At 36.4% G+C, this 144179-nt stretch overlaps 3 protein-coding genes and 2 long non-coding RNA genes across 16 annotated transcripts in view; 3 read left to right on the top strand and 2 right to left on the bottom strand.

The window, feature by feature from the left end:
* The window catches only part of crtc3 (CREB regulated transcription coactivator 3), an 89888-nt gene extending 74451 nt beyond the window's left edge, over positions 1-15437 (top strand). For 7 of the 10 annotated variants that reach the window (XM_073907311.1, XM_073907317.1, XM_073907314.1 and 4 more), the window contains 3 exons: positions 6554-6637; positions 8352-8559; positions 10166-13363. In XM_073907311.1, coding sequence (XP_073763412.1) covers positions 6554-6637; positions 8352-8559; positions 10166-10371 — 498 coding nt within the window. In that variant the 3' untranslated portion in view covers positions 10372-13363. Of the gene's footprint in view, positions 1-6553; positions 6638-8351; positions 8560-10165 lie in introns of all 10 variants that reach the window. The other 3 variants (XM_073907312.1, XM_021477955.3, XM_005166492.6) reach the window with 1 other exon arrangement.
* Positions 15438-15553: 116 nt separating this feature from the next.
* Positions 15554-30546, top strand: LOC141375129 (uncharacterized). The gene is made up of 4 exons (XR_012382674.1): positions 15554-15666; positions 29106-29154; positions 29365-29495; positions 29925-30546. It is a non-coding gene; the product is annotated as an uncharacterized lncRNA (long non-coding RNA).
* A 10977-nt stretch (positions 30547-41523) lies between these two features.
* adamtsl5 (ADAMTS like 5) lies at positions 41524-82905 on the top strand. The gene is made up of 14 exons (XM_005166491.6): positions 41524-41589; positions 41943-42488; positions 44809-44881; positions 51634-51785; positions 53889-53949; positions 57456-57561; positions 57676-57803; positions 72230-72353; positions 75095-75178; positions 75970-76133; positions 77025-77226; positions 77985-78092; positions 79859-79930; positions 80915-82905. The coding sequence occupies exons 2-14, from the start codon at positions 42469-42471 to the stop codon at positions 81235-81237; spliced, it is 1617 nt and encodes a 538-aa protein (XP_005166548.1). The 5' UTR covers positions 41524-41589; positions 41943-42468; the 3' UTR covers positions 81238-82905.
* Positions 62107-65668, bottom strand: LOC137496214 (uncharacterized). Of its 2 annotated transcripts, XR_012382673.1 has the most exons (8): positions 65624-65668; positions 64990-65062; positions 63970-64027; positions 63787-63880; positions 63506-63663; positions 63315-63410; positions 63023-63140; positions 62107-62252 (listed from the first exon to the last, which is right to left on the bottom strand). It is a non-coding gene; the product is annotated as an uncharacterized lncRNA (long non-coding RNA). The 2 variants fall into 2 exon arrangements; XR_011016391.2 differs by lacking the exon at positions 64990-65062.
* Positions 82906-83146: 241 nt separating the features above from the next.
* On the bottom strand, positions 83147-122328 carry serinc4 (serine incorporator 4). 2 transcript variants are annotated; one of them, XM_005166490.5, is made up of 12 exons: positions 122021-122328; positions 105135-105302; positions 100695-100873; positions 99952-100031; positions 98816-98909; positions 97103-97314; positions 94056-94151; positions 89048-89174; positions 88889-88961; positions 87551-87590; positions 87309-87456; positions 83147-83970 (listed from the first exon to the last, which is right to left on the bottom strand). In XM_005166490.5, exons 1-12 carry the CDS (start codon positions 122045-122047, stop codon positions 83760-83762), a joined length of 1455 nt encoding a protein of 484 aa, XP_005166547.1. In that variant the 5' UTR covers positions 122048-122328; the 3' UTR covers positions 83147-83759. The 2 variants fall into 2 exon arrangements, with proteins under 2 accessions (XP_005166547.1, XP_698642.3); XM_693550.10 differs by lacking the exon at positions 122021-122328 and adding an exon at positions 110161-110549.
* Positions 122329-144179: the final 21851 nt, after the last annotated feature.

The raw sequence follows: 144179 nt of genomic DNA, 5'->3' as shown, positions 1-144179 counted from the left end.
AGGTGTGCAAAAGCAAGAGCCTTTATTCTCTGTGCGTTTACATGGTTTAATGAATGAATGAATACTAGAAACTCATAGACCGCTAAAATATTGGAGGGAATGTGGAGACAACATTAAAATATATTTTTTTTATTACTTTCTTACTTACATTTAAGAACAGAAATGTTTTTTTTTAATATAGACTTTTTATAATTCAAAAAATAACCAAATAAACTCCTATTTCTCATCTCGTGCGCATGGACCTGCTTGTACAACACTAGAATACATTACATCCGGTCGGCCAGTCGCATACGGTCTAGTCGCAGGAGTTCAAATATTTCAACGGATCCGCAGCTCAATTAGGATTCGAATTTTCTGCATACGGAGATGATCGGAACTCCACGCAGCTCCCAGACTGCTCTCCATTGGAAATGAATGACTTCCGGTCTGTCGCTTGTCGTTTGTCGTGTGCAGTGGAAAGGAGGCTTAAAGGATGAGTTAAACTGTGTTCTAAATAAAAGCTATGTCATGCGATAGGATATTTTCCATATTAAAAGGTATTAACCAACACCTCGAATTGATGTATAAGAAATGGCTTCTGCTTGTTGCAGCTGAACAACAGAAACTATAACAATGATCACCTCGGGTAAACCTCATTTGCATTATTCTGTGTTAAATGCTAATAATGTAAGAGTTTGAATGCCATTTTACATGACATTTATTGTCACACTACTGAAAGCAGCAGCAGATAGTTCACCTCAGATCTTGAAAATAATATAAACCACTTGAAATTGAACTTTAGAACTGTGGCTCAAAGCCAACACATATCAGTTATTCAGCATGTACATTTATTAATATTAAAGATAATTAATGTGTATTAATTGCATTATAAACCCTACCATTTTGTGAGTGAGTGCATATTTTGTTCTTCTGAATGACTATATTTAAATTTCTGTCCTGTTTTGTCTGGTGCAAACAGCCAAATTGCTTATCACTGCAAATCTCGTCAAGTAGCATGAAAGACACGGGGTTACAATGTAATCTGCTTACCTAAGGTTACGTTCCTAATATTTATATTATTTGCTAATTAATATTTATATTATTTGCTAATTAATCATTCATTAATTCAATAAGGAATGAATCAAAGCAAAATAACTGACTTTAGCATTGTTTTTTGAGATCAACAAGAGTGTTCACTTAGTGTCTTAAATATCTCATGGTATTTTTATCCTTAAGAAAATTCAAAAATTTCTAGACAGCACCTTTAATTTCCTCGCCAAAGTCTCTGAATTGTCGGGTGACATTTTGTACATTTAAACAAAATCTGAATAATTTACTCCATTTGTTTGAAACATTTAGGTTCAGCTTGCTTTTAACGATAAAACAAAAAAAACAGCAAACAAAAAAAGGGTTGCATTAAATGTCCCCATGGATTAAAATCTCAAAACCATCCCCGTTATTCTCACTCTTTTCTTAGATGGGATGGGAGGCCAAATCAATGGTTTTCAAGGGCCAGCTTTGGCCCCCGGACCCTAGTTTGGGCATCTCTGCAATAGAGTACATGCTTAAAGATAAATATATAAAACCCTATTCCCCCCCAACCTTTTTGTTGCAATGGTCTCTGTAATTTGGTAAACTAACGCAAAGGGCATATATGATGTGACAAAAGCCCCTTTCACACAATGATACCGGTAAAGTAAAAATTTTCGGAACGACTTTACTGGTAAATTAAAAAAAGCACTGTTTACACTGGCAAGGACGTTACGAAATTTTTCCGGAAAAAAACATTCACACATTAATTCCAAAATACTAGTAAATTCTGGCATCATCAACCAAAAATGAGCTGTAAACAACTGGGCTTGTGTTTGTAAACATTTGACTACATTACCAACTCTGTGGATGGATAAGTATTGTGAACAACTTCGATGAAAACATATGGAGGAACACTTTCGCATGTCGAGATGTACATGATATGTGTGTGCGTTGGCGTTCACCGGCTCCTTCATGGGCACACGCGACGCGTCAAGCAACTGAAGGAAGCAGAGCTTGAAGGTGAACAAACAACGGCCTATCATAAACATCTTATCGATAAATATTTACACTATTGGCATTAAGAAAGAACATATAAACATTATCTGACTAACATCCAGCAGCTAAATGTGTCTGGAAAAATATTTAAAGGCTTTTATTTTCATAAACAGCGCGGACGTGAATGTGTTTGACTGTTCTGATTGGCTTAAGTAGGCGTCTCAGATCAGCATGTTCTAGATGTGCACGCGCTCTTTCCGGAAATCTTCCTTCTGCGTTCACTCAGACCAGCATTCCGGCAAATTACGAGTAATGTTACAACTTCTCTTTCTGCAAAATAGCCTTAACAAAATTACCAGTATTTTAAAAAAAGGCCTGTTCACACATACAGACATTTCCGGATAGGTCTGTATGTGTGAAAGGGGCTAAAGATATGTAGTTTACAAACTCCAAAAATATATCTGACATCAGTGCATTAAATGATAAATGTATTCTATAAGTATGTATGTATATATATATACACATACATATACATATATATATATATATATATATATATATATATATATATATATATATATATATATATATATATATATATATATATATATATATATATATATATATATATATATATATATATACATACACATATATACACATACATATATATATATATATATATATATATATATATATATATATATATATATATATATATATATATATATACATACACATATATACATATATATACACATATATATATATATATATATATATATATACATATATATAGATAGATAGATAGATAGATAGATAGATAGATAGATAGATAGATAGATAGATAGATAGATAGATAGATAGATAGATAGATAGATAGATAGATAGATAGATAGATAGATAAGTTCACTGTGTAGTGCAAGCTACTGATAATCCATAGTCTGCACAAAGATGCAATGGTAGTTATTTCCATTCGACACAAAACATCAAAGTTGTTCATGGGAAAATGTGTTTTTTATTGGTTGTGTGGTGATGTCTGTTCTGAAACGGTGCTTCGCTCGACTGCACAAAACACTTCTGTGAGAAAGTGGCAGTCATTGTTTAACCTTTATGCAAGTTACGCATTTCTCTAGCTAGTTAGCAAGATGCTGTTAAGGATACGCTTTAGTCATGAATGTTAAAGGTTCTGCTAAGCTGTTTGTCTGCCGCTGCCAAAGTAAAAGTGCTGGGTGTGTCACTAAAATGGAGAAAATTAATTGCGCAGTTGTGGCTGTAAAACATTAAAGGGTTCTGTGGTTCATAGTACTGTATATATCGCAGTGCGCTTAATCTTACACTCAATTCAAATTGTTGTTTATCTGCAACGATTTTTAACTGGCTTAAAGCGAATCCTGTTATCTGTACAGCAGATAGAGTTATTAAAGGACTGGGTCATGCCAAAATGAAAATTGTGTCAGAGTTTACTCACCCTTGAGAAATGATGATCCGTGATGATCTGCCTTTGTGTAGTTTTGATGCTTCAGAATATCCATAATGAGATCAAAAATGAATCCATATTAATAATGCGGTTCAATCCATGTCTTCTGCATCACTTTAGACCAGAGATGCCCAAAGTAGTGCCCGCGGGCCATAGTTGGCCCCTTGTAACCTTTGATTTGGCCCACCATCTCATCTGAGAATGATAGAGTGGTTTGGGTCAATGCCTTTAACAGATTGTCAGATTCTAATTTGTCATTAGATCGTCATTTCTACCTAACCTGTTTTTGTTTGTTTGTTTTATTTTGCTACAATATAAATTAATTTGAGTTTTTAAAATGTAAATACTGTCACTCTACAGATAGAGGACTATGAAAAAGACATTGACGAGCAAATCGAGGCAAAAACTAGTGTAACTCCGTTCTGTTATAATTTTTTTTTTTTTTACTGGTAATAATTTTAGTATAAAATCTAAAAAATATATATGCTGTATTAGTTGCAATGTGTTTTAGTTATTTTTCAAATATTATTAAATAAATTAGAAAATTACCCATGGCAGCTATATTTACTTTAGGCCCACTAGCCTTAATCAAGTTTGGTTTTTGGCCCTTCATAAGAAAAAGTTTGAGCATCCCTGCTTTAGATGATGAACAAGGGCCGGAGTGGGACTCCTTTTTAGCTCTGGAGTTTCAAGCCTTAGACCGGCCCACCTCAACTAAATTTAAATAACGTTATTTCCAATTCCGTTTCTAATGACACTAACATGTTTTCTTCAAGGACACAGCTGCTTTAGAACTTCAAATGTTTTTCATAAATATGAGAACAATTATTCTTTATAGATATCCTGTCCTTTGTCAGTGTCACACACACACACACACACACACACACACACACACAAAAATGTACCCCTACATAAGCAACCCAAACAGTATTATTTGTCTTAACAAATTATTATTATTTGTCTTAAAAATGAAAAAAAAAAAATTATCCTGCTGAGTATCGAACTCGGGTCGGCGGCGTGACAACGCAGCGTGCTAACCACTAGACCAGGGGTCACCAATCTCGGTCCTGGAGGGCCGGTGTCCCTGCAGGGTTTAGCTCCAACTTGCCTCAACACACCTGCCTGGATGTTTCAAGTATACCTAGTAAAACCTTGATTAGCTTGTTCAGGTGTGTTTGATTAGGGTTGGAGCTAAAATCTGCAAGACACCGGCCCTCCAGGAACAAGTTTGGTGACCACTGCACTAGACCAAGACGGCGCTGTTAGGGTGATAAGTCCGGGATATAAAATAAGTACTGCACTGTTATCTGCTGCTATTGATGTCTACTCTTTTTCTCCCCTTTTTAGATTTCTGATCAAGTTATGTCAGATTTATTAATGTAGTGAACCATCTGATTTTCATTGAGCAGGTGTAATATTCATTAATATTAATTAATATTCACTAAGTTCCCCCTGTTTGGAATAATACCTTGGTTACATCATCAACCTGCGGGCTGCATTTTGCTCACGGGGCTGCGAGAAAATAAATAAAATGAGCGGGGCTGCGTCAAAATAATGAATAAAAATAGTGTGGCTATGGTCAAATAAATAAATAAATGAAAAAAAGTGCAACTGCTGAGAGTGCAAGCAGCTAGGGACACCGGCCCTCGCGGGCAAAAAACGGACCGGTCCACCGGGATTTCTCCCGGTGCTCCCGATTAGTCAATCTGGGCCTGTGATGAACACATTTAATTTAGGCTTTCAGTCACATTAGCACTTATGATTATTATATCTCTTAGAGCTGACCTGGGCATTTTTTAATGGTAATATAAATGGTGGACTAATTAACTCATAACTAATTAAGCTACACATCCTCTCTCAGTGATGATCACTTGTGTGCGATGCTACTTTGCTAATCCACCACAGATATTAAACCTGACTTAAGTGCACTTGTGCACCTCTAATAGGATCTAGTTGACGAACGAATTACGCTATTTTTCTGTTCTCTCAATAAAATCCATGTTAGGCATTTAGCAACTAAGCTAGCTTTAAATGTTCTCGCGTCTATTTATGCGCGAATAGCACAATTTGTTTGCACTTTCCGTGACTGCTATGGGCACAGCATCTCAGTTCCTTTAAAACATTCCAATAATTGCAACGACCAAAAAGAATTCCATAGACACCAGTGAGATGAAGTGACAAGCATTTTATATGGGGGGAAAGGCAAAGGCAAACTTGTGTCTTTTTGATGTTTGAGAATGTGGGGATAATATATATATATATATATATATATATATATATATATATATATATATATATATATATATATATATATATATATATATATATATATATATATAAAAGTATAAATCCTGAAACTCCCAATAAGCTGTCAGACACCAATACAAATAGGTTCACCAGAAAAATAGTTAGACATTCAACACATATTAGCATACTATAAAAACACAGTAAATAACCTACTAAAGATAAGTAACCTATGAATAGAGAAAAGAATAAGATGGATGAAAAGGATAAACAACACATTACCTATTATAAGACTGGCTGAAACAAAAGAAAGGATTGACAAATCAGTGATGATTTAAACCTCAGAACAAAGAACAGTAAAACAAAAAACTTAATAACAGAAGTGAATATCTGTAACAAACAATGTTTGCAAAATTTTTATGTAGCCTGATCAGTCTCAAAAATAATACATTTACATGTATCCAACCATTATATTAGGGGGGCGCATTAATAGTGTCTCTTTAGTTGGATATTAATGTGTTTTGTTTGATTAGACTTTCAATAGAGGCAATACAGAAATCGCTCAGATTATATTTAAAAATGTCTTACAGGTTTTGTGACACAAATCTAAAATGTTTCAATCCAAAAATGTGAATTAAATTTATGGGCAAAAACTGAAATATCACAAAAAACGTGCAAATAAAGCCCCTTTTCCTTCCAGTGAGTCAATGAGATCAAAATCGTCAATTCCTGATTAACTGGCACCAAAAAGTCAAAAGTTGCTTACTATACAAATATAGTGTTAAATATTAACACCCTTCTTTTGCTTTTTTTTGCCCACAGCACAACAGCATGGCTGGGTTTTTTAATGATCCTTTTATGGAGCAGCAGTTCTCTGGACGTCAGTCAAAATGTTCAGCCTATCAGGTAAACGTGCCTTTAGGGCACTCCAAAGTTGACCCTCTTTTCCAGACTTGAATATCAGTATTAAATTATTAACAAACATTTTTTTTTTTGTGCAATATATAACATTCTTAATGATTTTCAGTAGTAATTAACATAAATGAAAATATGTATTGCTTACAAATGTTATACAGGCTTTAAAAAAGTACATACTAATAATTCAAAGCTCATTATAACTTTCGTTAATAAATTATTCGCATAATGCATAGTGAATATGTATTTAAATAGCTTGAAGTTAATGTGCTCATAAATGTTTGCTAATAAACACATTAAATGTTACTTAATCACTTTCATTAATTAAAATTTTTGCAAAAGTTATTTAAAAGTTCCAATTTTTGTATGATTATGCACTATATCACATTTTCAGATGGTTATTAACAGATTTAAAATAAAGGAATAACAACTTATTGTACATTACAGTTCTTGGACATGTCATAAAACTGGTCGATTAATTAGAATAAATTGATTTAAGTATCATCAAGTGCATTTTTTTTACATTTGCAAATTATTTTTTAAATATTTTGAAGTAGCTCCCACACTCCCACACACTGTGGATTAAATAACCACAGTCTGACAGTTTATACACTTACATTTATTTTATTTATTTATTTTTACAATTTTCAGGTGCAAGTTTATCTGCACTTACATATTTAAAAGTCATTTATCAGCTAGTTGTTGTTGTTGTTGTTGTGTTGTTTTTTTATTTTTATTTTTTATTTTTTTGCAGTCCTCTGTCTTGTTAAAACTATTAATCATTAAACAATATTTAAAATTGTTTACTAATCATTTATGATTTTTATGGGAACTGCTCTTTTTAGCACTACTGAACTTTTTACTGGCTACAGACTTCTACCGTAGATTTACTAATTATGGATTTATTTGTACTTAAAATTGAAACATTTCATTGCTTGTAAATAATTTTTTTAAATATTTACCATTAATCGTTCAGTAACTTCATGGGAATCGGTTCCAAAAGTCTCAAAGTCACTAACAAAGATTGTTTTTAAATTGTATCTGAAACACAACAGAAAAATGAACAACCAGCCACGCTTAACAGTTAAAAGGTAAAGTAATGTAATGTGTGTATTTATATAGCGCATTTATTGTGTATGGCCATACACCCAAAGCGCTTCACAATCATGAGGGGGGTCTCGCCACACCACCACCAGTGTGCAGCATCCACTTGGATGATGCAAAGACAGCCACAGGACAACGGTGCCAATGTGCTCACAACACACAAGCTATAGATGGAGTGAAGAGACATTGATAGAGCCAGTGGATGGGGAGGATTGGGAGGCTATAATGGTTAAGGGCTAATGGCCAGGACACCAGGGTTACACCCCTACTCTTTACGAGAAGTGCCATGGGGTTTTTAATGACCACAGAGAGTCAGGACCTCGATTTAACGTTTCATCCGAAAGACAATTATGTAATATGGTCACAATGGGTCATAAGCAAATATTTACAAACACATTATGTCAAATGAGTAGACATTTGCTCTCAGTCTGTTAACTAATAACAAATATATGAAAAATATTTAAAATATTAACTATATTACCTAACGACTATTAGGCACTATATAGTGTCTGTTAATAATAAAGTTTTAATAAAAGTTCATTGATAATGTTGGTCTTTTGTGTTCTAGAGTGTAACACGTGTTTTGTTTGTGTTAAAACAGCAAGATCAGTATAATATGTTGGAGAATGTGATGAGCTCTATGGCGGGAGGATTTGACCCGTCCTCCAACCTCTACTGCTCTCAGGCTGCACTCATGGGTTTGGGTGGCAGTCATGGCAACCTGCACGACCACTTTCAGATGAGGCAAAACATGCTCTACTCCAATTGTGGAGGCGGAGGAGGAGGAGTGCCCAACATCATCCTTACAGGTGCATATACTGTATTATATATAGTATATATACAATGCTCAGCATAATTGAGCACAGCCCATTTTGATAATAAATATTTGTATCCATTTGTCAATGAATATATGCAATGTATTTTGGTGCATTTAAACAAAACAGATTTATTAAACAGATACATTTATTAAAATAATATTTTAGTCATATTTAGAAGTTAAAAGATAATACAATTAAATTCAAGCAAAATATTTTGAAAAATATATATAACCTACAAAATTTCAACTAAATTTGTTCTTTTTTTGCTTCTTTTGATTTTTCCTCTTTTTTTTATTTGTTTTTTAATATTTTTCTATAACATAAATTTGGCTGGACTAATTTTTGGACTGTTATCGTAAGTTATTCTGTTAGATAAGCTCCAGATTTGGCTTCCGTTTTGACAAATGTATATGCTCAAATATAATATTGTATAGCTTCTGTAGATATATATGTTTATAATATATATTGGTGCTGGACATTGATTACATTTAAGCATGTGATTTAATTGCATTCTTATTCACAAAATCAACAACAAATAGGTTACATGTATATGCAGAAGTAACCCAGTTCGAGCGCTTCTGGTAAACTGTAAGCCGTTACAAAATCAGCGTATTTAGGGTCAGTTTTCTTAAAAAGTCAATGATCTTCACTGCCTGATTGATATATGATATGAAGTTGGTCTCAGATTGTACAAGAAGCACTGCATTAAATGACATTGCTCCATTCCATGTCTTTAAAATTTGAGCATTTATTTTACCCCGGTATATTCAATAGAGCTTCTGCACTCAGCTGCTGCTCCTGACGGCGCTTGCCTTTTAAAAGGCCTTTCATCTCATTTTTGTTTGAACAACTTGATGAATGCTGTTTAACTGATAATATTTTAATTGCATTACAACATAGATGCTGTAAAAGGAATCGATATGGGAAAAAACACTAGCTGTACATATACCCCATTCAAAGTTACTGTTGCACACTTTTTAGAAATGTTTTCGTATATTAAAAGAGTGCCATAACTCTTGAAACAACTCAGTATTTGCTTGTTTTTATTATAGTATTTAAAGCTCGCTTAACTTATAAACAGTTCAAATTGTAAATATTAACTCAAACATTAATGTTATGAATTCCCCCACAGTCTAAAGACATGCACTATAGGTGAATTGAATAAGCTAAATTGTCAGTAGTGTACTGAATGTGTGTAAATGCAAGAGTGTATGGCTGTTTCCCAGTGTTGGGTTGTGGCTTGAGGGGCATTCGCTGTGTAAAACATATGCTGGATGAGTTGGTGGTTCGTTCCGCTGTGGTGACCCCTGATTAATAAAGGGACTAAGCCGAAAATAAAATAAAATGAATGAATGAATGAATGTAATGAAGTTAAATCTAAAACCAAAGCTATTGGCCACTGCCAGGGCGTTAAGGTGCTAGTTAAGTGATCAAGGCATCAATGGTTCTCAGTTATTGTCCTTGCACCACGCTGCTCTCAAAAATCTAGCTAGGATTAAAATTGCAGGGGGGTCCAACATAGTGTTAACTGCTCCTTGAAATAATCTAAATGTAATTTAAACGTCTTTTTACTGATGTTTTGATTTTTCTTTCTCAGATGACTCCAATCCCAGCCTGTCTAAGGACATCAGCAGTGTGTTGTCTGCAGTGCCGGAGTGTTTGGACTCGGAGGGAGTTTTCCCACTTGAGGATGAGCTGCGCATCGAGCCGCTCAGTTTAGACGGACTAAGCATGCTCAGTGACCCCGACATGGTCCTGCCTGACCCCTCAGTAGAGGACAGCTTTCGCAGTGACAGACTTTAGAAAGCCACATCATTCACATGTACACACAAATACATACAAGTCCATGAACGTGACGACTAAAGCACAGAAACTTTAGCACTCTTGATTTCTACTTTTTTTTCATCCCTTTTTCTTTTTTACATTTGACATTTTCTTCAGCACAAAGCGCATGCATAAACACTACATGGTGTAAGGTGAATCATCCAGGCTTGATTCACCCAGCCGTCGTCTCTCAGTGTCCGCCATTGCTCAGCATTCTCCATCTGCCTCTAGAGACGCCATCATCACTCAGCAGATGTGGGAAACCAATCTCGACGCTTCACGCACGCTTTGACCTGCAAAGACAATGAAACAAACAAACATTCTGCCGTGCATCTACTCATCGTGCCGAGTGACAATCAGAACACCGAAGCCATAGCAATGCCAAACCAACGATGACTGGTTCAGGCTGTTGCATTGCTAACTCAAAGCCATGCGACCCCCAAATCTAAATAAATGAATGAATGTGCTTGTTTTACACCGTACTTTTGGATGCTATCAAAAGGTCACACCAGCTTTCGATGACATTTCGAGAGCTGCAAAAATGATGGGATGCTCCTGGAAATGAAGACGTGTTGAGGAACAGAAGGAGTCGACAGCCGGAGAAATACCAGCCCATATTGATGCACCAAATGCTGTGATACGAGACACCAGCAGGATGGGTTGATCTTTCCTTCCCCCCGCTTCTTGCCACGCCAACCGACCCTTGTTTCAGAAGAACCAGAACGCGCTCAGTCTTCTACTGAACAGACACATCTAAAATAACCAACAGTGTCACTGTCTGAGGTTCAGAGCATGCGCTACCGCTAACCGCATTATAATGCTGTGACCAATCAGAGGTCGCCTTGCTGCCCGCATGTGAAATCTTAGTCCGTCCTTCAGGTGTGGCCAGTCTGCTTCTTCAGACGATAATATTCAGTGAATCGCGCCTCTTCTCCTGCAGTCGAGTACTAGAAAAAAAAATGGAGGGAAGATACTAGATCGTGTGTATAGAGCATTATTTTGCATATTTTTTTTGTTTTGTATAAAAAGAAAAAAAGTTATAAAAGAGAGCTTTGCCACATATATATAAATATATATATAAATATATGCCTCACAATTTTTCTGTCTTGACTAGAATGTATTTTTGACACAGAAAAAAGGGCAAACTGTTTACAAAGATAAAGTTTAAAAACTATGAATTGTGAGTAGGCGCTGAAATTTTTATGATTTTGGTATAAATCGACAAGATTTCAAGAAAGAAAAAAAAACGACAACCTTTGTATCTTGCTGATGCTGATCCAGTCCAGAAGTTAGCGATAAGAAGCTTTGGCTATGCAGAACTTTAGCGCAGGACTGTCTCTGGAACACTCTAGACCATGAAAAGGAACTGTTTTACTTGTATATTTACTATATCTTTGTGCTTATTTCAGATTTTATACAGACTTCTTATGCGGCTTCTAATATGTCAGTTGTATTTGTACTTGTTCATTTTCTCGTTGTTTTTTAACTTTTGTTGTGGATGTCTACTTTCGTGAGCGATTGTTTGTTGTGATGGTATTTTTCATCGTTGTTCAGCATGGGCCCTCTCTTTGCAGCTCTGATCCTTGTGAGGGGTTTTTACAGGGGGGGGGGGGGGGGGGGGGATTTAAAATGTGTGTTTTGTGGACGTGGGACACATGTATCGTTGTTATTGCTCATGTTTGCACTGATCTGAACAAAACGGAAACAAATTCAGGTGTTTTTGTTTTATTATTTGCGATGACGCAGAGATGTTTTGTTAGGTTTCTCCGCATGTCATGCATGTGAGGATTTTGAAATGTATGCAGTCTGTTTTGTGAATGACTAGATTCAAATGACCAAATATTTTGAGATGAAGAAAAGATGTCTAAGTATAGCTCAGGAATGTACTTCATTTTCTTTTTTCACCATATCGTGAGTGGCTCTGTGCTGAAATCCTGCCTCTTGACTGCCAGATCCAAAATTGTTCCCAGAGAAACTGTTGTGATGATCCGAAACACACTCTTCTTTCTGTTGTTCTCTGTGTGGCTTTCTATTGCAGTTGGAAATAGAAAGCAATAGCAACGTTATCTGTGTGCCATGTCCACAATTTCGTTCGTTCTTTTTTATTTTCTCCATTGGTGTATGTTTATGCATTCATCCAGGTCATATTACAGAGTTGTGGTCAAAATGAGTAGTTTTGACTAAAATTCTTGCCCTTTTTTTTAAGAATTGGTCCAAGTAGGCAAGATGAGAGGAGGATTGATACAAGCAGAGATTTAAAGCAACAGTTCACCCAGAAGTGAGTGTTTTGTCATTTACTCAGCCTTTCCTTCATTCTTATGTTTCATTCAAAGACTTGTGTTGCTAATCAGACATTTTCCTACTATAAAAGTCTGGTTGCCAACAAGAATATCATCTTTTGTGTTCAACAAACAAGTCATACATTTTTCGAAACTCTTGAGGGTGAGGAAATGCTGAGCAAATTTTCATGTTTGCCATAACTATCCCTTGAAGGTGCAGTTTTTATTGTAGGCATAAAAAGATCCAGTGTCTATAAGAGTGTAGTGATGCATGAAGCACTGCTCACACAGAAGTCTCTTTCAAACCAAAGTCTCTTTCTATTGGTTCATTAGGCCTGTAAACCAATAGAAGTCTTTCACCATTATGCACGGATTCCTAATAAAATAAATGGATTTTGCCTGCATAAATTTGCCTAACAGCATAGAACCGTATCTTTAAAAACAACTCTATTTATACTGTGGGTGTCCAGCCCTGTTTTTATAGTTGAACAGATTTTATAAGGAGGGTTCATCCAAAAAATGAGAATTCTGTCTGATCATTTACTCGCATTTTACGTGTCACAAACCTGTTTGTTTCTTTAACTTTTTCAAAAACGTTGAAAACCTGTAACCATTGACTACCATGCATTTGTTTTTCCTACTCTGCATGTCAATGGGGGCGACGCAGTAGCACAGTAGTTAGTGCTGTCACCTCACAGCAAGAAGGTCGCTGGCTCGAACCTCTGCTCAGTTGGTGTTTCTGTGTGGAGTTTGCATGTTTGCATGGGTTTCTTCCGGGTGCTCCCATTTCCCCCACAGCCCAAAGACGTGGTACAGGTGAATTGGGTAGGCTAAATTTTCTGTAGTGTATGAGTGTGTGTGTGTGGTTGTTTCCCAGAGATGGGTTGCGGCTGGAACAGCATCCGCTGCGAAAAAATGTGCTGGATAAGTTGGCGGTTCATTTCGCTGTGGCGACCCCGGATTAATAAAGAGACTAAGCCGACAAGACATAGAATGAATGCATGTCAATGGTTACAGGTTTCCAACATTCTTCAAAACATCTTTACTGTTCAACAGAATAAAGAATCTCTTAAAGATTTGGAATCACTTAATGCTAATTAGCGGATGAACTATTACTTCACCTCCTCCACCCATCTAGAGGTTTACAGGATGCTCTAAATAGGAAACAGCACCCCCAATCCCTCCCACCTCCCTCAATTAACCTAACGAAGAGCACTTCTGAGGGAAAACAATCAGGGCCGCCATATTAAAGTGTTGTTCCAAACTGAAGTGCTCAAACTGGCCACTTCATAGGGCCCTTTGGAATTAAGGATTTTGCAGGGTACAGCTGATAATGGACTTTTGGCCCCTATGATGTTTTGCATAGCGAAAGTTGATTGGTGTTTCATTCAGAAGGACTCATCCCTATGCTCTAATCCCTTCAAAGCTACTTTGGGGGGTGAACCCTTTAAAAGGATTAGGGCACAGGGATGAGAGGAATGGAACGTGCTGTTAGTGAATCTGAAGACCTTGATTAGCTGGTTTGGATGTGTTTAATTTGGCTTGTAGATAAACTCTCCGGGAACATGTTTGTACTCTTTAAAGGGGTAGTTCTCCCAGAACTAACGATTCTGTCATCATTTACTCACCCTTCAGTTGTTCCAAACCTGTTTGACTTTCTTCTGTTGAACACTGAAGAAGATATTTTAAAGAAATTTGGAAACCCAATGACTTTCTATAGCATTTGCTTTTTTACTGTAGAAGTCAATGGTTAAAGGCTTTCAGCATTCTTCAAAATATCTTCTTTAGTGTTCAACAGAAGAAAAAAAAACTCATAAAGGTTTAGAACCACTTGAGCATGAGTAAATCTTCATTTCTGAGTGAACTATACCTTTAATCTTGGGTAAATCTGTTCCCCATTACCAGATTTGGCTTTCCCCCTTGCAGCTGCAGATTCATGCTCTTTAATAATGTTGCTCTTTAGTTGTATTTGAAGCATCTATTCTAGATCATGATGTTTAAGGGTAATACAAGGCTGTTAAGCATGTTTTGGCAAAAAAGCAGCTTCTCTTTACATAACATCTTTTTTTTTATCATCTCACTCATCTATTATTTTCTCCATTTAATATTGGAAGTTTTTCATAAATATGGACTGTGACGTAACATTTTAAGAGTTGGAGTGGTCTATTGATTGGTTGTAATCTGTTCCCATCTCTCTCTTTCTCTCTCACCTTATTCTCTTGACCACTTGCTGTCCCTGTGAGTGTACTGTGATACTTTCTTTTTTTTTTTTTTTTCCATTTCCTGGCCCTGTGATCTAATAGCAAAAAAAGGTGTTTATTGGCTTTTTTTAATGTAGTCTTCATACCAACATAGTTTATTTCTTCTGTTTATAGAAGGATTTTGCTTTTCATTTTATGTTTGGTTATTTTTTGACACCTTTAAAAAAATGTACAGTTATATTATTTAAAAATATTTTCTTGTCCACTAGTGTTACTTCCTTTTTTTGTAATATGCCATATATTTTTTCTTATATTACAGTTTTACTATAGCCGTGGTTTTAAATCACTGTCCGTGGATCCACAGCAAGGCACTTTTGTGTGTGTCTTGCTTAGTTAACACAGCAGGTTGAGGTAATGAGAGATTTACAGGAAGTGCAGAGCTGTGAGTCTCCAGGACCAGCATTGAAAACCACTGCTCTACACCGCAAGGCGTTTGGTTTGTGAAGTATGTTATAGTGCTTTCCTTTTGATTTAATATAAACAAATAAAACTCTTTATTGTCAAACATCTGACGTCGGTTTGGCTTTCTTGTGGCATCCAGTTTCTGGTCTCACATTTTCTCTCCGCTTGATGTTTTTATGCTGCCAAACCACTAGATGGAGGCAGCGCGACACTTGTGGCATCTGTAAGTAGGCCCACAGTCTATGCTAGAGCATTACAGGACAAAACTGATGATGCCGAGATAATTTGGAAGGAGGAATTATTGTTCGTCGATATATTCCATCGTGTCTGAGGTAATGGTAGCCTCTTGAAGTAATTTACCGCCTTTTTTTACAATAGTAACTCGTTTGTTGTAGCTCTCCTTATTTTTGGCGTCATGTTTTGAAGTATAATTATATACAGTGGATAGCCTGCGGAAAGTATTCAGACCCCCTTACGTTTTCTATTCTTTTTTATATGGCAGCTATTTGCTAAAATGTTGTGTTTTCCCTCATTGATGTACACACAGTAGCCTATATTGACAAAAAAAAACTGTCAATATACTTGAATACTTGACTTCCCTGCTGAAAAATCCAGCTAAACCAGCCTAGGCTGAGTGGCTGGGTTTAGCTGGTTGACCAGCCTGTTTTTAGAGGGGTTTTGGCCATTTCCAGGCAGGTTTCCAGCCATTCCCAGCCTGCAGGACTTAGCTGATCAGGCTGAAAAAATGATCAGCTAAAACCAGCTTGACCAGCCTGGTTTAAGCTGGACATAGCTGGTTTTGGCTGGGCTCCCAGCCTGGCTAGGCTGGTCAAGCTGGTTTTAGCTAGTCATCTCCCAGCCTGACCAGCTAAGACCAGGCTGGAAATGGCCAAAACCTCTCTAAAACCATCCTGGTCGACTAGCTAAAACCAGCCAACTAGCCTAGGCTGGTTTTAGCTGTTTTTTTTTTTCAGTAGGGTTGTTGATATTTGTTCAGATTTATAAAAAAAAAGAAAAACTGAAATATCACATGACTTTCAGACCAATGACTGTAAAAAATATGGACGACACGACAGCCCCTTTTCCCATTGAACGCCTTGAGGGCAAAACGCCTGCTTGACGGGCACAAACTGTCGCAAAGACTGCTGAAATTGGAGCCTTCACATGTGCAGAAGGACTGTCTGATGGAGCCAAAGGAGGAGCCGCGAAAATGAGCGGAGTCGAACTTCCAACCAAACGCTTTATGTAAAATCAACTACGCCCCCCGAACTTCTCAGCATGCGTTTGCTGTCATATCAACACAAATGGATGTAATAACGTTAACAAATATGATGCTTTTATATATTCAATCGCGCCAGCTCCGGGCCGCAGCGCATAACCTACTCGCGGCGTCACGGGCTGATTTCGGCTCGCATGCGGCAGCGACGGCTCGCTTGGCCGCCGCATCTGGCTCGATTGACTCGGGCTGGAATCGGGCAGTGAGTCCAGGCATCCGGAGTAGGTCCAGCAGAGGTAGTCACTCTGAGGGGTAAGTCTCCGGCAGGCGAAAATCTAGCTGGAACTTGCCCGAGTGTATTTTGCTATCTGGGTGGTTAGGCATGTATCAACAAACTAATAAAGCCCGAAAAAAGCCCTGACCCTAGCAAATAAACAGTGTTCCACCAGATCATGTATGTCAGAAACTGTAGTTTACTGCTGAACTCATTTTGTCATGGTAAAATAACACAGAAATCGAATAATAACACTTCAGTCTCCTGCCGAAGCTCAGACGCGCTGCTTTGAGAAACTGTCAATCACAACTGTCAATCACGATGACACGCCCAGCATTAAATTACTGCTAAAAACAAACTGTTTACAAAAATGAAGATCTGCACCTATTTCAGCACAATAACCAGTGCCTTAATCGACCAGAACCATCTTTAGGGACATTTTATTGCAAGTGTAATAATTTTTTTTATTTGGGCTCAAGTCTCAAATAAAAGCCCCCAGGGGGCGATCTAACGGCCGAGACCTTCACTCAAACGCAGGCTTGCGGCACACTTGTTTCAGACCCTTTGCTGTAAGACTCCTATATTTGACACGTGCTGTCCATTTCTTCTGATCATCTTGAGATGGCTCTATACCTTCATTTGAGCCCAGCTGTGTTTGATTATACTGGTTGGACTTGATAAGAAAAGCCACACTTTAGTTTATATAAGACCTTACAGCTCACTATGCAAATGAGAATCATGAGGTCAAAGGAACTGCCTGGAGAGCGCAGAGACAGAATTGTATAGCAAGGCACAGATCTGGTCAATGTTACAAAAGATCTCTGGTGCACTTAATGTTTCTAAGAGCACAGTGGCCTTCATAATCCTTAAATGGAAGACGTTTGGGATGACCAGAACCCTTCCTGGACTTGGGGGGGGGGGGGGGGGGTGTAGAAAGTAAACCATCAGTTTAGCCCTCCAACAGTCGCGGCTTTATGGCAGTGTGGCACGACACATGAGAGCCCGCATGGAATTTGCTAAAAAACACCTGAAGGACTTCAAGAGGATGAGAAATAAGATTTTCTGGTCTGATGACAACAAGATAGAACTTTATGACTTTAATTTGAAGCAGTATTTGTGGAGAAATCCAGACACTGCTCATCAACTGTCCAAAACAGCAATGAAGCATAGTGGTGAGCATCATGCTTTGGAGGTGATTTCAGGTGCAGGGATTGGATGACTGCTCTTGAGGAATACGGCCAAGCACAGGGATATCCTGGACGAAAACCATCTCCAGAGTGCTCAGGACATCAGACTGGGCCGAAGATTTACCTTCCAACAAGACAATGACCCTAAGCACACAGCTAAAACAACGGAGTGGCTTCACAACAACTCCATGACTGTTCTGGAATGGCCCAGCCAGAGCCCTGACTTAAACCCAATTGAGTATTTCTGGAGAGACCTAAAACACCATCCAACCTGACAGAACTGGAGAGGATCTGCAAGGAGGGATGGCAGAGGATCCCCAAATTCAGGTGTGAAAAGGTGTGTTGCATCTTTCCCAAAAAGACTCATGGCTGTATCCGCTTGTTAAAGTCGTGACGTGTGGAATACTGTTTCTGGGTCCAAGTTGCTGCTCGTTTGAATTGAGAAAATATTTGTTTATGGCCACTTTTGGTCCTATCACACACTATCGTGAATTTTATCTAAAACCATGTTGTACAACAGTCTCTAGACTTTCTGCATCACAAAAATAAAATATATATATTTAGCGATTTATAAAAAAAAAAAATTCTCTTTCTGGATATTAGGTATGGGTATAAATATTGTGATTGTGATTTTCGAAAGTATTACATGGCTTTGTAAACATTTAATATTACCATTTGATGAGTCTCCTCATGCAGTTTGAGACCCAGAAGCCGCTTTGTGTGATGTCACACTTAACAAAAGGATGCTCTGCTAAATACTGAGCAGAGGGTCTGAATACTTAAGACCATGTGACAACAGAAAATATCCATAAGACTTGTCTTCTCATGGGAAATTATTAAGTTTGGCCTAATACTTAAGGATAAAAAGATATCTTATATAATAAATAATTTTGATGTTATTATTAAAATTCTTTATTCATAAATGTAATTTTTTTTAACTCAAGACTAGTGGTGTTTAAAGAAGATTTTTTAGTATATTTGAAGACATTAAGAGAGATGAAAAGACAAAAAGCAAGATATTTAAATTCATCATTAGATGATTTTGGTTTCATATTTTAATTTTTACTTTAACTCCCCTGTTAAGTTTCTTTTGCACTTATTTATTTATTGTTAATTTTTGTTATTTTATTTATTTATGTTGTATTGTTAACAAGCATGGAAAGATTGTGAATGTATGCAGTTTGATTGTTATCTCAGTCTTTTGTGTAATTCTAAGAAGTATTAATGCTTTTCTGTTACTGTTCAAGCTTTGTTAATAAATAAATAAATAAATTTAAAAAACCTGACGACCATGTGATAATTTTGTTTTTCTTTTTTCATAAATCTGCAAAAATGTCAGCAATTCTGTTTTTCTGTCAATATGGAGTGCTGTTGTGTACATTAGGGAGGAAAAAATGAACAAATAATTTTAGCAAATGGCTGCAATATCTAGTATTTAAGGATTTGAATTCTTTCTGTACACACTGTATATATTGTATTCTTGTGCATGCATGCACTGAAAAAACTGATGCAAACAATTTATTTGTGTTGAATTTAAACAAACAAATTACATTTGAAAATGTTAAACTTAATTTGTTTGTTTAAATTCAGCCCAAATAAATTGTTTTCAACCACTTAACGTATACGATTTGAGTAAATCCAAGGAATCATCTTTGGAAAAAAAAAATTCAGCAGTGTGTGTAAATGAGTGTATAACAGTAAATTGTTGTAAAAATTTGTTTGTAAAAGTTTACAAATAAAATTCAGTTGTGAAACTAATTTGTGGTTACCATTATTTAAATACAAAAACATATAAATATTAGTAACAAATTAATGATTTTTATTTTTATTTATTTATTATTTTTGTACTGAAAGCATAGTGCTCAAAAAGAAAAGGAAAAAAACTGAAACATTTCAATATATTTTTATTTTTAAGAAGTCAGTCTTGCTGGAAAAAAACTGCAAAGTAGGTGTGGTGCACTAAAAAATATTCAAAGATGATTTGTTGGATTTACTCAATTTTTTCGTCAAGTGGTTGTAAACAATTTATTTGTGTTGAATTTAAACAAACAAATTAAGTTGAACATTAATGAACTTAATTTGTTTGTTTAAATTCAACACAAATAAATTGTTTGCAACAGTTCTGCATGCAACCCTTTTTTTAAGTGCTTTTGGTGCTGGTTCTTCATGGTCCTTTGCTGGTTGAGACCAGAACGATGACTAGTAAAGAAACAGCCTAAACTAGCATCCAAACATAACATATTATACTGCTTTTTTCTGCGGAAAGAATGAAAGCAAACAATGACAACATTTCGTAGCAAATCGACATTTCGAAGGCCAAATACAAGAGTAAGAAACCCTCTAAAGGTTGAAGTCCTGTGAATGAGAAGAGAAACACCATATCCTTTGATCAGTGATCTACCAGCCTCTGGAATCTGCTAATCCATGGCTGATATTGTACAGTGCTGGTGGTAAACTGATGTGGGGCTGCTCCTCTACGTGTTTTTAAAAGGTGTGAACAATCTGTCTGGTTCAAATGCAGCAAAGCGTGTAACATGCCTCAAACATGCGGAGAGATGCCCTGGCAAGCCTTTCATTACTGTGATACAGCACTCGTGATAATGGATTTTAAAACACAGGTACAGTAGCCTAGTAATAACACGTTGGACAGAAGTGAGAGGAAGAACATGATAAGAGCACGCTAATCTCTTTCACCGCTGGAATTCACATAAACCCTCTTGTATTTACTGAAGATGAGCTGAGCAAACTTTCAGTGTGTGTGTGTGTGTGTTAATTAAAAGGAACATGTTCAAGCTACAGTGTACAGAATACATATCCCGTAGTGTTTTAAAAGCTTGTTTGATGTGTGCCATATCTTCTTTTAGATCTGCTGTTATGACGGTGATTTCATCCCTGATCATGTTGGTTCAGAATTTATGGCAACAGAGCTTTAGGCAACATTTATAGCCTATTATATAAACAACGGGGGTGAAATATTCTCGTCAAGTAACACAATGAATTTTTGTTTGGATTTTTGTATTATTTTATTGACTTTCTTGCAAAACATACAACAAAACTATTTTGTTATTAATCTTTTTGTCTTTTTTTGCTTCTCAATCCGGAGTCTTTAAATTAGCCAATTATTCATTCATTCATTTTTCTTCAGCTTAGTCCCTGTATTTATAAGGGGTTGCCACAGCGGAATGAACCACCAACTATTCCAGCATATTTTTAACTCAGCGGATGCCCTTCCAGCTGCAACCTAGTACTGGGAAACACCCATACATCCTCTCATTCACATACACTACGGACAATTTAGCTTAATTCACCTATAGCGCATGTCTTTGGACTGTGGGGGAAACCAGAGCACCTGGAGGAAACCCATGCCAACACGGGGAGAACATGCAAACTCCAACTGACCCAGCAAGGACTTGAAACAGGGACCTTGTTGCTGTGAGGTGACAGTGCTAAGCACAAATTTGCCTATTTAAATACAAATTTTAAACATTATAATCCTTGATGATTGGAAAAAAAAACACACAAAAGCAAACTAACATTACCTGACCTATACATATATTTTTATGGTTACACTTTACGATAAGGTTCATTAGGTAATGTTACTTAATGCATTTACTAACATGAACAAACAATGAAAAATACATCTACTACTGTATTCATTCATGTTATTTAACATTAGTTAATGAAAATACAGTTGTTCATTGTTAGTTCATGTGAACTCACGGTGCATTAACTAATGGTAACAAGCATGAGTTTGGATGTTAATAATGCATTAGTAAATGTTCAATTATGATTAATAAACGCTGTACAAGTGTTTTTCATAATTAGATCATGTTAGTAAATGCATTAACTAATGAACCTTATTGTAAAGTGTTACCATTTTTATTCTACTTTTGCAGTTACCAGAGGTGCAAGCTTATATTTCATATTCACACTAGTACTCAAAGTTATAGTGTAAAGAAGAAGAACAGTAGCATCTGAGATTCTGTGGTGTGTATATATATTTAGCGCTTCACTTTTTTTACATTTTTTTATGTTACAGCCTTATTCCAAAATGGATTAAATTATTTATTAGCCTCAAATCTTTTTGAATATGATGCCACAAGCTTGGCACACCTGTCATTCCTCTTTGCAGTACCTCTCAAGCTCTATCAGGTTGGATGGGAAGTGACGGTGTACAGCCATTTTCAGATCTCTGAGGTCAAGAGCACTCTGAATCAGGTTTTCGTTCAAGATGTCTCTGTACATTGCTGCATTCATCTTTCCCTCTCTTCTGACTAGTCCTCCAGTTCCTGCTGCTGAAAAACATCCCCACAGCATGATGCTGCCACCACCATGCTTCACTGTAGGGATGGCATTAGCCTGGTGATGAGTGGTGCCTGGTTTTCTCTAAACGTAACGCCTGGCATTCACTCCAAAGAGTTCAGTTTTGTCTCATCAGACCAGATCATTTGGTTTCTTATGATCCAAGAGTCCTTCAGATGCCTTTTGGCAAATTCCAGGCCAGAGTGGCTTCGGTCTGGCCTCTCTACCCTGCAGACCTGATTAGTGTATTGCTGCACAGATGGTTGTCCTTCTGTAAGGTTCTCTCTCCACAGAAGAATGCTGGAGCTCAGACAGAGTGACCAACGGGTTATTGGTCCCTGACTAAGGCCCTTCTCCCCCAATCACTCAGTGTAGATGGCCGGCCAGCTCTAGAAAGAGTCCTGGTGGTTCCAAACATCTTCCACTTACAGATGATGGATGCCACTGTGCTCACTGGAACTTTCAGAACAGCAGAAATTTTTCTGCAACCTTCCCCAGTCTTGTGCCTCAAGACAATCCTACAGACAATTCCTTTGTCTTCATGCTTGGTTTGTGCTTTGACATGCACTGTCAACCCTGGGACCTTATATAGACAGGTGTGTGCCTTTTCAAATCATGTCCAATCAACTGAATTGACCACTGGTGAACTCCAATTAAGCTGTTGAAAGATCTCAAGAATGGTCAGTGGAAACAGATTGTACCTGAGGTCAAATTACACTTACGATTACACTTAGGTCTATTCACAATCCACATCCACACTGGCATTTCATCTATAGCATTTCTTAGCAGCCCTCCTTCCACACAACCGCTGAAAGTGCACATCACGTGACTACACACACACACATTGTCATGCGCTCGAGACAATGGGTCCAGGCAGTCAGCGGGTCAGTAGACTGGTTCAATCTTTTGTTTTCACACTTGTACTTAGTAATTTTATTGAAAAGAAAACCTCTGATATACTGTTGGCTGATGCCCGTTGGTTGTGCACCTTTTTTACTAACCAACTTTGTCGACGCCATTAAAACGACACTGATCACTCTGCTTATTCACGCCTATTCACAAGTGATTGACAGGTGGTAATTATGTGTATACTAATATTTATTCATTTATGATTTGGTTATGGTTAAAACAAAGACAATGTGGGTCAGGTAGTTAAAGCGGTATGCTGCAAACAATTAATTCGTTATGAATTAATTATCCATAATTGATTCACCACCGCCTATGATAAAGATGCCATCGTCCATCGCAATGTTTCATATTAGACATCGTACGATGCCAAATTGGTCAACATCACCCAACGCTACTGTGAATACTGATGTACATGTGATTTTTCAGTTGTTTTTTTTTTTTTTATAAATTTTATTTTATTGATTTATTTTTTTAAAATATTATTAATTAAATCAGGAAATTATCCATGACAACCGTATTTACCTTAGGTCCACTGGCTTCAGTAAAGTTTGGTTTTTGGTCCTTCATAAGAAAAAGATTGGTCATAAAAAAAAGTTCAACTTCAACTCTGAAAACTGGACTAACACAGTTTCAGTTTACTAGAACTTCTGATAAGCTGCTTTGACACAATCTACATTGCAAAAGTGCTGTAGAAATAAAAATGAACTGAATTGAAATACAAGTCCAAGGCAGATATTTAATTTTCTCATATTTATTTTTGTTGAGTACCCTTGCCAAAAGTAGGATAAAGGACTGTCACAATGACATATTAAGAAAAGTAACTGCCAACTGCCCATGATTACTTTTATAAAGCTGCTTTGGAACAGTAATTATTGCTCTTTAAAATGTTATACAGTTTATTAATCTCTTAAAAATTGTTTCAGTGTGACTGATAAATCAGTGTGCCATTAATCGTCATCAAAATGATTTCACTGCATTGTGATCATAGCTAATGATTCAGTTTGGCAAATTTTACTTGTAGCAGGGCCCCTGAAATCAGTGTTTTTCCATATGAATGTCTTTTCCTTAGAAGTCTGGGAGGTAAGTAAGCAAGAGCTGATTTACGTGCACTTCCCGGACACACTACAAGTTTCGTCACTCGTTTGCCACCCAGTATTATAAACAAAGAGGTGAGAGCCTTTCCACAGGTCATTCACTGACTGCTCTTTCTCAGACTTCTGTTTCACTCTAAATGATAGCCAAAACTTTTGCTACTAGCTCAACGTAAACAAACAGTAACAACAGGAAGTCCATCAATAACTTTCTGCAGGGATTAATTTCAAACAGCAGTGCTCGCTGGAATAAATTTAGCCTGGCTGCTTCTGGCTTCTTGGATTACAATGTATTGGCTATTAGTAGTAACAGAAATAGCCACTGATGGAGGATCAGCTAACGACAGAAAAAAGAAGTGCTTGGATTGTGTATGGGATTAGTCTTATGATTCTTTTTTCTTAAAAATTCAATTCCAAAAAAAAGCAAAAATTACTTTTTAATTTTGAACAAAAACTTAGAGATAGTTCACCCAAAACATTAAGATCTCCTCACTATTTGCTCACTGCAAGATGATTCTAAGCCTTTTTACATTACTTTATCCTGTTGCACACTAAACAAAATATTTTAAAGAAAGCTGAAAAAAAATACTGTGGAAGTCAATGGTTACAAAAACCACCTTCTTTCATCTGAGAAATATCGATAAGTTACGAAGTATGCTATCCATCTCAGATGCAGAAAAGCTAGTTCAAGCTTTAATGACTTCTAGGCGGGATTACTGTAATGCTCTGTGTAATGAAGTTCACGGCCCTTTGGCCGCCGGGAAGAAGGAGGCGGAGAACCGAAGCAGTTTTTAACTGATTTATTAATAACAGTGACGGCAGCTCCTCACGGAGACTGCCGTCTAAACCAAAACAAACGGACGGCAGCTCCTCACGGAGACTGCCGTCAAACTAAAAGCAAAAGTCAAAAATGTCCGGGCCCGGTCCTCTCTCGCCTTCCTCTGCCATCATTCCTCCTTTTATTCCAGAGCTCCTTCCGTAGGATCCGAGGCAGGTGCGCACCGCAGGTGTATCCACTTATGCGGTGGCCTCACTCCGTTCCCACGGCTCTCGGCCACGCCCCCTCGCCACACTCTGTTTGCTGGTTGCCCAGCATCCTCTATTAACAAACTTTAGCTAGTACAAAATGCAGATGCCAGAGTTCTCATCAGGTCATGAAAATTTTGTGACATTTTGTTAGAAATCCTCATAAGCTTTACATGTTTGTTTCTATTTATATTTACATAACTGCTATTTTCATTTATAACACTCCATTTTTGCATCTCATGTTTAAATGCATTATGAAAAGCAGCTACGTTAATTATTTTCTTTATTCTCTAGTTACACTTGGGGAGACTCAACCTGAGGCCTCTAGAGATTGTGCAGTGCCCTTGATGTAAAGCAATGATATCCATATCCAAGGTATCCATAATCCTCGATCAGGCTGTATCCTGAGCAGATGCTGTGGTGGTTATGGAGGAGTGGAGAGCATGAGTTTGTTTCCTAAAAGCCCCAGTGACAGACAAGTCTTCGCATTGATCCTTTGGGCCAGCCTGAACACCCGCGGGTGACCTACTCACACCTGCAGCTTCTCCACGATGGACATCCAGCATTCTCCAGCCTCCGGTGCCTAGACTGCAGCTCTGCGCAAAAAGTTTGTCCAGGGGAGAAATGTCTGTGCCCAAATGAGCCTAGTTTCTCTCAAGGTTTTTTTCCTTCACTTTCGTCAATTGGTGAAAATTAGTTCCTTGTCACTGTCGTCACTGCCTTGCTTGGTTTGGAACTTTTGGAGCAGCACATCAATGGATTTGCTCTTCAGTGTTTGGACTTTTAGCAGTGAAAATTAAATCACACTTGACAACTAAATTGGACTTCAACTCTGAAAACTGGACTGAGACACAGATTTAGTTTACTAGAACTTCTATGTTAAGCTGCTTTGACACAATCGACATTGTAAAAGCGATATAGAAATAAACATGATCTGAATTGAATTACAAATTATTAGCATTCTTAAAAAAATATGAAGAACTCAAACAGGTTTGGAACAAGTAAAGGGTGAGTAAATAGTGACTGTATTTTCAGTTTTGGGTGAACATTGCCTTTAAGGTCTTATAATGCATTTAAAATAAATAAATAAATAAATATAATTAGCACTGGTAAATCACATTTAAAGATATCCCTTTCAAAATTATAGATTATACTGCTAACATTATACTATTATTCAAATGTTGGTTCGGTTACCAACATTATTTAAAATGTCTGCGTGTGTGTAAATGTTGACAGATTTCAATTTTTGGTGGATTTTTCCGTTATTTTCTTTTGCTACATTTTTGACTGTTTTCATTAGATTGAGCGGAGGAAGCCCACCTAAGCCCACCTAATTCTAGCTTGCCCACAGAGGTCTTGCATGTTATGATAAAACAGTTAAGATTTAACCCATTAGTGTGATTTAAGAGTCTGCTGACTGAACTGACTGACCTGCTAACGGAGGAAGATCTCGCACAAATGTGTCTGCCGACACAAACATACTGATACAGTGCAACGGTAAACATGAACTCGACCTTGTGTTGAGTCACAGCTGTGTTTAAAAACTGTGTTTCACCAAACCTCTCGGAAGCAATTCATTCACCCCAATCTCCTCAGCTCCACTTCCTTTCCTGTATGTCAATATGCTGCGCTCCTCAAGGACTTCAAATGTGGTGGAAGGAGCTTGTGTTTATTTGTGCTGGAGTGATATCAGTAAATCTTTGCACAAAAAAAAAGCCTGATATGGTGATAGAATCAAGGAGGGAACTCTAGTTTATCGTGACATCTCTGGATAGCTTGCACAGTCATGCATGTATGTCTGCCGCTGCTGCACAAATAGCATACAGGAAATTTTAGGGGTAGTTCACTCCAAAGTGAATATTCTGTCATCATTTACTCACCATTTATACACTGAAAACCCTAATAAGTTGACTGAGCTAAATTAATTGAGTAAACTCGTTGCCTCAATTTAATTGAGTAATGGAGTCTCCCAAAACTTGCATGTATGAGTTTATTTAACTTGCCGGTTTTGTAGATTATACTTAAATTGTTCAGTTTACCAAACTTTGTACTTAGATTATACTTGAATTGTTCAGTTCACCAAACTTTGTTCTTAGGTATGCAGAAGGACTGCTCATGTCTAAGTCTCGGATGACACTAACAAATCAGATTGTACAATGCAAATGCAATGTCACCTGAGTGGGCGGGGCTACATCATGGTTGAGAGTGATGCTGCACGCAAGAGATGCTCTGTGTGATACTTGCTACTGGAAACACCTTGTATTGCATCTAAATGAAGGACATGTCAATAGTGATGAGACATAACCCAAAAGAACTTGTGCCTTATGAATACTACTTGCTAGATGGATCAGTTGGCAGAGTGCTTTTGAAAGTGAGCAAAGTGATCATTGTGTATAGGAATGGATGAGTGGAGACATATGAATGATGGGTCAGAAAGAAATATTCACCTCTATGCTGCAGCTCAGCAGCTGAAACTCATGGACCAGTCAGCAGACCTGAAACTGCACACAGAGTAATAAGGTCAGCAGCTGCTTCATGTGGCAGTGGTCTCCTTCGGAGTCTATAGGCATGCCACCAAAGAGGTCTTACCTGGTGAAATATACCTCAAATGCCACTATTTATGCTGATTATGATGGTCTTGGAAATGAAGTAGCAGGGATGGGCTTAGTGTGGGACCTGATAGGAGGAACTCATTTAGGCAGTTCATGTGGCGTCCTACACCTCCAGTGCAGACTTCAGAGGGCATGTTCACTATCATGTTTACTATCAGACCAGTCAAGTTTAGACTGCTTATGTATAAATTAAGGGCAAGACACGTGCATATATTGTGGCCTGACTTATATAGATTCCTGAGGATGACAATTACAAGTCATGGATCTTTTGTCAGATCAGCAAATGCAGTTTCTGAATTCAGGATGGCTGGCCAAACAAGCTGCTTTTGTCCCGAATGATACTAACAAATTAGAATGTAAAAAAAACACATTGTCATGCGGGTAGGCGGAGCTACTTCGTAGCAAGGGGCATGCTGCACACAAGAGATTATGGCAAATAACTTGGCTGCTATCTAACTCACTCATTTATTAATTCATTTTCTTTTTCGGCTTAGTCCCTTTATTAATCAGGGGTCACCACAGCGGAATGTACCACCAACTTATCCAGCATATGTTTTACCCAGCGGATGGAAAACACTGGAAAACACCCACACACTCTTGCATTCACGCCATACACTACGAACAATTTAGTTTCTTCAATTTACCCATACCACATGTCTTTGGATTGTGAGGGAAACCGGAGCACCCAGAGAAAACTTACGCCAATACAGAGAGAACATGCAAACTCCACACAGAAATGCCAACTGACCCAGCCAGGGCACGAACCAGTGACCTTCCTGCTGTGAAGCGATTGTGCTACCCACTGCGCCACAATGCTACCTTCTAACTCACTTGACAAACATTAAAGACAGTGACTTAGTGAATGTTATACTGGTATACTGTGCTGCATTGTGTGTACATTGAAGGACCACACACATAACCATATGTACACCCATCAAGTCCTTCAGTAAACTATATCGCAATCACCTATCCTGAGTGCTTCTCTTTAATTAAGAAACACTCATTCAGTCTTGACTGACTGTCTATTGTGTTTCACAACATTAATATATCAACCAACCCCTTATTTTCACCTGTTTCATACCATCATCGTCTATGGAAATTAATGGTTGGAAGTTTTCAGATTTCTTCAAAATATCTTCTTTTGTGTTCAACAGAAGAAAGAAACTCCTAAAAGTTTGGAACCACCTGAGTGTACTGTAAATGGTGAGTACATTTTTATTTTTGGGTGCACTATCCCATTAACTATAGATTGCACTATAGGCTCATTCTAAAAAAAACGTAGCCCTTTATACATTTCTGGAGATCATTAATTATGTAGCCAAAAGTATGTATGGTTGCATTTTGTCTTTAAAACAAATGCTACGGGGTGGTATGTTGCCGTTCCTGCACTTACCAGCTGACTGCTTACCACAGTATGGACTGCTTTCCTGCTGTTACCAGTTTGTCCAGAAGCTCGCCATATACGCCTGCAGACTTGAGATGCAGAGAGGAGTTGACCATGACAATGGGGTTCGAGTCTGGTGAAGAATGGTTTCAGAAAACAGGTAAGACAAAAACAAAAGTGAAAAAATAAAATAAACAAGTAAATAACAGGGTGAAAATGTGGTAAAACCTGAAAATATGGTCAAAATTAGGCAAGGACTTTTTTTCTGGATTGCTTTTTAAAACTGTCTGTTGAGTTCAGAGAAGTGGGTGGACGGGTCAGTCAGTGCTTTTGAAAACACTATTTGTTGGGTTTAGGGATTGAGGAGGGTGGGTCAGTCAGTCAGTCATTTGACAGCGGCCTCAGGTGAATTTATGTGAGAACAGCAGGTGCGAATGGCACTCGCAAGATAAATTTAAGATCTAAAAAGTGCACACAGCGACCTCTGGTGGATTCACACACAAAAAAAAAAAACGTAGCTCCAGGGACAAATTAGGAAATGGATATAGCAGTACAATTCCAGAATGAGCATTGTGATTTGTGATTTCAGACAAACCCTGATGCAGGTCCAGCTTTCAGCAATCACTGAATCAGACTCTTTAAATGGATGCGGATGCAGCAAATAACAAAATGCAAATGCAACCAGGAAAATGGTACAGGAAAGTTAGTTCTTGGAGACTCAAATTTCTTTAAGAAATTTCTGTAACTACCTGGGATTCCTCAGATCATTTGGTTTAAGTAGGTTAGAAATTCCATGAGTTCAGTCAAAGCAGGGTGAATCCGCCTTCAGCTACTGCACCCCCCTGCTGCTGGATTCAGCTTCCAGAAATGATCAGATGTGCTCCAACATTAGACATGTTCAAATCCAGACTGAAAACACATCTGTTTAGCTGAATGAGCACTGTGCTACGTCTCACAGATTGCACTATTATGTCTTTCTTTTTTCATTCTTTTAAATTTAAAACCTGTTTTAATCTGTAAAAATAACTCTAAACATTTTCAATAATAATAATTTATTCTTATATAGCGCCCTTAATTTTTTAAAATCTGTTTTTAATCATTTTTATTCTTTGTTTTTATTTTCTTATACATGTTTCTTTTATTCTTGTTTATATAAAGCACTTTTCCATTGTGTATGAAATGTGCTATATAAATAAACTTGCCTTGCCTATAATTTGAGCATGGATCCCCAGCATGGGTGGCACGGTGACTCAATGGTTAGTACTGTCGCCTCACAGCAAGAAGGTTGCTGGTTCAAGTCCCGGCTGTGTGGAGTTTGCATGTTCTCCCCATGTTCACATGGGTTTCCTCTAGGTGCTCCGGTTTCCCCACAGTCCAAACATATGTGCTATAGGTGAATTGAATAGGCTAAACTGGCTGTAGTGTATGAGTGTTTTTCAGTAGTGGGTTGCAGCTAAAAGGCCATCCGCTATGTAAAAAATATGCTGGATAAGTTGGCAGTTCATTCGGCTGTGGTGACCCCTAGTGAATAAAGGGAGTAAGCTGAAGGAAAATAAATGAAAAATAAACCCAACATTGGTCTAAGCAGCAGTAAGAACGTCATTTTGAAAAGAGGAATTAAAGTTTCATGAGCAAAACTGAAAGTTGTTTTGCACATGAAAACTGAATTCCTTTATAACACATTTATAACACATGCCTTGTTTACACTGAACAGGACAGTACAGTTTAATACACTACTGTACAATTTGGTACGAGTCACCAATATCAGTCTTGCATTTTCACCCTTAGTTGGTAGTTGGTAATGAAACAAAATTCATCCACATTTCAATGCAATGTGTGGACTTTTTAGATGTTCTACCAGTCAAGCTACATAAAGTTACGAAGTGTAAATGATTGATTATGTAGATGATTGAGCCCAACACAACACAACAAAAGTCTTGTCGTCGACCCCAGTTGTAAAAGCAACAAATAATAACTTGCGAGAGATCTGGCAACATTGCGAGAGTGGGTGGCAACATCAACAGCCTGAGGTATCAAGACATTTGTGCTGCCCATTACATTACAAACCACAGGAGAGGGCAAATTCCTCAGCAGGATATTGCTCCTTCTCATACTTCAGCCCCCACATTAATGATCTAAAAAGCAAAGAAGGTCAAGGTACTCCAGGATTGGCCAGCCCAGTCACCAGACTTGAACATTATTGAGCATGTCTGGGGTAAGATGAAGGAGGAGGCATTAAAGATGAACCTAAAAACTCTTGATGAACTCTGGGAGTCCTGCAAAAATGCTTTCTTTGCCATTCCAGATGACTTTATTAATAAGTTATTTGAGTCATTGCAGAGATGTATGGATGCAGTCCTCCAAGCTCATGGGAGTCATACACAATATTAATTATTTTCCCACTGCAGCATGACTTTATATTCTATACTGGACATTATTTCTAAGTGACAAGACTTTTGTCCAAGCAGTCAGACCTTACTGTCCTAATTAAATCATTAAAAATCAAGGCATGATCATATTTTATTTTGGTAAAATAAGTATAATCTTGAGGCCTTTACCTTTCATATAAGCCACTTCTGATACCAAATAATCAACTGGATGTCAACTTACTATTTGTTGTTCCAAAAACTTGAATGGGCGACTAAACTTTTGTTAGGTAGTGTATGTTTTACTTGCTGTAGTCATATTTGAGGACAGTGACAAGTTGGAGGATTGGTTATAATGAGTTTATTATTGTGATTCTGCTGTATTTTATTCTTGTCTTCATGGCATGTTTTTTGTTTTGGTGTTTGTGCACATTTCTGTCCAAAATGAGGGGGGAAACACTCTCACACATCTGCTGCCCTCTGGGCTTTCACACTGTGAGATTATTCCAGCTACTAAGCAGCTGTTCTATATTTTAACCTTTAGCTGATGATCCTCAGAGATTTCATTCCAAATCACTCAGCTATTTACAGCTTGACGAGCAGAAGAACCTTGCCTCTCGGGTCAAAATAGTTGACATGCTTGTTAATTTTCTTATTAAACTCAGTTTAAGTCAGAAGATTGTTTGGGGTAGGTGCTCTCCGAGCTAAAAGATGTCATGTAACGATCTGTCAGCACACAATTAGTGGTTTTCCAGTAGGAATTAAGAATGTCCCTCGTTTACTGTTGTATATTTGGGAGGAACGAAAGAGAACACCTGCCTGTTTATAAAATGAATGACTGCTACCAACACATCTGGAATAAACCATTTGGTGCAGACGTCATAAGAGAAGGATACAGGAGGGAGTCATTCCTCCAGAGACCTGTTATCATTTCTGAACGTTCAAACATTGCTGTCCTGTTCACAAGGCCTTTCCCAAAACGGTCCTCACCATGTAGTCATTCCTCTCTCGTGTACCTAGTAACTCCACACAAGGAATGGATTTATTTGCACTGCTGGAAACATCACAACTGCCACTAATAAACAGCATGCGATGTGGTCTAGTCGGGTTGTCGGGGAAACTATGTAAATGCATACGTGCTTAAGGCAGAAGTGTCGTGCACAGATATCTTTATCAGCAAAGAATGTGTAAACTTGCTGCTGTTTGTATACAATGTACAGCAAACATGTATGTGTTTGTATGTGATACTTGCATGTGGAGTTGTTTATGTGTTTGAGATGCCTCTTCAAGTTCTGAGCTCTGGGTTGAGGGGCTGTATAGGAGGAGAGTTATTAGTTTGTTCCTCCTTAGAGCAAACATACTCAAGCAATTTCAGGCAAGCAGATAGCCAGGGTCACACTGATATTCAGACCCACAGCTTGCTTGACATAGCTGCAAGTCTTATAAGAAATAAAAAGTCATAATAATTTAGTAGCTATCATTAGCTCAGTTATGTCAAGACAGCTCGATATTACCTTAATATAGCATAACTTGTCATAAATATGTCATAAACATGATTGTCATAAGGCCATTATAATTGTGTCCTTTTTTCAGTGGAACAAAATTAATTTGTGATTAAAATGTACTCAATATATATACATTGAATCCTTCGTGTTTTATGTGTATCGTATATATTTTCATATTTCCCCTTTTACATTTTAATTAATTTATTTTATTTATTTGGTATTACCGTACTGGTGTTGTGTATGCACCCTATACATACACTTGCTGTGTATTGGTATGAGGCTTGAGGAATTTGATGTTTGCAGACTGTTAGCTGTGTCTCTTCTGTTAAAGCCACAAAAGAGAAATTAGTGTTGGAGATGTTTGCATGTAAATTACATTTTTTATTTATTTATTTTTTAATATTTTTAATTTATTTTTGCTGACTGTTTGTTTTTCTGTTTTGTGCAAATATATAAACATTTATAAACAAAGTATTTAAAAAAAATACATATATATATATATATATATATATATATATATATATATATATATATATATATATATATATATATATATATATATATATATATATATATATATATATACAGTTGGTTTTTTTTTTTCCCCAAATGATGTTTAACAGAGCAAGGAAATTTTCACAGAATGTCTGATAATATTTTTTCTTCTGGAGAAAGTCTTATTTGTTTTATTTTGGCTAGAATAAAAGAGGTTCATAATTTTCAAACCCCATTTTAAGGTCAAAATTATTAGCTCCTTTAAGCTATTTTTTCTTCAATAGTCTACAGAACAAACCATCATTATACAATAACTTGTCTAATTACCCTAACCTGCCTAGTTAACCTAATTAACCTAGTTAAGCCTTTAAATGTCACTTTAAGCTGTATAGAAGTGTCTTGAAAAATATCTAGTCAAATATTATTTACTGTCATCATGGCAAAGATAAAATTAATCAGTCTTTAGAAATTAGTTATTAAAACGATCATGTTTAGAAATGTGTTGAAAAAAATCTTCTCACCGTTAAACAGAAATTGGTGAAAAAATAAACGGAGGCTAATAATTCAATAATTCTGATTTCAACCATATATATATATATATATACATATACACAAACACACACATACACACACACACACACACAAACACACACACACACACTGTATGTAGAATACTCAAAACAAATAATTTTATAAGAGGTTCATTAATATTTATATCATTTTAATGACAAATTTGAAACAAGTGACAAAATTTGTACCATTGTAGCTGAGATCAAGAAAAAAATATTAATGATGCTGTTATGAAAATTTGTGACACAATTATGATCTTGTGACAATCATGTTAATGACAGATTTATGACAAGTTATGTTGTCTTAGTAATGTTAAGTTGACATAAGGACATTTCAAACAATGTCCCATTTGCATTTAGAATCAAGCAACAGCTAATAACACTTAATGATTAACAAGCATGCATTAAATCTCCTTCATATTTACTTGTGTCACTTGTGTCAAAGTATACACTAGAATGTATTTTGAAGAATGTTAAACATTTGAAGAATGTATTAAACTGTTAGCCATTGACTTGAATTGTTAAAAGAAGCCATTACAATAATTTTTTAATTATCTTTATTACTTATTCTTAATCTATTAATTGATCTATAATAGGTCCAGATGACGCCAAATTAACAACTGTGCATCTCTGAGCAAGACAGTAGTCAGTTCTGCTATTTATGGTTTTTGAAAATGATCTTTAATGCACTGTGTAATGTAGCTTTTTGAATGTACAGTTAAAGCACTGCAAAGGTTTAAAGATTCAAGTGCACTAAAAATCAAGTCAAGTCATCTCCTAAAATAGAAAAAATAGAATCTGAACTGATGAAATGAGTCTTCAACTCATCTAGTTTTATTTCTGTCATTGATCTACGTATACTAACTGCATAATTGCCAATGTTTGTGGTCTGCCACTTTATTATACATTTCTGCATTTCACTTTAATCATAAAGGTAACAGATGAACTTCAATGCTTGCCCCTTATCTTGAATTTGTGTTTTTATCATTTTAGATACATTTTTGCTAAACACCCTTGTTTATTTCCCATGCTGAAGGATGAGATGAGAAGAGCACGCTGTAGGAAGGGTTCTTTTGGCAGAATGACAAGTTGAGTACAGCTGTCAGTGTCGGGTTTAAAGGGATTACAGTCATAGACATGTTGATTCTCTGCATGTTAGTCTGTTAAAGTCACACAGGCATAGCCGTCTGGAACATTCTCGTTACCAGGTCAGTTTTTATCCCCCTGTATTATGGCTACTAAAAATTATTTTAGCCTGAACGGTTGACCAAACATTTGGTTGTTCCTTTGGTTTTAACCTGAAACGAAAAACAATGAAATACAAATGTGAAAGTGAAGGTCAGCAAAAGAAAAATTCATGCGGTTTGTGCTACCATTAAAGTCAACCTGAAATGAAAGTTAAGTTTGCCCTTTTCCCCCCTATAGTGACATACATCCATTTGAAATGGTTTCTGAAATGAGAAAAAAAGGAAGTCAGTGCATGATTTCTTTTTTCTTTTTTTGGAAGCGATTGGCTCATTGGAAAATGGCTGTTCCAAACAAAACTGAGAAATATTGACAAATAATTGAAGGCAAGACTAAAAGCTCTACCCTAAAGACATTCCATGTGACCAAAAGTGAAGAAATGTCATATTGAGGTGGGAGGAAAGGAAATTGTGAGGGCAATTGATTTATTTTACAAAATGATAAGGTCAACATAGACTCATTCTAAAAACGTAGCCCTATAAACATTTCTGAAGATCACAAACTATGTAGCTAGAAGTATGTACAGTTGAAGTTAGAATTATTAGCCCTCCTTTAATTTTATTTCCCAAATGATGTTTAACAGAGCAAGGAAATTTTCACAGTGTGTCTGATAATATTTTTTTCTTCTGTAAAAAGTCTTATTTGTTTAATTTTGGCTAGAATAAAAGCAGTTTTACATTTTTTAAAATCCATTTTAAGGTCAAATTTATTTGCCCCTTTAAGCTATATTTATTTGCGATTGTCTACAGAACAAACCATCCTTACACAATAGCTTGCCTAATTACCCTAACCTGCCTAGTTAACCTAATCAACACAGTTAAGCCTTTAAATGTCACTTTAAGCTGTATAGAAGTGTCTTATCTAATGTAATAAATACATTTAGTAAAATATTAATCGCTATCATCATGACAAAGATAAAATAAATAAGTTCCGTTAAACAGAAATTGGAGAAAAAATTAAACAGAGGATCTAATAATTCAGTCGGCTAATAATTCTGACTTTGTCATTAAAACAAATGCTACCAGGCCATATGACACAGATCCTTTTTGAACTACCAGCTGACCACTTACTTCCGTATGGATGGCTTTCACACTGTTACCAGTTTGTCCAGTTAACTTGACAAGTATGTCGGCGGATGCAGATGCAGAGATGAGCTGACAACGACGATGGGGTTCGAGTCACCGAAGAAAGGTTCTAGAAAGCTTAAAAATTGCTTATTTTATTTGTCAATTGGGTTGTGGGAAGTGGTTGGGAGGGTCAGTCAATGCTTTTGAAAACACTATTGGTTGGGTTTAAAGAAGTAAGAGGGTGAGACAGTTGATTGTTCCAGTCAGTCAGTCGACAGCGGCTTCTGGTAGGTTTACATTAAAACACCAGGTGCGAATGGCACTCACAAGAGAAATTTGAGATCTGAAAAAACATACACAGCGACCTCTGGGGGATTGCAAAAAAATAATAAAATTTGTGCTCTGCAGAAATGTACATATCAGTACATTTTCAGAAAGAGCCCGGGTTGGTTAAAGTGCACAGATACATTTTTTATAACAAAGACTATAAACATAAAATGAGACTAAATAAATGAGTCATAAAATAAAATTTTGATTTATTGCCAACTTTAAATCAATATTTCACAGCAAAATTGAAAATGTCCTCACTATTTACTCACATTGAAAGGTTTCAAATCTTTTATGTATTTCTTTCTTCTTTTGAACAGAATAGGTTATTTTGAAGAATGTTGGGAAAAAGCAGTTACTAATATCCATACTATAAATAAAAATACTATGCATGTCAATGGCATTGTTGAGGGTAACGCATTACAAGTAACGTGTGTTATGTAATAATATTAGTTTTCTAAGTAACGAGTAAAGTGACACATTACTTTTAAAATTAAGTAATAATAATATTTGAGTTACTTTTTAAAAAATTGTAAACAAAGGATCTAATAATTCAGGGGGAGTAATAATTCTGACTTCGTCTTTAAAACAAATGCTACCAGGCCGTATGACACAGATCCTTTTTGATGTTTTTTAAAATAAATTGCTGAATTAAAATTAAAGTATTCACAATGAATCAGGCAGTCAATAAGAGAATGTGTTCATTATTTTGTTCATGATCAAACAGATCGCTTTAAACTTTCAATAATATGTATATACGACATGTAGCCTATAGCTTTGGGGTCAGGAAGCTCTCAGATAACATTAAATTTCAAAGCTCCTCTATTAATAAAGAAGGAAAGAAAAATGAGTCCTGAAATAGATCAAGCCTCATCCAAGTAATAAAAAATAACGCAAAAGTAGCTCAAAAGTACCGTAATGCATTACTTACTATAAAAAGTAGCACAACTTTTTTTGGGAGGATTTCAATATTGCAATGCATTTCTTTCAAAAGTAACTTTCCCCACTCAATGGCTGTTCTCTTCCAATATTCTTCAGTATGTTCCTTTGTGTTCAATAGAATAAAGAAGCTCAAACATGTTTGTAAGAAGGGAAGACTATAGGTAAGTGATGGCAGAATTTTCATTTTGTGGGTGAACTATTCTTTTAAAGACACAACCACTGGGAATGTTAGTGGTTTGTCAAAACATTGCTACACAGTTTTCAAGACAATTTTTAAGAAACAAAACAATACTTGCATCCTACAGTATATCAATGAATGACTCTTTTGCTTAAATGATATGCTATTTGAAGTGCTGACCTTGGATCTCTTTGCCTATAGAGATTAAGTGGCTGTGAATCATATGTTGACTATGTTCATTGAAAAGCATAAAGATATGGTACACTTGCTAAAGGAGTTTCTCTGCAAGCTGAAACTTGTCATTTGAGGCTCGGGGCACTTTAGCAGTCGTCATACTCTGGGGAAGTGCTTGGTAGTGTAAGCATTGCTTGCTTTGTTTTTTTATTCCAAGGGCCCAGAGACAAGAGATATAACAACGCCTGGGACTGTGGTTTGGATGTGATGATCCATTGCAGTTGATATGAAGTTATTTTGGGGACTGTTTCCATGGTCATGGCTGGGGTCAGCAGGAGAGCTCAATATAACTGCAGATACTTGTTGAGCTTATTGTTGTGGTTCTGCTACACGTCTTCAGGGCATTAACACCAAAGCACAGAGGAGATTGTGTTTTCTCAGGAAAAAAAAAATTGTGGTAACATTTTATTTTCAGAATCAGAATCAGTTTTAGTGCCAAGTGTGCTTCACACTTGGATGTTGAATTGTATGTACAGATTTGTTATAAATATACAGATTATAGGTGTTGTGTAAAAATGTGAATGGAGAAAGTATTGCATTGTATATTGATATAAGATGCTGTGTACAAGTGCGTATGAGAAAGCACTGCACATATTTATTGCACAGTTGGGGGATATTTAACTGTTCATGAGGTAGATGGCCTAAGGAAAGAAACTTTTCCTGTGTCTGGCTGTTTTTGTGCTTGGTGCTCTGAAGTGCTGACCACAGTTTGTAACAGGTAGTGTGCTGGGTGCGAGGCGTCTACAGTGATTTTGCGAGCCCTTTTACTCACTCTGGAAGAGTACAGTTCTTGAAGTGTAGGAAGGGTAGTGCCAGTGATTCATTCAGCAGTCCGGACTATTCGCTGTAGTCTACGGAGGTCGGTTTTGGCAGCTGAGCTGAACCAGATGGTGATTGAAGTTTTGATGGTCTATTTGAGTATTAGTAGACTGTCTGCTTAATATCTGCTGACACTGCTCCTTCAACAGACATTCAACTGACTAAGAAACTTAGCAGGTACATGTCAACTTACACTAAACCCAACCCTAACCCCAACCTAACAGTCTATTTATAATCTAATGGAAATTAGTTGCAATGTAACTTAAAATCAACAAACGGACAATTAAAATAAAGTTTGACCAAAACGGTGTTTAAGGAATATAGTAATTAAGTAATAGAATATAGTAAAGCTAGTAAACTGTTGGGTACTCCAATGTCAAGCCTTGATTTTAAAAAAAGAAGGATGAGAAAGACAAGAAGAATCCTGGCTTAGTTAAGACATCCTCTCAGGTCTGTATTTAAATTATTGTCATCAGGGCTAAGATTCTGTTTGCCTCTGGTATTAAAAAATAGGACAGATTTATTTTATAGCATAAGCAACGCGATTTTTATATAGCAGTAATTTTTTTTCCTTTTTCTTTTGTGAATGTATCTTATATGTTGTGTGTTAAACCTGCTGATAGATCAAATGTCCTCATGGGTACTCATAAAGTTACATTAGTATGAAAATGATAAATCTATTCATGTTTCTCAGGAATGATCTGATGACTGGAACTTATGAGCTCTTTACACATTTTTCTATCAACACTGATTTTAATATGATTAAATCAACCACTTTAAAGGGTAAATCACAACATTACAAACTTTGATTTCAAGTAGTGTATAAAATCCCAGCAAAAAGTGTAAAATAATTATAATAATTCACCCACAAATTTACATCCTGTGATCATTTACTCTCCTCCCTCACTTGTCACAAACTTGTTTGAGTTGTGTTCTCCTTTTGAACACCTATTTTGAGGAATGTTTCATTTTTGGGTGAACCGTAATGGATTTAAAGGGATAGTGCATCCAAAAAGTTAAATTCTGTCATCATTTAATCACCCTCCACTTTTTTCAAACCTGTGTGAGTTTTTTTTCTTCTGTTGAACACAGAAAATGTTCATTAATTAATTCATTCATTTTCTTTCAGCTTAGTCTCTTATTTATCAGGGGTAACCACAGTGCAATGAACCACCAACTATTCCAGCATATGTTTTCTGCAGTGGATGTCCTTCCAGCCACGACCCAGTACTGGAAAACACCCATATACTCTCAATTAATTCAATTGAGTGCATGTCTTTAGACTGTGGCAGAAACCGGAGCCCCCGGAGGAAACCCAAGCGAACACAGGGAGAACATGCAAACTCCTTACAGAAATGCCAAATGGCCCAGCCTCGAACCAGCAACCTTCTTGCTGTGCCACAGTGCTGCCCACACAAAAAAATATTTTTAAGAATATTACAAAGCAGCAGCCATGGTTTTCCATTATCCAGTATGTTTAAATTGCTGCTGTTTATAACTGTTTTCTTTTTGTTCAACATACGAAACAATCTCATGAAGGTTTACAGCCACTTGAGTAAATGATGAGAATTTGTTTTAATTTTTGCAAGGAAAATAGGGAAAAACTACAATCCCATGAAGCAATGTAAATGATATTATCATACCAGAATATGACAACATAATATGAACTTATTCAGTTCAATTTAATTGACACTATTTATTTAAATATTGTGTCTATATATTTTGATTACATCATCACCTGCTATTGTGCTGTTTTAAGTGAGTGCGGGTGGAGTTAAACATATATTATGGCACACTTTTCTGGGCCTTTATGATTGGTGAAATTTTCCATACTGCATCATGGCAGGCATTTTTTATTTTATTTTGTAGGATAGTTGCTTTAAAAATAGCCTATTCAACATATACAACTGATACAACATCTGTGCACAAACTGAAATGAAATTTGCGTAGGTTAATAAAGCACTAGTGTTGTTATAACAAAGTGAATAAATAAGTATTCTTGTTTTTGTCACTTTAGTAATGTCATGCATAGACAGACTTATTGTCTTTTATTTATTTTCTTTTTTAGTTCAATTCATAGTACAGTGCCAAAAGACAATTTGACGTTCTCACAACGAGTCAGAACAGATTGAGCTCGAAAATTACCTTTGAAAAAATTCATCTAAAAGTTAATCCCTCTGGATGTCATTTTCTAATTCATTCTCTGACGGCATAGAAGCGCATGCTTCAACTTATTTCAACTTTCTGTAACTTAAGGCTCACAATACAATTTGGTACATGCACGAACTTCAAGTTGAAGGAGCATTTAGAATCTGGATTGGGCAACATTCCGCTTAAGAGGGGCGTGTTTACTAGTCCTCCATCGGAATGTAGGCACACACTGGGCTGAGCTTCAGGTGAACGCGGCGGCGGCACGCAATACTGCTGCTGCGCTCTCATTCATAGACATACAAACTGAGGCTCGGTTCATTTACACACGCTGAGACATCACAGAAGAGACAACAAGGGTAAATCACTCTTTACTACGAAGGATGTATTTATGTTGCGTTAGTTATTCTGACAGGGGATACTATTGTTGGCGTAGTAGACTAAAACATGTTTCATATATTTTTATTTTTCTAATTATCCATATAAAATTATGTCATACTTAGAGTTTAATTAGAGGCTAATTAAGCTCTACAAACCCAAATGTTTATTATAAACTGCATGCTGCATTACAGTCAATAACTGTCTTTTACTATATTGTATTATAGATGGCTTGTAATTGTTTATTTAAAATAAGCTACCCTTTAAGAGTAATGACACATAATGTGAGCTAAAGATCAAATCAGGACAAATGCAATATTATATATTTTCTCAGATGACATCCGGCTACTGAAGATGTGAATGTAAGATCAAATCTCCTGACCACAGCATGTTTTGCTCAAGGAAAACGGTGTGAATAAAACTCGGATAAAGTTCACAGAAACGCACCTGAAGACCGACGATCTGAAAGCTCATGACAAGACCGGACGCTTGAGAGACCGGACGCTGGACACTGATGTGAAACTGAAAGGGATTCAGAGGATTGCTTAATAAACCAGGAGAGCCCTAAATAACGAAAATAAACTGAGACTGTGAAGAAGCCCACATTTTCGTTCAGTTAATCTTTTTATTCGGGATTATGTAGGATTCATATCTCATCCTGTTTGGGTTATACTTGAGAGAAAACTTTGTCTTGAAGTGGCCAGCAGAGAAAAGCACATGTGAAGAATGGATGTTATCTGGTTTCCCGACTTTTTTGATGATAAAAATCGTCGGGATCACACGTTTTGTGGTCTTTTCTTTATCAAATGACTCCAGATTCGGTTTTTAAGATATTTTGAAAGTCGTGACGAAGACCTACAATGCAGAAGTCAAATTACAGGTATGTGGATCTTAAACTTGTGCTTGTCTGTGTGTGGAAACACCTTGGTGATTTTATGGTTTTGCTGAAGGGAAGATGGGAAGATGGAAGAGAACACTGTAAAAATGCAGGGTTCCACACAATTCAAGTTGTCCCAGCACAAATCGATTAAGTTAACTTAACACTTTTAACAAATGTATGTGGTTTAAACACAAAGAAATTAAGTTGTCCCAATGAAATCTCAAGAACTGTGTTGATTCTGCTTATTTTAAATAAGTAGTAACAAGCGAAAAAAAGTTTTTTGACTGAACAAATAAAACAACCTGAAACAGACACAATTACTAAATTGTTTAAATACAGACAGTTCATTAAGACTATTAGAAATTTTAAGAAAATTAATGTAATTAAGATTTTTGCTTTAGTCACATATTTAGCTAACAAATGTTTATTTCTGACTGTTATAAGTTTAGTCAAATCACTATAATATTTCTTTTGACCAGTTTTTTCATCTTTGATTTATTAAAATACAGCATTTTTTACTTTGTATTGAATAAAACTAAATTGGCTGTTGTGTATGTGTGTGAATGCAAGAGTTTATGGGTGTTTCCCAGGGTTGTGGTTGTGGCTGGAAGGGCATCCACTGCGTAAAGCATATGCTGGATAAATTGACGGTTCATTCCACTGTAGCGACTCCTGATTAATAAAGGGACTAAAAAGAAAATGAACTAATTATCTTTTTCACTTTGTTGCACTAGGGATGAATTTATGTTTGCAACTAAAGTCCAAACAAATGCCATGCTGTTAATCTGGTTAGGATGTTTTGGGAGTAACATTTCTCTTGAATTAAAAGGACTCTATCAATCCTTCATCCCGGAAACAGCTGTTTAATCTAATCTTTAAGAGCAGAACAGTTTATGGTTCACATAAACTTGAGGTGCTTCGGCGTGACCCATAAACAGATTTAAGACTCCATTTGAGTTCAGATTTAGCACTTTGTGGTTTGTCTGCAGAAATCTAATGGTTGCAGGGACCCATTCAACATTTCTTTCATGTGGCTTCATATGGTTTTAACTATGAAAAAGGCCATTGCATTGTAAGATTAAAAGCAATGTTAGTTTATTTTCTATCATAAGATCATTGGAGACTCAGGTTTATGTTCTTGCCTTCAGGCTATTAAAGCAATCAAGAACATTTAATTGAACATAATTACTGGCTTTTGAATAGACCTTCTGACCCTTGACCTTGTCAATAAACTAAGCTCTAATATGCTGAAATAGAGTCCAGGATGTGAATTTAAATTTATTTAATCATGATGAGGGTGACACGGGGGCTCAGTGGTTAGCACTGTCGCCTCACGGCAAGAAGGTTGTTGGTTTAAGTCCTTGCTGGGTCAGTTGGCATTACTGTATGGAGTTTGCATGTTCTCCCCATGTTGGCATGGGCTTTCTCTGGGTGCTCTGGTGTCCCCCACAGTCAAAACACATGCGCTATAGGTGAATTGAAAAAACTAGATTGTCCGTAGTGTATGTGTGTGAATGTGAATCAGTGTGTATGGGTGATTCCCAGTACTGGGTTGCAGCTGGAAAGGCATCCACTGTGAAAAACATATGCTGGATAAGTTGGTGGTTCATTCCGCTGTGGCAACCCCTGATGAATAAAGAGACTAAGCCAAAGGAAAATGAATGAATAATCATGATGCATTTTACTTTTTATTCATGGTGTAGGCTTAAGGAGTTTCTTCGTAATGCCTGAGGCATGTGTTTCTTTGGAAATGTAATCAAAGATTGATGTATTTCATCATGTTCCTCCTCCTAAGCAGTTTACAGCAGTGTGTTGTTTATAACTGACGATTGTCCACTCTAGGTTGCTGTTGAAATAGGGTCCACTGCAGATTCGAAAGAGGAACCATGTTTGTACACAAATCTACAATGAAGAAATGAGTATTGTGGGATGTTTACAACCGTTTCTTCCTCGTAAACTTTTACAATTGTAAATTCAGTCATCTCAGTGATGCAGAGAAGACAGTCGTGCCGTAAAAAAGATTGTGAGTAACTGCTCCACTGATGAGTCAATCGCTGTGTGGTCTCTCAGTATTCTGACCTCACTGATGGGAGTCAGACTCACACTCGAAAAATGCATGTAAACATGTTTTCTCAGTGGCGCTGACTTCTCAATGTATAGGACACACTGTCACTATTTGTTGTCATTAATCAAGAGTCTTTGATGTTGAGCAACAGCACACACTGAGTCCTGGAGCCTGGCCTCCATTTTAAAGTCAAATGGTGTGGTTTGTAAGTGGACCTGCTGATTGACTTACATGATTTATTTTCTCTGTCTCTAGGAAACTGTCTCTGTGCCAGGCTCTTGCCCTCGTAACACTGCTGCTGTCTCCAGGTGTCTTGTCATCTCCGCCGGTAAGATCAGTCCCTGTCCTGCTATTCTTTGTTTTATAGTTTGTTTGCAACCGTCATTTTAATGTTAAACAGGCTGTTAACCTGAATTTATAAGGACAAGCTTGAACAGTCAGTTGGGTATGTTCAGACTGGCGAGACTCTCTGCCAGGGTTTTGCTCACTTTAACTAGAGTGTTATCTTTCTAGATGATTGCCAAGAGCAGAGCTTAATCAGCACAATCCAGGCTGGTTCACCTAGGGGGGATTCTGGGATGCCATCTTAATGTTTTGATATGGCTGTTTACACACAATGCAGAAATACAGTTATAAGAACATCCCACATAGCAAAATTTCTCTGGCCCAGCTCTGGCCCACACAATCAGGTTTTGCTTGGCCCACATGCCGCAGTGAATTACGGTACATGACTGGACCAAATCTGGCTTCCAGACAAGGGCCAAACACAGACCATATCTGGGCCAAGTCTCAGCCAAGTTAATAACTCATAACTGGGCCTGAACTGGGCCAGATATGTTGGTGTGTCACGATTGCAATAAAATTGATAAACCCATGGAGTGATGCGCTTTAGGCACACTATGGGCACGCTTTTTCTCAAAGTGACCTGATTGGTAGAATTTTTTTTCTTTACTCAAAAATTTATTAGTGTATTTTAATTAGTGTATTTTAAATGTGGGTCAAGACTGGCCAAACTCACATGGCCCACTTATCAAATTTTAAATCTGGGCCAAATACTACGTTTTTTATCTGGCCCAAATCTTGTGGGCCGCCTTAAAAACTGTGCCACCTCTGCCAAACCCGAGCCATGTTTGGCCCACATGCTGTATGCCAGTGCCGGATGAATGCCTGCTGTGCCAGTTTTTTGCCAAATCTGGGCCAGAATTCTTTGCTACTAGGGATAGCTTTTGCCTCACTTTGTCTCTCTAATGCTTTATGGTCATAATACATGGGGAGTTTTTCGAGCAATGATGTTGTCACTTGACAGCCACAAGATATACCTTTAAATTCATCGAATCAAGTTATAATTTTGTTGATCATTCATATTTTCGTGTCATTCCTGTGATTCTGTGCATTTTATGTCCCATCATTATCATTCAATCATTATACTGTTGCCTTACATTTTTAAGTAAAATCTATCAAATGACGTCATATCAAGGACATCAAAGCTGGCTTCTGGAGGGAAAACAACTGGTGAAGCTGATTAAGAGCCTCTCGGTCCGTCCAAAACTGCATACTGTCTGAGTAGGTGCTAAAAACGAAAACTGAACATTTTATATCAGGGGTGCACAAACTTTTTCTTATGAAGAGCCAAAAACCAACCTCGATTGAGGCTAGTGGACTAAGGTAAATATAGATGTCATGGGTAATTTCCTAATTTATTTAATAATATTTCAAAATAACTAGAAAACATTGCATTGTATGAACTAATAAAGCATCATTCTTTAACATTTAATAATGAACCTATTACAGTAAATATAAAAACAATCTCATTTACAACAGAATGGAGTTACACTAGTTTTTGCCTTGATTTGCTCACCGAAGTCTTCTGCATAGTTCTCTACCTGTCGAGTGACATTGTTTACATTTTAAAAAGTCAGATTCATTTACAACTTTTAATTAAAACATTTAGTTTCTGCTAGCTTTTTTTTTTGTAGCTCAGCAAAAAATGAACAAAATAGGTTACGTCAAGTTAGAAATAACGATCTCTTTTAAAGGCATTCACCCTGATCCTCTCCGTTTTTCTCACTGTCTTCTCAATGATGGTGGGCCAAATAAAAGGTTACAATGGACCAACTTTGGCCCACGGGACCTACTTTGGGCATCTCTGTTCTACTGTATATAATATGAATATGAGTAGTGTAAATGGAATTCATTGACCATGTAAAAGTCACATAATATGAGTTCACTTCCATTCATGGATTTTCTCCCGTCATATTATGGGATTGTAAAGTGTCCATTGGATTCGCACTTCAGAATCTGTAGGTCATGCAGGTGATTTACGTATACTGTCGTTGTGTCTCATTTCAGAGGCTGCATCCTCCGAAGGATGCATTCGAAGTGCGCTGCGTCATTGCAGCGCGATGAAGGCTGTCCTATTTAAAAAAAATGATAAGGCTCCTTAAGACTCCCAACTGCAGTCTCAAAATGTGTCCTTTGTCAGCCAGGTAATGAAGGACACAACCAGTGGATCCTTCGCCGCCTCGAACATCCCAAGATTCATTGCGCACTGAAAACAGCAGGACATTTTTAAATAAAAACCTCCGGTTTAAATGTATAAATTAAGTTTATTTTACCTAAACACATGTTAAAAAAACAAAGAGAGTATGGCATGTCTTACTAAAGAGTGATTTTATAGACAGTTTACAGTTTTATGTGCACAGTTATGGATTAATGGAAAGATATTTTCAGCTTCTGTAAACCTTGTTTGTCTTCAGATTGTTTAAAATAAGTCTTAAAATCCCTTTGAAAAATAAGTCATTACAAATTTGATCAGAGCTTATTAACAGCAGCTGTTAGGGTTGCCTGGTGACGAGATCTGTCCTCTGTAGGCTAGATTTTCTCATTTCAAAACGCTCGGTTCAGCCTGTGTGGACTTCGAAGGACTCACCTTTGAAGTCTGCATCCTTCAGAGGATGCAGCCTCTGAAATGAAACACTGCTTGTGTTCCAGATATATGTGTATTTCAATAAAATGCTTAAAAGGCTCTTTTTTCACACATGGAAGTAAGCTTTTTTGCAAGCATCATTGCATGTTTTGCTATTTTATAAAGTCAGCATCTAAATGACTTTCATGTATTTTTATCTTTTCCTCTGTCCTTAGCTGGATGGGCATTCTTGGTCTTCATTGGACCAAATACCAAACCCACCCCCTTCTCATAAAAATCTAAAACTTTTCTGCCAACAATTACTCAAGCTTGTGACATTCCAAACCTGTATGCCTTTTTAAGAGAGTTCTTTACCCATAAAAAAATAATAATAATGTAAATTCAGTTTTGGTGCAGAGACCTTAAAAGATATGGTACAAAATCAAACAAGCACTTTAAAGTTTCCACTGAGCCACTTTGATGTGTTCTAAATTGCCTCATTTTAATTTGGTTACTTCATAATTCCATGTGAATTCATATGAATTCATTTGAACATTTTGAATAACCGTTGTTTCAGTTGAAAGACAGGATTTCAGGATTCAGATTTCTTAATCCTGTTTAAAAACGAATATACTGACATTTTAAAGTAAATGTTAAAGTGAAATTTAAAGTGAAGTTCTCTGCCTTTGTTACCTAATAGACCTCACCCAGTCATTTTCAAATTTCCCTTTCCAGACTCAGAGTTCCAAGCTAGGTCTTGTCCACCAGTGATAGTCATCTTCATTCCACTGGAATGACTTTCACCATCTCTGGGAAAGCAACACAAACATTACCTACCACTGGGAAGCCAACAAGCTCATTTCATAATTATGAATTTGATCTCCAAACATAATCCCATTCCAAGAAAAACTCAAATTTTAACATGCCTTTTTGAAAGTCATGCCTTTGGAGGAAAGCTGGTGTTCTGAAGGTGAAAGGTCGTTTCATTAATCCGCCTTGCCCACAGGCCCTATGACAGACTGTCATCAGCACTAATTTGGGCCTTTGCTAGGGTAATGAGGGCAGTTCCAGGTCATGCAGGTTTTGAAGACGATAGACATCGGTCATAAAGCAGTATTGTGTCTGTGTGAGTGCAGTTATCTGTTGTTTTAACCTTCACAGCTTGATGTCCTTACTCATTACCAGATCTTTATGATATGGTGAGAAGATTCTGGCCACATTCCATAGCAGAACCTTACCAAATCAGTCAAAAATGAGCAAAACCTTCATCGATTTTTAATCTTTCATTTGATAGGGTTAAGCAGGAGCAAGCTCTGCACCAAAAGTCAGTCATAAGTAAGCCAGTAAAACATCCCTTTAGGCATCAAACTTTGGAATGCAGCTTCAGTGCTCTGTTTGTATGCCAAAATCATTTGATTTTGTTGCGACGTGTTTACACGCCTCATATGACTCGCAGAGCTGCTCAAATTAGATCTACGTGATATTATTTTAGGAAGACAAACAGCTGCTGTGCAGGAGGTTGTTTAACATGATAGAAGCCGAAAAACACGCTCTCCGCACAGACATTACATTTACAAGGAAACACACCTTTAGGGGACGGTTAGGCCTCAGGCAACTTGTGGAAGCTCCTTACTCTTCACGGGCTGTTACTGCCTGTTTGTCTCGGCTCGAAGCCAGCAGCGGATCTAAGAATGACAGAGTAATGTTATCCTTGAGGACGATTAGCGGTGGTCTGATAGGAATACCGCTTGTGTAATGGAGGCTGTGTGTAATAGAGCTGATGTGGCGTCCTTAGTCGAGCACCTGGGGAACACTCAAACACTTCCACAAATGTCAAGTGCAGTCTAGCATGACCGATGAGCAGGAAGTGTTTTGGTGGCCGCGCACAGCACTAGTGCGTAATCATTTACTCTACAGACACAGGATACTCTTGCTTGACATACAGAGCTTATCAAAATTATCTTAAGGTTTCCAAGCAAGAGTAAAAGAGCAGTTATAAGCATATTTTCTGTATAGGACAAGTACAAAAATATGAATTACAGATTTGAAAAAGAACACTGATCAAAATTAAATAACATTTTCCTTTACCTCACTGTTATTAGTGTTAATCTAGTACCTGGTGGTTCTTTCCTAAATTATTTGGTAAACCCTATTTAACTCTCAAACTCCGTGGACCCGGTACCGATTTAAAGGGCTAGCTTTGCACCAGACCCCCTTAAGTGGTTTCGTTTGAAAGTGTAGAAGCTATATTTAATGCACATATTCATCACTTTGGTTTTTATCCTACTGTACAAAAGTTATTTACACTTAAATACACAGTATTTTGGATACCCGAGCTGGGTATTTATCATTGATTCATTTTCATGTGGTTCATATATGACATATGTAGAAGTTATAGCTCAAATGAAAGCTATTGGCGGTGCTCATACTGTTCTAGCATTCTTTTTACTGAATTATATTCACATATCAAACAATTGTTAAATGAATCGTGGTGTTTTCAGAAGTGAAAACAATACATTTATGATCAATAAGCAGCCCCAGATAGCACAGACAGCTGTCATCCTTACCTTATGCTGTGTGCTTCAGGGCCATTTCTCCTCTGTTTTTGAGGTGATGTGCAGAAGTAATCCTTTTATATGTCTGATGTGGTCCAAACACAGTGAATTATGTTTGATCAAACAAAATAATAATAAAATATGAAAATAAACCTGTGGCTTATATAGCACCTCTCATTTAACTTTTGCATAGATTATGGTAGAGGCATTTTTCTTTTTTCCTATGATTACAGACATGTGCAGGAACCACCAAAATTAATAACAACAACCTAGACCACACAGAGCCTAAAAGGTACACTTTCAAATCTTGAGTTTATTAAAAAAAATTATAATAAAAAAAGCGCCTCTTTTATTAGGTGTTTATTATAACACAGATGACATATTCAGTTATTTTAAACACTTTCAATAGTGTTTTATGAAAATTCAAAGGGTTTTCTTTGAAATGATACCAAATTTTAGCATGTACACCTCTGCATGTGGATTTGGGAAGCTTTTAAATTTAGGTAGGCAAAATCCAGGCGGAAATCCCAAAATAGCATTTGACTTTAGGGGGTTAATTGGCAGCCCTACTTTCCAGTTTTCTCTGAATTTGCAAGACGGTGAGACGTTTTAAAGTGACTAAAAACCTCTGACAGCAGGTTGTCCAGATGAAGGACAAAGGGAAATAAAAACCTTTTCAGCCATAGTAAGATAAACTGGCCCTTTCAAATCTGTGATTAATAAAATATTGTAATTTTACATTGATATTTTATGCGACTAACTCAGTTCGTAAAAAAAGCTGGTCATCCACAAGAGAAAATTGCACAAAAGGACAAGATAATTTGGAGAATGTCAATAGAAAATTGGTTCAGCACTTGCTATGCAACTACTAAAAGGTCACAGCTTTTAAAAAGATCAGTTAAATAATTAGTTAAGGATCTGTCTTGACATACATTAGCCACTTTTCCATGGTCAGGCCAGTGTGAGCCAAGGCTTTCATCAGGCCAGCCAGGCCAACAGCCCCAGAGCTTGAGCACTGTACCAGTATTACCTGTTCTTTCTGTTTTAGTGAGTGTAGTGTCTGTTCGCGCATGATTGTAAAACTAGCAGACCCTCTTTACCCTACTCTTACCTGTCAAAACTCTAATATTACTTTCAACCTGCCCCAAAAACCCAGCTAGCCCACTTTGGCCCAAGGTAGAAAGCTCTGTCGAGCTGTAAGCCCTTTAAGTCACTGTGGAAACTCAACTGGACCAGTCAAGCACTTGCTCCATTTAGGTGCGACAGTGGAAACTCAGACTAGTGTGTCAAAAGGCAAGACTAACTTTTTCTGACGAGCATGTTGTGTGGACAGAGAATGGTTCTGAAGTTATTTCATAATGAAAGCAAGTTTATTGATATTTAGAGAGACAAGTGTTGTCCTCTGACAGACTAGTAATGTCCAATGAGGTTTATAATCTGTCTTGCAATTTTGATCTCCACTGTATATCAAATAAACTGTCTATAAACAAGTACATTTCCTTAATATATTTTGGTGTTAAAACACTTCAGCACAAATGATGTGATCACATCTGCCAGGTCTGTCTGTCTTTGTTGTTGTTCTCCAACCTTTCATGCTCTTCATTGTGTATATATTTGCAGTCATCCAGACGAGTAGAGCTGGGAGGCGAAGGGCTGCAAATGCGAAGCCAAATGCATTTCATGAATGAGTGGGCCTCATGGGGCGGCTGGTCCGTGTGTTCGCGCTCCTGTGGGGGAGGAGCCTCTGTCCGTACACGCACCTGCATGACCAGGTAAAGTACAGACTACTGCTCCATCAGATGTCTTCTCTGTTGGCAGAGAGTAGCAATGGTAGTTATGCTATATAAAACTATAGGGAAAGATGTAGGGAAATATATTGTTTTAGTTTTGAAGTGAAAGATAAAATTAGGCTCTTGGGTTAAGACAGCAATGTCTAAAACACCTTAGTCGAAATCTTACACTCCCTCACTTATTTATATGCATCAACAATTTTGATCTCAGTATATAATTACAACACTCTGATCCAATCAAATCCATTCATGCCCTGAAATAATAAATGCTAAACCTATTTCCTAAACTGTGATATAAAGATTGAACAATTCAGACCGTGTTTTCTATTGGAGTGATTGAAGTCTGGTTTTGCATCAGTGTCATGCTGTAGAGAATATTTACTGTAAAAAATGCAGGGTTCCATGCAATTCCTTCATGTTGTCCCAACACAAATCGATTAAGTTAACATAACACCTTCAACAAATTTATGTGGATTGAACATAAAAAAATTAAGTTATCCCAATGAAATCTCAAGAATTGTGTTGTTTTAGCTCATTTTAATTAAGTAGTTTGAACAAAAAAAATATATACATTTTTTGAGTGTGTGTATTTTTCAGATTAATCTCTTACCATAATAAAATCAGTATTAAGTAAACTAAAGGAATACTCAGGAAATAATTTTTGTTGGCCATCTTTTGCAATATTTGCCCCAGAAAGGTTCAACTTTAAGGCCTATGTTAACTGAAAGTTGCTAAAACTTTCATTTCAGTATGATGATGTACTTCATACTGAAGTTAAATGTTGAGTCGGGTGTGGGTCTTTCTTTTTTCACATTATTCCCTCATAGCAAACTAACAGTAACAGTGGTGTGGTTAAGAATATTGTGGCTGATGCCATCAAACTGACGTCAACAGAGAAGGACCACCACTCCAAACGTGGAAGTGAATGGTCAGATTTTGATGGAAGATTAAGAAAATATTTGGTCCCACTTTGTATTAAGTGTCCCTAACTACTATGTACTTACATCAAAAAAATAAATACAATGTACTTACTGTGTTTATAATGTATTTGAGAACACCTGTGGTGCTTTTGAGTTGGAATAGAGGTTGGGTTATGGACAGGTTTGGTGGCATGGGTAGGATGAAGGGTAGGTTAAGGTGTAAGGGATGGTCAGCAGTGTATTTACAAATGCAATTACAAAAGTTAATTACAGATGTAATTACATACATGTATTTAATCAAGCATAAGTACACAGTAAATACATGTATTTACACAATAAGTACATTGTAACAAACTATTAATTCCTATGTAAGTACATATTAATTAAGGCCACTTATGTAAAGTGGGACAAAATATTTTAATGAACTATTTTATTAACTTGCTCAGATTTGTGTTGACTGTTGGTTATGATAAAATATTTATTTTATGTTTGTTCAAACTATTTTGTTTAATTGACATCTACCCTAGGTTTGAATCTAGTGGTCTGACTCTAGTGTGTTCTGAAACGTATGAGTCTGTGGATCTGCAGCTACTGTAGATAATATTGTCTTCAACTACACTCATTAAAGTCAAAATGAGCTCTTGTAATTTTCTAAAGCAAATAAGTGACTTTACAGCTCATAATTGCAAATTCTAGCACAAATACCATCATCAGTTTAACACTGAAAGAGAGCGAGTTAAATTTGAAGAACAAAGCATTAAATGATGAAACTGTTTTAACACAGGGATATTTAACAAGTAAAATCCAGAGATGCAAACTACTGGATGTTTTATATTAAATTGACCTGTGCTAATTATATGATAAAATGCTGTATCATTCATTAGATTTATGTAATTCATAATCGTAATGTAAATTAGTGTGAAAGTAAATCTGTACATGATTTAAAATAGTATTCAAAGAGATGGATTTTGAGTACATTTAAGGGAACTGCCCTAGTGCCCTACTTGCTTTGAAGATTTAATTCTTGCACTGTGACAGCGAATATCGCAAGAGCACAGTCTGAGTGGCCTAAAATTGGTGTTTACCTGAATCATGCTCATGAGATTATTTTTAATTTGCAAATCTACTAATTTGTTGCATCTGACATCTTTGTTTTTCTCTTTAGAAATCTGGTTGGAGGGCCGTGCCCTGGTGACACCCGGCAGTATAAGATTTGTAACTCAAAGGTGCAGTAAATTCTTTACAACTTGAACATGATGTATCCCTTGAAGTACATTTAATTCACACCCTTATGTGTGATCAGATAACCATCACTTAGGGAAAGAGTTAAATTAAAGTTAATTAAAGTTGCCTTTTGAGTCATTTAAGTTACAACAATGTACAGAGCTAATCTTCCCTATATGCAGAGCATGCATGATGCGAAACCACTAGATATCAAATATATCGTTTCCTTGGAATTATAAGGTTCTATCTGTGTTCTGAATGATTTTAAGACATTGAGCTTCAAAGTTTTTGCATTACATAGCAAACATTACGTGTGTAACATTTAAAAAAAATAATAAAAAGTCTTAAAATGTAAAAAACCTATAAAAAAACTTTCCATAATGTAAATAAGATGTCAATTAATAAGAATATGTCAATATATCAATTTTGACAAAAATGTTAGATAAAACCTTATAATTCCAAGGTGACGATATATCTGTGTATATGTGTATATATAAGTGTAATGAGATTTGATTATTCAATATTTTTGTATTAGGCTGTTATTGTTTAACAGTCTAAATTGTTTAATGTATTTGCACTTTTTTAAAATTAATTCTATAATTTGTAATTTCAACTCACTGTTGTTTGTTGACAGTGAAACTGCTCTAAATCATCTTAAGGGGTCATTTGGGAATTTTTATTAACACGCTGACACGGGCCCCCACTGAGCAAGGCTCCTAAAAGTCTAGGACGTGCAGTTATATGTCTTCCTGAATATAACCACTTTTCTACGATTATGCCAAACAGTTCTAAGAGCAGTCAGATATGGCTCTGGTTGTATTTCCACATGAGGCTGGTACGGTGTGACAAGATTACAAAATGTACTCTGGTCAGAATTCAAGGCATGGTTAGAAAACCATACTGGACTGGTATTGCGTATCTGCATGTGATGTAACCACTCTATTGCTGTCTGTAGCCTGCTATGCAATACTGTGCTATTTATTAATGATATTCTATGAAATATCAGAAAGCATCCCAAAAACAGTAATATCTGATCAACATCCATATCGCTGTTGACATTACACTTCCATTACTAAGGCAACGACTGACACATTTGAATTAGATGTCCAGAGTGCTCCATTATCAGCTCTAGAAAATGAAACCGTATCCATGCTGTCTAACCCAGATTGGCATGAGATGGAACGGTTAAGCAAAGAAAACCGTTCAGCCTCATAAAAAAACTGGCTTTGGAACGATCTGATTTTGAACCTCGTTTACTCTTAGCGTGTGTGTTCCCACAGCTTAGGACAGATGTTTATACTAGGTTTAAATAGGGTTATTGTGTCAGCAGAAAAATGCATGTTTTGTGTTTATCCTGAATCCTCCAGGGCTGTTTTTATGACTCTAAGTCTGTGTTACCACCTGGAATTAACATACATTTCAGTGACCTGAATTTAAATAGTCAGCTGGGACGCATTACCATTTTGGCCCACTATTAATATGCATTAATATGAGTGTCTTGTGGCTACTTAGGTAGGGATTTAATTTAGACCTCACTCACTTTCCTTTATGCTATGCTTTATCAGGGGTCACCACAGCATAATGAACTGCCAATTTCTCTGGCATAAGTTTTACACAGCGGATGCCCTTCCATATGCAACCCAGCAATGAGAGTACAACCCTCAGTGCTGTGAAACACACATAAACTCTCCCATTCACACACTTTGGCCAACTTTCATTCATTCATTTTCCTTCGGCTTAGTCCCTTTGTTCATCAGAGGTCCCCACAGTGGAATGAACCGCCAACTTTTCCAGCATATGTTTTACACAGTATAGGCGATTCGTCCTACTGTAAAGTCATGCAATGTAAAAGTCCCTGTCACCGATCCATCTTGCAGTGTGAACAAAGCAGCGACGAAACACTAGCCCAGATAGTCATGCAGTGTGAAAACATCTGTGACACAACTACTTTGAAAATCATGCAGTGTGAACTCGGCATAAGAGATAACTATTTACTAGGAGCATGTCTATGGTGCTGATTTAAATTAGTCAATTAACTTAAGTTGCATGTTTTTGGATGGTGGGAGGAAACCGGGAAACCCAGGGGAAATCCACATAAGCACGGGGAGAACATGTAAACTCCGCACAGAAACATCAGCTGGCTTGGTAATAACTAGAACCAGTGACATTCTTGCTGTGAGGCAACAGTGCTAACCACTGGGCCACCATGCCTCCCATCTAGTAAACGAGGAGTTGGGGTGGAAGGGGGGATTCTTCAAAATGAAGATGTCTGTCATATGAAACTTAAGGTATTTTTAGTGGCTTAGGAATCGTCTGATTGGTGAATCATAAATTGAAAAATGCGGGGCCGACCACAAGCAATCATAAGCACGTGATGCTCTCGAAATTAGTTTATAAATAAACTTCACTTTGTGGCTGTTTGAATGCAAGCAGGTTGATTTATTTTCGACCACCTCTAAATTCAATTCAATTCAATTCACCTCTAAATGTTGCTGAATGTGGACAAGCTCAAAACATTTGATACCTCATTTATACCTGTACAGCATATGATTTCGTCTAGGCGAGGCAGTGGCGCAGTAGGTAGTGCTGTAGCCTCACAGCAAGAAGGTCGCTGGGTTGCTGGTTTGAACCTCAGCTCAGGTGGAGTTTGCATGTTCTCCCTTTCTTCGCGTGGGTTTCCTCTGGGTGCTTCGGTTTCCCCCACAGTCCAAACACATGCGGTACAGGTGAATTGGGTAGACTAAATTGTCCATAGTGTGTGTGTGAATGTGTGTGGATATTTCCCAGAGATGGCTTGCGGCTGGAAGGGCATCCGCTTTGTTAAAACTTGCTGGATAAGTTGGCGGTTTATTCCACTGTGGTGACCCCAGATTAATAAAGGGACTAAGACGACAAGAAAATGAATAAATGATTTCATCTACTCATGATCAGATTGACAGGCACGGATCCTACACATTTAAAATGTCTGGTTACGCACAATTCTGTCATGTTGTCGCAACACAAATCAATTAAGTTACATTATAGTTTAAACCAGTTTAAGTGGATTGAACTTAAAACAATTAAGTTGTTTCCAAAAAACGTCTGTTGTTTCAGCTCATTACAAATAAATAGTTTTAACAAGCACCAGAGGTTTTTCTTTTTTTTTGGAATGTTCCTTCGGCTTCTATTTTAGAGGTTGCCACAGCGGAATGAACCACCAACTATTCCGGCATATGTTTTACGCAGCGGATGCCCTTCCAGCCACAACCCAGTACTGGAAAACAACCATTCACACTCATTCACACACACACACACACACACACACACACACACACACACACACACACACACACACACACACACACAATCGTACACTATAGCCAGTTTAGTTTATTCCATGCACCTACAGCGCATGTGTTTGGGCTGTGGGGGAAACCGGAGCGTTTTGAGTGTAATACCAGGTTTAAAAAGAGCGTCAATGAATCAGTGTGTGTCTTTTCTCTCCTGAGCCTTGTGTCTGTATCATCAGGAGTGTCCTGCTGACTCTATGGACTTCAGAGAGCTGCAGTGTAAAGCGTTCAATGACAGACCCCTGGTCGCTGGCAGCAGTTTCCACTGGACTACCTTTCACGGCGGTCAGTCGAGCATGATGCTCCTCTTTGAAGCATGTGTTGTGTTACTGTGTAGATTTCTCTTTTCTTTCTGCTGTGTGCTTTTACTGACTGAAACCTGATTTATGCGACTTTCAGGCTCTGACCCGTGTGAGCTCAGCTGTCTGGCTATTGGACACAACTTCTACTACAACTTTGGAAGGGTGCTTGATGGGACACCATGCCAATCAGATCAGGGGACAGTCTGTGTGAATGGGAAGTGTCTGGTGAGTAGCTGGTTCTCAGTATACAGTTGCATAATAGTAACCTCAACATAACAACTACTACCACTTTCAGACTACTCAGTTTTTATTGTCTGTTACTACAGTCACTGTTTCAGACTATATGATTTTCTGTTGGTAAAATCTTGATGTCATCAAAAACGCCAAATTACACATAGCTTCACAATAAATCATAGCGTGACATTTACAGTGCACATTCTGTTATCGAGAAGCTGCAAATAGTACAAATCTATCTTTGACTTGTCTATCAGATGTTTTCAGAAAGATGGCAGTTCTTCCTATATACTGTATTAACTTACTGGTCACTTTAATAGGTACAGTACCGGGTTGGTTACTAGTACCAGGTTAGACCCCTTTTGCCTTCAGAACTGACTTAATCCTTTGTGGCATAGACTAAACAATATGGAAATATTCTCAGAGATTTTGCTCCATATTGACATGATAGTATCACAGAGTTACTGCAGATTTGTCGGCTGCAGATACATGATGTGAATCTCCCATTCCACCACATCTCAAAGGTGCTCTATTGGATTGAGTTCTGGTGACTGGGGAGGCCATTTGAGTACAGTGAACTCATTGTCATGTTCACGATTCGTGCTTTATGACATGGCACGTTATCCTGCTGGAAGTAGCTATCAGAAGATGGGTACACTGTGGTCATCTTTCTCATTGTTGACACCAAATTCTGACCCTACCATCCAAATGTCGCAGCAGAAATGGAGACTCATCAGACCAGGCAACGTTTTTCCAATCCTCTTTTGTCTAATTTTGGTGAGCCTGTGCGAAGTGTAGCATCAATTTCATGTTCTTAGCTAACAGGAGTGGCACCCGGTGTGGTCTTCTGTAGCTCATTTGTCCCAAAGTGGAGCTTTTTCAGACCATTCTCTGTAAACCTTAGAGATAGTTGTGCATAAAAATCCAAGTAGATCAGCAGTTTCTGAAATACACAGACCAGTCCATCTGACACCAACAACCATGCCACATTCAAAGTCACTTAAATCACCTTTCTTCCCCATTCTGATGCTCAGTTTGAACTGCAGCAGATCGTCTTGACCATGTCTACATGCTTAAATGCGTTAAGTTACTGCCATGTGATTGGCTGAACAGAAACTTACGCTAACAAGCATTGGTCAGGTGTACCTAATAAAGTAGCCGGTATTTGTACTGTATGTGTATGTGTTTGCGTATTTTATGAATGAATGCAGTGAATACGCAGATTCATTCTGTTCTAGCAAGAGGTGCTTTTAGAGCTGTTGAAGGCGTTTTACCAGTAACAAAGAAGCCCTGCGTTCACAAATGCTAATGACACCTATAATTAAATGTTACGTTCAAAGATGCATTCATGTAACATTTCCCACACTGCATTGTGAATGAGAACATAATGAGTGATTTGTTAGTCTACATGCTAAATTTAGTACTCTCCGGGCTTTAATTGCGTTCACTGTTTGTTCAAAGTACTTTTGTTGCTGAAATAACACAATTCCTTTTTTTTTTGGGACAACTTAATTGTTTTATGTCTAATCCACTTAAATTTAAACAAAAAATAATAATCTAACTTAACTCCTTCATGTTGTTCCAACACAAATTAATTGTGTGAAACCCAACATTTCTTACAGTGTGGAGGTGATTACAAGAGTTACAAGAACTTTTTTAACTTGAGTTTTTAAACAAAAAATTCTGTTGTTATCGATGCAAATGAAGCTGAATGAATGGCTCCCCACCAGATAAAGTGTTTAGATTTTTCAAAAATGCTGAATCACCTAAGTATGATCACCATCATTTATTTTTATTCTGCCATGGCAAGCATAATGTTGTCAACTCCACATAGCTTTATTGCATTGTATGTATACAGGAAGTGATTTTGGCATCTTATTGGTCAATGTCACTTCACACGTTGTAAACAACACAATGTAATGAAATATCATGGATCACGAGAAAAAAAGAAAGAAACATGCTGCTAGACACAATGAATTAACATTGTGAAGCATTGCAGACATGGCATTTTAATAATGCACTATAACACAGTACATGTGAGAAAACAATTGAATTTTGCTTCCTGACTCCCTTTGGTCATTTACAGATCCTCATGACAACCTACATCAGGGGTGTCAAACTCAGTTTAGTTCCAGCCCTGCTTACCCACACACATGCTTAATAAGACTCAATTAGTTTCATCAGGTGTGTTTAATTAGGGTTGGAACTAACTGTGCAGAGCTGTGGAACTCCTGAAGCTGAGTTTGACACCTATGTCCTACATCAAGCAAACCGTTGTCAAAATTGAGAGAAAGTGTTGTAATTTTGTTTAACTCTTTTTAAAGTGTTAGTAGAGTAATAGTGACTATTTATTCAGACAGCATGAAGATAGCCGATGTGTAATTTTTGTTCTGACTAGTATTGTGTCAAGTATCATGGTATTGTAGTATCAATAAACTCCAGCCAGTACAAAACGCAGCTGCCAGAGTTCAGGTCTAGAAAAAATGATCTTATCACCCCCAAATTTTATCCTCCTTACACTGGCTGCCTGTTAAGTCCTTAAAGGGCCATGAAACTCCCCACTTTCGTTTCAAGTCTACCTCAGAAGGAGTGGCAGGAGTGACGTGGCCTGCAGAGCAGGGGCCGAACAACTGTTGTCAGTTAGCTCACAAAATGAGACACAAATGGTGAGGAGACTCATGATTTTATAGTTTACAAAGTTAAAATGAAAAGAAATAAACTAATTTAATGCCCTGCTACATTTGTTATTCGTAATTACATATACACTTAATCACAATTTATATCATTATAAAGATAATCATGTTCATAAACACTATAAATAAGGACTTTTCCCTCAATCTCCGGGTCTGAATGCAGACACAGTGCCCAGTCTATTTCAACCGTTAGCCCTGCTGGTAATCTGGAGGATTTAGGTGTACACAGCAGCACAGTGAAAAGTCTACTAAAGGAGGTCGAGCCTTCTCATTTATGGCTCCTAAACTCTGGAATAGCTTTTCTGATAATGTCTGAGGCTCAGACACACTCTTTCAGTTTAATACTAGATCAAAGACCTATCTTTTTAGTAAAGCATACACACAACATATCACTTAACGGTATGATGCATGAGTGTGCTCCAAACACGTGAGTGAGCTTGACAAACCACCTGTAGAACACAATCCTCCTGTCCTAATGCACCAGACATTTTGTTACAAATACTCATACATGTATGCTTTACATGTTTTTTTTCTATGTTTGTTTATATACACTGTAATCCCGAATAAGTTGACAAAACTCAAAAAATTTGAGGTAATCAGTTACGTCAAATTTTTTAAGTTATGAAATTATCTATTTTAAGTAAACAGAAACATTAAGTTTTGAGTTTGTTGTACTCATGCAAGACACTTCACCTAACTTAAAATACCCAAGTTACTCAGCTTATACGTTTTAATTGCAATTAACTTAATTGTTTTAATTTTTCCAAACTTTAAATACTTAGTCACCCAGCTCATACATTTTAATACCAATTAACTTAATTGCTTTAATTTCTTTCAACTTTAAATACTTAAATCACCCAGCTCATACATTTTAATAGCAATTAACTTATTTTTAATTATTTATCTCACCTTTACATACTTAGTCACCCAGCTCATACATTTTGATAGCATTTTTTAAAATTAACTTCTCCATCGTCAGTTTCACAAATAAAATTAGCCATTATTTTAATCTTTAAACCCCATAAATCTGTCAAAATAAATCTGTAATTTAAAACACACAGACAATACCATTTTAGACATTTATTGTTAAAGAAAAAATGTCCAACAGTACTTTCAAATTTGTCTCCTATGCAATTACAAATGTCTTAAAACGATAAAAACTATTAGACATAAAGAGATTGAAAATGAACACTATTCTGAAATTAATAAAAATTACCCACAATGTAAATATGATATCAGACATAAGAGCCTCAAGAAAAAACAACTATAAGTTTGATAAAATTTAATAATACATTAATAAGTGTAAAACTTACTCTTAAGGCATTCGTTAAAAAAAATAATAAGTGCACATTCTGTGAAGTGACTCGTTTAGTGTAAACTACACAGAAACTGTGTATATATATATATATATATATATATATATATATATATCGTTGAAGTCAGAATTATTCGCCCCCATTTATTTTTCCCCCAATTTCTGTTTAACGGAGAGCAGATTATATATATATATATATATATATATATATATATATATATATATATATATATATATATATATATATATTGTAGCGAGGCAGAGGGAAAACAGCGACACAGTTGGATAAGTTTACAGACAAGTCCCCGGAGGGTGCTTTATTTACAACGTGAATGGGGTGTAAACGGTGCTCTTCTTCAAGGTGAGGTGCTCTGGGAAGTAAGTGAAGGACAGTGAGTAGTCGGATGTGGGATCGTCACGAGCTGGAGTCTGCTGTGGAGAGACAGAGAGACAAGCGTTAGCGCATGGAGTCATTGGGTGAATGAAGCTCATCTTCTCCTTGCGTGGGCTTGGTTTATATGCCTCTCCACTTGATGACGTCCAGCTGTGAACGATCCTGTGTTGATGATGGTCCAGCTGGGTTGAATTAGCGACCAGGGCGACGTGGCATATGTGCGCTCGTTACAATATATATATATATATATATATATATATATATATATATATATATATATATATATATATATATATATATATATATATTCAGTCTTGGTTGAACTATGATTCTGTCATTTACTTATTCCAAACCTGTTTGAGTTTCTTTCTTCTGTTGAAAAAAAAAAAAAAGCTGAGACCTGTAACCACCGATTTCCACAGTATTTGTTTTCCTATTAGAAAGTCAGTGGTTACAGGTTGTCAGCTTTACTTAACTTTTGTCTTCAACAGAAGCAAGAAATTCAAGCAGGTTTGGGACAAGTAAAGAGTTAGTAAATGACAGAATTTTACATTTGGACAAACTATCCCTATATATAATAAAATGCATACTTACCAATTAAAGGTAAATAAATGTTTTGAAGTTACTACCCCAGAGACAGTCTTTATTAAGTTAAAAAAAAAAAAAAAAAGATCTACATCAACTCATTCTTTAAGGTTTCCATGCTACGAGACTTTTTATTTTCCATCATCCATGCCAAGCAAAACTTTTTGCACAAGTTCAAAGTCCTTTCCTATATATTATGTGAAGAGCATACATTAATCCATACAAGACAAGAAAGGTCTGGAAGTGTGCTGTGGGTGGTGTCCAATTCATTCTTCAGGACAACAGAGACCCTCAGTGAATGCAGGGCCAATAAAGCATCTTCAGTCAGCAGGATTATCAATCTGAAAACATAATTCAAGGATATTAATGTAAGGACAGTATCAAAATGACTGAGCCAATATTATATGATTCATCAACTATTCGTGATTACAAATATGTTATTAAGTAAAAGTTTTCAAAACTTTCATCTTTTCATTAAACATGCCTAAATGTGAAAAGAATGAATGAAGTCTTACCAGGGTGTTCCTAAAGAATCTTAAGTCACGCTCACGCAGCAAGACCAAAAGACCTCTAATAACAGTAGTCCGTCATGAACTGACATCATTCAGTTCCTGGAAATCAAGAATCAATTTTTTAAAAATTAAAAAAATAATAATAATTCAAATTATATTTTAATGTATACTTTAACACGTGACCCCAAACATACCTGCTCATCATAAACCTTTAAAAGATTAGCCAGGGTATCTGCTGTCTTGCCAGTTTTGGATGCTGTTTGCCTTAAAATTGTCATCAAATGAAATAGGTGGTGGTCCAGTTTTGCAAAGAATTTGTGGGGAAAATTTTCATTTGTAACATGTTGGTACTCTGCAAACAGCAAAAAGAAACAAGAGAGAATTTCATTAAACAAACCCACACCACAAAATATACAATTCTAGAAAAAATTTATTAATATTATTATTATGTTTCATTTACTTGTCTATTTTTTACCTCAGATGAAAATCAGGTGTTGATCAGATGTTGAAAGCAGGATCTTCATGTTGTAAACTGAACTCAAGGTCTAGCTGAAGTTTCACTTTCCTTGCTGCAAAAGTATCATTGATAAATACACTGTAATATTTATTTTATCTGGATATGCCAGGCATAGTAGTACAAAATAAATATTTTACCCACCTTTCACATGCCTCCATTTAAGAACCTATCTGTAGTCAGCAACACCCGACCTTCAATTCTGTATGTACACAAAGTCACAGTGTCATTTAGCTGAGAGTGGAAGTAGTACAATTGCCTGATGTCTAACGTTAACCTCCAAAACGGTTAGCAATAGAGCTGATTATCATGTTAGTTGCTTTAATTCGATGAACACAGATTTAATTTAAACAGTATTGAAATTTCTAAAACTGAATAGGACGACAAAGAAATTTAAGGCCTGATTTTAAAAGCTAGAAATAACAAAACTTACCTTATTGTCTAATGATGTAAAAATATATAGACTAAAATATTTATATTTTTAAGATATAAATATATTTTAAGCTACAAAATTTGCACATCAGAAAACTGTCTTCTTTACCATGTCTTGAATATTTTGTTTTGTTATTATTTTATTTAATAACATAATTTTGTATTAATGTGTTATAGATATGCATACTTTGTTTTTTAGGCTGTTTATATTCTCTCCAGATTAGACATTTTAAAAAATAGATTGAAAAAAAAAAAAAAAAACTTTTATCATACCTTTAAAATACATTTGACCTAAATGACATTTAAACTCATTTAACTGATCGCATTAATCAGGTAATCATTGATATGCAGAGATGTCGTCTTAAGCGCGAGGAAATATTAAGTGTTGATCAGTGCTGGTGATTGAGGTAAAGTTAGTTTTATATTTACACATTCAGACTTTCTCCTTAATAATATATTTTCAGAAAGGTAATTTTTGCATATTCTTAATGGTGAAATCATATTAGCAGCCAATGACTTTCAAAGTACAACATTGTTCAGTCAAAAAAAAAATAGTGCATTTAGTGTAATGTTGTTTTCATGTCATACTTGCATGTGATTTCAGAACGAATAGACAAAGAACCATGGTAAACAATTTATGGAGCGAGTCACAAGTTGTTACTAAATGAATGTATGAATATAAAACCAACTTTACCTCAATGTGGTAGTGTAAAATGAAGCTCTGCTCTGTACCTGCTCAGGTGAGGAGCGCAGCTTAAATGTTCTCCGTCAGGCTATCCTCATACATGGATCAGCAAGCAACAAGCTGCGTGTGACAGAGTTAAGTTTTGAGACTACGTTTTTGCGCGTCATCAGAAAATACCGTTAAGTGTTTAGGCGGAGATCATTTGAGTTATGATTAACGTTACGTTTCTTGCGCCTTTCGTTTCCGAAGTGCCTACAGATCGCGAAGATAATACCACATTCACAGACTGGATGGAGTTCAGCGCAGCGCCATGACATGCGGTTGTGAGAGCGCACGTCTCCATGACAACTTCAGCACAGGCTGAGAAAAGGCATACTCGCGCCAAGATTTAAATTTTTTTGAAAAATGTAATCTGCCGATTTAAAATATTTTTGTCTTTATCACACTCTGTTAAAATTCAGAGTTAACACATTACAACTAACGCTAACATTGCAGTGATTCTAACTTTTCAAACAGTAATGTTAACGTTAGTTAGCAACAAGTCAGGCTAAACATGTTTTCTGTAATGTACGACATGTAAACGCACCCTGATTAACTCTACATTACATTGAACTGTTACTGTGATTATATTAATTAAAACATACATTTAATATTTCTTGGATTTGTAAATATTTTACTTACTGTAGTGTGAAGCGATGCCGATCCGCCATCTTGAAAAAAACGAATGAAGCATGAGCACGTACGTGAACCTGGATGACGTCAGACGCAAAATCACTAGGCTGACAGAATTTGAGTTAATGAAACTTTAAAGAGACATTTTGTATAGATTAAACCCAGCAGAATTGTTCACCTTACTTGAAAGATTACATTTTTACAAACTCAAAAATAAGAAAAAGTTCTAAATACTCATCAAGGTTAATTAAGATAAACGAATTTTAATGATTTAAGTTAATAGAACTCAACTCAATTAATTAGTTACAGCATTAGGGTTTACAGTGTACTGTAACTACTTCTAGACCACTCTGAACTGAACTAAACTGAACCTAACCTCTGAAAACAGGACTGACACAGTTTCAGTTTACTAGAACTTCTTTGTTAAATTGCTTTGACATGATCTACATTGTAAAAGTGCTATAGAAACAAAGATTAATTGAATTGAACAAGTCCCATGATAGTTTCCCAGAGATGGGTTGCAGCTGGAAGGGCATGCGCTGCGTAAAAACTTGCTGGATAAGTTGGGGGTTCATTCCGCTGTGGCAACCCGGATTAATAAAGGGACTAAGCCGACAAGAAAAAGAAATGAATGTCCCATAATAGGCTTATGTCACTACCATACTGTATGTACATGATATTCACTATCATAGCATATATAATAGTATTACCTCTGATTAAAGAACCACATTTGGGAAATCACTGAAATTCACTTTTCCCACTACACAACATGCTTCTCGGTTAAACATTTTACATTTTTTTTGATGATAAAAAAATTTGGTCACTGCAGAGACTCTCAGTCCAAATTCTCTTCAAATTTTGTTTTAGAGTTTTAGAAATTGTAGTTTGTTCTCTGAATTTGCTCTGGACTGTATGTGCACATACAGATGCTGAATGGACTAGTCCTGAGGTCAAGCTGGTGAATTTGGTTTCCATCACATGAGGACTGGAAAGGAGAAGCACATGCACAGTGGGGCCCAGTCATTAGTACCATGTGGCAAATTGAACCCATATGTGTGAAGCACACCTAGTATGTGTGTGAATGTACAGCCCGAGCTCATTGGAAATCCATCCCTCAGTTTAAAAAATGAAGCTAACATAAAATACGTAGCACCAGGTACATTTTGTTGCATGTTTGAGATGACAAATCCACTAGAGGGCACTGTCTACATTTTTTACATTTTGTAATACGTTACATAGGGTTCATTTTGTTGTATGTTTTGGATCGTTTTTGTACATACCTACCAGAAGACAGGACTAGTCGTACAGATAACCTACTGTAGATCAGCAGCTCTCAGTCCTGGTACTCTTGACCCCCTACTCTGCATATTTTCTTTAATGCTTCAGGTGTTAGTTAGATTCAACCAAAAGGGCCCTGTAACATGACATCACATGATGTTCTGCCATGATTCCAGATTAAAAGTGTTCAACAGGGTTCAGCTGAGAGCAGTGAACACTATGTAGGGAATATGTCAATCTGAATACAGTTCCTTCTTGAAGTGCTCTTCTAATAAGCTGATTATCTAAATCCAGTGTGTTCTACACAAGAGAAATGCAAAATTAGTAGTATGCGGGGTTGCGAGGACTAGGACTATGCAACTAATCGAATCAGAATCCTGACTTGAAACGCTACAATTAGCAAATCTCAAAACAAAAGGCTGCAACTTATGTTGACTGACTTAAATTAACTAACTTGCAGTAGTACTTAACAATATCAATAGTACTTTTTTCCTGTTTGTCTGGTAAAAACAACACTAAACCAACTTGGGCTTTTCATGGCATTTATATATCACTGCTTTCTAGTGATCTGAAGTGCTTCTATCATTTATTCTACCAAATCAACATTACTCAAACCAGACCAAACCAAATGATGGCATCTCGACAGTCAGAGGGTTCCATTAACTGATTTCTTTTGCTAGTAACTGAGATTAGAATACATTATGGCCCATTTCCACTGAGTGGTACGATGTGGTATGCTTTTATGGCTGTTTCCACTGTCAAAAGGTCTACCAAACAGAACCATACCGTACCACTTTTTCTGCACCCTTTCGAAAGAGTACCAAACACGAGAAAGGGTACCAAAAGGCGAAGCTAGACGCACAACTGAACACTTATTACAGTTTACAGAGAAACGTCATTCGCTTACGCAACAAGCCAGAATGAACACAAAGGAGCCGTCATGTTTAAAGTACACAGCTGAGATTACAGCGTAAATATATACATATAATAACAAGCCATGGTTGACCCGGGCTCAAACAAACTTTGTCGTGGTCTTGATGAACAGCCACAAAGCCAAAAAAAAAAGCAGATTTACCCTGTGCCCCTTAGTTTTTTACCAGCTCTTCTCTGAAGCCAAGCATTTGGGTTTTCAAAAGCAATTTTTTAAGATAAAAGTGCAATTGCGACCAAGTGATCTTCATCACAAGTACAACACTATACAAGGTAAGCTACTGAGTAAACTGATAGACAGACAGACAGACACTATAGATAGATAGATAGATAGATAGATAGATAGATAGATAGATAGATAGATAGATAGATAGATAGATAGATAGATAGATAGATAGATAGATAGATAGATAGATAGATTTGTTTGTTTTGTGGTATTACTTGGAGTAACTGCATGAAATTCTTTATTGATGTCGCTATTAATATCATGTATAAAAAGATACAAAAGTTTTTTGCCATAAAACTGGCCGAAAACTAAAGTCAAATGTATGTGGAAGTACAATTTCAAGTTTTTTTTTACAAAAATGTAGTGTGAAGCACGTATTTCCAACAAGCCTGTGTTGTGTCTGTGAGATTGCCCCTCGGTGAGGCCCCCTGACTCATGGGAATGTGTCATTGAGAATCACTGTTCACAAACTGCAGAGATTATCTTTAAGGAGGGACAGAGTAAGCCAGAGACACATGGGTGGTCAGGTATGACTATGAGGAGGAGGGCTGCACCTGTGTCCAATGGAGTGTGTTAGAGGTCTAAAAACAGAAAGAAGGGGTTAATTATATCCTGAAGACGTGCTGAAGACTCCTGCATGCCTCTTTTCATTCTCTTGTCCTGTTCTCTGCAGCTTAATCCAAACTTCTGCCTGAATGCACTTGAGCCCTGGCCGGGCCTTATGATCCTGCTCTTGTTTGTGTGTGAGGTGACTCAGAGAGACAAATCTGTCATTCTGCTGTCCATCTGTTTTCACCTGCCTGTGTTGGCACTGTTTTGACCTAAACACACACACACACACACACACACACACACACACACACACACACACACACACACACACACACACACACACACACACAGAGATCTTTCAGGACAGTGAGGCTTTACTTTTAGATTCTTTCTGTAGTGGAGGTTGAAAGAAGTCTGTTGTCACTACTGAGGGTCTTTGATGTCTGTTTTTGTCATTCATTCCCAACTTGAAAACATATTAAGGGCTCAACCTTTCTTCATTTGAATTGATTTTGAGATATACACTGCCTGACAAAAGTCTTGCCGCCGACCCCAGTTGTAAGAGCAACAAATATTAACTTGACTTCTAGTTGATCATTTGGAAAAGTGGCAGAAGGTAGATTTTTCAGATGAATCATCAGTTGAACTGCACCCCAATCATCACAAATACTGCAGAAGATCTACTGGAAACCGCATGGATCCAAGATTCTCACAGAAATCAGTCGAGTTTGATTAAGGAAAAATCATGGTTTATGGTTACAGTCAGTATGGGGGTGTGCGAGAGATCTGCAGAGTGGATGGCAACATCATCAGCCTGAGGTATCAAGACATTTGTGCTGCCCATTACATTACAAACCACAGGAGAGGGCAAATTCTTCAGCAGGATAGTGCTCCTTCTCATACTTCAGCCCCCACATCAATGTTACTGAAAGCAATAAAGGTCAGGTGCTCCAGGATTGGCCAGCCCAGTCACCAGACATGAACATTATTGAGCATGTCTGAGGTAAGATGAAGGAGGAGGCACTGAAGATGAACCAAAAGAATCTTGATAAACTCTGGGAGTCCTGCAAGAACACTTTCTTTGCCATTCCAGATTACTTTATTAATAAGTCATTTGAGTCATTGCAGAGATGTATGGATGCAGTCCTCCAAGCTCATGTGAGTCATACACAATATTAATTCTTTTTCCACTGCAGCATGACTTTATATTCTATACTGGTTATTATTTCTGTTAAGTGATGAGACTTTTGTCTAAGCAAAGTCAGAGCTTACTGTCCTAATGAAATAATTAAAAATCTAGGCATGATCATATTTTATTTTGGTAAAATATGTGTAATTTAGAAGCCTTTACTTATGATATAAGCCACTTCTGATTCCAAATGATCAACTAGAAGTCAAGTTATTATTTGTTGTTCCTAAAACTTTGATAGGCGACAGGACTTTTGTCATGTAGTGTATGTTGTTTTAAAAAGTTTTATATTTTGCTATATAAAACAAATAGTTTTCTCTAATTCAAGCTTTTCTTGTTTAAAATTTTGGGCTTGGTGTGAGATTTGTTTTGATGTTTTTGACAGAAATCTGTTATGATCATTTATTTGATCAAAATAAGTAACAGTAAAATGAATATTATTCGGAAAAAGTCACCTGCTTTCTGTTGAAATATATTTTAAAATGTAGTATGTCCCATTGATATCAATGCTGATTACTCCAGTCTAGTCTCATAATTTACTTTAATATGCTGATTTGATGCTCAAGAATAATTGACTAATTTCAAGGTTGAAAACAGTTGTACTTTTTATAAATCATTTATTTATTCATTTTATTTTCGGCTTAGTCCCTTTATTAATCAGGGATCGCCACAGTGGAATGAACCGCCAACTTATCCATATGTTTTACGCAGTGTGACGACCCCACGATTCCAGTATGGATGTGGCAGATGCTGATTGGGTGCCTAGTTGCTTACCAATTGGTTCAAAGCATATAAATGCCAGTGTGTGCTAGCTTCTGGAGGACAGAATGGCTACTGGCTGTTCTCGCGTCAAGACCATCTCTTTATTTCGGCAACCTTATGGTTTTGTTTGGCATTATTTGTATATGTAGTTAAAGTTAGTTATTTTATTTATGATCCCCTAGACATTTGTTTGTTTCTTGATTTGTTGTTCTATTAGTTTTGTATGATAAATAAGTTGCATACTGTATATATTATTTTGTTGTCTGAGCTCTTTTATGTTGCGACTCGAACAAGGGGGTCGTAACAGCAGCGGATGCCCTTCCAGCTGCAACCCATCACTGGAAAACATAAATACACTTCCATTCACACACATACACTACGGCCAATTTAGTTTATTCAATTCACCTAAAGCGCATGTCTTAGGACTGTGGGGAAAACCGAAGCACCTGAAGGGAAACCCATGCGAACACAGAGTGAACATACAAACTCCAGAAATGCCAACTGACCCACCCAGGGCTTGAACCAGTGACTTTTGCCACCGTGACGGATACTTTTTATAATATACGTGATAATTGTTAAAAACCTGTGAATTTTATTTATTTTTTGCTGTGAGGCGATAGTAATAACCACTGAGCTACCGTGCCACCCTTTATGGAAATCACTTATACGATATAATGACTTACAAGTTCATATTTGAATTTCACATAAGAGCTATTCTTTCAAAATAATTTAAAGGCATAGTTCATCCAAAAATTAGGATTTCTTACTATTTACTTACGCTCAGGTGCTTCCAAACCTTGAGTTTCTTTTTTTCCCATTTTTTTCACCATTGACTTCATAGTATGTTTATTTCCTACGATGGATGTCAATGGCTGCCAGTTTCCAACATTATTCAAGATATCTTGTCTTGAGTTCAACAGAAGAAAGAAGCTCATAAAAGTTTAGAACCACTTGAATGTGGGTAAATAATGAAAATATCAAAAAAAAATTAAAAATTCTTTAATAAATAAAAAGTTCAAACTTCCTATAAATATTTATATTAAATATCTTTAATGAATATTTTTCTAAATATTAAATCCTTTGTATGTATATTATGTACGCTCAAAAATGACTTATTTAAAATGAGCTAAAACACAATTCTTGAAGCTTTTTTGGGGACAACTTAATTGTTTTATGTTCAATCCACTTAAAAGTTAACTTAATTCCTTCACGTGGCCCAACACAAATTGATCGTGTGGAACCTAGCATTTGTACATTGTATTCTGTTTTAAGCTTCATTTCAACGCATTTAAACTATAAACAAATTTAAAATCAACAATTAAGAACACTTTATTTGTGGTAGTGTTCAATTCATCATACTATATTCAACCACACTGAAAGTACCTGTAGTTACGATTAAATAAATAAACCTTAAAAATCTGAAAAGTGGCGGAGAAACTTTTTATAGATGAACAGTTAACAACAAACACACTGCTATTAAAGTGACAAAATAATTGCATCTATTTTAAGTATCTGAAATCTTGGCTGCTTTAATAGTGTCTAAATTTGTTTCTTGGATCGTCTCCAAGCTTCAGCAGGCCAGGCAGTGCTGCAGGATCAGCCTGTGCTGTTAATACTGTTGAATGTGCCGGAGCTTGATATGTTGCCTTCTAATTGCAGTTTGTGTGTGTGTGTGCAGAAGCCAGGATGTGACTTGATCTTTGGATCGCAGCAGCAGGAGGACGCCTGCATGGTGTGTGGAGGCCACAACTCAACCTGCCTTCATCACAGAAGCGTTTATCAAAGCAACGGCCAGAACAACGGTCAGCTATTAATCTTTTTGATACACTCCTACCAAATGACAATTTAAAAACATTCTATCAAAGTACACATATAGAAGTCTGATGACAATATGAAAATTATTAATTCATTCATTTCCTTCGGCTCAGTCCCTTTATTCAGAAGGGGCCAGCACAGCGGAATGAACTACCAACTAATCCGGCATATGTTATATGCAGCAGATGCTCTTCCAGCCACATCCCAGTACTGGGAAACATCCATACACACTCACTTTCACATACACTATGGCCAATTTTGTTTACTCAATTCACTTATAGCGCATGTCTTTGGACTGTAGGGGAAACCGCAGCACCTGGATGAAACCAGGACTTGAACCAGAAACCTTCTTGCTGTGAGGCAACAGTGCTAACCACTGAGCCACCATGCCCCCCCCCCCCCCCTATGTGGAAATGACTTACAGTTAAAGTCAGAATTATTAGCCCCCTCTGTTAATTTTTTTTCCCCCCAATTTCTGTTTAACGGAGAGAAGATCACATTTCTAAACATGATAGTTTTAATAACTCATCTCTAATATTTTATCTTTGTCATGATGACACTGAATAATATTTGACTAGATATTTTTCAAGACACTTCAATACAGCTTAAAGTGACATTTAAAAGCCTTACTAGGTTAATTAGGGTAACTAGGCAGGTTAGGGTAATTTTAGGCTAATAATTTTGACCTTAAAATGGTTCATAAAAAATTAAAAACTGCCTTTATTCTTGCCAAAATAAAACAAATAAGACTTTCGCCATAAGAAAAAATATTATCAGACATACTGTGAAAATTTCCCTGCTCTGTTTAACATCATTTGGAAAACATTTTAAAAAGAAAAATAAATTTAAAGGAGGGCTAATAATTCTAACTTCAACTATATAATATTATAACATATAAGTTTATGTTTGAATTTAATGTTAGAACTATTCTTTCAAAATAATTTAAAGGCATTGTTCATCAGAAAAGTACGATTTCTCACTATTTACTAACACTCAAGTGGTTCCAAACCTTTATGAATTTTTTCCCTAAGTTTTATCAGGCATTAACTTGTATAGTGTTTATTTCCTACGATGGATGTCAATGGCTGCCAGTTTCAAACATTATTCAAAATATCTTGTCTTGAGTTCAACAGAAGAAGCTCATAATGGTTTAGAACCAATCGATTGTGGGAAAAAGATGAGGAAATCTACATGTTTAGGTGAACTGTCTCTTTAATTATTTGTTTATAATTAATAACTCCATAAATGCCATTATGATACTGTTATGCAGTTCAGCACAATGACTTTTAAACTGTAAAATCGCTCAACAAGGCTGCATTTATCTGATTAGAAAAACAGTAGAACTAGATTGTGAATTTTTTTTGATAATAAAGCTTTTGTTGTCTTACTCTCTTATTCAGTTTCACATGATCCTTTAGAAAACATCCTAGTATGCAGATTTGGTGCTCATAAATCATTTGTAGGTGTTGTCATTGTTGAGAACAGTGTTTATCTGTAAAAACTGACACATCTTTTTTTTGTTTTCTTTTTATAAATAGAAATATTCAGGATTCATATTGTTGTAGACTATGTGTAGAGAATATTTCTTACAATTTACTCACCTGGGCGGCACGGTGGCTCAGTGGTTAGCACTGTCAGCTCTCAGCAAGAATGTCACTGGTTTGAGTCCCGGCTGGGTCAGTTGGCATTTTTTGTGTGGAATTTGCATGTTCTCCCCATGTTGCCGTGGGTTTCCTCTGGGTGCTCCAGAGTCACCACAGCGGAATGATTCGTTCTGAACATTTTACGCAGCGGATGCCCTTCCTGCTGCAACCCATCTCTGGAAAACATCCATACTGACTTATTCATACTCATACACTATGGACACTTTTGCCTACCCAATTCAATTGTACCACATGTCTTTGGACTTTGGGGGAAACCGGAGCACCCGGAGGAAACTTACGCAAATGCAGTGAAAACATGCAAACTCCATACAGAAACGCCAACTGAGCCAATCAAGGCTCGAACCAGCGACCTTCTCGAACCACTGTGGCGCCCTTTGAAATCGTTTGTAAAATGATAAATATTTCTATTGTTGCTTTTAATAGATTTTAAAATAAAGTTTCATTTTAAATGAAAATACATCTGACTGACCAGAAACTATTTTAAGTGGTAATTTAGAGACAGTGATCTCTCTCTCTCATCCTCCCTCTCTCTCTCTCCCTCCCTCAAACACACATATCTTCACACTTAGAGCACTGACACCTCTGGCTTTGAACTTCTCTAGATGAAACAGAGCCTCCTTCACGCCAGCCAACTAAAAATGCAGAGCGTTTACATCGGGGACAACACACTTATAATACTGGCATTGTTAAGTCATTTGAAAGCCATTCTGTTTCCCACTCTTTTCCATGTGGATTTCTGAGAGTAGTTTAACAGATTTGAGCTTGTGAGTGCAGAGCTCTGTAAAAAGGGTCAAGGGTCAGAGAAGATCAGCCTGGGTCATAATTCTGCAGTTCAGTACCAGGTTGATGCTGCAGCTGTAGAACGGCACATCGTGGAAACATATATTGTGTTGTGCCGCACGGGACTGTGCACCTGTTGGAAATAACTCTGTGTGTTTGTATGTGAGTGCGTGCGTGCGCGCGCGCGCGTGTGTGTGTGTGTGTGTGTGTGTGTGTGTTTGTGTTTGTGTTTCCTCCCTGAGAAGGCTGAGATGCATTACTCTATGGTCTGTGTTTCCCTGCAGGACTGTTTGGATACAGTGAGGTCACCATGATCCCGGCCGGAGCCACACACATCAGAGTGACTGATAACAGCAGAAACTATCTAGGTTAGAGCACAGCCTCGTGTGCGATCTCTTCTCTGTTAAAGCTTGTTTCAGTGACTGAATAGATGAATAAAAAAAAAGGTAGTTGAGTGTATTTTTCAGTTTTTCTCAGTGGCTTTGGTGCATTTCTCACAACACTTTTTACATTGGACAACAGTTAATGCATTTCTCAAAACAGTTAGTCATTTGTGCACATCATAGTAGCAGTTTCTCATTCCTTCCAACAAATCGCAAATGCTTTTGGACATGCATCAATTGCTTTCAGACAACTCTCTGCTGTTTATAACATTATCATCTGCTTACAGTATGTCATGTCAGTCAAAATTAACTAAAATTGTGAATGCTGAATGCTATAGTCACATTTCTAATGAAAAAAAGTCTGAATTGCAAGATGTATAAAAAGACAACTCTGAAGAAAAAAGTCCAAAGAGGGAAAAAGTTTAATTAATATTTTAATAATTCAAAATTTGAAAGAAAAAAATTTAAAGTTTGAAGAAACTCCATAAGATTACAATGTCATAAAAGGCATAATTATTACCAAAAATGGCTATAATTGTGAGATATAGCCATAAAGTCAGAATTGAGAGGAAAACTAGAAACTTTGTTTAGTTTCATTTCTAAAGCTGCAATTACCTAGCCAAAAATCACTGAAGAACTTAATAATTTTTTTTGCAGTAACTTTATTTTGTGTGCTTTGTCCAATGGCTGTATTTGGAAAATTATGCAAAATGTTTGGTGTTTTTTGGTATTGCAATGTTTTTGAGAAAAATAACTTTTTGTTGACCTTTTTTAAGCACTCCAGAATGGACACTCTCAGTTTGTTATCAATGGGAACTGGAAGATCAATGTTCCTGGAGAGTACAGTGTGGCGGGGACCAAACTGCAGTACCGCCGTTCCGCCGACACCTGGGAGAGCTTTGAGGTTTCAGGACCGACTCAGGAGGACCTGCACATCATGGTTCGCCTTATAATTACACAAACACTATAATCCACAAAAATATATATATTAAAACTTTAATAAATAAAAAATCTTAAATCTACAGTACTTTTCAAAAATGTTAGTTTTAGGCAATTGTGAATGTTGAAAAGTACCGATAAGTTTTAATCTATTGTGCCATTTGTTCTGAAAAAGGACTTCAATAGTAACAGTTTTTTTTTTTTAATCATTTTTAGCAAAATAATTATCTGCTAAAGGCAATTAAAATCCTATTTGGAGAAAGAAAACAACTGATGAAACACAGACAGTCATGAAATGGCCTTCACAGGGTCCAGAGATGAATATTATAGTGGCTGTATAAGATCACCTGGACAGGAAAATTTTTTTTTGACACTCTAAACCTAAAGAAAAACTCTGGAAAATGCTAAAAAAGTGTGATATTACACAGCATTATTTCAGAAAATGTCAGGGTAGTTAGAACAAAACAGTGCCAAGGGAAGCCACTATAAACAGACTTCTGCTTGAAGAGGAAATGTTGTGCTGTTGTTGTTTTTTCAGGCATATATCCTATATTTTATGTTTTTAATAAAGAGACTGATTGATTATTTATTGTGCTAAAGTCTTAGGCCAGGGGTGTCCAAACTCTGTCCTAGAGGGCCGGTGTCCTGGAGAGTTTAGCTCCAACCCTAATCAAACACAACTGAACCAGCTAATAAAGCTCTTTCTAGATATACTAGAAACTTCCTGGCAGGTGTGTTGAAGCGAGTTGAAGACAAACTCTTCAGGACACCGGACCTCCAGGACCGAGTTTGGACATCCCTGTCTTAGGCAAACAAAGCTGGTGAAGTGCTTAGGATTTTTGCACAGTACAGTATATATTTGTTAATGTTAATTTGTATTGCATGACTGTAGGTCCTGTCCACTGATAAGAAATCTGGGATAGAGTATGAGTACTGGCTTCCTCCAGACCGATATGCCCTGTATCATGGGAGAAGTCAGCTTCGACAGACTCACCACACAGCAAACCACTTGCCCTTTGAGCCTCCAACCACTAGGACCACCACTACCACAACCACCACTACAGCACAGCCAACCACTAGAGCTTTCTTCTGGGGTAAAGTCCTTCATTAATCTTGGTCAAATTACACTAGCTATAATATTTTCTGCACAGTGATATGATCTTAAATTGTAGATTTAAGCTTTAGTACATGTGATAAAAGGAGCACTCCACTTTTTTGTAAATAAGCACATTTTACAAGTCCCTACAGAAGTTGAGTTTTAACATTTTTGAAATAATTCAGCCCATCTCCAGTTCTTGTGGGAGCACTTTTAGCTTAGCTTAGCATAGATCATTGTATTGGATTAGACCATTAGCACTCAAAAAGCTCAAAAAAAATGTTTTGATTATTGTCCTATTCAAAGCTTGACTCTTCTGTAGATATATTTTGTATTTGGACTGACTGAAAAAGGGGTATTTTCTATGGCAATATAGGAGCTATATACTCTCATTCATACCGTACCATGGCTCCAGCAGGCACAAGGCCTAATGATACATAATTCCAGCTAGGTTACTAGGTAACAATAGGTAACTTGGCATTGCACCTACAACTGCAGAAGAGTCGAGATTTAAATAGCAGAATTATCTAAACTTGAGTGAGATGCTAATGATGTAATATAATTCAATGATTTATGTTAAGCTAAGCAAAAAATGCTCCAGGATAATGGCTGAATGGTTTTAAAAATGTTAAAACTCAACTGTTTACCTCTAGGGGAGTTGTTAAATGAGTCTATTTTCAAAAAAGGTGGTGTGCTTCTTTAAAGCTTAATGTTAGGAGTCTATTGTGAATGTGATTTACGAGGTCATGCTCTCAGGTCCCGCTGCTCAATGGCCTTTTCAGCCCCCCTATCAGCAGCAGCCGGTCCCACGTTTGGAAAGAGATGAAAACCGCAGGAATCGACTGCCTGAAATACATCGTAGAGGTCAGCAGGTCTTCACTGCCATTGTTATGTTAAAATATATTAGTTAATTATTATTCATATTGAAAATGAAGCATAAATTAAAACAGAATGTAGCAAGTAATTAACAGCATATATTCAATGTTTTGTATTACACAATTCTCTAAAAGTTAAAATTGTGAAATATATATTTGCACGAAAGGTTCTAGAAATTAAGAACAAAGAGAATTTAACTTCCTACTTGAGAAATGTCTAGGAAAACAGTCAAACTACTTGCTCTACAAACAAGTGTGTTCATGAATATACATAACAAGTAGAATAACACAATAAGAAAGTTTTAGCCTGCAACATCAAGCAGTGTAAACAAGGTGTAAATTATAGAAAATGCATAAAAATCAATGGAAGTGAATAACACTGAAAATCTTGAGCCAAAAAGATTCTAATGGCTGTGCCCGCTCATACATGAAGAACAAGGTCAATACAGCAGTGCTTTTGCTTTGTCAATGACTTTGGTCCAGGAATCTGAGTTCATCATTTATAAAATGCTGCACAGAAACCATTAGGAAATTTATTCTAAGTTAATTTCGCAAAAGTGCATACATATGTCTGATGCAGAGGAAATGAATGAGCACATAAGTAGCACATATGAATAGCATTCATAAGTAGCAAATGATTTTGAGATTGTGCGCATAAATCAATAAAATACAAATGTAAGTATCAGTCATCTTAAAAAAAAGGTTTAAAATCACTTGCTGACAACTAATAAAAAAGATTTAGTCTCACGAAATTCCTTTAAATGCTAGAGATGGTTGTGTGTGAAAATTCTAGTAGATCAGCAGTTTCTGAAATACTCAGACCAGCCCGTCTGGCACCAACAACCATGCGACGTTCAAAGTCGCTTAAACCACCTTTCTTCCCCATATTGAACTGCAGCAGATCGTCTTGATCATGCCTACATGCCTAAATGCATTGAGTTGCTGCCATTTGATTGGCTGATCAGAAATTTGCATTGACAAGCAGTTGGAAAGGTGTACCTAATAAAGCGGCCGGTTAGTGTAGTGTTGAACTTTAAAACTGTGTGACTGTGCAAACCAACAAATATCAGCCACTCACCATGTACTTTTAATAATGTCAAAGAGGTTTATATGGATAATTAGATTCTAACCCCTACTATTTCGTTGGAATGAAGTGCACTCTTTTGCACTGTTGAATGGCTGTAGCCTATAGAGACCAAAACGACAGAATTTTCTTTTTCACTGAACACACATTTTCAAAGGATAATAACTGACTTTAGTAATGGTTTTCGGATAAACTAGTATGTTCACTAGCCATGTGTCCTAAATATGTGCAAAGATATTATGGTAATTTTAGAAGAGTTAAAAACGTACATACATCACCTAAAACTTTTAGCGCTACTCATCAGTGTCAGTTCCAAAGCATTGGACCAATCAGAAGAACTCATTGGTTTGGCAAGCATTGCAATCTTCTACAGAAGATGTAGCAGGTTAGCATGACAAATGTTTATTTGATGCTATGATTGCTGTTCTGCATCTTGCACTTTCAAAGATGCTTTCTATGTGAATGGCCTCTAACCCCAGTACTCAGGTTAACGTTTAAACAACTTTGGGCAAAGTTCAGAATTTCAGTATTCGTAGTATCAGACAAGGTTAATTGTAAGAAGAGATTCACAAATGTCTATTATTAGCATATATTTCTGATTTATTCTAATTGTTAATTGTTGTTTTGCATATTTTTTTGTAATGTCATGCATACATTACATGCTTCTATAGGCCACTGTGGGAAATGTCGGCGGGTACGAGGAAAAGGTGAACGCCAGAGACAGTATTGCCAAAAAGATTTTGGTGAGTTCAATGATATGATTGCAACACAACACAAGTCTATATATATATATATATATATATATATATATATATATATATATATATATATATATATATATATATATACATATATATATCAGTGGTGTAGTCCTAGAAAAAAAGGTGGTGTACTATTACACCCGACACAAATTTTAAATAAAAGTAGGCAAAGAAACGACGAAAGTCAATGTTTCTTCGTTTCATTGGAGATTTTATATATATATATATATATATATATATATATATATATATATATATATATATATATATATATATATATATATATATATATTATTATTATTATTATTATTTTACAACGGTTACCTGTATTTAAGTTAACTCAAAAGGGCCTGTGCATACATGTAAAGACAGCTTTTTAGCTTACTTTCTTTACTGGCTTATTACTTTACATTTTATAGGTTCCTTTTAACATCAATCAGCAATTATTTTTAATTGTCACATTGCTTGTTTTAAACCAAACTATTAGAAGTCTGTCTTCTGTTGTCGCTATTATATACTAGTTCACTAGCGGCACAATTAAGACAAATGTGAAGGACTGTTTTACAGGGGCAATTTTAGGATTTTAATTTTAGGGTGGATCAGGATCAGATCCTTTTGGGGTAAACAAAGAAAAATGTGTCATATATATATTTAAGTAAGAATTGTAAGAAATAGGCACATCTTAACAAATTAAGTTGTGAGTTAAAAAAAACCAGTTTGGTATACAGTTAAAGGGGACGCAAATACATGTAAATTAGGGAAGTTTAATCAGAAAAACAAGTGAGTATACTGAGGGTATACTCAATTATTGATCCTCATAAGTGGTAATACCCAAACAGCTCATGGAAAAAAGTAAGCATACTGAGTATACGTGCGTATAGCAAGGACTACACCACTGATATATATATATATATATATATATATATATATATATGGCTATGACAATACCTTGTTCTCCTCAAACAGTATTCAGAGTTAAAGTGCTGGAAAAAGTCTATCTTGGTGAGGAGACCCGCTACGACGTCCAGATCATCCACACATATCGCAACCGCTATCGTGTGGAGCACCGGGAGTTCCTGTGGGCCCCCAACAAATGTGACTGTCCCCTTCTGGAGGAGGGCCACCAGTATGTGCTGATGCTTCGACGGCATATTAATTATGAACGCACTCTCAATCGCATCCTAATAGAGGAGGACAGCTACGCTCAGCCTTATAGAGCGCGTGAAGACGGCCTGCTGCGCCCCCTGGAGGAGCTTTGTGGAAACAGAGGGAGCAGGACTCGCTGGTAAACGCATGGACGTTCACGCTTTCACCAAAAACTTTCATGCACAAGAAAATAAATAAGGCGGCACAGTTAGAAACCTCACTACGACACTGATGATTTTACTGAAGCATTTGGCATTCCACAGCAAGGACATCGGACACTTGGTTGATGGGGGCACGAGGAGGCAAACCAAAGCAAAGAGAGTCACTAAATGAAGCACTTTAGGTGGTCAGTCACCTTTTTAAAAAAAAAAAAAAAACTTATACACCAAAGTAAATAATATACAGTGTATGATGCCCTTTCTAGCACCACGTTTGTTAATGGCATAAAACCACTTGTCAACATATATATCTTTATAATGTGTATTATCTTTTATATATACTGTATATATATATATATATATGTATGTATTTATAAGTTGACAGTATTTCTAATGGAAACCTTGGTTTATACAGCCATAGAAAAAGATTAAGAGACCACTTGAACACGGTCTGGATTTATTAGAAATGAGTTTCAGTAAAATGTTAATATATTTGGTTTGTTCCTTAAAGGTCTGTTTACATTTCTTCCATCTACTTTATTCATTCATTAATTTGCTTCGGCTTAGCCCCTTTATTCATCAGGAGTCGTCACAGCTTAATGAACCGCCAACTTATCCAGCATGTTTTATATATGTGGATGCCCTTCAATCGAGACACTGCTCGCTGCAGAGCCACTTGGGCTACAATGAGGGGGAGATTAAGCTCCAACTCCTCCTCCTATAAGCTGTTTTATTGCGTAAAACCACCCCAACCCTAACCCCAACCCTCAGTTACATCACTTGTAGAAGAAGTGCAAGGAAGGATGAGCTGGAGCTCAAGCTCCCCCTTGCTGAAGCTGCCCAAGTGGCTCTGCAGTGAGTACCACTTGGGCTTCCATCTGCAACCCAGTACTGGCCCAGCCAGGACTCAAAGCAGCAACCTTCTTGCTGGGAGGGGACAGTGTTAACCACTGAGCCACTGTCAACTTTCCTCTAATACTTTCCACAATATTTGTGTGTTAAATGAATTCAAACATGAAAATTCATTCATTTTCCTTAGTCCATTTATTCATCAGGAGTCGCCACAGCGGAATGAACTGCCAACTTATCCATCATGTTTTACACAGCGGATGCCCTTCCAGCTCCAGCCGAACACTGAAAAACACCCTTCACTCTCATTTACACACATACACTATGGACAATTTAGTTTATTCAATTCACCTATATAGCGCATGTGTTTGGACTGTGGGGACCTGGAGGAAACCCACGCCAACACGTGGAGAACATGCAAACTCTACGAAGAAATGCCAATTGACCTACTTGAGGCTCAAACCAGCCACCTTATTGCTGTGAGGCGACAGTGCTAACCATTGAGCCACCGTGTCGCCACATGAAATATGGACATCAAATGAAAACATTTGTTATTCCAGTTGGCATAAAACGCTGTAATGACTATATTTTTTATTTAAAATTGGAAGGAAATGTCATCAGACCATTATAGAACAAAAGAAATATGAAAATATTTCTCAAACCCATTCTTAATAAATCCATTAAATCCACAAAAATTGAAGTGTTCTCTTGATTTGATCTATAGCTGTGTATTGCATTATAATTTGACGTGTTTTACCATGAACATATTTGCTTTTATCAATGTTATAAAGTCCCTAAATGAAATGAACATGAGTTTTTTTTGAGTCACATACACTTTTCTTTTTTACATCCCAGATAATCAGTGTGTCCATATCATGTGCCATATATGGTGCAGTGCTTTTGCTAGCAAACAGTTGTTTTCCTCTAAATTTGGCAACCATTTTGTTCCCTTTAATCATTAGACTAACTAAGGGTATCCTATTACCTTGATGTGGTTGCTAAATTACAGTCCAGCCTTTCTACAAAACACACATAAACTCTAGAATGTGTTTTGTTAAAAATATATTTACAAAAATAACTTATCTTTTATGACAGTGACGTGAAACGTTCTAACACAAACATGCGATTAGAGTTAAGCAGGCTGCGCTATTAAAGTCATTATATTGCAGATAACAGCCTTTTCTCCCTGTGGGCTCTGATTGGCTGAGAAAGTGGGTGGGGCAAGTCCCCAGAGCATAAATACAAGCCACAGATCACTGAAATAAAGCTGCAAAATGTATACATGTAACAAAAAGGTTAATTCAATTGGAAAAGAGCTATTTGTGTCCATTTGTCTAGACATTTTTGTTGCCTAAATTTAAAAAAATCACTAAATATACAGACATCCATCTTGTCCAACAAAAAGTTAATATTATATTCCTTTTGGCAATTTGAGCACTTCCCCAAAGGCTGTGCTCGTATAGTCTTAAACATGGTGAACGTTTTCAGTTCCCATGTTGAATTGCATTCATAGTGCTGGTGATTTTAATCCTAACAGGATTATCAGGATGTTCGTTTTATGAGTCCGACATGACCCATTTCTTCTGCACTGGAAATCTCCAGTAACCCGCATATGCATGTCTTTGACACTGCTGATCAGTCTGTTTAGAGCGCTGTTTTCACACGCTGACGCTGACGTGGCGGTGCGCGGCGATGCGTCTCTTGATGCGGGCACGGCGAGGGCGTTTGGGGTCTGACTGGCACTGGCACAGGGGGCCCAAGAGGAGCCACAGATACAGAACCACACACGCCCAGCAAGACGAAAGCTTCACCCAGAATGTGGAGTAGCTCCCGTGGGTGAAGGTGGTCTCCAGTACTGCAGTCTCATAACTGATGGAGACAGAGAGGCAGAATTCACCATCACAGCATGTCGATGGATGGATGGATGGATGGGTGGATGGGTGGATGGATGGATGGAGGGATGGTAGATAGATAGATAGATAGATAGATAGATAGATAGATAGATAGATAGATAGATAGATAGATAGATAGATAGATAGATAGATAGATAGATAGATAGATAGATAGACAGACAGACAGATGAATGCATGGACGGACGGACAGACGGACGGATGGATAGACAGACAGACAGACAGATGAATGTATGGACAGATGGATGGATGGATGGATGGATGGATGGATAGACAGACAGACAGATGAACGCATGGACGGACGGACAGACAGACAGACAGACAGACAGACGGACGGATGGATGGATAGATGAATGCACGGACAGATGGACAGACACAGACAGACAGACAGACAGACAGATGAATGCATGGACGGATGGACCAACGGACGGATGGATGGATAGACAGGCAGACAGACAGATGAACGCATGGACAGACGGACAGACAGACAGACAGATGAATGCATGGACGGACGAACGGACAGACCAACGGATGGATGGATGGATGGATGGATGGATGGATGGATGGATGGGTGGATGGATGGATGGATAGACAGACAGATGAACGCATGGACGGACGGACGGACGGACAGACAGACAGACGGACGGACGGACGGATGGATGGATAGATAGATGAATGCACGGACGGATGGACAGACACAGACAGACAGACAGACAGACAGATGAATGCATGGACGGATGGACCAACGGACGGATGGATGGATAGACAGGCAGACAGACAGATGAACGCATGGAAAGGACGGACAGACAGACAGACAGATGAATGCATGGACGGACGGACGGACAGACCAACGGATGGATGGATGGATGGATGGATGGATGGATGGATGGATGGATGGATGGATGGATAGACAGACAGATGAACGCATGGACGGACGGACGACACAGATAGATAGATAGATAGATTGATTGATTGATTGATTGATAGATAGATAGATAGATAGATAGATAGATAGATAGATAGATAGATAGATAGATAGATAGATAGATAGATAGATAGATAGATAGATAGATAGATAGATAGATAGATAGATAGATAGATAGATGAATGCATGGACGGACGGACAGACGGATGGATAGACAGACAGACAGACAGACTGATGAATGTATGGACAGACGGATGGATGGATGGATGGATGGATGGATGGATGGATGGATGGATGGATGGATAGACAGACAGACAGACAGATGAATGCATGGACGGACAGACAGACAGACAGACAGACGGACGGACGGATGGATGAATGGATGGATGGATGGATAGATAGATAGATGAATGCACGGACGGATGGACAGACACAGACAGACAGACAGACAGACAGATGAATGCATGGGCGGACGGATGGATGGATATAACAGCAAGAAAAATATTAAAAAACAGTATTTCCTATTTTATAGTTTTATCTGCAGAATATATTTTCGTTTGGCTGGAGTGCAAAATGGCTCAAGTCAATATTATTAATTAAGGAATAAATTAATCAAATATAAAATGTCTATGAATAAAAGACGAACAAAGTTAAACAGCACTTGGGAAATATTTGAAAAAGGAGGGCCAATAATTTTGTCTTCACCTGTAAATGTTTAAATTTACTTTGGACTCTCTTTAAGATCGAGATCACATCTGCCTAGGATATTGCTTAATTATGCTGTCAGATTTATTTAATTACTGGATGCTAAACTTCAAGCTTCCAATGCAACCGATAACTTATTTCTGATTTATTCATTGATTATCACAAAAGCATAAGAACTGTTTGCATGAATATATTTGATACTGACTATATGCAAATGTTTAATAAATGTAGTTATGCAGAATATAGAATACAAAAACTTCAATCACAATTACCTACATTTTTGCAACAAAATCGGTTCCAAACTAATCCAGAGCAGAAATGTTGTAGGTGGCATGTGAGTATGTGACACAGTATGCTGTTACATAGGCATTTGCATTCTACTGGCATTTGCGCTTTCATGTTTAAATGTATCTTTTTTACCATCATGTTTGTGTTTTCATGACACAAATCATATTATTTATGCAGCTGTAATTTGACTAGAGGACTAGACTAGATACTATTGAGATGTTATTTTAGACATATATTAAAGACATTTCTTTGCCAGTAAATGTGGAACCTTTAGGTGGATGTACAGTATCTAATGTCAGTATAGTCAAACTTTTAATACCTTAATGGTGCATATTAGTACTTTAGAACAGATATTGGTCTACTGTATATTACTCTCTGATGAACCCAGTGGTACCACCACCACAGTGACAGAACTCAACTTCTTGCATACACCGCATATACAGTTGAACTCAGAAATATTTTAACTCATTTCTAATAACTGATTTATCTTTGTCATGATGACAGTAAATAATATTTGCTTATATATTTTTTCAAGACACTTCTATACAGCTTAAAGTGACATTTAAAGGTTTAACTAGGTTAATTAGGTTAACTAGGCAGGTTGGGGTAATAGGGAAAGTATTGTATAATGATGGTTTGTTCTGTAGACTATCAAAAAATATATAGCTTAAACGGGTAATAATATTAGCCTTAAAATGGTGTTTAAAAAATTAAAAACTGCTTTTATTCTAGCCGAAATAAAACAAATAAAACTTTCTCCAGATGAAAAAATATTATCAGACATACTGTGAAAATTTCCTTGCTCTGTTAAACATCATTTGGGAAATATTTTTTAAAAATAAAAAATAAAGGGGGGCTAATAATTCTGACTTCAACTATATATATATATAAATATGTTTGTTTTTTTTCAAATAAATTTTGCTGATCAAAGAATTAAGAAAAATATATCATGATTTTAACAAAAGTATTAAGAAACAAATGTTTTAAACATTTGACTTCTACCTTTCTTCAGCATCTGCTTATTAAAATTATTTTTGATGTATCAATAACACTGAAGACTGTAATGATGCTAAAAATGTAGATTCACCATTAGATTCAATTTAAGATATATAGTAAAATAGAAAAAAGTTACCATCTAAGTAACCATACTGACCCATACAGGATGTGTACACGGTGCATAAAAACAGGCATTAGGTAAGTTTATATTTAAGAAAGACCAAAATTTTTGTATAGAGTTAGGTGTCTGTCCTTGTTTGTGCATCTACAAATTAGTAAAGTCCACAATAAATAGGTGAAGCATGACAACCTAAAATGTGTTTGTCATATAATGTTTTCTACTTTAAACATCTCAGAGCAGCTCAGGCTTTTTCACTACTGACCTAAACCAGTTAGTAAGGGTCATCATCACGTAGAGGGAGGCCAGAAAGAAAACAAAATGGAAGAAGAAGTAGCTGTAGGCCACGCGCTGAGTCTCGTTGTGGACCACTTTCTGACAGCCTTTATTCTCGTCAATGACAAACTCTTCCTCTGACAGGACAGAAACAAAGAGAAGATAATGCATTTAGTCTTACACTGTATTGTATACATTGGTATGTTTATGAATATTGTAACATGTTCTTACCATCTTCAGCCTCTGGGCAACAGAAACAACAGGAAGCTTTCTGTTCAGGACACAAAGCAAGAGACGTTTATTTATAGTCAACATTATAGTTAAATATATAATCAAGTACACCCAAAAATGAGCAGTCTGCCATCACTGGTCACCCTCACGTCATTCAACACACCTGCCTGGAAGTTTCAAGTAAACCTAGAAAGAGCTTAATTAGCTGGTTCAGGTGTGTTTAATTGGGGTTGGAACTAAAACATGTAGGACACCGGCCCTCCAGGACTGAGTTTGGGCACCCCTGTTCCAATCCGATGTAATGATTTATGCTAAGCTAAGCTAAAAGTGCTTCAGTCGACCTGGAGATCGGCTGAATGGATTCACATATGGTAAAACTCAACTGTTTAACTCAAGGGAAATTGTAAAATGAGAAGTTTCCAAAAAATGTGGAGTTTTCCTTTAGGCTTATGTCATCTGAATGAAAATCAAATTCATGGTAAAGGGAACCAAACCAAACCCTCTTCGAATATTTCACGTAGCATAACTCCCGCAACCTCCCGCAAATCATGACACTCTCGCCCAGAAATGACTATTCTCAACTTGGGATGTCTGTTCTACACAAGAAATAAATCATACAAGTCAAGTTGATCTTTATTGTCATTCTGCTACATGTGTGGACATACAATGGAAAGAAATGTCTTGTCTTCCATGCTAAAAAATCCAGCTTAAACCAGCCTAGGCTGGTTCGCTGGTTTTAGCGAGTCGACCAGCCTGGTTTTACAGGGATTTTGGCCATTTCAAGGCTGGTTTCCAGCTATTTCCAGCCTGGTCTTAGCTGGTCAGGCTGGAAAATGACCAGCTAAATCCAGCTAAAACTAGCTTGACCAGCCTGGTTTAAGCTGGACATAGCTGGTATTGGCTGGGCTTCCAGCCTGGCTAGGCTAGTCAAGCTGGTTTATGCTGGTCATCTCCCAGCCCGACCAGCTAAAACCAGGCTGAAAATGACTGGAAACCAGCCTGGAAATGGCCAAAACCCCTCTAAAATCAGCCTGGTCGACCAGCTAAAAACAGCCAACCAGCCTAGGCTGGTTTAAGCTGTTTTTTTTTTTGTAGGGTTGAAGGACCACGTTGCTACATAAATAAACATATTCATAAATATAAACGCAACGCTGGACATAAGAGCTATTTTAAACCTGTACATAACTAAATAAATACCTATACATAACTAATAAAGGCTGGTTTGGAATGACATGAAAGCAAGTGAAGGATGACAGAATAGTCATTTTCGGTGAACCTTTCTTTGTTAGAGACCTCAAATCACTACAAATATTTAGAGCAGCTCTGAAAGTCACATACCTGGAACTCATAACGGTAAACCTTTATCATCCAGAAAGGCCCGAAGACCTCAGCTAAGTATGAAGCCTCATTGCTGAGAGGAAAAATCAGCCGTTAGCATTTTTATTAATATTTCTGTTAACAAGTCTTTGTTTTATTATTAATCTTTATTTTACTCACCATGCAAAGAGAACACAGCAGTACATGATTGCAGCCCCCATAATGGCCACAGCATTTCCTTCGTTCTGAATCTCATCCCTGCTGACTTTGGGGTAACAAATGGTTATGTTGACGCCCTGATACTCCACTGAAACAACACACACACAAGAGAAAGAGAAGGATCAAGCATTTATATCTGGATGATGTTTTTTTTCATTTGCCGTTTCAGAATTGTTCCTCAAATAGTCCGGTTGCTGTATGAAAACAACTCATTTAGAAATTCCTGAAGCCTTTTCTGCTAGCTTTAGAGATGCTTTCGAGGGCTGTGGATATTGTGTCGTGTGCCTGAGAGAATTCCTCTGCGATGGGATTAAACTCCCAGCATGCCCCAGGGTGCACTTCAGTCCTTTATGAAGTCATGCAGCAGACACAGGCTATAAAGCCGCTGAACAAGATGGGACACAACAACCACACACACACAGGGCTTTCACAAAAATGGAAAAAAGTGAACACTGTGTTTCCAGAAAGTATTAATCACATCCCATATGTGCTATTTCAGGCCAGAAGCTCTTCACTGGGCATTAAGCAAATAATCCTAAATCAAAATCTGCCAAATGTAAGAATTAATTTCGCAATGCTTTTATACAGTGGAGTGGTGGATGAAGTGCACAAAATGTGTACTTGAGTAAAAGCACAGATATGGTAAAAAATAATACTATAGTAAAAATATTTAATTTATTAATGTTCTGAAAGGGATAGTTCACCCAAAAGTGAAAATGTACCCACTATTTTCACAGCTTTAAATGATGTAAGTTTCTTTCTTCTGTAGAACACAAAAGAAGATGTTTTAAAGAATGGTGAAAACCGGTAACCACTGGATACAGGTTTTCAACATTTTTCAAAAAATCTTCCTTATCAAGGAACAGAAGATAGAAACTCAAACAGGTTTGTGACAAGTAAAGGGCGAGTAAATCTTTACATAATTTCCATTTTTGGCTGAAAGGTTACTTTCAGGAGGAATTGTTATGTTTGTTTTTTTTTTAAATCCTATATTACTGAAAATACACACATCTTTTTATTTAAGATATAAAAATAGGTGAATTAATTATAAATACAATTAATACTGTATATATTTTCACTTATAATGACAAGACTATGATATTAAGTTAAAATTTAGTCAGAGCGTTACAATTGCCCTCTTGTTGGTGACGACTGTAACATTGTTTGGAGTCAATTATAACAGTAAAGCCATAAGTCTTATTATTTCATTGTATCCCACATAAATACATTCAAAGTAATCACTTTAGTGTGTGTGTGTAACTTGATTTTAGATATTTAAAATATATATTTTACTCAATGCATTAATTCAGCGGATGAGTCAAAAATTTATTGAAATTAAAACTTTAATGAAATGCTACAATATAGAGATATTAAAGGGGTCATGAACTGAGACACCAAAGTTTTCTTGATCTTTTTAACATAAAAGAGTTCACAGTACTATAAAAACATCCTGTAAGTTTTGAAGCTCAAACTGTTTTTCTTACACTTAAAAGCATCTTACATTGAAGGTAATCTGACAAAATAACAAGAAATTGAATGTTCTACTCTACTCTATTATAGTGGATTAGCCCCGCCCTGATCTTCAGCAAAAGACTCCAGACTTGCGACAAGGGTCAATAAATCTTCACAGAATTTCCAGTTTTGGCTGAAAGGTCACTTTAAGTAAAATGTAAGAGAAATCCGGAGCAGTTGTTGTGGTTTTTTTTTTTTTTTTTACTTTTTTCTTTAAAAAAATCCTATATTAATTAAAATACACACATCTTTTTATACAAGAAACAAAAATAGGTGAATTAATTATTAATACAATTCAAACTGTTTATATTTTCACTTATGAGGACAAGAATATAATATTCAGTTAAATTAAGTGCGAGTATTACTAATGCCTCCTTGTTGGTGACAACCATAACAGTGTTTGGAGTCAATTATAACAGTAAAGCCATTAGTCTTATTATTTCACTGTATCCCACATAAACACATTCAAAGTAATCACTTTAGCGCTGAAGTATCCAATACTGCTGTTTGCATTCAAAAAGCAAAATTCTATTTCTTTTTTATGTGTGTGTAACTTGATTTTAGTTATTTAACATATATATATATATATATATATATATATATATATATATATATATATATATATATATATATATATATATATATATTTACTCAATGCCTTAATTTAGTGAATGAGTCAAAAATCTTCAAGCTAACTTTAATGAAATGCAACAAGATAGAGATATTAAAAGGGTCATGAACTGAGAAACCAAAGTTTCCTTGATCTTTTGACATACAAGAGTTAACAGTACTATACATTCATCCTGTAAGTTTTGGAGCTCAAAACTTTTTTTACACTACCATCTTACATTAAAGATAGTCTGAAAAAATAACAAGAAATGTAATGTTCTACTCTGTGATGTATTAGAGTGGATTAGCCCCGCCCCAATGTTTAGCAAAAGATCAACACCATCACCTACTTCTACTTTACTGCCTGTTAATATTCAAAACTGTTAGCCAATCACAGCAGTGAGCTTTTACTACTGAGTCTATAGTGCACTATGTCTATTCAAAAAGAAATTGAATAAAGAATCAAAAACAGCACAAAAACATAGTCCAATCACTTCTGAATTCATTCATTCATTCATTTTCTTTTCGGCTTAGTCCCTTTATTATTCTGGGGTCGCCACAGAGGAATAACCCGCCAACTTAACATATGTTTTACGCAACGGATGTCCTTCCAGCAGCAACCCAACACTGGGAAACACCCATACACACTCTTTCACACCCATAGTTGGCCAATTTAGACTATTCAATTCACCTATTGCGCATTTCTTTGGACTGTGGGGGAAACCAGAGCACCCAGAGGAACACGGAGAGAAAATGTAAACTCCACATTGAAACGCCAACTGGCCCAATCGGGCTCAAACCAGCAACCTTCCTTATGTGAGGCGATTGTGCTACCCTCGCACCACCGTGCTGTCCATAGTGTATGTGTGTGAATGAGTGTTCATGGATGTTTCCCAGTGATGGTTTGCACCTGGAAGGGCATCCACTGCGTAAAACTCATGCTTGATAAGTTGACGGTTCATTCCGTTGTGTCGACCCCAGATAAATAAACGGACATAGCCGAAAAAAAACCAAAAAAATGAATGAATGAATAAGTGTTAAATAACTATCACAGGGTCCCACCAAGATGTTGAAAATCGAATCGGTCCGCTACGTAAAACTTATGCTGAATAAGTTGGCGGTTCATTCTGCTGTGGCGACCCCAGATTAATAAAGGCACATAGCTGGAAAAGGTAAAAAAATGAATAAATGAGCTTGCAAAGTGTTAAATAACTATCACAGGGTCCCACCAAGAATCTGTCATTTATCAACATCCAATTGATCAGTGGACTCGAATTCACTCACTGGTTTTTATTCACTACTTTAAGTAGACTATATTAGTGGGCAAATGTAGGCATTAGTGAATAAGGATAAATGGGGAAATTTTGGATACAGCCATTCAATTTATTTATTAAAGGATTTCACTCCTGCTTGCATAAGCTTGCAGGAATAGTTTTGTAAATCTGCTCCCAGTTTTAACCGAAGAAAACTCCTAAAAACTTTTCCAGCCGTTTACCATCTGTATTTAAAATATCCACGTGAACATGCTCAACTGCATCTGTGTTACATGCTTGAGAGCTTTTCTATGACCTCAGCATCTAAACCTTTTCTTTCTGGAAATCTCATTCATCTCTGCCGTATGTTAAGCAAAAACCATTCATCACCTTTGTCCTCTGAAATGCACCACTATTAGATGAAATGATGTGGTATAAGATGACGAAGCAGGGAGAATTTTACAGGCTACACTAATGACTTTCTGTTAATGGCTATTTGATTACAGTCAGGTTGATTAACGTTGCGGAGGGAGAAATCAATTCAGTGCAGGGAAGCTGCGCTCTAACATTAAAACAACAGAAATCACTGTCAGAGTCTACATTGCTCTGTAAAAGTATTTTAGTAATTTATAAAGAGGCCACCAATCTCTCTTCATGGTTATTGTGACTGGCTGTCACATTACTGTCATTTTATTTACCAGAACCTGACTGTTCACAGCAGGTCTTATAATTTAAGCATTTGTTTTCCATTAAGTTGATGACCTGCTGACCTGAAAGGGGTTTCTGCAACGTTGAAAAGTCAAAACAACTCCCCCAAAACATTGTTTCATATTCAAATGTATGCTATGCTTTTATTTATTAGTTAATAGTTACCTGTGTGTACATAATATTTAATATTCTACACAAACACCAATAAGCCAGAACATGTTCTTTCAATACTCTCTACATTACTTCAAACAAGAAGACAACACTGGTGAATAAAGTAAAATAAAATGAGATCATTCAGACATTTATGTTGTATTATTATTATTATTTAAGAATTCTGAGATGTTTAAAAATTCCCAGAGATGCGTCGCGGCTGGAAGGGCATCTGCTGCGTAAAAACTTGCTGGATAAATTGGCGGTCCATTCCGCTGTGGTGACCCCGGATTAATAAAGGGACAAAGCCGACAAGAAAATGAATGAATGAATGATGAATGAGATGTTTAAATATGTGAAGACAATTTAAGCATGAATTTAAAGAACGGAAATCGAAATCCTTGTTTTATTCTGTTGATACCATAGTAAAAAGTATTTACAGATATGATGTTGTATATACAAATCACTCCATCAATGTCAGGATTCGTTTTGTACAGGCAACTAATTTCTGCCAGTTTGAGGAATTAAATATTTGTACGAACATAGTACAACTTATATAAACAAACCTCTCTTAAACAACTTCAGATTAAAGATTGCTATTTTATTTTATGTGACAGAGCTACTGTTCTGGCTCAGGTCATGTGAAAAATAATAAAAATAGAAAGGGGTTTGCCAGTAATATCATGTCTTAACAGTTTAAACTGTTCTGGATGTGTCAAGCAGTCTTTCCTGCTTACCTTTCTCTGGTGGACGGCTGGAAAGCGCAGAGAAGGTCAAATACATCACATAGCAACAGATGATGGAGGCCTGCAGGATTCCTGAGCGGGGCTTCTCTGAGAGGCACAGCAAAATCAGACGTCAGCAAGACTTAAACTTGATTTACATAAATACTATAAAATTTGTAAATACAGAAAGAATAAATCCACAAATCTATCAAATAAAATCAAGTTTTTCTTGTATTCATAATGTTCACTTTCTTTTCAAAAGTACCAAAAACTTCCATATTGGTACCTTGAAGTACATATTAGTAGCTTCTTAGTGGCTAAAGTCTATGGGCCCTATCATACACCCGGCGCTATAAGGTGCAAGATGTGTTTGGAATGATTTGTTGCTATTTTTAGAGAAATGCAAGCCTAATTTTCTCATTTTGCGGCACATTGTTTAAACAGGAAATCCATTTGAGACACTATGTGGACTCATGGATGTGCCTGTCTATAAAAAAGGTGTGTTAAGGCGCATTGTTGGTGCGTTGCTATTTTGAGAAACTGAAATAGACTGCGCATTGACCAGCTGAAAGCAGGTCTGAAGTCCAGCGCAGAACACATTATTTGTGTACCTTAAACGCATTCACATTGCTTAATACACACAGGATGTAGAGCAAACCACAAAAATATTTACACATGAAAAATGTAAAGGAATAAATAATATTAATAAATGTTACAAAAATTATTATTTTCTACATAAATATAAAAACCACTGCTTCCATGCCTTCTTCACCTCAGGGGGCTTTAACAGTTTATTCATGACAATTAGTATAATGTTATTATTATTATTATTATTATTATTATTATTATTATTATTTATTACATGCATATTTATATTTGTTAAAATAAAAACAAGCTTAGATTTGTCCACTTTTCAGGTTTTGGACCATATATGGCATAAGAATAGTACGTGTGTTTGAATATATGTGTTTTTTTAGCACACTTCATTATTATTGTTCATTTATTTGTTTGCTGGAAATTAGAACTGAATTTAGAAATGGTTTTGAAACAAACTTTTGCGCTTAACAAACGAAATTAAATATATAGGCTAATTAATGTCTTCACTAGAGTGGATACAACACCGTTTGCTTATCCACGAAAGTAAAGGAGTACAGCAAAGAGTAAAGGTAAAGAAAAAGAGAAAGAGGTCGAATGGAGAAGGCTCATTCTTTATCCTTGCGCTGCAGATGCTTTTTTTTTTTTTTTTTACTGTTTTCTCGCTTATGAAGTGTTCAGTTTTTCCACTTACAAAGTTCGCCATGTAAATAGATAATGCACCATGGCGCGACACAACTGACTCTTAAGGGCAATGGCAGATGACACTCTAATTTGTTTAATGCACCTTATGCTCAAAACACACCCATAACTCATTAAGAGAATAAGCACAACCCTGTTAGAGCTTGCGCCTGGGCGCAAACCATATTTTTCCATCCTTAAAATTGCAAAAGTGGATTCGGACAAGCCCTTAATGCTTTTGCGACATGCTCCTTAGACTCTGCGCCTAGATCATTAAAATAGAGCCCATAATATTAGTGCCCTAAAAGTACATAATAGTACTTCTTTTTTCACTAGCAGTGCAACATGGAGTGACTGTCTGTTCCATTGTTACTTTTTTTTACTTTTGAAGTGTTTTTACTTACATTTCTTCTCTTTTCTGATGTATAACTCTTCATTCATTCTAATTCTTAAGACGTCAACCTAATGTGACTGAAACGAGGGTAACACTTTAGAATAACTATATGTTATAACTACTTAATAGATCATTACTAAACTGTTAGTTAATGAGTTATAAATGACTTGTTAAATGATAGGTAATAGTTTGTTAATTATTTATAAATGTGCCTTATAGATAGCCAATTGATAACTTACAAGCTGTTAGTTAAAGTAATAAATGACTTCTTAACTGTATTTTAATGATTATAACTATACCTAATAAATTAGTAATAGATCATGAACAAGCTGTTGGTAAATTATTTCCTAAAGACTTGTTAAGTATCAGGTAATAGTTTATATTTGTTATTGCAACGTTATATTAAAAGTAAATGAGGAATGGTTGCAACTTTAGAATAACGCACCAATAACATACATAAACTAATAACTAACACTTAACTAATATATTAACTCACACTTTACAGATCAGTTGTTCATAGTTTGTTTACCATCTAATAACACCAGTAAAACCTTGTAGAACTTTTCTAATAAAATAAATGTTTACTTATTTTGTTTTCATGTTTAGCATAAAAAGTGCCCAAACCTCATGGGTTTGTATTCTGTTGTGTACTGCTGTTCTGCCATGTGATGGCTCAGTGTGTGTGTTTCTATACATTAAACACAATGTTCAACATTCCATCGCTGGCGTTTCTTTGGTAAAATACAGCACACAGAAAAGCCTATGAGTGGAACAAGGTTAAGGTACAAAAAAAATCTATTTTAAATATCACATCAAATTTCTGTGGCTTGAACTTGTTCCATCCATTTGCTGTTCTACAAAGTTTCACTGGTATTAGTAGATGGTTAACAAACTATGAACAACTGATCTGTAAAGTGTGATCTGTAAAAGGGCAAAACAATATACTGTGGTAGTCCTTCAGCAATACAACTGAAGTTCTGAAACCTCATTCGGAAACCATTGTCCACCAAGCAGGAAAAGTAGTAGTTGTACTGCAGTTGTATAGCAGTAGATGTACTGCAGTTGGTTGTATAGTACCTCAGTTGTATTGCAGTAATACTGTAATATACTTAAATAATGTCGTATTTTTGTGTAAGTTAACTAAAACTGCAGTATTCCTTTTAAAAAAGGCCAGTCATTTTTGTAAGGGTAATAAATCCTGACACTGACAAAGAAACTTAAGTCCTAGCACAACACTTTGGAAGAGCTTTGTGATTTATATTTGATTAAATGAATTAAAAACTAAACAGTTTTTTTTTTGTTTTGTTTTGTTTTTGAGAGAGAGAGAGAGAGAGAGAGAGAGAGAGAGAGAGAGAGAGAGAACAGGAGGATGAACAAACTGAGCACTAACTTTGCTGCACACAGGGAGTGATGGCAATGAAAGACATGATGGTGCAGAGAGCCAGATTGGTCCAAAGCAGGGCTTTATTGAGGTGGCATCCCGCTGGGTGAGTGTAGTATTTGTACATGAAAGTGAAAGCCATGGTAGCGATGGTGTAGAAAAAGAGAGTAGCGCACATGACTGCCACATACCACCTCTTATTTTCAGCTGCACCGGTTAACCTGTCAATGAAAGAAAGGGCACAAAATAACTGCATTAAAAAAGAGCAGTATAATACGTAAAGATGGCTTTCGGCTTCAAAATGGTTTGAGACTCCACAACCATAAGCTAGATGTTGAATGGTAAACAGGGAATGTGTGTTTGTACACGTGTGTGTATGAATAAGTGAGATACCAGAGTGAAAAAACAGGAAGGGGAGTAAAGAACAGAGATTATCTAAAACTCTACAACTCTGGAGGCTGATATTTTATCATTCCTGAGCGAGATGTGACTCAGACATGAACCAGATGTGGTTCTTCATAATCTGTAATAGGTGCCTTTCTACTACAGTTTTTATGGGCTAGTGCATAGGCTAGTTATAGTGCAGTTTTGCCTGGGGATGATGTACCCCACTGTTCAGTGTAAAAAAAAAAAACCTATTAATAAAATGCTGAAGAGCAAAAATATCTAAGCAAAACTATTATTCTTGCTAGGGCTTACTATAGACATAATACATTTACCGGCCACTTTATTAGGTACATCTGTCCAACTGCTTGTTAATGCAAATGTCTAATCAGGCAATCCCATGGCAGCAACCCAATGCATTTAGGCATGTAGTCAAGACGATCTGCTGCAGTTCAAACTGAGCATCAGAATGGGGAAAGAAAGGTGATTGCTGACCATGTGCATCCCTTTATGACCACAGTATACCCATCTTCTGATGGCTACTTCCAGCAAAATAACGTGTCATGTCATAAGCATGAATCATCTCAGACTGGTTTCTTGAACATGACAATGAGTTCACTGTACTTAAATGGCCTCCACAGTCACCAGATCAATCCAATAGAGCACCTTTGCGATGTGGTGGAACGGGAGATTCGCATCATAGATGTGCAGCCCACAAATCTGCAGCAACTATATGATGCTATCATGTCAATATGGACCAAAATCTCTGAGGAATATTTCCAGCACCTTGTTGAATCTATGCCCCGAAGGATTAAGACAGTTCTGAAGACAAAAGAGGGTCTAACCTGGTTCTAGAAATGTGTACCTAATAAAGTGGCCGGAGTGTGTATAGTAAGACATAATGTAATAAGTCAAAGTATGATCATTCATTATTAGTAATTATTACTAACTAGTTCCACAGATTTATATTTCTTACAAATTTTACTTCACTGTTTATACATTTATTTAATATATTTAATTATATTTACTTTAAAAAAAGTAATTTTTGTTTTGTCAAAACTTGAGTCAAACTTTTAAAAAGATTATAATATAAGCTGCATTTATGTTTATTGGTCCAGTCAACATTAGCTTAAAAAAATAACTGTTTATTTTAACTTTTCACAATATATTTGTGCAGACATAACTATGAAATCAAGAATGTTTTTACAGCTTAGATATATTTTGCTCTTATTGGTGTTTTTACAGTCTATACAGTATATAAATATGTAAACTCCAGCATTAGTGGTACTTACAAAATAATAATTAGGTGAAGCAGATTAATAGGTGTATATCACTCACCAGTTTTTATTCCAGGTATGAGCGAAAGCAGTGATGAGAATGAGTTGAATGAGGATAAAGGAAAAGCCTCCCACGACTCCAACATAATGCCAGGCTAGATGGAAAAAGGAAAAAACGTGAGCTGAATTAAAACAAGAACTAAATTCATCTGAGATGTATGGGCTTCATTTATGAATCATGATCTACAAATTGCTTTAAAATCAAACATTACGTGAAATGTGCCCCTGAATTTCCTGCATACACACAGCTAGACATCTGAGTGATTTCCATAAGAATTTGTTCAGGTTGTGTTTTATAAATGAGGCCACTGTGTGAGTGCCTGTTTCACACGCTAATGTAAAATGTTCAGTGTGTCTAGAGCGCCACCTGGGAGACTTAAATAAGAAGCACAGTTTAGACTGATCAAAGACTGTAGCCATGGACCAAGACTGTAGCGTAATCACTTTAAGCTCATAAGCACCCAGATAAAGACTACTCCAAATCACAGAGTTTTGATAAAATCTTATTGGTTATAGACAGATTTTACAACATCTGATAGAATATTTATAAAAAAGCTATATTATTAATATTAGCTTCTTGGCATTGTTCGGGGCCCCCTATTTCCCTGGGGCCCTAAACGGCTGCTTACCTCGCTTATAGGTTAAGTCCACCTCTTTGTGTGTATCACGTATACATAATAAATATAATGCACACACATTTGATACATATATATATATATATAAATATTTCCCCAGCACTAATATTTTTAAACAATTTCTAATATATATAAATATTTAATTTATAAATATAAATAAGCATTCTCTAAAATATATACATATAAGCACTAATAAATATATAGGATATTATAATATATAAATATATATATATATATATATATATATATATATATATATATATATATATATATATATATATATATATATATATATATATATATATATATATACATATATATACTACGCACACATAAATTATATGAGAACAAAATTTTATTTTGGGTGGAATACATTTTTGCCCAGCTCTAAGGTAAATATTTTTACTTTTTGTTTTACTTATTTATACACACTATTTTCACACATGATGCTTCGACAGCACTCATTTTGATCAGAATGTAAGTATTTGTTTGATCAGCTCACCATGCAAAAAGGATTCCGTGGGAATAAAGAAGGCAGCAGCAATCATTCCAAGCATGGTGATGAACTTCAGAAACCAGAACCTATGAGAGAATGAGTAGAATAGGCGTCTGTTAGTTTATTTACATGTTTTTTGTGGTTTTGTTGTTAGTTTATTTATCAAGCAACCTGTAAACAGATGAGGAACACATACACATCATTTATTGTCCAAAATCTATTGATTCTCAATTACTTCCAATCATCTGGTTGGCCTTTTCCATATCTGACCCTGGACCACAAAATCTTCTGTTAAGCAATAGCAAATAATACATTACTGATTTTTTAAAACGTCAAAAATCCTTAGAATATTAAGTAAAGATCATCGTTCTTTAAGATATTTTGTAAACTTTCTATTGTTAATATACCAAACAATTTTAGTTTAGTAATATTAATTGCTAAAAACTAATTTTTCTCAACATTTCAATTTTTTTTTTCATTCTCATTTTCCAGATATTTAAATAGTTGAATCTTAGACACATATTGTCTGACAAATCTAACAACAGTGGTCAAGCAATTCACCTTTATAGCTGGTTTTAATGTCCAAGGCCACATATTGTGTTGTTCCTCCTAAACTTTAAGAAATGGCTCTGCAATCATTATTTGCGGTCTTTATTGCAGTCTTTATCCTAAACTCAGTTATTATATCCAGTATCCCTTCGGAGCACTTTCATTTGAGTTTAGTGCAAAAAAAACAACAACACACTGACCCGTTGTGGATTAGAGCTCGGAAATCCTGACTGGACTTGACATCGATGAGGAAGATGGCCATCATCAAGTAGAAACAGGCTGTGCCAAAACACACCCTGTAAACGGCTGAGTAGCCCACCAGCATCTGACAGTCTCCCCCACCGTGAGCCTCGTCACACACCACATTAAAGAAAGGCACCTGAGGGAGAGTGAGAGCTCTTATTGTGTGTTTCTGTAGGGTACAGACTGATGGCAAGTGTAGCATGCATGTCCTGCCAAGCAGATTAGCCAAGATTGATTGGATGAGACTTAAAATAAAGAGCAGTTTGGCCGTTTACAGCACCAGCAGTGCAGTGAAAAAAGTAGGTTAGGCTGACTGTAGCTTGTGGACACTGTGTAAAAAAACAACAACTAAAGATAGTTTAATGGGGGAAAACTGTAAAAATGCTCAGTAAAAATCTGCTACATGATCAAATTGACATTTACAGAATTCCCTGTGACACGTTACTCATTCATTCGCTCATTTTCTTTTCAGCTTGGTCCCTTTGTTAATCTGGGGTTGCCTCAGCGGAATGAACTACCAACTTATCCTTATATGTTTTATGCAGCGGATGCCCTTCCACCTGCAACCCACCACTGAGTAATGTGACACATTATTTATTTATTTATTTAAGTTGACATTGCTGTGTTTATTGTTAGTTTTTTCAATTGGTAATGTACATTACATTGATTATGTTACATCTTATATTGTAAAATGAATGTTTATTGCATTACATTGGTATAGTGATGTTCCCATTCGGGCTGCACAGTATATCAATATTCAACATTTTTTGTGTTTTTTGAGACCTGTGACTGTGAGAATTTAAAAAGCATTCAGACATAAGAAAGTATAACGTTTGTTGCTTTAATAATGACTAATATTTTTAAATTATTTGTATTTTTACTGTCATTACTATACCAGACTTAATCATTGATAAACATCGTTTATTTCATTTGTGTCTTTTTCTTCAGGCCTCAGGGCCGGAGTGGGACTCTTTTTCAGCCCTGGAGTTTCAAGCCTTAGACCGGCCCACCTCAGTTCACCACTGACTATGTTAAAATAAGGTAATTTCCAATTCAGTTTCTAATTACACTATCATGTCTTTTTTTGAGAAAACAGCTGTTTTAGAACTTCAAATGTTCAACAACCCTTACAGTATTATATGTCTTAACAATAAAAATGAAAAAAAACATATATTTTCAGGCGGGAATCGAACCCGGGTTGGCAGCGCCACAACCTAACGTGCTAACCACTGTACCACAACAGCTGTGCATAAAGGAGTGACCTATCTACTTACATCTATCTTACCTACTTATATTGTTCACGAGACTACGAGAAAATAGATAAAAAGAGCAGAGCTGCGGTAAAATAATGAATAAGAAGGCTGTGGTCAAGTAAATAAATAAATTATTTTTTAAAAGTGTGACTGCTGAGAGCAACAAATTCTGGAGCTAGGAACACCGGCCCTCACGGCCAAAAAACGGACCGGCCCACCGGGAATTCTCCCGGTCCTCCCGATTAGCCAATCCGGGCCTGTCAGGCCTGTAGTCAGCCTGGTAAAAGTGGTGGTTCTTTTTTCTCAAAATGTGGACCTTTTTGCAGTTATTTGCCTCATTTTCTATGATATTTAAATACTGTCTTTTAGTGACATTTTAAGCACTATTTTTTTGCTGGATTAGCTTGTCAGATGGACAACATAACCAATCTTTTTGATGTACCAACAAAATATTGAAAGATTTAGAGTAAAGAAATATGAAATAAATAAATAAATACAAATCTATTACATCATATACAGTATCATTAGAAAAGAAAAGTTTTTCTTTAAATAGTTTTTAAAGTTTTATATTAAAAACTGTAGTCTATTGTCATTTATTAGGCAAATAACAAACTGACCAATACATTCAACTTACCTCAGTCAGAATTTCGCCATTTGAATCATAATTAAAATAATAATAATATTAATAATAGTAATACTAATAATGTAGAGCTTCACAATTTTTCTAGCCTCTCTTGTAAAAAATATGTTTGAAGATTTATTGATAACAACAATAGCCAAACTAGTATTCAAATGAAACTTAATATGGGCCACATTTGGTGCTTCGCATTTTTTTATTGGTCTTTTTTTTTTTTGTTTGATTAAAGAACACAGTCCAGGATTAAGAATAAACGTTACTTGTAAAACTTTTCTTTATTTAACAACAATACAGTAGGTCACAGCCGGATGTTAAACTCATGAAAAATAATGGGCCCTTTTCACAGGCCTGTTATGAGGAGTTTAACGGTCATCAGCATCTTAAATCCTTGAAAGATTTTAATATTTAGATTTTTTAAAAATGTATGAACATTTGTGTGCATTTATGTATGTATTACATCGTCTTTACTACAAATTACAAAAAACTAATTACCAATTGAGTGAGGTGTTTCTAATGCATCGTCTATGGGACAGGCCAGTAAATTTGATGTTATTCTCTTCTCTGGCTGCTGTCATCAGTCTCACACAATGTTTTTCCTTTTTCTGAACATCTTTATAACATCATTGTGAGTTTTTCTTTTATTATTTGAGCAAAAAAGACTGTCAAAAAATTGTTTGTTGTACTCTCCCATGCACTGTGCTCTGAGTTTTCCCCACTATGATGACTTCCGCTACTGAAAAAAACAAAAATGTGAAAAGGGTCTATTATTTACACTGGACAAAACTGATTAGCTGAAGTCACACTCAAGCGACAGTCAACAGAGGATTCCACTAGGTCTTAAAGCCTTTTCGATAGGTTATTTTCACAATTTATGTTGGCATAGCAGTCAAAATAGGATAAATGAGCTCATGTATGGGACAAATTTTGGACTTTTGTCAGTGAGGGGTGGGTCTTTCGAAACACCCGAACCCCTCCGGGCCTGTTCTTTATTGTATTTATCTATGCTTTATAATATTTTATGCAGATGCACTCCCCTGCACAATCATCCAAATCAATCTAACATTATGAATTCTTTCCATATATGTTTAAGTCATCTGGTGAATTTGTATACACATCTCAATATATAATATATACAATCAAAATCAAACAAAGAAAAAAGTTAGGGTTTTTAGTTAGCATAACTTTATTAGTTACTAATAACTGTAACTAATTATCTAGTAACTAATAGCTTTTAACAGTTAAAGTTATTATACTGTACATGAACATATAGTTAACCTGCAGTTATATAGCATATAGAGTGCTCAGCAAATGAATATACCCCTCACAAATACCTCATTTAAATTAATATTTTCTAAAGGAAGCTTTACAATATTATATTTGTGCATATACAGTTGAAATCAGAATTATTAGCCCCCCTGCATTATCAGCCCCCCTGTTTATGTTTTTCCCCAATTTCTGTTTAACGGAGAGAAGATTTTATTCAACACATTTCTGAACAGAATAGTTTTAATAACTCATTTCTAATAACTGATTTATTTTATCTTTGCCATGATGACAGTAAATAATACTTGACTAGATATTTTTCATAACTCTTCTATACAGCCTAAAGTGACCATTTAAAGGCCTAACTAGGTTAATTAGGTTAACTAGGCAGATTAGAGTAATTAGACAAGTTATTATATAATGATGGTTTGTTCTGTAGACAGTCAAAAAAAATTTGCTTAAAGGGGCTAATAATTTTTACCTTAAAATGGTTCATAAAAAATAAGGAACTGCTTTTAATCTAGCCAAAATAAAACAAATAAGACTTTCTCCCGCAAAAAAAAACATATATATATTATCTGACATACTGTGAACATTTCCTTACTCTTTTAAACATCATTTGGGAAATATTTAAAAAATAAAAATAAATGGGGAGCTAATAATTCTGACTTCAACTATATATTAGATTAGTCACTACTGAAGCCAAATCTGGAGCTTATCTACCAAAATAACATATGATGATGGTCCAAAATTTGTACACCCAACTGTATATGTTATAGAAAAATATTAAATAAAAATTTAAAAAATAGGAAAATTCAAGAGAAACAAAAAATGTTTTGTTTATTTTTTCTAGTTTGCATTTCTTTTCAATATTTAGCTTGATTTTAATTGTTTTATCTTTCTATTTCTAAATATGTTTGGTGACTAAAATATTAATAATATTAAAAAAATATATCTGTGTAATAAGTCTGTTTTGTTTAAATGCACCAAACTACATTGCCTAAATTCACTGAGAAATAGAGAAAAATATTCATTTTCAAAATGGGCTGTGCTCAATTATGCTGAGCACTGTAAGTGATGTCTATGAAGTGTATTTGTGTATTAAGTCTATGTGTTGACCTTGATTATTAACATTACATTTACTATAAATTTGGAAATGTGGCTAGCATATTTTAGTGTGACATTTTGGAAAAAAATGCTTTTGGTGTTTAAAGTTTTTTTTTTTTTTTACAATGCAGACTTACATTCTCCCTCACGGCCTCGGACACGGTCTTGGACAGCATGAGGCATGAGACAGTGCAGGCCAGGATGTGGAATAACGTGTACATGATCCGCGTGCTGGTGGACGATTTGACTGGTGGACAGAAGGAGCAGCACAGGGAACATGGTGCCGGGCCGCAGCAGCAACATATCTGACGGAGAGAGACACGCAGGTCAGTCAGGGCTTGGGATTAATCAAAGCATCTGGATTTTTCAAATGGATCAAGGCTGGTTGCCTGGATGAAGTCCAAGCATCTTTTATCCTCGGCTAAACCCAGAACCCAGATTCCCACTGACTCCACAGATTAATTTTTTATGAGGTTATACTGGATATGGAATGATAGCGGCATGTGTTACTACAAAAATATATTTTTTTAATGTGACACACTGTCTTTATCCTTTTCAATTGTGACTAAGGGAAAAGCTGAGAATTTACATTTCAAGAAATCATTGTAAAAATACATTATAATACATGTCTTATCCTCATTAAAGGTGCATTTATTTAATAATGTGTAGTTTAGAAAGAGCATGACATTTTACTAGAATTTAAAGTGTTTTTCTATTTTATTCCTTCATTCATTTTCTTTTCGGCTTAGTCCCTTTATTAATCTGGGATCGCCACAGCAGAATGAGCCGCAACTTATCCAGCATTACGCAGTGGATGCCCTTTCAGCTGCAACCCATCAATTGGAATCATCCATACACACTCATTTACACTCATACACTACGGACAATTTAGCTTTCCCAATTCACCTGTGCCACGTCTTTGGACTGTGGGGGAATCTGAAGCCCCGGTGGAAACCCACATAAATATGGGAGAACATGCAAACTCCACACAGAAAAGCCAACTGACCCAACCGAGGCTTGAACCAGCTACCTTCTTGCTGTGAGGCGACAGTGCTACCCATTGCGCCACTGCATCGCCCCCTTTTCTATTTTCTATTCTCTTTTAAAATGTTTATTATTACTGTGATTGTCAGTCTTTCTTGTCACATGATGCTACAGAAATCATTTTGATATGCTAAATTAAGGCTGACATATTACTGGGGAAAGTAGATACCATAATATATAACTTTTAATTAGTTTGTAATCATTTTTATTTAATTACATTAGCTCATTTTTTAATTACTAATTATAGTTAATATAATAATATAATATAATATAATATAATATAATATAATATAATATAATATAATATAATATAATATAATGTAATATAATATAATATAATATAATATAATATAATATAATATAATATAATATTTCAACTATATAAAATATCAACTACTATATTAAACGGCCTTGGGAGTAAGTAATTTTTAAGTGTGTCTTTTCGATTTACTTCGTACTTCACTGTAAAGAATGCAGGGTTTCACAATTGTTCCAACACAAATTGGTTAAGTTAATTGTTTTAACAACAGTAAGTTGATTGAACATAAAACAATTAAGTTGTACCCCCCCAAAAAATTCAACAATTGTGTTGATTCAGCCAGCACTGACGCCAAACAGCAAGAAAGTCTCTGGTCCGAGCCTTGGCTGAGTTAGTTGGTGTTTCTGTGTGGAGTTTGCATGTTCTCTCTGCGTTTGCGTGGGTTTCCTCCGGGTGCTCCGGTTTCCCCCACAGTCCAAAGGCGTGTGCTATAGGTGAATTGAATTCTGCTTAAACAACCCCTAAAGATGAATAAGGGACTAAGCTGAAGGAAAATTCAATTAAATGAAAACTGAAACAAAATATCGAGTAGGGGGAGGAGTTTTATTTTCACACTCCTCCTTTCATCTTTCACTTGTAGCTAACTAATGGATGTAAGGTGTGGTTATACATATTTCACTCAAGCTGTCAAACTGGGATTCTCAGAGAAGGACTGATATTCCAGAGTGAAAGCAAATAGTTTTTGCAAATAGATTTTTATTAATCATTACAAAAGCAAACAGCACATTAACTTGGTTTAACATGGATTACTCTTCAAATTAAGACTAACAATGTGTGCTAGCAAAATTGACATAAATAGATTTGATTTTATGCTGACTTTAATGTAATTCAGTATAAAGAGTATGAAGTACTTATTTGTTTAGCAAAAAAAAGTTGTATTATTACTATAAATTTTGTTACCAAAACTTGGCATAAACTGTCAACCAAGCTGATAATTCATGATAATTTGCATGCAAACAAGTGAAAATGACAACATGAATCACACAGCCTAGTATATTAAACTGAGTAAAACTAAATGTGTGCAAATGTGGTGATACATGACATGAATATAATCATTCATTTATTTTATTTTGGCTTAGTTTCTTATTTATCAGGGGTCACCACAGTGGAATGAACCGCAAACGATTCCAGCATATGTTTTAGCAAGCGGATGCCCTTCCAGTGTGTGTTTGGACTTGTGGGGGAAACTGGAGCACCCGGAGGAAACCTGAAGATATATAGCTATCATACAGTACAAATTCTATTATTATTATTATATATTTTCCAGTGATTAATAAAACATTTACTTGAAATCATTTCTAACATTGTAAATTTAGTGTAAAAAGTCCAGGCTTTTGAATGGCAGTGGCTCATGAGTTTCAGAAAATTACTAAGCCTCAACAATGTGTTATAAATATCATGACATGATATAAAAGAAAAAATATTTTCAATATATTAGAATAATTTCTGTATAATTTTATGAAAAAATGTTCTCTGCTATTACAGGAATAAATTGCATTTGAAAATGTATTCAAATGAAACTTTTTTAAAATAATTAGTTTTCACATTATGTGAGTTTTTACAAAATGTTTAATCAAATAAATGCAGTCGCCATAAAATATTTGATTGATTTTATTTAATTTTAATCATTTTTTAAAAAATACACCAACATGTTATATATGTCTAACCTATTGCAGTATTCCTTAACAGGATAATTCACCCAACATGTAACTCTATCATAATTTACTCTGTTATTCACAAACACAAAAAAAAATATTTCATGAAATGTTTCTGCATTTTGTCCAAAATGATCATGAAATTTTGGAGCTCATTGCCCTTCAATGTATGCAAAGAAACATCCGTAAAATTATTATTTTTATGCTCTAAAGCAGAAATAATCCCATGCGAGTTCGGAATGATAAGAATGTGAGCACATGGTAAAAACATACTAATTACATTTGATTTGACATTCCTGACTGAAGACAATCTCATGTTAAAGTCCATATTAATTGTTAAATGCTGAGGTTTGAAGTGATGGTGGCAGCTTGTGACAGTGCAATATTTTTAGCCTGATTAGCATGACTCAGTAGATTTAAGCCAGTTGGAGGATCTCAAGTATGAAGACTGACAACATAATTCTTTGAATAAATTAATTTTTTCCAAATTAATAATCTGCTCTTGATATCAAATAGTTTTCCTCGTAATTAAAACTTAACTGAAACAAACAAACAAATAAATAAATAAATACATAAATAAATACATAAATAAATAAATCTTAGCAAGATAAAACAATTTTGGTTATTCAACTTTTTTTGGCTGAACATAGTTTGTACACAAATTCTTTTCATTATATTTTTTCAATGAAGTTATTTTATTAATTTGTCAATTTGACAAAAATATGTGTCTAATAGACCAAAGATAGTGTATCACAGTGTAATAGACCAAAGATAGTGTATACAGCGGAGAAACACAGTAATTGCTGTATAACACAAAACTGTTCTCAATAAATCAGTGACAGTATTCCTTCACAGCCAATGCAGGAGAATGAAAACACACTGACTCCTTAAGCTCATGATGACTGAATGAGTCATTCATCCTCTTAATTTCATTCGACAGAAAGCACTTTCCATGATGCCTTAGTGTTTCTGTTGACAAGAGTTTTGCCTTAAATCAAACAACAACTCACCACCATAATACCAAAATCATTTTGTTTTTCTGGGGATTTTCTGCAAAAAATATTGATCAAACTCAATTGTTTGAATGAAACTGCACAAATACACGGTTAATTAATAAAATGGAAATTCACGACTAACACATGACAGCCTGTAAACATCACTTAATTTAAGTATTTATGCAGAATTCTATTGACTTTTTTTCCTGATTATACTGTGTGATTAACACACAGCTCTCCACTAAAATCCTGACACTTTTTAAAAATCAGATAATAAACTAAATTCAATATTAAAAAAGGGGTTTATATAATATTTTGAGGCAACTTCACTCAGAAACCCAGTATGCAGACTGTCATTGGGAATAATGGAGAAAAACAACCACATTCTTCATTGAACCTTTGAATATTGAACTTGAAGAACCTAAAGATGAAACACTAATATGGCTTTTAACATACATTTGGATGTTTTCTAAAGCTACAGCTAAAAGTTTGAAAATGTATTAACCTGAAAATGTTAATAGACAAGATACACTGAAAAAAAAGATTCTTTGGATGTACTATTTTTAAGACAACTGGTTGCAAACAATTTATATGGGCTGAATTTAAACAAATAAATTAAATTTAGTAACTTTTAACTTCGCATGTTTAAATTCAGCCCATAACTATATATATATATATATATATATATATATATATATATATATATATATATATATATATATATATATATATATATATATATATATATATATATGTGAGAAATTAGTCATGACAGCATATGTTTTTAGCTCATTGTAACTTATTAAACTAAGTTAATCATGTTCTAACTTAACTTTATAAGTTACATAAGCTTTTTAAAGTCAGTTTAACATAATATAAATTCAATGGACTCATAAATTTAATTTGATTCAGCTTAAAAATTTAAGGCAAGCAGGATTTTTAGTGCAGTTAACGTTACCTTAAAAATAGCTGTATAAATAAATCAAGTGGTAAATGAAACAGACTCCTTACATTCAACAACATTAAAACAAACTTTCTTTGAAATCTACAGATTCTACAAAGCCAGACATACAACTTTTTCTTGTCTTCAACTGCTCATAACAGTAATCACTCATCACTACGGAATAATCTCCATCTCCATCTTTCTCACCTGATAAGCCACCATGTTGAGGAAATAGTTGTAGACGCCGCTGTGGTGTAAAGCTTGAGCGGTCGACATCGCTTCTTATTTGTCAAGGACGCTTTGTCATTCAATTTGAGCCCAATAAAAAGTTTAAATAGATAAAACCATATACTATGCCCAGCAGGTTTACATGAACAGCTCCTCGGCTAGTTTCTCCGGCAGGTGCGGCTCCACAGATCCCCAGTTTGACACCCTCATGATGCTCTCGCGGGAACATCCGAAGAGTTTTCCCATATCCTACACGAGCTGCCCGGGGGCATCGACTGGTGCCAAGAGAGAAAACGAGAGAGAGTGTGTGTGTGTGTATGTGAGGGTGGATGCCCAGTTGCCCTCCCTGCGTTCGCCTGTTCTCGCCCAGTGAGATTAGGCAGAGGAGCAGAGGGAGGAGGGAGCAGGTCCCATGTGTTGTACTGTGTTGTCCCATCTGTCCCTCCCCTCCCCCCGGCCCGCGCTCCGCTGCCCCGTTCCAGAGCTGCACCTCACGCACAATAGGATTGCTCGGCGTCCTAATCGGTTTAGGGGAAAATAATGTAATTACTTGCAATTTTGTGATTTCTCTCGCGAAGTAGACATGCCTTCGCATCCACCGGTTGTTAGTACTTTAGCAACTGTTAGCTTGTCTGACATTCAGGAGGCCACATATGTAATCTGGTCATTATGCTCTGACCCAGAAACAGAGGGCCCGAATGCAGGAATGCACAGGAAGAGCGGCGCAGGTCCAATCCTGCATTCTTCTGCATACATTGATTGCCCACATGGATTAATTAAAACTTGGGCCAGACACTCAGACTTCTAGAACTATCCATAACGAAACACAGAAAGGATCAAAGCTCAAAGCCGAATCAAGTTCTTGAGGTAAATTATATACATACACACTCAGGAGCAGAATAGCAAGGTAAGCGGCCCCAAGAAATCTGGAACGCCCTAATAAATAGGCTATCTAGAAGCATTTGTACATTGTATATCATGATATTTTATGAGGGTTTAGCAAATATGAACGTAATTATTACATCCATGCAACATGTCCCCCGACTCCCAATCATGGAGCAGCCCAGGAGTCAAATCAGGAAACGATTTAGATTTAAATACAAAATAGTTTATTTATTATTCTTTAGTTGTGAGTTAATTTTAAGAAGGCAAATCCTTTAAAACGGTAAGGTTGCATTAAAATGCAAATGTAGAAAAGATTTGTGTGACGTAAGAAAAAGACAGCAAAATACAAGTAAATGAATGGTGCTTCAAGGGGTTTGTGAAGGTGCAAATTTTTTGGACGATAATGGCATTTTACTACTGCATGGAATATTTTGTAAGAAATTCCAGCAGCAATGTACAATTTTATAATAAAATGATTAGGGCCATTTCAGTAGCTTTAGGGTTATTAGTTAAAGAATATATTTTATATTCCCAAACCTCTCTAAAATTGAGGCAACTGTCTGTCAATGGTTATGCTAACGTGATAGCAAATGCAGTAACAAAATTAATAAGAACTTAATTTTACAGTCACAATTTCCAAATATAATTACAAGAGAATTGCTATTTATAGATATTAGTAATATTGAAATTAAAAGAATAAGGAAAGATTATTTGTCTTTTCCCCTTCCTCCTAAAGTTAAGGAGGTGAGCTTTAAAACATTCTATGAGATTTATCCTACCAATGAACGAGAGAGAGAAAAAAGAAAGAGAGAGTTTGGAACATGTTCTTTTTTTCATTGTGACTTGGTGCTTCCATTTTGGTCAGAGGTTCCAACGTGGTTATGGTCCAGGAATATTTCCCTCCCCTCACTGTAACAGTTACATTTGGTATCTTCCTTGAAAACAAAGAATTTCATTTTGCTGTCAATATTCTATCATGTTTGGGAAAATTCTTTATTCACAATTGCAGATGGCTCAAATCTACTCCTAACTTTCTTTGCAAATCTGTAAAATTGGTGAATGATAAAAAAACCTTAAGCTTACCTCTTTTCTGGATTTTCATAAGCTAATTTAATTTTCAAAGCCCCTTTATTATTTTTTAAAATTTATTTTATTGCAATTTACTTAAAAGAAAACTGTTATTTGTTCATTCTTGAGAGATGCATATTATGTTTACCTATTTTATTACTCAACCTTGAGATGACAGTATGTAATATTGTAAGTCTGTACCATTTTGTTTGTATATTCAGCTGGAAACAATAAAAAAAGTAATTAATTAATTAATGAGGGCGATGCGGTGGCGCAGTAGGTAGTGCTGTCGCCTCACAGCAAGAAGGTCGCTGGTTCAAGCCTTGGCTGGGTCAGTTGGCATTTCTGTGTGGAGTTTGTATGTTCTCCCCGCATTTGCGTGGGTTTCTTCCGGGTGCTCCGGTTTCCACCACAAGTCCATAGACGTGTGGTTAGGTGAATTAGGTAAACAAAAAAAAAATTGTCCATAGTGTATGTGTGTGAATGAGAGTGTATGAATGTTTCCTAGTGATGGGTTGCAGCTGGAAATGCATCCACTGCGTAAAAAAAAATGTGCTGGATAAGTTGGCGGTTTATTCGGCTGTGGCGACCCCAGATTAATTAAGCCGAAAAGAAAATAAATGAATGAATAAATGAATGGTGCATATTAGGATTTTTGGGCCACATGGCTGTTCTTGCTTAGGGCCCCTAATTAACTAAATTCGCCCCTGCACACACAATATTACTGCCATAAAAGTACCACATGGGTGCTCAATCCTGTTCCTGGAGATCTACCTTCCTGTACAGTTTAGCTCCTACCCTGATCAAACCCACCTGAACCAATTAATAGGACCTGAAATCCACTTGATAATTACAGACAGGTGTGTTTGATAAGGGTTGCAACTGAAATCTGCAGGAAGGTAGATCTCCAGGAACAGGATTGGCCTCCACGGTATACAGGTTTTAAATTTACTAGAGTCAAAGTATGCTACTTGCTTTTGTTTTTAATATAGGCCTACCTAACTGTTGAAAGTAAAAAGTTTTATTTAAATTTTTGCAAGACTGGATCATTTGAATTAGTGAGATGTTGACTGGAGAACAGGAGCAATCAGATCAGACCTGTCACAAATTAATTGTTAAGTGTGAACTGTCAGCTCAGGAATCACAGTGGCACAGTGGATAGCACAATCGCCTCACAGCAAGAAAGTCGCTGGTTCAAGCCTTGGCTGGTACCGTTGACATTTCTGTGTGGAGTATGTGGTTCATTCCCCTGTGGTGACCTCTGGTTAATAAAGGGACTAAGCTGAAAAGAAAATGATTTGTCAGCTGTTTTAAAGGAAAATGAAAATGTCATTATTTACTCATCCTCCACTTTTGTTAGATTTTGAGATATACTGAAAGTTTACTAAGCCATTGAGTTCCATTGTGTTTTTGCTTCTATATAGATGTCACTGGCTGTTGGTAATATGAAGTGTATTGCGAGAACAAGAAAAAATAATCACTTACAATGAAGTTGCTTATCATCGAACAAATGTTTCCCTTTTCATTAAGAGAAACCACTTGTTACATTTGTTTGAGATTTAGTCCTTAAAGTTAAATGAACAACATGAATATCAGAAAGTATGAGTATGGGTGAGCAGCGCTCTTCAGAATAACTTGTTTTGTGCTCAACAGAAGAAAGAAATTCATAAAAGCTTGGAACCAATTGAGGAAATGTTCATTTTTTGGTGAAATACAGCAACCCTTTAACACATTAACTGACACGATTAAGCTTTTGGGTCACTCTTGATAACACTATACTGAATGCTATATATGTATACATATATAATTATTTTGTGCGTACAACAGACGAAATTAACTAAGATGTCAGGGGTGAGTAAATGATGACAGAATTGGGGGAACTATTACAATTGACTTCAATACAGTAGTAAAAATAATTTTAAAAAATATAGTAAAAAGAAATTCTATTTGATTAAAACAGCCAATCAGTTTTAAGATCCATCCTGCTTAAAAATGTGAAAGTGGCAGATGACAAAAGTGCAGTGCATGAATTTAATAAACAAAACTTTTTTTTGCACTGATGGATATTGCTATAGTTAGTTTTATGCTTATTATTCTTGATGTAAACCAAGGTTGTCCAATTCCACTTATATCTTCCAGAGTTTAGCATTGACCTTATTAAACACTGGCTAATCATGACTAGAAACTTCTAGACAAGTGTGTTGGAGCTGGTTGGAGGACCTTAAATCAGTTTAATTGCTTTAATTGTTGTACCAAAGAGGACAGTCATCCTTTATGTGATAGTGTGTCATGTCTGTGTAGCGTCACAGGCTGTGTTGTGTGTTTTTAGCGTGCAGGCTGCTGGTAACTCTATATTTAGGTCAGTGTGTATGAGTGAGGATGTGTGCTGGGATTATCCTGGAGTTTTTAGCCCTCTTCTCAGCCTGGGTGACCTTCTCTCTCCGCTAGAGTGACACACTAATCCAGACAGCAGGGTCTGATAAACGCGGCCCGCTTGAAATCAACATCATGTATGGACATGACATCACATAAAACAAGTGTTGGATTCAGTCATGTGTTCGTTCAGTAATCAGGCTTCAATAATTCACTTCACTCTCATGTTGTTCCAAATTTGTCTTACTTTACTTATATATGTATCTATATGTATGTATTATTTCTAAATTATGGTCCAAGTAAAATTGGATATCTAAGCCCACTACATTTTATTCAGTGTAAAATAATGTGCATACAAAAAAATAAAAACCTGAAACATAAAACTTCATTAATTTGTTTTCTTTTCGCATTAGTCCCTTTATTAATCAGGGGTTGCCACAGCGGAATGAACCACCAACTTATCCAGCATATGTTTTACGCATATAGCGCATGTCATTGGACTTGTGGGGGAAACTGGAGCACCAGGAAGAAACCCGCACCACCATGGGGAGAACATGCAGACTCCAAACAGAAATGCCAACTGACCAAGCCAAGGCTCGAACCAGCGACCTTCTTGCTGTGAGGCGATCGTGCTACCCACTGCTTCGCTGTGACACAACATAAAACTTGTTAAACATAACAAAATGAAGACACATTACAATGTAAAACATGTTGGGTTCCACACGATCGATTTGTGTTTGGACAACATGAAGGAATTAAGTTATCCTACAAATTTAAGTGGATTGAACATAAAATAATTTAGTTCCATCCAAAAAAATGTCAAGAATTGTGTTGTTTCAGCTCTTTTTAAACAAGTAGTTTGAACAAGCAGCTCATATAGCAAAATTCCTTATGCCCAGATCAGGCCCACAGATAATGCATTCATCTGGCCCCCATACCAGGTGGTATCATGGCACTTGGGTGGTCCACTCCTGTTTGCCAGATCTAATCTACAAGTAAGCCAAAGCAGACACAAATGTCCACTATTAATTAAAATCAATTAATCACACTTGGCCCAAAAGCCAGGCCAGTTTTATTCTAATTCTGGCACACGTTTGTCCCAGACTCAACACCCTGTTCAGGCCCATGTATCACATGGAATGATGGCACTTGAGTGGTTCGCTTGGTTTTAAGAGAACTGGGCAATATTTGCTTAAACATATGTGGCCCATATAAGGCTTACACCAACTTAAGCCAATGTTTACCGTGCCACATCTTTGCCTTAACCAGCCAAGATTAATTTTAAGACAACCTGGTAATATTTGCTAAAACATATGTGGGCTACTTTAAACTCAGACACACTTTAGCCAGTGCTCACCTTGCCATAATTTTGTCAAAATTTTGGCAGATTAATTTTAAGACAACTGGGCTACATTTGCTTAAACGTGTGGTCCAGGTTTGGTTAGGACCTTGATGGGCCTTTGTCATTTGTGCCATATCTTGGCCAAAAGTGGCCCACATTTCATTGGCACTATTTTACTATATGACTCATTTGCACTATTTACCACATGGGTCACTTTAGGGTGACATTCAAATTACACACTGCTTTTACTACCTGATCTTAAAAGTGGCCCAAATGTGATTTGATCTCTTAAAGTGGCCCACATGTTTCTGCAAATATTATCCAGTTGTCTTAAAACAAATCTGGGCCAGTTAAGGCATAGATGTGGCACAGTAAACACTGGCTTAAGTAGGTGTAAGCCTAATATGGGCCACATATGTTTAAGCAAATATATCCCAGTTGTCTTAAAACAAAGCGGACCACCCAAGTGCCATCATTCCATTTTTGCTATTTTACATGTGGATCACTTCAGGCTAATATACATATTTTATGTATCATAAGTCTGCCAGCGGTGCCGTATCAATGCCTTAAGTGTCCCACATTTGCATGCTATCTGGTCATTATTTGAGTGTAGACTGTATTTAAAAATCAGAGTGCAGCCCCAAAATACTATATAATTGAACCTTTTAGTTTAGTGACGATCAGTTTCTTTTATTTTGTCATTTAAAACATCACAGTATGTAATGCAGAATGAAACTGTTACATCAAACCCAGCAAGAAAGCACAAAAACATAATAAAAAAAGCTTATTAAATACTTTTTTCTATCCTTGAAACCAATACATTTAACCTATTCATTAGCGAGATGATTTAATAATTTCAACTGTAAAGCAATTTACTATGGTAGGTTATTCTTTTATGTAATTTAACAGGTGCAGATCAGAATGAGTATGAATTTCTGTTTTTACATAAGTACTTCTGTGATGTTGAAAGGCAACTGAACATTTTTTTTCACATTAAAGTAGACACATGATTTGAATGTACATAGTAATAATTATTTGATGAGCAATTCAAAATAATATATGATTCCAGATTGATTTAACATGTTAAAATTGACCGTTTCCCACGAGCAACATGCAACAATGTCACATTGAAATAACATATTACATATCAGCTTTTGTTTTTCAGCAGAAAAAAAACTAAGTTTATAAACAGCTGAAATGACATGATGGCTATAGTTAATTAGTAAATTAATCACTTCATAAAAAAATACTGGTTATTCTAATAACATTAATAGTATGTTTGTTCAAAGTTATTTAATAACATTCTCAAATCATTGACATATTTATTCTTTTTCATGAATACTTTATCTGAATGCTTTTATTTATTCTTTAACATGTAAGCTTTAAATGTTATACTCAAGCCGAGGGCAAAAAATGTCATGACGCAGCTGTTTAACTTTTTTTTTTTATTATTATTTTATTTTAGAGAAAATAAGTCAGCAGGGGAAAAAAAATTGACAGTCACCTGAAAGAAGATGTCCCAATCAACTAATGCTTTGTTGGCCGGATGCAGTAATTTGACCTATTTGTTCATTTCCCTGAAAATCCAGCAAGGAAATGAATAGCAGAACGTGATCTTGACAGCCAAGCTGTGAGTGTACAGAATCTGTTCAAGAGAGCAATTGAGTTTATTGTTGTAGCACTCACAGCACAGACTGTGTGTACTATTCCAGCCGGGAAAGAACATTTAAAGTATTGACAATTCCACACAGCCATGAGGCCAAAACCTTGTCGGGCACAATATCATTACGTAACACTATTAATGAGATCCAGAAACCAGTGTGGCAGCACATTACAGCATGGCCATTGCATTCAACTCTGAGAGGAAACATAGAAAGCAACAAATTTACAAAATCTGTTTCACACACACGCTCTCACTGAATTGATACACTCAGAACATGCACATTTATATTTAAAGACTCCATATTACTAGCTTAAAGCAGCAAATTAGTTCCTAAAATGTCCACATTAGTACTTAAAGGAGGGCTATTATGCAAAACTTGTTTTTACAAGGGGTTTAAACTCAGTTGTGTCTCAACAGTGTGTGAATTTAGCCAGCTTCTAATGGTAAACAATTATTCCTATTACTTTTTATAATAACTCTTGATAAAAGCAGTCTGCAGAAACACTTTGATTGATGTTTTCCCATTGTACGTGTCATCATAGGGGGAAAGCCCCGCCCATTAGTTAGTATCTCTCCCTCATTAGCATAGAAGTTAGTCTTGTTTTTAAATCTCCTGCTATGCTGATTTGCTGATATGAATAGGCATTTGTAGCGCCGCCTTCTTTTGAAAAGCGCACAATCTCATTTGAATTTAAAGCGACAGTCACTAAAACGACACAATTAGAATCGAAACATAAAAGGGGCTGTTTCAAACATTTTAAAAACGTAATTTGTGGTGTATTTTGATTTGAAACTTCATATACACACTCTAAAGACAATAAGAAACTTATTTTACATTTTGTAAAAGGGGCATGATAGGTCCCCTTTAAAGTGTGCATATTAGTACATATAAAGTACAAAAGTGAAACGCTGCATGCCACAGTTTTTTTTCTGAGAGTGTATGAATCAGCATCATTTGAGCTGTAAATAAGTGCCTGCAACAACTGTGTTACTAGGAACTGCCTGTTTAATATAGTCGCTTTAATCCTCGGTCAGCTACATAACACAGGCATGAACTTTTCTAAACCAATTACAGTCTTTTTTAGTGGAGAGAGTGTATAGTAAAGGAAGCACTAATCTCTCCCTTGAAAGAAACGCCCAGAATAACTGGAGGTCTTTTCACTCGATAATTAAGGGCCTTGTGTGCGTTGTGTGTGTGTGTGCGCCAGTGAGACACTGGAACACTGTTCCAGCAAACACAATGTTGATGACATACAATGCAAATCACTCAGCTTGCTCATGAGAAACATTCAATCTGTGTTATTCAATAGGTATTAGAAGTTGTAAGGGGAAAGTTTCATCCACATATACAGCAGACATACACACTCACACAAATGATAGTATTGGTGGTTTACGAGGACTCTCCATAGGTGCAGTGTATTTGATATTGTAAAAAACACTTATTGTATGGCCCTCACCCTTACCCTTAAACCTAACTTTCACATTAAACCTATGGCCAATTTTTAATGTCGAAAAGACACTGTTCAGTACGCTTTTTAAGCATTTTAAATTACAAGGACAAAAGGAATGTCCTCAAAAACAACCTCAATGTTAAATGTTGCAATATCTATAATTCACTTTATAACACTCATGTCACTCTACAGAGTTTTGTCTTTGTAAAACACCAAAACCAGTACAAACACGCACACACACATACATTCATTAATTTTCCTTCAGCTTAATCCCTTATTTATCAGGGGTCACCACCACAGAATGAACCGCCAGCTTATCCAGCATATTTTTGCGCAGTGGATGCCCTTCCAGCTGCAACCCAGTACTGGGAAACACCCACACACACACACACACACACACACACACACTATGGCCTATTTGATAAATCCAATTCACCTATAGCACGTGTTTGACTACAAATAAAAAATGCCAACTGGTCCAGTCGGGACTTAAACCAGAAACCTTTTTGCTGTGAGGCAACAATGCTAACCACAGTGCCACACACACACACACAGGTTTTAAAATGTTTAGTTTCATGGATGACTAATAAATGTGGTAATAGTCTCAGGATTAATTCATTTGTGATATTAGAATACAACATAATGTTGTTAAGGGCGACGCAGTAGGTAGGGCTGTCACCTCACAGGAAGAAGGTCACTGGTTCGAGCCTTGGCTGGGTCAGTTGGCGTTTCTGTGTGGACTTTATATGTTCTCCCTGCGTTCGCATGGGTTTCCTCTAAGTGCTCTGGTTTCCCCCACAAGTCCAAAAACATGTGATACAGGGGAATTGGGTAGGCTAAATTGTCCGTAGTGTATGAATGTGAATGAGTGTGTATGGATGTTTCCCAGAGATGGGTTGCAGCTGGAAGGGCATCCGCTGCGTAAAATATATGCTGGATAAGTTGGCGGTTCATTTCGCTGTGGCGAGCCCAGATTAATAAAGGGACTAAGCCAACAAGAAAATGAATGAATAATGTTGTTTAATGTGAATTGTCACTATACTGTTAAATAATGTAGAGACAATTTTCACTGCCAATCTGTTAATAAATTTAACAGATAATTATAAAAATGTCAAGTAGCAAAAGGAATTCAATTTGAAAATATAAAGAAACCTATTTATTATAGCTAATAAAGGAATACATATTTCATCGCATCTGTAAAACAATCAAGTTAACAACAAATGAGATTCATAGGTTATATATACACTGTTAACATTTTTTGTAAATTACACACTATTTAACTGTATTTTACTGTAGGACAGTTATGAAATATGTATAAAGTTGCACTGTGAAAATTACTGTATATTTGACTAAAAATGTATAACACTGTAAATACCTATATAGAGCAAGCTAAATGGTGCAGTAAATGCAAACACAGTATTTTTGCTGTAATTGATTTACAGTAAGTTACTGGCCAACTGCTGCCAGTAAGTTGCTGTAGATTCTACAAGAAATTGTTAACAGTGTATGGTAAAAAATGTTTTGAACTTGTAAATAAAACATAGGTAATCGGAGTATGTTTGACTAGACAATGCATATTTAGTTTAAAGTGATTTTCCTTCGAATTACTTTTATTCATTCATTCATTCATTTTCTTTTTGCCTTAGTCCCTTTAATCAGGGGTCGCCACAGCTGAATGAACCGCCGCAAGACTTTTATACAAAATATATATTTTAAAATGAATGTCAAAGACTGCAAATTACACTCTTAAGACAAAAGGTAACAAAAATGTTTATGCAGTAATATATAATAATAGAACATTTCAATGAAGTTTTTTAAATAGACATTTTTTTTCTGAAGAGTCTAATTATTTAAACAAGTGATTTTCAGTCTTGTAGATCTCCAAATATAATTGTCTTTGTGTGTGGGACCCTCAAAATGTAAAGTCTCAACTTATACTGTAAAAAAAGCTTATTATAAATGGCCTAAAAATTTGAGGCAAATGTTTAACTTGAATATTTAATATTTACTTTTATATAGTTGATTATTACATTTAGTTCTGCTCATACTTTTTTACCATTATTTTAAACATATTTTGGATTATATTTATTTATTTGTATTTCTTTCAGGGCAACACAGTGGCTCAGTGGTTAACACATTCACCTAACAGCAAGAAGGTCACTAGTTTGAGTCCTGCCTGGCCCAGTTGGCATTTCTGTGTGGAGTTTGCATGATCTCCCGTGATGGCGTGGGTTTCCTCTGGGTGCTCTGGTTTCCCCCACAGTCAAAAAAAATGTGCTATTGTTGAATTAAATAGGCTAAATTGTCCGTAGTGTGTATGAGTGTGTGAATGAGTGTGTATGGATGTTTCCCAGTACTGTTGTGGCTAAAAAGGCATCTGCTGCTTAAAACATATGCTGGAATAGTTGGCGGTTCATACCGCTGTGGTGACCCCTTATAAATAAGGGACTAAGCCAAAGGAAAATGAACGAATGAATGAATTCCATATATTGTCATCAAATTTCTGTATGTGTAATTTAAGACTAGGACTAAACCGAAAGAAAATTAATGAATGAATTGGTTTCTTTTAATTCTTTTGTTTTATTTATTAAATTATTATATAATTATTATAATTTAAAGTCTGTTTAGTCCATTTTTTGTTTGTTTAATCCCAAAAAACGTTTTTAACATTTTTTATGTTTTCCTTTTAACACCTCCAAAGACCTACTCTCTTGCAGCCCCCAGTCTAAAAAATGCCTGATCTAAAGAATCCCCATAAATAAAGAACATTTTGAGTTAAAGCTTCTTCATAAAACCACCATAGACTTTAATCTAAAAATGAACATGTTTTAAACAAATAAAAACCTATAAAGCTTGAGTGAAGGACTAGTTTTCTCTTCCAGTTTATGTCACGCTACACAGCGCTCTCCAAACACATGCTCTCTTCATCTCCTCACTAATTTGACATCCACAGCTCAATCCCATCATCACAGCAGTTTACTGCCCTACTAAATCAGAAACCTACATTTTAGGTCAATCTCTAAATGCTAAACACACATCACATGCAGGGAAGCTTACTTGTGGCCAGCAACAGCGGCAACACATCCCTCCCGCACGGATCCAGCAGTCAGAAGTCCACTGGATGTCAGAGATCAATCGTACAGCAGAATAAATAGATTGGTGATGATGGGCAAAGGTTTTCTGTCAAACCTTTGTAACATTCCTCACACACCGCAAACATATTCAGCGGAGAAGAGCAGTAGAGTTGAGCAGGTGCTGCATTTCAGGTGTGCTCTGGAAAGACTTGCTTTTTTGTTAAGCTGATTATGAGTTGAGGAAGAGGAAAACCCTGCTGGAAGAGAAAGGCACGTAGTAACAGTGTAGCTTTAAGTATTTGCCTTCGCTAAACCTATTAAGGGACAAAAATAGTCTGGCAGCTTTTGTTCCGAGACAGAACCCATTTGAACCTGTAAACAACATCTGTCTGCATGTCTACAAGTCAAGTCAACTTACTTTTACTTCTGAAGCGCTTTATACCTTGTGAATTGTGTCAAAGCTGCTTTTCAAGGAACACAGGTGTTCAGAAGTTTTATCGGTGTGAAGCTAATTCTGCTCATTTAGCACATTCAGTTCTACAGAATTCTAGTCTTCTGTAGTTACACTGTAAACAGCGAACTGTTGAATTTACTTCAAAAACAATTGAAACCTGTTGCTTTAAATTAAGTAAATATACTCTCTCCCTATCCTTCCACCACAGTGGAATGAACCTCCAGTTACTCTGGCATACTTTTACATTAAACAAATCTTATATAGCCGCAATCCAGCACTGGGAAACACTTACACTCTTTCATTCATTTTTTTTCAGCCAATTGTATCTGCCCAGTTCACCTATAGTGCACATCTTTGGGCTGTAGGGGAAACTGGAGCACCTGGAGGAAACCCACCCGAGCAAAGGGAAAACATGCCAACTCGACACAGAAATGCCAACTGACCCAGCCACGACTTAAACCAGTGACCTGCTTGCTGCGTTTACTTTGTTTGCCTATGTCCATGGGTGTTGCTAGACATAAAGCTCTACTGAGGCATGATCAAAACATGATCATCATCATATTACTTAAACATTAATCATGTCTGATTTTCTATAAACCAGATTTTTACATGTTTTTTGAACATATTAAAGGCGGTTGTGTCTCTGATGCTGCCAGGGACAGAATTCCAGTCCTGAGTAGCTTCAACTGAAAAGGCACTTTTCCGTAGTGGGACAATACAGTCTCCTCGGGCTGCCCATCGTGTTGCTCTGTGTGTGGTTTTCTTGATGTTTACAAACTGACTGAGAGGTGGGGATGTCAGACCATGAATGATTTTATACAACAGACAAATGTTTGAATACTTCATGACATTTTCCCAGCTTAACAATTTATGTTTTTGTAAAATGTTACAATGATGATGTCTTAGAGCCTTTTTATCCAGTATTTTTAATTGCATGTTTGTTGTTTTGTTTGCCTGTGAACAGGTTCTTAGACAGTAGGTTATATGTGAAAAAAACATTAAATGCATGAATATTTTAGCTGCCTGCAGTGATAAATGTGACCTTATGAACCGGAAATTAGATATATTAAATTTAACACTATTGCATACATTTTTATTTTGTGATTTCAAAGTTATTTCGCGTCAATTTGGACCCCAAGGTATTTAAAATCCGATACAATTTGTATTTTGTTCCCAGCCACGAAGACGTCTGCTACATTATAAAGTACATTGTGACTGTTTTGTTTACATTCAGTTTTAAACAGCACTGGTTTAACAATTCTGAGACATTTAAAGTTGAATATCTGACACTTTCAGCACTGAAACTAGATTTGTGAAAGTATAATACTGTAAGTCAATAAATATTGATGTATTTAAAATTTATGTATTTTTTATTCAATTTTGTGAAACATGTTGCATAACAGGAATTTTTTATTACATTTTTATTTTTTTGAATATTTAAAACAAATCATGTCAGAAATCAGAAACATCAGAAATTATATATATATATATATATATATATATATATATATATATATATATATATATATATATATATATATATATATATATATATATATATATATGAGCAACATCACACAAGTAGCAGTACGATGTGGCTGTATATCGGCACTGCTGGAAGGCATGTGCTGTGCCTTAGTGTCCCACCAGTGACCATATACAGCCACATTGCACTGCTACTCATGTGATATTGCATTAATACAGTTAGATAGCATAATTGTGTATATAAAAAAGAAAATCAAACACAAAGTGTCAAAAAACCAGCAGCAAGTGCAGCAAACAAGCTAATCCAGTGCAAATCCCTGCATAAAATGTCACTAAAATTGAATATTTAAACCTCAATTAAATACAATATAAGGATGTCGATTGTCATTTTTTATTAGCTGAACATTAAACAAACACATATTACTAGATCACCTCTATCAGGATAAAAAGGAGAGAAAGCGTGTAAATAAAATTTGTGAGAAAATGACAAGGACAGTATTTGCGTTTTGCATTCAATTTATTTAAGATTGAACAAAAACAACAAAAATCAGCCCCCCAGCCCTTTTTATAACACAATATACATTCCGTCACCCCCACATTGAAACACAGCAGTCTGTCTTTCAGCATGTAATGCTGACTTCATATCACACCCAACATCCTCCTCTACCTCCTTCAATAACTCCTCCAAATCCTTCTTGATCTTCTCGTCCTCTTTGTTTATCCACTCCCTATTCATTCTTTTACTTTTATGGGTTTTTGAAAATTCCCCTCCATGTAGTGTGTAACACAGGTCTAAGTGAAGTGAAGTATCCAGCTAAGGCTTAAATCTGTAAGAATACAGTGTTTAAAACGGTTGATTCATCTATAAAAGAGTCGACTCATAGTGCTTCAAACGAGTCGCCTTGATACCGATTCATTAGGTGTTTCACCATGACGTACGAACGAAACCAAGTTATTCACGTGCACGCGCAAACCCGGTAGATTTCAAACCTGAGGCCCCGCCCTCTGATGCAGAAACCCAGAGACACACACACAAACATGCCGGTGGATTGAAGTCACACTGCAGATGGATATATTGAGTCTCTACCCAAAGATGAAACCTCAGCATTATAACCAAGCAGTTGGAAACTACTGGAAACTTCTGGAAGCTACATGCTACAAAGAATCCTTCATCTGCGTTTGTTAAAGGAAGGATCAGTAAAGAGTAACTGACTGATGGACGTCAGGATGGATTTTTCTTCCTCCATTTCTCAAGTGTAAGTATGTGCGATTAAAGTTGCCTCGTTGACTCTAGCTTGCAAATGTATTTAGTTGTGATTTGTTACTTGTAACCGCGTGTACTGTATCAGGTTAACTGGCTATATTCTCTTATCGCGTGCAAAGTCACGTTAAAAACGCGACGCGTGCTGCTTTGTTAACGGAGCTCCGTGGACGGGGAGTAGTGTGTGTGTCTGTGTGTCTGTGTGTGCGTGTGCGCGCGCTGTCGTCCAGAGGTGTGTGTGTTTGTGTGTGTGTGTGTGTGCGCGCGCACGTTGTCGTCCGGAGCAGCGTTAAGTGCGTGTGTGTGTGTGCAATATGCGTGTGTGTCTGTGAAAAGAGCAGAGTGAGAAGCTAGGAGATCCCTCAACTGTTTTTGAGTTTTTGCTCAATAAAATAGTTAGTTGTCTGTATTTTCAAGTCCATAGTCTGTATTTACATTGACCCACTGGCAGCTAAAATCCACGCCTACACTATCGAGCGTGCATGAACTGCGATTACTTTTATATTGCTGATTAGCTGTTTGGCATTTCACTCTCTGACTGAAGGCAGTCGACCAATCGCAACAGACTGTCATTGGTCCAATCAGCGCAGATTAGCTTCGCGCTAAGGAGGGGTTTGGGAACAAATGAATCACTGGACGATTCATACAGGAGTCGCTGGGATAATTAGGTAAAAATAAATGCAGATTATAAGACCACGAAAGTGTTTTTTGACCTTGCATGCATATTAAACTGTTGTTGGAGACCCTTACAACCAAGATATGACCCTATTTTATGTATAATATGGGCTCTTTAAAAGAAAAATAATTACAGTTTACACATTGTCCACAGTCATTTTCATGTAGACGTCAACTCTAAGAGCAGGTAATAAAGTACAGTTTATTTAAAGCATTGCAGTCTAAAATGTATCTAGAAGTAAATATGATTATTTATCATCATAGCATGTATCTGTTGAATCACCCAGACTGAGGCAGAACATTGATTTGAAAAAGGAAGCAATCCTGCTTCTTTTCTTTTTCCTCTCCACCTTCTTTTTCTTCTCCTCCTCCCTCTCCTTCTTTCTCTCCTCCTCCAGACCTATTCAATGGGAAATTCAAGAGTTCACACTTAGATATTGCTTGATAATAATATCAGGTTTGACATGCTGTCCTGGAAGAGAACCCTGAACTTGGAGATAATTGAGCCCAGGGCTCCCACCTGGTCAATGAGCATATGAGGGGGTACGAGAGGGAAATCTCGAGAGCTTCCCCTGGTAAAGGCGGAAAGGTGGAGATGGGGTGTATGGGGGGATTCTTGAGGGAGTAATGCTAGTCGGGCTATTATTGTGAGTTTGGAATGATCCAATTGGCTTACTAATGATTACAGATTAGAGACCAGCCACAATCAGTCATATCACATGCTCCTCTCGAAATTAGTTTGTGAAACGTATTCACTTATTGTCATTTCAGAAGTAAAAAACATTTTTTTACAACATTTTCTTATGAATATTCGTCATGGTTTTACCAGCCGATTAGGAGTTATCACTGACTGAATGGGCGTTATCAGTGGTTATCAACTGATAGATTGTGCCTACCAATTCTCCTATAGCGCATGTCTTTGGATTGTGAGGGGCACCGGAGCACCTGGAGGAAACTCACGCCAACACGGGGAGAACATGCAAACTCCACACAGAAAAACCAACTTACCCAGCCGAGGCTCGAACCAGTGACCTTCCTGCTGTGAGGCGACAGCACTACCCACTGTGCCATTAACAAGAATTATTTATATTATTTATCAAATTCCCCAATGATTGTATTCTATTAGCATCTACCACAACCTTAACACTAACACCAACCCTCACAATGATGAAAAACAGGTCTGGATCTAGAGTCTTTTATTGATATTTATAAAATTTCCCATTAGTTGTATTTTGTTAACATCTACCCATACCTTAACCCTGAACCCAACCTTCACAGTAATGTAAAAACTGGAGTCTTCTCTATCAGTATAGCTGATTAACTATGTGGATGGATGCCTAAAAAGAACATTTTGAGCCTACTAGTAGGCGCAGAAGGCCCTGGCAAATTAAACAGACACATATTCCACAGACCTCTGTGAAGAAATATTCTTTGCCCCATCGTGACTGAAATTTCCTGCACTTACTGTTGATTTTACTTTTTCTTGCTTGTGCCATGGCTCGCCAAAACGTGATTATGAATTATGTTTCCTTCAGTTTGTTCGGTTCGTTTTACTTCATAACAGGAACTGCTGCCTAATTGAAGGTATGTAATAGCGACACCCGGTGGTTATTTATTGAATTACGTTCATTTTTGTATGGCGGGCCAGATTTTATTAATATTCATAAAATGCCGTAGTTTGGACACCCCTGCTGTAGTGTCTTGTCTGTGTTTGTCTAGTCTATGTTTTTATTTATTTTTATGATTATCTTATTAGTTTGATTATTATTTGTGCTCTGTTCTGTAAATGTAGACGAAAATGGTTGAATCTTGCCTCGTTGTATTTGTGTTATACTGCAATAAACAAATGAAAACACGTGACCAGATTTCTGACGTGGAGGCGATTTTCAAGTTCAAAGGTGAAAATATCTTAATAAAGAAAAACGGGGAGATTATTTATTTATCTAGGTATATGGGTCCTCTATTATTATACCTAATATTTATTAAGAGATTTGCTGTGTTTAATAACATTTAACAAAAAAAAAACTACAGTGTACAAACATACAGCTCCTGCTGCTCTAATTGACTTAACGCTGAAATTGTGTACATTTAAATGACCCTCGTCATTCTGTCACCATGGCAACTTGAGTTGGTTTAAATATCCACACAACTGACTATAAAGTCATCTACTCTGATCATCCTGCTACACAACTCTGAACAAACCTACTGTTGGCTGAGTTTCATCACTTTGGAAAGTTGTTTTGAAGTTGTTCACGATGCCGCTGCGACGCTCACGACGCACCAGGACTCTCCCCAGACACCTCGAGGACTTCTTGCTGGAGGCCAGGCCGGATGCTCCCATGGAGGAGCGGTACCTGAGGAATGCGGCTGTCCTACCTGCAGTCTGTCCCGCAGCCTCAGTCTCCCCAGTGGGTGAGTGTCTGCAGGAGGAGCCTCTCTCCATACACGGCCGGAGTGTGCAGGAATATCAGCACATCTACCGGAGTGTTATGGACTCCACCGTCAAGAGACGCGCTTCCAGATACACCCTCCAGCAAGGATTAGAGGTAAAGCAGCGGCTGTGGGAGCAGCTGGACCGACCTGCACTGCTGGAGACCGAGCAGCCTGATGGACGTGTGATCATCACGGAGATCAGGTCCGAGTCCAGCGTCCCCCCTCAGATCAAGGTGGACATCAGTAAAGAGCCGCTGCCCAAGGAGCCCAGGAGGAAGAGGCCCAGGCACTGAGCCATCCTAGTGCCAGATGGAGGATCATGGGCACGTATGTACATACTGTATATATTGTATATAGTTATAGAATAAGTTTTTAATAAATCAAATTTGACTTTTAATTCAAGTTTATCACATTGCTGGATTATTTTGGTGATTGTCCGTGCTGCTGATATTCGGCTCTTGGGTTCTTTTGGATGTTGACATGTGGTTAGCAAGGTTCTCTAGGCGATTTCTTGCGTGTTGCTGGTCTCCTCTGAGTGGTTTTTGGCACATTAGTGGTTGTTGTTAGGGTTGTTATTGTTGGGTTAGTGTAGGTTAGGGTCCCTCACACGGTTTGCAGCTTGACGTGCTGTGAGGGCTTGTGTGCATCAGTGATGCTGAGAGCTACGCCACTGGTACTTCACAGCTACCGGTAGGGTCACCCATAGTGGACAGGTCTCAGCTGAGATGCCCGACCAAGACAAACCACCTTATTCTGGACAGAAGAAGATTGGCCTGAAGCTCCAGACAGAAGATGTCGCCTGAATGACTGAAAGCTCTTCTCTGGAATATATATACCACACATACACACACACACACACACACACACACACACACACACACACACACACACATACATAAAAATAAATATAATGAATATTGCAGACAGTATGAATAAAATATTTATTGACAAATCATTTATTAGTTTCCCTAATTTAAAGATTATTTTTACTTCTTTAAAAAAAAAAAAACACTTTTCAGTGTCTTGACATGGGCGTTTCACTAAAACTTATGAATGAAATGAATGGATTGTTTAATCAAACATGTAATACTTACGGCCCTGAAGAAAAACAAAATTTAATAAATTTAATAAAATTTAATAAAGATTTAATAAAAATCTGTTTAATGCTGTAAAATTAGTCAGAAATTTCCACCGAAAGAAGATTACAGTTTATTATTTTGTTAAATGTGAAGAGAAGTAAGCGAGTAAACATTTTCAAAAAGTCTTCACTACAGAGAAATTGATTCAGATTTAAATGGCACAAAAGTGTGTAAATGATGACGACATTATTTAGTGTGTGAACTATCCCTTAATCTCACTCAATAAAGTTTATTGTTCTTTATTGGATATTAATATGAAAAAGTGGGATTTTGATTAAAAATGAAAATAATCCTCAAAATAAGAATCTAAATCTTCCAGCAGGTGGTAGTAATGTCTAACAAGTGAGACGATTCGCTCAAACAACTGAATCATTCAACAAAGAAGTAAACCGCTGTCTGGACGGTTTAAAACAGGGATTTGTTCAGAGAGTAGGCACACAAAAGATCAGTTGAGGCTATTAAGGTAATGTTTAATGCGATTCTCAGTACTTTTTTCATTGTTAAGTAATAAAAAAGTCAATTTCACCTAATTTTCAACATGTGTATTCTCAAACCTATGAGTGGCCATGAGCATAAGATCTGAATCTGAGTTGAGAGTTTTCATTAAAGAGTTATTATTGACCTAGAAATTACTAATACTATATTACTACTACTGTTAATGAGCAGCGAGGCCAGACATTTTAAAATACGTGGAGCTTGGTTAAAAAGGGTTGAGCTTTAGTGCCTATTATACTCTTTAAAGTGTATAATAACTATTTTCTTATATTTATGATCTCTGATAATTTAATAACTGATTTAACGAGTGACATTTTTGAGTATCCAATCCTCATTTTTAAATAAATAAATAAATAAACTGCAAAAATGTGCAGAGAATCTAAAATCATTCACTTTGCCACAAGGTTAATAGAAAACTGACATTGTCATTCAGCAATAAATATATAAATATAAGCATTTTTAAACTGATTCTGATACAAAATGTATTTTTTCCTTATTAAGGTAGAAACAAAAGCAGCAAAAACACAATGGAAATATGACAACATAAACCAGGTGTTTATTTGCTTTATTACAGGCTGTGCTACACTGATTGGGAATTCAATTATTAGCAACCACTGCCGTAACAGTGATCCACACTTTGGTTATTAGCTAGCTTGAGTCGTTGTTTATTTAAAGACAATTTATTAATATTTCAAAATGGGAATTAAGTGCATAATTAGGAATATATCTTGGCTTGGTGAAATTAAGCTGCTTTAATCACCCCTGTAGAAAACTCTTTGCAGAATAAACATGCTAAATCATTCTCTCCCAGTAGCTGGCGCGCACAGATCAGTAATGATGACCAGTGAAGAATCTACACATTTGATTAAATTGAGTGAAAGAAAAGTAGACTGAATTAAGCCCATTGATAAAAAAAAAATAGGTTTAGATGTTTAAGAACTGCAAATAAGCAGAGGTCCAAATAAGCCCATACTCTAAATAAATAAATAAATAAATAAATAACATATACTTTCACATTACTTTCCTTAGATAGTAACTAAGTGACACATTTAGCTGCCTTTTTAAGTGACTGTGGATTGTAACTCATTACTTTTTTTCCCAACAGTAGGTAGTTCCTCAGACAGGAAGTGGAGAGCAGTACTTTGGGAAGCCCTGCTGCTGCTGCTGAGTTTCTAGAGCACCTGCAGTCCAGATACTGGATCTCTACTTACCTTTACTCGACTCAAGTCTGATGCAGCACTAGGTGGGTCCTCATTCACTGTCACTCTGTGCTTTTGACAAATAAAAGCTTTTGGTTCCCTTTAGATTAAGCCTGTTTCACACACTACATTTCTTTCATTGTTATATGAAGTCAAAGCTATTAGCCCTCCTATAAATGTGTTTTCTTTTTCAAGTTTTCCTCTTAAGGACGTTTAACAGAAGAAGGAATTTTTCACAGTATTTCCTATAATATATTTCCTTCTAGGCAAAGTCTTATTTTTTTTATTTTGGCTAGAAAAAAAACAGATTTTATATAAAAAAAAACACATAAGGTCAATATTATTAGTTTAATTACCCCAAATGTTTCTCAATTGTCTACAGACCAAACCACTGTTATACAATTACTTGCCTAATTACTATAACTTGCCCAATTACTGAATTAACCTAGTTAAGCCTTAAAATGGAACTTTAAGCTGAATACTAGTATCTTGAAAAATATGAAGTAAAATATTATGTGCTTGCATTAACGAGCAGTTGGACAGGTGTACCTAATAAAGTGGCCGGTGAGTGTACACAATATGTTACAGAGTATGCCCGCAGAACATTTTTTAAATCCATATTTGATATTTAGTGTCATGAAAGTAGTTTTAAGCAAAAAAAAGGCAATTTATTTGCAAACAGCTTGCATGCTTTCATTATTTTACATCGATGACAATGCAAACTCAAGTTTGATTCTATATCTCTTGCAGGTGCAGACTTCAGACATGAACTGTGTGAAAAAGGCTCAGAAGAAAATGTAGATATCAGTTTAAAATGAATAACAACAAGCTGTTTGTCTCTCCAGACTAAGAATGATGAACAATGCTGCCCCGAAGATCAGTAAGTTTCTCTCACTTGACCAATGTCTTCCTTCAGAATGTAATGATCCTGCCGTCATCCAGCATGGTAGTGAGATCCAGAAGTAGATTCAGCTGTTTTGTCATTGCAGATTGTGGAGGAAGCTATTACAAGAAGCTTGAGTTTGATCCAGAATGGCTGGCCATCTTGAAATCGACAGAAAACCTTCAGAAATCATCCCCCAGTTTCTGGAACCATCCGCTGGACAGCAGACTACTCAGCAGATACAAAACACTTGACAATGATCACAGTTGCTCATTTTCTGAAAGCTTTCTGATACCACATATTCATTTCTATTTCTAAGTATTTCAGCATCCTGTTCCTCTGCTTGTTTCAGGTGGGATTTCAGTCCATCAGACAGACATCTACATCCTGGTGCAGGGCAAAACAGACAGACTTACAGGGAGGAGTTTTTTCAGCTTTCTGTGATGACTAGAAATTTCAGAAGAACTGTGTTTATGGGAGTTAAAAATGTAGGATATTATCGTCACTTTTGTTTAATTTGAAGTATCCTTGTTAAATAAAACTTCATTTTAAAATGTTCTTTGACATAAAAGAAGAAAATTTACTCGCTCCAAGCTATTCAGTGTTGTAATGTAATGTTACAAAAGCTTTTTTATTTCTTTATTAAGTTAGCTTAATAGATGGTGTTTTTAGCTTTAAAAATTCAACTGATCGTGTTAAAATTAAAGAGATTTGAAGCATTGTAGATGTGGTAAATTTCTCTGGTAATTTGGCTTTAGTTTTAGTTTTATTCTGTAAATTACTGGTGACATTTTCTAAACATAGAAATGACATTTAAACAGTTCTTCTCTCTTTTTTGCTTAAAGTAACAAGATAAGTTTTCAGACATGCTCATTTTAGTCAACACAATACTAATGTTTTAGCTTTAAAAGAGTTAAGTAGTTCGGTAGTCAATTTACCAACCTTGATTTTCACTCACAGTGAGTTATTCTGAAAGTTGGCATTTTCTGAAGAAATGCTCTAAATGACAATATTTTACTTGAAATGTTGAAGAAATGTTATCAGACCTTAATAGAATAAAATGCATCTGAATGTTTTACTTAAACCCATAAATTCAGAAAAACTGAGTCCTTGGTCTCCCATTTCTTCCGCCACAACTGTATTTAAATGGGATTATTATTATAAAAAAGTCCATTCATTATCAGCATCATTAAATATAACATCAAACCAAAATATGAAATTAAACAAATGTAAAATTAAGAAGAAATTTAAAAAATAAAAAACACTTGAATCAAATATTTTGGGTTAAAGGAGTATGTCTCACAAAAGAGTTGGGATTTCTTTATCTAATGACAAAAGTATGCATGGGTCACAGAAATAAAATTAAAAAGACAGAATCAATGAACTATGAATAGTTTTACTGCCATTCTTCACGTATAAGCGGATGCCAACATGGGAGTCTGTCTAGCTGGAGACTACCGGTCTCGTTCACATAGATTTTTAGAGGTTTAAAACAGCTCATTATGCTGCTTGATGCTCTGATATTTTCTTATTGTATTGTTTTACTCTTTATGTATAGTCATGAATGAACACAGTCTTTCGTAAAGCAGGTAGAAAAAATGCCGTACGTGTGAAAACACTGAACTGAAGAGGAACCAGAATGAAGGAGAAGACCAGAGAGACCCAGCGTTCCTGACAGAACCCAGCACAGCAATCCCTCTGGTTCCAGCTGAACACACAATACACACAACAGTCAACAAGATCACACACACACACCATCACCCCTCTAAACTCATTCAACTGAGTAAAATCTTAGAGCGTTCTCAGGTTAACAAAAGTCCAACCCAGCCCATCCCTGCTTGTGGCTATTTTAAGGTAGTGTTGTGGAACTGAATGACAATGTTTTTTTTAGGAATTTTACATTAATTTAGTTTCTTTAAAAAAAGTAAATAATTAATGAACACATTTGGGTCACATCACCATACAGCTGTCATTCATTTCTAAATGATATTTTCTTAGTTTTATCAGGGGATGATGTTAATATTCAATTTGTGATGCATCATAATTTAGGTGAAATTTATCCATAAATGCAAAGTGCCTTAAAACAACAGTAAATCTTTAAAGTTGTTAAAACTATCATTAGGAAGAAGACTGTTTAGTTAATGGAAACTAAATGTAATGGATAGAATTAGATAGATTATTATTTGTGCTCTGTTTTGCACATGTAGATGAAAATGGTTGAATTTTGCCTCGTTGTATTTGTGATATACTGCAATAAACAAATGAAAACACGTGACCAGATTTCTGACGTGGAGATGAGGCGATTTTCAAGTTCAAAGGTGAAGATATCTTAATAAAGAAAAACGGGGACAATATTCATTTATTTATCTATATGGGTCCTCTATTATTTTTCCTAATATTTATTAAGAGATTTGCTGTTTAATAACATTTAACAAAAAAAAACTGCAGTGTACAAACATACAGCTCCTGCTGCTTTATTTGACTTAACGCTGAAATTGTGTACATTTAAATGACCCTCGTCATTCTGTCACCATGGCAACTTGAGTTGGTTTAAAAATCCACACAACTGACTATAAAGTCATCTACTCTGATCATCCTGCTACACAACTCTGAACAAACCTACTGTTGGCTGAGTTTCATCACTTTGGAAAGTTGTTTTGAAGTTGTTCACGATGCCGCTGCGACGCTCACGACGCACCAGGACTCTCCCCAGACACCTCGAGGACTTCTTGCTGGAGGCCAGGCCGGATGCTCCCATGGAGGAGCGGTACCTGAGGAATGCGGCTGTCCTACCTGCAGTCTGTCCCGCAGCCTCAGTCTCCCCAGTGGGTGAGTGTCTGCAGGAGAAGCCTCTCTCCATACACGGCCGGAGTGTGCAGGAATATCAGCACATCTACCGGAGTGTTATGGACTCCACCGTCAAGAGACGCGCTTCCAGATACACCCTCCAGCAAGGATTAGAGGTAAAGCAGCGGCTGTGGGAGCAGCTGGACCGACCTGCACTGCTGGAGACCGAGCAGCCTGATGGACGTGTGATCATCACGGAGATCAGGTCCGAGTCCAGCGTCCCCCCTCAGATCAAGGTGGACATCAGTAAAGAGCCGCTGCCCAAGGAGCCCAGGAGGAAGAGGCCCAGGCACTGAGCCATCCTAGTGCCAGATGGAGGATCATGGGCACGTATGTACATACTGTATATATTATATATAGTTATAGAATAAGTTTTCAATTTATCAAATTGAACTTTTCATTCAAGTTTATCACATTGCTGGATGTTTTGGTGATTGTCCGTGCTGCTGATATTCGGCTCTTGGGTTCTTTTGGATGTTGACATGTGGTTAGCAAGGTTCTCTAGGCGGTTTCTTGCGTGTTGCTGGTCTCCTCTGAGTGGTTTTTGGCACATTAGTGGTTGTTGTTAGGGTTGTTATTGTTGGCTGTTGGGTTAGGGTAGGTTAGGGTCCCTCACACGGTTTGCAGCTTGACGTGCTGTGAGGGCTTGTGTGCATCAGTGATGCTGAAAGCTACGCCACTGGTACTTCACAGCTACCGGTAGGGTCACCCATAGTGGACAGGTCTCAGCTGAGATGACTGACCAAGACAAACCACCTTATTCTGGACAGAAGAAGATTGGCCTGAAGCTCCAGACAGAAGATGTCGCCTGAATGACCGAAAGCTCTTCTCTGGAATATATATATAACACACATACACACACACACACACACACACACACACACACACACACACACACAAATAAATATAATGAATATTGCAGACAGTATGAATAAAATATTTATTGACAAATCATTTATTAGTTTCCCTAATTTAAAGATTATTTTTACTTCTTTGAAAAAAAAAACACTTTTCAGTGTCTTGACATGGGCGTTTCACTAAAACTTATGAATGAAATGAATGGATTGTTTAATCAAACATGTAATACTTACGGCCCTGAAGAAAAACAAAATTTAATAAATTTAATAAAATTTAATAAAGATTTAATAAAAATCTGTTTAATGCTGTAAAATTAGTCAGAAATTTCCACCGAAAGAAGATTTCAGTTTATTATTTTGTTAAATGTGAAGAGAAGTGAGCGAGTAAACATTTTCAAAAAGTCTTCACTACAGAGAAATTGATTCAGATTTAAATGGCACAAAAGTGTGTAAATGATGACGACATTATTTAGTGTGTGAACTATCCCTTAATCTCACACAATAAAGTTTATTGTTCTTTATTGGATATTAATATGAAAAAGTGGGATTTTGATTAAAAATGAAAATAATCCTCAAAATAAGAATCTAAATCTTCCAGCAGGTGGTAGTAATGTCTAACAAGTGAGACGATTCGCTCAAACAACTGAATCATTCAACAAAGACGTAAACCGCTGTCTGGAAGGTTTAAAACAGGGATTTGTTCAAAGAGTAGGCACGCAAAAGATCAGTTGAGGCTATTAAGGTAATGTTTAATGCGATTCTCAGTACCTTTTTCATTGTTAAATAATAAAAAAGTCAATTTCACCTAATTTTTAACATGTGTATTCTCAAACCTATGAGTGGCCATGAGCATAAGATCTGAATCTGAGTTGAGAGTTTTCATTAAAGAGTTATTATTGACCTAGAAATTACTAATACTATATTACTACTACTGTTAATGAGCGGCGAGGCCAGACATTTTAAAATACGTGGAGCTTGGTTAAAAAGGGTTGGGCTTTAGTGCCTATTATACTCTTTAAAGTGTATAATAACTATTTTCTTATATTTATGATCTCTGATAATTTAGTAACTGATTTAACGAGTGACATTTTTGAGTATCCAATCCTCATTTTTAAATAAATAAATAAATAAACTGCAAAAATGTGCAGAGAATCTAAAATCATTCACGTTGCCACGAGGCCAATAGAAAACTGACATTGTCATTCAGCTATAAATATATAAATATAAGCATTTTTAAACTGATTCTGATACAAAATGTATTTCTTCCTTATTAAGGTAGAAACAATAGCAGCAAAAACACAATGGAAATATGACAACATAATCCAGGTGTTTATTTGCTTTATTACAGGCTGTGCTACACTGATTGGGAATTCAATTATTAGCAACCACTGCCGTAACAGTGATCCACACTTTGGTTATTAGCTAGCTTGAGTCGTTGTTTATTTAAAGACAATTTATTAATATTTCAAAATGGGAATTAAGTGCATAATTAGGAATATATCTTGGCTTGGTGAAATTAAGCTGCTTTAATCACCCCTGTAGAAAACTCTTTGCAGAATAAACATGCTAAATCATTCTCTCCCAGTAGCTGGCGCGCACAGATCAGTAATGATGACCAGTGAAGAATCTACACATTTGATTAAATTGAGTGAAAGAAAAGTAGACTGAATTAAGCCCATTGATAAAAAAAAATAGGTTTAGATGTTTAAGAACTGCAAATAAGCAGAGGTCCAAATAAGCCCATACTCTAAATAAATAAATAAATAACACATACTTTCACATTACTTTCCTTAGATAGTAACTAAGTGACACATTTAGCTCCCTTTTTAAGTGACTGTGGATTGTAACTAATTACTTTTCCTTAACAGGAAAAAGTTCCTCAGACAGGAAGTGGAGAGCAGTACTTTGGGAAGTCCTGCTGCTGCTGCTGAGTTTCTAGAGCACCTGCAGTCCAGATACTGGATCTCTGCTTACCTGCACTCGACTCAACTCTAATGCAGCACTAGGTGGGTCCTCATTCACTGTCACTCTGTACTTTTGATAAATAAAAGCTTTTGGTTTCCTTTGGATGAAGCCTGTTTCTCACACTACATGGCTTTCATTGTTATATGAAGTCAAAGTTATTAGCCCTCCTATAAATGTGTTTTCTTTTTCAAGTTTTCCTCTTAAGGACGTTTAACAGAAGGAATTTTCACAGTATTTCCTATAATGTATTTTCTTCTGCGTAAAGTCTTATTTGTTTTATTTTGGCTAGAATAAAAGCAGATTTTATATATAAAAACACATAAGGTCAATATTATTAGTTTAATTACCCCAAATGTTTCTCAATTGTCTACAGACCAAACCACTGTTATACAATTACTTGCCTAATTACTGTAACTTGCCCAATTACTGAATTAACCTAGTTAAGCCTTAAAATGGAACTTTAAGCTGAATACTAGTATCTTGAAAAATATGAAGTAAAATAGTTTGTGCTTGCATTAACGAGCAGTTGGACAGGTGTACCTAATAAAGTGGCCGGTGAGTGTACACAATATGTTACAGCGTATGCCCGCAGAACATTTTTTAAATCCATATTTGAAATTTAGTGTCATGAAAGTAATTTTAAACAAAAAGAAGGCAATTTATTTGCAAACAGCTTGCATGCTGTTATTTTACATCGATGACAATGCAAACTCAAGTTTGATTCTATTTCTCTTGCAGGTGCAGACTTCAGACATGAACTGTGTGAAAAAGGCTCAGAAGAAAATGTAGATATCAGTTTAAAATGAATAACAACAAGCTGTTTGTCTCTCCAGACTAAGAATGATGAACAATGCTGCCCCGAAGATCAGTAAGTTTCTCTCACTTGACCAATGTCTTCCTTCAGAATGTAATGATCCTGCCGTCATCCAGCATGGTAGTGAGATCCAGAAGTAGATTCAGCTGTTTTGTCATTGCAGATTGTGGAGGAAGCTATTACGAGAAGCTTGAGTTTGATCCAGAATGGCTGGCCATCTTGAAATCGACAGAAAACCTTCAGAAATCATCCCCCAGTTTCTGGAACCATCCGCTGGACAGCAGACTACTCAGCAGATACAAAACACTTGACAATGATCACAGTTGCTCATTTTCTGAAAGCTTTCTGATACCACATATTCATTTCTATTTCTAAGTATTTCAGCATCCTGTTCCTCTGCTTGTTTCAGGTGGGATTTCAGTCCATCAGACAGACATCTACATCCTGGTGCAGGGTAAAACGGACAGACTTACAGGGAGGAGCTTTTTCAGCTTTCTGTGATGACTAGAAATTTCAGAAGAACTGTGTTTATGGGAGTTAAAAATGTAAGACATTAGCGTCACTTTTGTTTAATTTGAAGTATCCTTGTTAAATAAAACTTCATTTTAAAATGTTCTTTGACATAAAAGAAGAAAATTTACTCGCTCCAAGCTGTTCAGTGTTGTAATGTAATGTTACAAAAGCTTTTTTATTTCTTTATTAAGTTAGCTTAATAGATGGTGTTTTTTACTTTAAAAAATCAACTGATCGTGTTAAAATTAAAGAGATTTGAATCATTGTAGATGTGGTAAATTTCTCTGGTAATTTGGCTTTAGTTTTAGTTTTATTCTGTAAATTACTGGTGACATTTTCTAAACATAGAAATGACATTTAAACAGTTCTTCTCTCTTTTTTGCTTAAAGTAACAAGATAAGTTTTCAGACATGCTCATTTTAGTCAACACAATACTAATGTTTTAGCTTTAAAAGAGTTAAGTAGTTCGGTAGTCAATTTACCAACCTTGATTTTCACTCACAGTGAGTTATTCTGAAAGTTGGCATTTTCTGAAGAAATGCTCTAAATGACAATATTTTACTTGAAATGTTGAAGAAATGTTATCAGACCTTAATAGAATAAAATGCATCTGAATGTTTTACTTAAACCCATAAATTCAGAAAAACTGAGTCCTTGGTCTCCCACTTCTTCCTCCACAACTGTATTTAAATGGGATTATTATTATAAAAAAGTCCATTCATTATCAGCATCATTAAATATAACATCAAACCAAAATATGAAATTAAACAAATGTAAAATTAAGAAGAAATTTAAAAAATAAAAAACACTTGAATCAAATATTTTGGGTTAAAGGAGTATGTCTCACAAAAGAGTTGGGATTTCTTTATCTAATGACAAAAGTATGCATGGGTCACAGAAATTAAATGAAAAAGACAGATTCAATGAACTATGAATAGTTTTACTGCCATTCTTCACGTATAAGCGGATGCCAACATGGGAGTCTGTCTAGCTGGAGACTACCGGTCTCGTTCACATAGATTTTTAGAGGTTTAAAACAGCTCATTATGCTGCTTGATGCTCTGATATTTTCTTATTGTATTGTTTTACTCTTTATGTATAGTCATGAATGAACACAGTCTTTCGTAAAGCAGGTAGAAAAAATGCCGTACGTGTGAAAACACTGAACTGAAGAGGAACCAGAATGAAGGAGAAGACCAGAGAGACCCAGCGTTCCTGACAGAACCCAGCACAGCAATCCCTCTGGTTCCAGCTGAACACACAATACACACAACAGTCAACAAGATCACACACACACACCATCACCCCTCTAAACTCATTCAACTGAGTAAAATCTTAGAGCGTTCTCAGGTTAACAAAAGTCCAACCCAGCCCATCCCTGCTTGTGGCTATTTTAAGGTAGTGTTGTGGAACTGAATGACAATGTTTTTTTTAGGAATTTTACATTAATTTAGTTTCTTTAAAAAAAGTAAATAATTAATGAACACATTTGGGTCACATCACCATACAGCTGTCATTCATTTCTAAATGATATTTTCTTAGTTTTATCAGGGGATGATGTTAATATTCAATTTGTGATGCATCATAATTTAGGTGAAATTTATCCATAAATGCAAAGTGCCTTAAAACAACAGTAAATCTTTAAAGTTGTTAAAACTATCATTAGGAAGAAGACTGTTTAGTTAATGGAAACTAAATGTAATGGATAGAATTAGATAGATTATTATTTGTGCTCTGTTATGTAAATGTAGATGAAAATGGTTGAATCTTGCCTCGTTGTATTTGTGTTATACTGCAATAAACAAATGAAAACACGTGACCAGATTTCATATGACGCGATTTTCAAGTTCAAAGGTGAAAAATATCTTAATAAAGAAAAACGAGGACAATATTTATTTAGGTATATGGGTCCTCTATTGTTATACTTAATATTTATTAAGAGATTTGCTGTGTTTAATAACATTTAACAAAAAAAACTGCAGTGTACAAACATACAGCTCCTGCTGCTTTATTTGACTTAACGCTGAAATTGTGTACATTTAAATGACCCTCGTCATTCTGTCACCATGGCAACTTGAGTTGGTTTAAAAATCCACACAACTGACTATAAAGTCATCTACTCTGATCATCCTGCTACACAACTCTGAACAAACCTCCTGTTGGCTGAGTTTCATCACTTTGGAAAGTTGTTTTGAAGTTGTTCACGATGCCGCTGCGACGCTCACGACGCACCAGGACTCTCCCCAGACACCTCGAGGACTTCTTGCTGGAGGCCAGGCCGGATGCTCCCATGGAGGAGCGGTACCTGAGGAATGCGGCTGTCCTACCTGCAGTCTGTCCCGCAGCCTCAGTCTCCCCAGTGGGTGAGTGTCTGCAGGAGAAGCCTCTCTCCATCCACGGCCGGAGTGTGCAGGAATATCAGCACATCTACCGGAGTGTGATGGACTCCACCGTCAAGAGACGCGCTTCCAGATACACCCTCCAGCAAGGATTAGAGGTAAAGCAGCGGCTGTGGGAGCAGCTGGACCGACCTGCACTGCTGGAGACCGAGCAGCCTGATGGACGTGTGATCATCACGGAGATCAGGTCCGAGTCCAGCGTCCCCCCTCAGATCAAGGTGGACATCAGTAAAGAGCCGCTGCCCAAGGAGCCCAGGAGGAAGAGGCCCAGGCACTGAGCCATCCTAGTGCCAGATGGAGGATCATGGGCACGTATGTACATACTGTATATATTGTATATAGTTATAGAATAAGTTTTCAATTTATCAAATTGAACTTTTCATTCAAGTTTATCACATTGCTGGATTATTTTGGTGATTGTCCGTGCCTGCTGATATTTGGCTCTTGGGTTCTTTTGGATGTTGACATGTGGTTAGCAAGGTTCTCTAGGCGGTTTCTTGCGTGTTGCTGGTCTCCTCTGAGTGGTTTTTGGCACATTAGTGGTTGTTGTTAGGGTTGTTATTGTTGGGTTAGTGTAGGTTAGGGTCCCTCACACGGTTTGCAGCTTGACGTGCTGTGAGGGCTTGTGTGCATCAGTGATGCTGAGAGCTACGCCACTGGTACTTCACAGCTACCGGTAGGGTCACCCATAGTGGACAGGTCTCAGCTGAGATGCCCGACCAAGACAAACCACCTTATTCTGGACAGAAGAAGATTGGCCTGAAGCTCCAGACAGAAGATGTCGCCTGAATGACCGAAAGCTCTTCTCTGGAATATATATATAACACACATACACGCACACACACACACACACACACACACACACACACACACACACACACACACAAATAAATATAATGAATAATCCAGACGGTATGAATAAAATATTTTTTGACAAATCATTTATTAGTTTCCCTAATTTAAAGATTATTTTTACTTCTTTGGAAAAAAAAAACTCTTTTCAGTGTCTTGAAATGGGCGTTTCACTAAAACTTATGAATGAAATGAATAGATTGTTTCATCAAACATGTAATACTTACGGCCCTGAAGAAAAATAAAAACAAGTGACCACTTAAAAGTTATTATTGGTGATCCTGAATTAAATTCATGGAAATTATTGCAGAAATTCTGTTTAATGCTGTAAAATTAGTCAGAAATTTCCACCGAAAGAAGATTTCAGTTTATTATTTTGTTAAATGTGAAGAGAAGTAAGCGAGTAAACATTTACAAAATGTCTTCACTACAGAGAAATTGATTCAGATTTAAATGGCACAAAAGTGTGTAAATGATGACGACATTATTTAGTGTGTGAACTATCCCTTAATCTCACACAATAAAGTTTATTGTTCTTTATTGAATATTAATATGAAAAAGTGGGATTTTGATTAAAAATGAAAATATTCCTCAAAATAAGAATCTAAATCTTCCAGCAGCTGGTAGTAATGTCTAACAAGTGAGACTATGCGCTCAAACAACTGAATCATTCAACAAAGATGTAAACCGCTGTCTGGACGGTTTAAAACAGGGATTTATTCAGAGAGTAGGCACACAAAAGATCTGTTGAGGCTATTAAGGTAATGTTTATTGCGTTTCTCAGTACCTAATTTCACCTAATTTTCAACATGTGTATTCTCAAACCTATGAGTGGCCATGAGCATAAGATCTGAATCTGAGTTGAGAGTTTTCATTAAAGAGTTATTATTGACCTAGAAATTACTAATACTATATTACTACTACTGTTAATGAGCGGCGAGGCCAAACATTTTAAAATACTTGGAGCTTGGTGAAAAAAGTTTGGGCTTTAGTGCCTATTATACTCTTTAAAGTGTATAATAACTAGTTTCTTATATTTATGATCTCTGATAATTTAGTAACTGATTTAACGAGTGACATTTTTGAGTATCCAATCCTCATTTTTAAATAAATAAATAAATAAACTGCAAAAATGTGCAGAGAATCTAAAATCATTCACTTTGCCACTGGGCCAATAGACAACTGACATTGTCATTCAGCAATAAATATATAAATATAAGCATTTTTAAACTGATTCTGATACAAAATGTATTTTTTTCTTTATTAAGCTAGAAACAAAAGCAGCAAAAACACAATGGAAATATGACAACATAAACCAGGTGTTTATTTGCTTTATTACAGGCTGTGCTACACTGATTGGGAATTCAATTATTAGCAACCACTGCCGTAACAGTTATCCACACAGTAGACATTAGCTAGCTTGAGTCGTTGTTTATTTAAAGACAATTTATTAATATTTCAAAATGGGAATTAAGTGCATAACTAGGAATATATCTTGGCTTGGTGAAATTGAGCTGCATTTATCACCTCTGTAGAAAACTCTTTGCAGAATAAACATGCTAAATCATTCTCTCCCAGTAGCTGGCGCGCACAGATCAGTAATGATGAGCAGTGAAGAATCTACACATTTTATTAAATAGAGGGAAGAAAAAGTAGACTGAATTAAGCCCATTAATAAAAAATAGGTTTAGATGTTTAAGAACTGCAAATAAGCAGAGGTCTATATAAGCCCATATTCTAATTAAATAACACATACTTTCACATTACTTTCCTTAGATAGTAACTAACACATTTAGCTGCCTTTTTAAGTGACTGTAGATTGTAACGCAATGCTTTTCCCCAACACTGCAAATAAGATCAACAAATGTCCT

The sequence above is a fragment of the Danio rerio genome, chromosome 7, assembly GCF_049306965.1.
Source record: "Danio rerio strain Tuebingen ecotype United States chromosome 7, GRCz12tu, whole genome shotgun sequence".
NCBI classification, from domain to species: Eukaryota; Metazoa; Chordata; class Actinopteri; order Cypriniformes; family Danionidae; genus Danio; species Danio rerio.
Note: the sequence above shows the minus strand (reverse complement) of the source record. Positions and strands in the feature narration are given on the sequence as shown.

What these genes read in the sequence shown, in the direction of transcription:
- adamtsl5 (XM_005166491.6), top strand. Translation starts at nt 42,469, where the DNA reads ATGCAGAAGTCAAATTACAG. An exon ending in CTGGACTACCTTTCACGGCG is followed by an intron (nt 57,562 to 57,675) that starts GTCAGTCGAGCA and finishes TGCGACTTTCAG; the next exon opens with GCTCTGACCCGTGTGAGCTC. An exon ending in CACTAGAGCTTTCTTCTGGG is followed by an intron (nt 77,227 to 77,984) that starts GTAAAGTCCTTC and finishes TCATGCTCTCAG; the next exon opens with GTCCCGCTGCTCAATGGCCT.
- serinc4 (XM_693550.10), bottom strand. Translation starts at nt 110,229, where the DNA reads ATGTCGACCGCTCAAGCTTTACACCACAGCGGCGTCTACAACTATTTC. An exon ending in CACTCCCTGTGTGCAGCAAA is followed by an intron (nt 94,152 to 97,102) that starts GTTAGTGCTCAG and finishes TGTGCCTCTCAG; the next exon opens with AGAAGCCCCGCTCAGGAATC. An exon ending in TTTACCGTTATGAGTTCCAG is followed by an intron (nt 87,591 to 88,888) that starts GTATGTGACTTT and finishes TGTCCTGAACAG; the next exon opens with AAAGCTTCCTGTTGTTTCTG.